This window comes from Lonchura striata, chromosome 11 (assembly GCF_046129695.1).
Source record: "Lonchura striata isolate bLonStr1 chromosome 11, bLonStr1.mat, whole genome shotgun sequence".
In the NCBI taxonomy this organism is placed as follows: domain Eukaryota; kingdom Metazoa; phylum Chordata; class Aves; order Passeriformes; family Estrildidae; genus Lonchura; species Lonchura striata.
In genome coordinates this window covers 19,889,717-20,023,287 of record NC_134613.1, presented here as the reverse complement: position 1 = coordinate 20,023,287, position 133,571 = coordinate 19,889,717, and the positions used below count along the sequence as shown (strand labels likewise).

Genomic DNA, 133,571 nt, shown 5'->3' with positions numbered 1-133,571 from the left:
GTGATTTACTGCACCAGTGACAGAGTCCTTTGGTTTTCCTGCAGTTCTAATGGTGCTGGGGGAAACATGGGGATACACGGCTTTTCTTTTTGTGGCACTGGCCTCAACATTGGTCTCAAAAGGAGCTTGGTGCCTCATTTTTCCATTTGTCACATTAGAATGGATATATAGCAGGAGCAACTGCCTTATATTTCCCGTTCTTCATGTTAAACATAATCTCCCAGCCTGAGTGCTGAATCACATCTCCCAACTATTTCTGCTCCAACTGTGTCTTCACTTGTGTTGCTTTTATTTACCGTGTCAGCCCACACCTTTCTTAACAGTGTTGCTTTTCTTCCCCTTCAAACAAATATATCCTATTCTCTATGGCAATTTTTGAGCTGTGTGCTCAAGTCAGGGGTTAGACAAACCTTATCAGTATGCTTGTGTACTTGTGTATGTAATTCAGGTATTTTCTCCTACTGAACAGGACAGTTGCGTTGGGAAGCTGGTAAAAGCTAGAGTGGAACAGCAGCACAATGCATCAAAGGGGGAACCGAAATTCTTTTTTTCCATAATTTTAGCTGAATGCGTCACAAAGTGGCAATTATATGGCACATTTTTCTTCTAAAAAATTGGCCTCGTTGTGCCTCTAGACAACAAAACAGCATGAAGAAACCATACAGGCACAGCTTGGTTCCAAATAACCATGTTTACCTAATATACACAAATATGCCAGGCCTAACTATATAAATATTGCTGTTCTGACTTATTTCTGGAAGTTTCTAAAACACATAATGTGGTGAATAGAAAAGAACATTCGCTATTTATTTTCATTGTAAGAAAAGACACTAAGTCTCAAGTATAAATATATTTGCAATGTGATAGGGAAAGATGACAGGAGTATCCATGGAGCATTTTATACCCACTCATATGGTGAAAAACACACAATGGAAAAATTGGTTTGAGGTGTTCGAATTTATATAAGAGGCATTCTGATTTATCTAGAAAATGTTTTCTATGGTATTTAATTTTAATTGATTCATGCCATGGTTTTTCTTTCTTTTATAAAATATTCAAGAGATTCTCAGGGTGACATGAAACACTTTTAAGAGAACTACCAGTTATCTCCTCTTTTCTTATCTCTTGGGCAGCTTTTTCCAGCATTCAGAAGTAGTGCTTGAGTTTTAAAGCTCCCTTCCACGACTGCTGTCAGATGAGGTGTATTGACAGAGAGGCTTTGCTCTGGGGACCTATTGTAGTATTTGAATGCATCAGAAATTGTAAATGATGCAAAATTACTCAAAAATATATTCCTAACAGAACTCAGAAAATTCCCAGCCCGTAAGCGTGACTAGTTTTAACAAACGACAGATTCCAAATGTAACAAAAGATAATTTCTGTCTGATTCCAGGGGAGTGGATGACAGATGACTCTTAGCCCGTGGCACGTGCACCTGGCACTGCTGTCACAGCGTGCTCGTGCCAAGGGCACAGGGCTGAGATGCCAAACCTGGCTGATAATGGGATTAAAGACTGTAAGAGGCACCCGCTACCTGTTAGGTTTTGATTTGAAGTGTCCTGCTGGTGTTTTCCAGGAGGATTTGTACAGAACAGAGCCGTGGCAGGCATTCCTCACTCACTGAGAATATTCCTCCTTTTCAGTTTCTGGGAAAAACAGGGATTTAGGGAGTCTAACTCACCTCTCAGCTGGTGCAGAGGTCAGGGCTGAGATCTAGCAGGTATAACTCCCACGTGATGCTGAGGCTGCCAAAAACTATTATTGTGACTGGTGTCCAGCTCTGGCAATCTTTGGGATGGCACCTGGGTGAATTACCAGGAGCTCCATCTCCACGTCACCTCTCCCAGTGCTCTCAAGGACGTGGTCTGTGATGGTGGTTGCCCCAGGGCACGAAATGGTGGAATTGTGCTCCATGTCCCAGTATAAACTGGTTAAACTGGGGAACGTCACTGTCATTAGAAGCAGTACACAGCAAAAAAATTGCAATAAAAGAATGCTGGAGGGAGAGAAAAAGTATTTAGGAAAAATGCACAATGAGACCCCTGTTCATAGTATAATTTGGCTTTTTTTTCCCAGAATATTTGTCACCCTAGTTCAAGTCCTACAACTTATTGCTGCAAAAGTACAAAACAAAAAGGTCTCCTCCCCTTTTTGGCATTGGTTTTCTTTTTAGAGCATCTGAAACAACATGGTTTGTGGTTTGGCTTTTTTGTTCTGTTTTTATTTGGTGGGTTTGGTGTTGTTTATTCGAAAGGACAGAGGGTCTACTTTGTTACTTTCTTATTCACCTCTGCTTTTCTCCTCCATAAACTTCAATATTCTCTCAGTTTGGAAAGAAATAGATTCTGACTAAACTATATCTTCCTCTTTCCTCTAGCCACTTTCTAAGAGCCAGAAAATACTTAAAAATTCTGAAGGAGCAAAAAGAAATTTGGGAGAAAAAAGAGTTTAAGATAAGGAAAAATAAATCACTAACATGCTTTTGCACATTTTTTCCCATGCAAATATTTTTATTTTTATTCCCATCCAGAATATTTTTAAAAATCACACCTTGAGAATAGAATTTAAAAATTTCTACTTCAAGTGATGGTTTTGTAGTCATATTCTTCTGTTCTGTAGAAAATTAAGTATTTTTTGAATGCCAGCCTATTCACTCATAAGTACATAGCCTCTATTAAAAATAGTCCTCAAAAGATACTTTAAGGAAAAAAAGTCTAAAAAATCCAAATCCAAATTATAATCAGTCTTAAATTATATACCAGTTTGCTGAAGAGATTAATCTATTTTTTTAACGTACAGAACCACAAAAACAATAGAAGATTTTTGAAAGAGAGCCATTCCATGAAGGGACATGGAAACACCTCATTGGGTAACCATTTAGGAGAAACAATGAATGTACTGAGAGATATTTCAGGGGACTAAATTCAAAAATCTCATTTCTTAAAAAAAAAATATCTACTGCAGGTCCCTCTCTGCTGACATCTTTTTAGTGTCAATCTTCTGCTGTTGAGTCTCAAATTTTATGCTCCATTGAAACCAGTTCCATCATGGATGTAGTCCAATTATAGCAAAATTTAAGGAGAAGAATTAATTAATTATTTTAGGTTTATTGTTGGATATCTTAGAGGTCTTTTCCAGCCTTAATGATTCTATGATTTTGTTTTTGCTTATTTTCGAATAATAAGAATAAACTCCAACTGGGATAATGGATGGCTCTGGATCTGTCCCACTTCTTAGACCTATTCTTTTATTTCTTTCCTATAAATCATAAATCCTTGATGACGTGGGTCCAATTTACTCAAAGCCACTACATCAACATTATATTTCCACCGATTCGATTTAACTTCTATTACTTTTTCTCAGACCTCTGCTCTTTATTCAAATTAAAACCAACCAAACAAACCGAAACCATCTTTTCATTCCTTTCCCTTGTCCGGATGCCTTGCAAAGCAGAGAGAAACGACGGCTTTGATCTGGGGAGAGCGTGGATTTTCTTTCTTCTTTTAAGCAGGCAGAGGATATTCGTGCAAGGGAAGGATCAGGGTCAGGCCAGGCACAGCTTGTGAGTGAAGTTGTCTATCTCCAGGCCACACAACTCTGCTGCAAGTTTCCCTAGTGCCTTGGCAGCTCTCCATGGCCCAACCTGGAGACACTGAGCTCAGCAGAGGAAGCCAATTAGGTTATAACCTGCAGTTGGTTCAAGCCCAGGTCCTGGCCGTCAGCTCTGGCTGCCTTATCCATTAAGCTGCCCTAAATCAGCGTGAGGTTTAAATTGGAACAGTTTGTTTTGGTGAAGAAAAAAAAAAAATAATCATAATTTCCATAGAAACCAGAAAAGGATAAAATACTGTGAGAAAAAATACAATTACAAAAGCTATTTTCTTTTAATTTATCATCTTTGCTGTTCTCCTCGCTGCAGATTCTCTGAGAATGTGTTTCTAATTGCATCATTTCATTAGCAAATCTCCTGTTTTATTTAAAAGTCCATATGTAAATGAGAACAGTATTCAGGGGAAAAGAAAAAACATTCTGGTGCATTTGCATTAGTGGAAAGGGCCAAACCATGAATGAAGGCTACCACATTCAGAGTTCCCTCAATATTCCCCTTTTTTCTTAATACATTTGGCAGGGGAGGTGGGGTGGGGGGAAATAAACAAAAAATTAAGACAGGCACGGAACTTCAACTTCCACAAACTGGCACAATTCCATCCAACTTGGTGGAGCTTCTCTGATTTATATCAATCGAAGATCTGGGCTAAAGGTTTATGGGAATAATGGGAACGGGAGGATTTCAGCGACAGAGGAGAGAAGATGCTGCAGGGAGCTGCACATGCAGAGCATGGCCATGACTGCTTGCACACTAATTAAACTAGTTTTATATTTTGGTACTGGAAAGATGGTTAAAACCATCTGTTTCTTTTTAGAAATCAGTTTCTTTTCTACTAGCTAAGGAGAAAATGTGGACAAAATTAGATCTAGGTGATAAATAGTTGCTTGGGGTTTCTTTCTTCTGCATCTGAAGGTCAAGATGTAAATAGGATTTGCGTCAGTACTTAAGGACAGATGTAAAGGTTTATTGCAGTGCAACAAACAACATGATCTTAGGTAAATCTCCAATGTTTTGTTTCAACCAAAGCAGTGATTTAATTTATTTAGTGTTCTATTTCAGCTTCCCCCTTTTTGCATGTTTTAACCCTTGCAATGTGGAAGTGTTTAATATAGCTTGAAACAAACATTGAAAGAGATATTCCCAATTTTTTTACTGTAACTAATTGTGGAATATGACCCAGTCTGAGGCCTCTTACACATCAGGCAATCAACAGGCTGACGCCTCAGTGGAGTGTTCCAGCAAATTACCTGGCACAGCCATCGCAGTGTAGCTGTGCTGGAGCACATCCCTGGAGCTGAATTAGAGGCTGTAAATTGCCTCCACAAATCCCTTCCCTCATAGTCACTTATTGTCCCACATAAGTAGCTATCATTTTAATTGACAGAGTCTTGTGTGAGGGATGCAAAATCATGAAAAATATGAAGTGCATCATACAGAGACAAAACACAGCTCCATTGAAATTATACCTTGTCAAGAGAGAAAATATTCTGGTTGGCTGAGCATGAATCAAAGAATTTGGAGGACTAGAATGCTGGAATTACCTGGTCTCAAAAAGTAGGGATAGAAAAGGGCCTGGCTCGCTCATTTAGACTTATCTTCCTCTAGACTTATTTTTCTTTTCTGTTGGTCACAAAGAAAGGGTGAAACTTTGAAAAGGAAAAACATGGAAGAACTAAAATATAAATAATGACAATGTGTATTTGTGGAGTAGATAGTCCAGGAGTCAGATAAAGGCACACAAGAAGTTCCCCTGGGAAAACAGCTTGAACCCAGCCAGAGTAGGGAGCCATGAGCATCCCAGGCTGCCCAAGGGCTGGTGGGTCTGTGGCCGTGTCCCTCCCCAGGTCGGGGTGTCAGTGGTTCACAGGCCCTACAAACAAAGATGAATTTCACTCTCTGAACACATCTGTCATCTTAGGGCTCTGACACTTTGCATGATGGTGCTTAGCAGTCGTGGTACTGTGCACACGAGGGATGTTGGTGCTGCCTTTTCTCCTCTAAAACTGGTGCTTAATTAAAAAACAAGTACGTGTGCATACCTGCAATCACAGTTCTGTCATCTTATGCTGCAAACCTACAAATGGAATATCTCATATCTTTCTTGTCTTTATTTTCTGCTCCAATCTTTGTATTGCCCTTTGAAACTTCTGCATTAATAAAATAAAGATCAGGGCTATTTTCTCCCTTATTAAAAAATATTAAAGCTAAACATACATGACCAAAAGGCTGAAAATTGGACAAATCAAAACACGCTATCCCTCCCGAGTTCTGTTTCATTTTATATCTTTATATCCTTTGCTGACAAGGGAGACATATCTTAAACCACAGTGGAAGTCAACAAAGCTATTTCTTTCCTAAAGATTATGGGTAGAGGATTCTATGTCTTGGTTTTTTTACTGAAAGGAGAGATTTTTTTAAAGATTATATCCTTTATTGATTGATTTATTTATTTAATCCATTCACTGATAGCACAGAAGCTTCTGCTTTAGCACTTTACTGTTGCTGCTTGACTGAACTATAGAGCTTACTTTTTTTATGCAACCCTGAAATCAGCTTCAACATTGAAGCAAAGGCCATGACACAAGAGATTTTCAAGCTGATGAAGTAAAAGATATTGGGTTTGTGTGTATCGGTGCAATAGGTGTTGAAAATATAAAAAAAAAAAAGAGGACCGTTGATCAAAATAATAGATAGAAGTATTTTTTTTAATCTGCCCAAGTCCATACTTGTTTGTATCTCCAATTCTCTCTACACACACACAAAGACATGCAGAAGTGTGTCTCTAACTCCCAAAGTATCTGGCATTCTATATATAGTTCAGCTTTTAGCTTGTTTTCACTGACAGTTCAGTCAGAATATCATTCTCCCTTCCCTTGTGAAAAACTATACATGTTAAGCTTTTTTTTTTTTTTAAACAGAGCCCTCATGTTGTTTCCTTTCTTTTGCATGATACATATTTTGCTATGCTCTTGAAGCAGAAAAGCACAAGTTATCAAATTGATTTTTGTTGCCAAAAATGAAGCATGTTTAAAGTACAGCCAACTTGATGAGGGTTTGCTTGAAGGGTTTGCTTTGGGTTTTGCTTTCTCCTGCTGGCCCAACAGCCCTCACGATGTCGTTGGCCGATGGAAAAGCCAATCTCAGGGTGAGCACCAAGGAGTGCAAACCTGAAGGACCTTGACATCTATGATTTAATCATTAGGACCGAGGTGCTCTGCTGAGGAACGGCCTCAGGAGGAGGTCAGATTTCAAGGATAACACTTGCACCAACAGAATGGTGTAAAGGAGATTTATTTTCTCGCTACAGATATTTGTTCAATATGTTGTGAGTGCCACCAGTGTATTTTCTGCCCTTGCTTTCAAAGCACCTTTAAGGAGAACATGTTTCACTGTAAATAGTGCATGGATGAGTAGACCGAGGCAAAGCAAAAGCTAATGATCTGACAGTTCAAAATTAATAACTAAATCAGCAAAACAAGTTGCAGAGGAACACAAGCAACTGGCTGCAGTGGCTTGTTTATTATTCTAAATACATTAACATACCTCAGGCCTGACTCCCGTTCCTGAAGGCAAGGCTTTTTTGATGCAAAGCCTCCTAATATATCCAATTTTGCTCTGAATGCTCTGGGAAATGAGTTAACTTTAAATGAAAGCCTGTTTGTGCTTTAAAATGTCATATATATAGCCTGATTAATGGAAAGAGGTTAGAAAGAAATATATTTTAATATGGAGAACATAGTTACCAGTGCACTATCAGAGCACAACTGACATGGGACGCAGTCTAAACAAAAGTCAGCAGCTACTAATGAGGCTTGTTAGTGATGCTAATCTATGTAAATGTTATTAATTGAGAACATCTATCTTTTATCTCCAACATTTGGTAATCAGGCAATTAAAAAACAATGACATTCCCGGCGGTTGTTCTCCCAGTTAAAAAAAGTGATCAAAGAGTCCTGAATAAGGAAAGGGAAAGTCCCTTATCAAGAGCTGGGCCTTGCCTTGGGCTACCAGGGCTCATTAAAGGCAGAAAAGCTCTGTTGATCACCAATTAACCTGATTTGTAGGAACTCTGATAAAGACCTCAAACAACATGAGTTTTCTTAACTATAATAAATGACACAGTTTATTGACAAAAATAAAAACGTTTGGTTTGAAAAAGAACATAAAGGAGCCATTCAAATTGGATAGCCCTACCACACACCAGGCCTGGAAGACGTGGGATGGGTTTTACTTCACCACATTGGTGGCATATTATCAATGCTAGATACAGTCAAACCTATTAACAGCCATATACACAACAACCAAATATATACATATTTGGTAGCTGTCACATAAATTTCTGTCATCTCTAGTCATAACAGACAGCAGATTGCATTAATTATGTATGTACTATGCTCATGAATGGAAATTCAGCGCTCTAGGGTGAACTCTGCATCTCGAAACAAGAAAGTAAAAATAAAAAAAAGATATTTTCTTGAGGCTTAATTGGTGGACATTTTGTGATTATACTTTTTTTTTAAATCTTAGCAGTTGCTTTAAATTTTCCCTAGTATAAATTTCCATATGGCTTTTTAACCCATTCTTTCCTTTCTGGAGAATTTAATTCTTCCTCTCAGGTATTGTTCATAGTGTCATGATGAGTAAGTATAACACCACAGTGTGACTGTCAACTATAACTGTAATTATTGCCAGCGATTCATTAATTCACATGGTGATGGCCTGTCCCTGTTTGTGTCTCTGGAGAAAGGGAATAATAACTAAATGTAAAACTTGGGCCTTGAGTTGAGTGGAAAAGTAGCACAAATGTGATGCCAAACTCTCTATATTTAAAGGTTAATCAGTTTTGGTTTAGCACCACAGCTATTCCACCAAACCTCTGTGTTGTGAAATTATCTGTTACAAACAAATTGTCTGCATAGTGGGGATCTTGCCAGCATTATCATGTCTTATCAAATTATAACCTGGGCTTACATTGCTTTTTATGCAACATTTTTTTAAGTGTGCTTTGGGTCTTCAATGATAAAATGCATTTGAGACTGTGAGATTAAAGCTGCCTTATTAGGTCTATCGAGTAGCTGATGTCCATGATCTTTATGGGCTGGATGTGACTTTGATAAGAATCAGATTGGGTCATAAAGTGAAAAAATACCACTGTCACTTTTTCTGACATATCCATTTGACACATGCAGAACTGTATCTCAGGTTTATACATCAAAAATTCAGCTCGCTTTTCTTCCTGATGATGGACACCTTCATCATTTCCACAGAGATATTTTCCACTATAAAATATCTTTTCCTCCTCACATCTGCCTTCTTCATTCTCTGTTTGTGTCTATTCAGTGCAGAACAGAAGCAGTAAAGAAAATCATATGGGGAGGTCCAACGCCTTTAAATGAGCAATTTTTAAGAAACCTCAGCTCTCATACACAAATTGATGATATGTCGCGTTCAGCAGAGAATGTTTTTGGTGTCAGAGGACATGTCTGAGAAGAAACAAAAAAAGAGACATAGCAGTCAGGGTAGCATGAAGTGTCAACAACCCCTTTGAAGCCCAGACCCCTTTTCATTAAGATGATAAAATGAAAGATCAGCTGCTTAACAGTGGAGCATGTGAATATTTTGATCTGATATGACGTCTGTGGTTTTGCTTTTTTAACTAATGCATTAGTGCCTCTCTCCCTCAGAAAAGGTATCAGTTAGTGATATCATGGGTGAGCTTTTATCTTACCACATAGATCTGAGCGTGTTTTACAGCAAAGATAATTATCTCCAACCAGCGATTTTGGTTGGGCTTTGATTTAGCTGTTCAAGCAGATGCCACCATAGAGATTCTATTATGCACAAACAATTGTATTTCATTGGTAAGTGCCCCACATGCCTACCTCATTATTAGAACCCAATTAATTTTTCTTTGTAATAAAATGGAAAGACTTAGAGCTAACAGGAAGGCTACTCTAAAGAAATTTGGACCAACCGCAAAGAGTACCTGGAAGGAGCAGAAAGAAAGAAGAGCGGTAATTACGTGACACATGCACACACACAAAAAAAGAAAGAACATGAATTGGAGTTTCAGAAACAGGCCCAGGGAGACAGATCGCAATCTGGCTAGATTGTGAAAGTACTACTAAGATGTTTTAATTATATGATTGATGTAAGCTTCAAAAGGAAACTCGGCGTTCACAATGGCTGCGAGGTTAGGAGTGTTATCTAATGTATAAAGGAAAACCACCACTGGAGGCAAACAGTTCGCGTGAAACTTGAGACCTTTCTCTTTCAGAACCAATCAATAAGGTCTTATTTTTAATCTATATTATGTTTAAGAAAATGTGATGACATCCTCGATTGAAGATCACACAAATAATTATGCTAATAATGACTGACTTTGTAGGATCTGCAAGGAGTGGATCTTCGAGAAGTGTCGTTTGAATTCCTGTGACACTGCATGCAAGGGGACCTGGTTCAATTACCTGACAGAAGTACACAGACTTCTTGTTTGAGACAAACTGGGGAAAGCACTGCTTGGGGACACTGATTATCACCCTCTAACACAGTTCTGATTACTTTAATCCAGTGACTTAGCTTACCAGCAAATTATCTTTTTTCAAGATAGTGGGGTTTGCTGACACTGGGAATCTCATCTTGCAGGGAATTCTGGAATTTTAAACATTATTTTTCTTCAAATCAGAACAAAATCCTTTCAAATTGTACTATTTTAGGAACCTTTTCCTTTTTTTTTGTTTTCAGTCTTCTGACTTTTATCATTACAATTGTTATTATAAATGGAAAATAAATAAACAAGATTTCGAATCTACCAAAAGGAAATATTTTTATAATTCAGGGTTAAAAATTCAATGAAGAAATCAAAACAAATTTTTTTTTTTTTTTAATCAGCAAATCATTGTATTTATAAAGGAGATGTCTTCATTTGGAATTTGTAACTGGAAGGTGGTTTCTGAGCTCACTAAAACTCTGCAGAAGGTGATCAAATGCTCTGCATGTCTCTGGCTATCAGGACCAGGCAATAAACTGCTTTTCTGCCTTTCTTTTGGTGCTGAGCTGTTTGTTCCAGGGGATATGAGAAAATGTTACCTTTCCATACAAAATGCCTCTGTACACCCAACTGAGTTTATTCAAAGGAACTGATAAGTATTTCTAGGTGAGTACCCACAGGTGAGATGAATGGACATGAAATAAGTCTTTATCCACAAAAGACAGAAGAATGAAATTAAAGCTATACATTCTCTGAGGCAGAGCATCTGTTTTTAATGCAAGCATCCACATAAACATCTTCTTCTGAGATGGGTCTGGGTAGTCCAGACTAGCCACTCCTGTCAGGGCTTGTTGTTGAAGGGTAACTCATTTGCTTGGAGATACCCAAATAAAATCATAACACAGTTGGCCCAATTCTATTTAAAAGTCCTTTTATGAGTCTTGATTGACCAGGCATGATGGTAATAGAGTGAGAGTTAATGCTACAAGCATTACACAGAAGAGGCAAAAATAAAAGCTCTACTGTGCAGACAGGAGGGGTGAAGGGTCCATTGAAAAGCAGAGAGATTAGCAACTCATCACATTATATGTGGGTTATCAGGAGACAGAGGTAATGAAAGTGAGACCTATATCCTTGATCAATAAGAGTTTGACTGCATTTTGAGTTCATTTTCCCCTGCTGAGAGCGAGACAGCAAGCTTACTATTGATCACAGTGTTAATCCATAACTAGTCTGGGCCCTAGCCTAGTGGAACAAGGAGGAAAAATAAGATAATAAGCAGGAACTCTTGATCTTTTATTATGGTGTGCTAGATAAAGAGAGTGCAAGGTTCAAGGTGAAATACTTTATGGTTAACCCCTTCTTTGCTGCTTAACTCCAAGTGCATGAATGAAAGTAAATTAGCCAGGTCTCATGTTTTGATACGTATTGACCTTGAATCCTGTTGACAAACCCTTTGCTATGAAACCCACACGTGTGTACAGGTTACCACTCCACACCTCTTCAAAGCCCAGGGGATGGAGCACTCACGTGGCATCTGAGTGATATTGGGGTCATATCCTCAGCTGGTGAAAGCCTTTGTCATATCCCTGAAATAATCAGGAGTGAGTTGCTGTAGCTGAGACGAGGAGATGCATCCCTAAACATCACCTTAGCGGGGTTGCTTAGAAATTGAACTTGCTGGTCTTCACACAGGCAATAGTTTCCATTACTTGTATATTTATTCCAGCCTTTGTTAGAAGCACATCTAGATATTCCCTGGTCATTGCTTTTGCCTGTGAGTTGTCTTTTTCTTTCCTCTGATGTTTTTAAGTGACAACATGTGCAATGAAGACCACTTACTTTTTCCCATGGCAACACCTGACTGATGTCAGAGACTGCCACATTTTGAGGTGAGCAGCTGATGGGAAGTATGGCAATTACTTTTTAATAAATCCCCTGAAAAGGAAGAAAATTAACATTGTTATTGCAAATAGTTTTTAAACTATTAATATTCCATACACCACAGATTTGGTAAAATTTTAAAATATCAGCCTTCAAGAATATCCCTTCAAGATTAAAATGAGCTCTGCTTCTTGATTAAAGTTTCTCTAAGGCATTCAAAAGACAAGTTTTGAGTTCCTTCCACTTGGAAGTGAGGAGCACACCAGGAGCTCAGTCATGTTGGAAACATCTCCTGTGATTCCTGTACAGGTGCAATAGAAATATTTGTATTTCTTTAAGCATTCAGCCTTTCTGCCTCGTGTGTGATCCCATCACAGCTCACCAGAAAACAGCTCAGTGCTGGCACTTCCAGCCTGAGTTAACTGACTCATATTCCAGCAAAACAGTGCCATTCCCTGCGCTGTTGGAAATGTCTTTGGGATACGACTGAGAAAAGCCTTGCAAATGCAATTTATGAGGAATTGTTTTTCATTCTCTTTAAAAATAGAATAAAAGAAACAGAACTCCCCTCTATACCTTTAGTTTTGGGGGCCAATAGTCACAAATTTGGTCTGCCTAGGTAAAAATTACTTACCTTCTGCAGATTGCATCAATGAATGCCATCCCTGGTGAATGGGGAACACAAAGATACTGGCACACACATGGCACTGAGGCAGGACTCTTACTGATCTCAGTGTGGGCTTCACTTTAGTGTTATAATTTGATCCTAGAGCTTGGCCAAATCATAATTATGCTCTGCCTGCTAATAACATGTTGCTGCTTTGGCTGGTAATGTGCTTTCCAGCTCTCCCAGGCTACACCTAACTCATTCAGATAGCCCATACAACTAATTTACAACCTCTCTGGAGCTACCTCAGTTAGCTCCTCTTAGTAGTTGTTAAATTATCCCTATGTATCATTTACATGTTGCATGATTTGGTTGGGATAATTAATGCCTGCAAAGCACTCTGAGGTTTTGGGATGAAATGTACAGTAGAATTACAGTGAATTGTTCTGGAGATGTGATGATAAATAAATACTGCAGCAAAAAAAACCCTGACAACAGCTTTCATATGCTATTAAAAGCACAAACCTGTAGCTAGAACGCTCTTTTCCAGCTGTGAGTGCCCTGTAGTCTCAGATACTCAAACAAAGAGAAGATTAATCTTCAAGTGGTAGATAGTCACTTATTCTTTAGTGTTCAGCATGTTTTACACAAGGGTGTGTAATTCAACTATTCACTGTAACATAAATCAATTTATGGACAAAACAAGAGGAGGAAAAACATCCCATTGTTCTTTAGCTTAATAACATACACCAAAAAAATAATAAAAGGGAAAATGATTTATAGGACTACAAAGAAATTGCAAGGGTGTTTTTAAAAAATATCAAATGGTTAAAATATTGCTGTAGGCAGCACCCACAGGTTAGGCTGAGTGATCCTGCATGGAAGAGAAGCGGAGGCTCCTGCAGATCAAAAGCAAGCATCTCTTTGCAGTTTTAGGGGCTGTGTTTACTGGACTTTTCTCCTTTAGTTTATAGTATTTCAGTAGTTCAATGAATGTTATTAGTTTTACATTCTGAAAACACAGCTTTGACTGCAGAGGCTCAAGTAGTTGATGCCTTTAATTCAAGGTGTTGGTTTTCCCCGACAAGGAGGTTCCCCCAAACTCTCTCATCTCATTTTTGTCGTGCACTTGAAAGCACTCATTAAGTTTGCAATGAAAGGAGGTTGTTAGAGCAGAGGAAATTGTAAAGTGGACCCTTGCACAGGAGCTGCTTTTATAAGGCCATGATCTGGACTGGACACTGATGCCTCGAGTTCCTTACACTGCTATTTATAGATGCACGTGAACAAGGCATAGATCTGTGTGCTTTGAACCACATCCCCTAAACCTTTATGTGTTCTATTTTCTGCCTACAGCCTCCATTTATGCACATGCCAATATTTACTGCAATCCCTGCACAAATAAATGTTATTGTCTTCATCTAACCAGGGCAGCAACCTTAAAAATATCACTGATGACAGATGTGTGTACAGAGTTTCAAACATACAGATAAAGATGCCTGTGTTCATCTTGTGCAGCGTGTGCCAAGCCAATAATGAAATGCAATGTAGCATTTATAGTCAGATCAGAGCTTTGTGGTTTTACTCTCTCCAAAGTACCACAGTTCTCAGGCTGACATTTCTGCCCAAGCTGCCCCTGGGGAGGACTGCAGAGCCCTGCTAAATATTTGCAAATGAGTCTACTCCTTGTGAAAGTCTAAGATGGAAAGTTTTACCTTCAGAAAATGTTCATTAAGGAAGGAAGACCATGGTCTGGAGCTGGAAGTCTGCTTTGCTCTTTTTTAGGGAGATTTCTCCATGTTTCTAGAAGTGAGAATTTAGAGTCAGCCTCCGGACACAAGAGGTTGTGATTCTGCATGTTGAATTATGCATTTTGTTATGAGGGGAAGGATGTATAGCAAAGGAAGACATAGAAAACCATCATAAAAATAATTAAAGTAAGATGGATTTTAATCAATTTATGGTCTAGTTTTCACATATACAAAGTGTCCAGAGTGAAGACCTAAAGAGAGCCCCTCAAGTCTGCATCTGGAGCATTCTTACATTCTGTGCCCAGTTGTCAAATAAGTTAGGGTAGGTCATTAATTGTGTCACAAAACACTTTTTAAAATCAGGATTTACCCCTATGACACTTTTTTGACCAATTTGTCAAGTTACAGCTGAATTTCCTTAGGCAAAGTGAGACCCTCTGTTCTACTGTGTTTGAGACGCTCCAAAAGGACCAAGAGGGATGTGGCAGAGGCTGCCAGGTAGGATGGAAAAATGCAGCCTTAGATGCCAGCAAAATCACAGAGGATTCAAAGAGCAGCAGACTACAGCAATAGAAAAAAAAAAAGGTCAAAAATGTAAATGTTTTTTATAGTTTGGAGCTCTTGGGTGACCTGTGCAAAATGCGTTACTCATAATTATGTCCCCAGTCCATTTTGCAAAAGTCAATGCCTGGACATGCTGGGATAGCTGGCATAAAAATTTATTCTTCTGTACACACAAATAAAGTGGCAGTGGGATATTTTACTGTAACAGAGACAGTAATCACTCTGAGGAATACTGGCATGAGACGTTTCAAAGTGGGTTTCAGCTCCAGATTGTCGAAACTAACAATAATTTCTTTAATTATTTTATATTAATTATAGGTCATCTACTAATATCTTTAATTAATTAATGTTCTAATGTGATTATGTAATTTATAGTTACTGTTGAAAAAGGTTAATTTGTCAAGAAAGACACAAGGTAAACAGAAATGTTATTAAAACCCTGTATAAACATTCAATATAAAACTTGAACTAAAAGTAGCAGTATAAAGAAATAAATCCTTAAACATCTACATATATACAGCCATCTATCCAGTGGAATTTCACAGAATGGTTGGATTTCTTACAGGGTTTTTTCTCTCCTTAGAAATGAAAAATCAACTCCTTTTTTTTTCCCAATGGGAATTTTATTCTCAAAAAAATAATTTTCTTGTATCTTTGAAAAAATCGTTCCTTTTTCTAACATATTAGTCTAAGGAGTTTTTTTTAAATATATTTAAGTTATTATTGTGATTTCATTTACATGGAAAACTTAGGACAAATGTAAATGAAAAAATAAGGATTTCTATAATCAGATCAGTCACATTTTTGTAAACAAAGTTTAATTTTAAAGTTTTTGAAATTTAAGCATCTTTTTTTCTCTCCATCATATAGATATTTTCAATGGGTTTTCAATTTACCTTATCATCAGCCTTAAAAATTATATTTACCATTTTCTTGGCTGAATTTCCCAATGCCACGGATCTTAGGAAAGCAGAATTACCTTGGGTCAGATTCAGAGGTCATTCACAGAGCTCCTTTCCATATTCTAGGTGGGCTTTTAGCCCTGAAAGCCTTCAGATCCCCTTTTTTTCCCAGGGTATCTTAGAGCCACTGCCAGGTTTCTTACATCTCTACTTGCTGCTGGATCTCACAGACTATTTTATGCCTGAGGAACTTAGGTCAGCAGAGTATTTTTTGTCTGAACTCACTGGAATTGCTCTTATTTTGTTTCAAACATGGCAGCTGCTGAAGTTCTTGGGAGTTTTTTGAGGGATGTTACCTCTTCCTAGAGGTTTGTGCAAAGCCAAGGGTGGGTTTGGGTTGGGATGGTGAAGGAAAAGAGGCAAACAAGAACCAGGCCATGGAGAGCCACGGTGTAAAACAGGTGTAGTGGGATCAGAAGCCATCCCTAGTGTTCATTACTGGCATATGCTAGAACACCATCAAATTATTTCAGCAACCTGACGTGAGAATGGGGTGTGGGGTGGAAATTTGCAGATGGTAACAAGGGCAAAAAATGCCAAGTGAATTCGAAATCTGCACAGCGTAACATTTTAGCATCAAAGTGAGCATTTAGTACCAAATACCATTAATTAACATTTCCATGGGCTTTTTATTAAATGCTTGCTCAGCAAGTCAAGTGTCTTTCAAGCTCTGAACAGCTGTGAATGTATAAAAATATATTGACACAGATATATTCATGCATGCAAATAAATGTATTTCTTTCATTTGTTGTGAATGATTGTTATTATATTATAGGGTTTTAACAAGTTAAAAACCAATTTGCATTATCAATCTGAGCAGCTGAAAGGGGGTACATGAATACCTGTCTACCTGTCTGTAATCGCTCTGTAGCATCTGGTCCCAGCTAATTCCCTGTTTCCTACTCGTTAGTAACTCACTCCAAGGTAGGGAGAATGGGTCCTTACCCAGATTTCACTTCCTGCATCTCTTTTAAGGCTACTCAGGTACTCATTTAACAGCAACTTTCAACTTAGAAAAGTTGGTCAGTGCCATAAAAAAGACATAAAATAAGTTTAAAGTAATACATTGCAGTGAACAGTCCTACAGTACGTACAGTACTTACAGCTTAATCATCAGACCCAGTCAGCAGTCACCTGATAGCTTTTGTTTTTACTCTATGATAGCAACTAAATTAATTTGTTTCCTAATAAAATATTTCAGGATGTTGAGAAAACACAGATAAGTAGAGAGAATCCTTATTAGGATCATCAGTATTAACATAAAATCCTTTTGTGCTCATTAAGGAAAATACAGTCAATTTAATTAATGCACATTAATCCCCAGTTGACATTAAAATCAGCTAAAAAACAACAGTGATATAGATTATTAAAATGAAAGTGTACAAGGTGGCCTCTATAGGAAGAAAATAATTCCTAAAGACCCAAGGCATCTTTTTTTTATTATTTTTCCATGTGGAATATGTAATCTGGTTGCCTGTCCATTACTCTAAAGAAAGTTTGCAGCCAGCAGTGGTTTTCCTGTGGGATTGAGGGACAGAGAAAGTGCTGGAGACAAACATCTGTCCCACGCTGGGGTGATGTGGAAGAGCCCTCTGTCATCCTTACACTGGTCCACGCTGGGTTTGGCAGACCCTGAGCTGGGTTATTTTCAGGACTATTGCTAAGCCTGAGAAACTGCTGCTCACCTTCTTTAGCCCATGTGTGCTTTTGGTCCTTTGCTGCCCTGGCGCTGCTCCAGCAGCGTGTTAAGGCACGGCATGATCCCCCAGTGGGTGTGAGCTCATCCCTGCTCAGCAAAGCCCAAACATTTGCTTTGAGGAGTGAGCTGCCTCAGCCAGGTCTGAGATCCTTCACCTGGCATCAATTAAGCAGGTGCCTGAGAGCAGTGCCACAAAAAATACCTGAGTGACTCAGGTGTGTGTCAGACTGATCTGACAAAGCTTTGTAGGTGTTCAGCACCCAAATCTCCTGAGCCTTACCTGTGTGTTCAGGCATATCCTGTGCTTGGCTGTGGGTGCCCATGCACTGCCCTGGCTGGGAACAATGCAGGGATTTGAGCCCCACCTGATTAGGAGCCGTTTGCTGGCACGGTGGCAGTGCCAGGGACCTCTAAACCCAGCACTGCCCTGAGCTCCACGGGAAAGCTGTGCCAAGACCTGGCTGCTCTGGGTGAATTTTGAGCTGTCCTCAGGGATTTGTCCCAACGTGGAGTGGGAATCCAGGGACCATTCAACATCCAGCCCCATTCCTGTGTGAGCTAGCATGATAACTGGGGAGTTTGAGGGCTGGGTTTTGCAGCAGTGATGCTTTAGGTGCCTGAAAGCACAGGGGATTCCAGCCTCACCAGGCTGCTCTCTTTTCCTCTCTGACCACTGAGACATGGAGCCATGTTCATGTTTGCACTGCCTCTGGCCCCGTTTTTTGCAGAATGCAGCCATTTCAGGAGGAACTGATGAAAATGTGACCCACTTCTCTTCGTTTCCCAGCAGAGATGGAGAAGGAGCTTATGTCCTCGCAGACAGAGGAGGACCTTGAGAGTAGATCACCATCTCTCTGGGGTGGGTCTAGCCCCTGGAGGACTGATGGAAGGGCAGGGAAATCCCACCTTGCAGGAGGGAAAGGACAGCAGGTCAGTCCTCTTTCTTCACTCAGCTCATTTTCTCTTTTAGAGACCCGCTGGGCAAGAACAGCAAGATCGTTTGTGGGCTCAGGGAAAAAAGCAGAAAACACCAAACTGTTCAGCCCTGCCAAGGGATTGAGAGCCCTAGACCTGCCCAAAGACAAATTCCAGGCACTTGCCAGGCTTCAAGGAAAAAAGCTGCAGTGCCTACAAATTCTGGTTTTATTTTGACCAGCAGCTGCACGGGCATTTTGAGAAGCCCCAGTTTGGACATAGGTGTGTGAGTGCCTCTGTACATTACCAAAAGTTGCTTTTCAAAATTGGTTTTAGGTGGCTCTGCAAATATTATCTTTCTAGTTTTTTTGTTGAATGGGGACTGAAATGATTTTCTGATAGGAGGTGGGTGTTGAGGAGAGATTGACCTTCAATATGTAGCTTAGATTTCCACTGAAGATGGCAGAAAAGTTTCCTGAAAGAAGAAATGTAATAATTTTTGGGTTAGAATTCTTGCATGTGTAGCAAAAACCAATTCATTTTCATAGAATGTAGGGTAAATAATATGTAGCTGTCCTCCTAGACACCAATATTGCTAAAATACCATTCAAGTCACAGCAGGTCTTATTTAAGGGGGTGAGTTTTGCACAGATTGTTTGGTTACATTGCACTTTGTATTTCTTCATCAGTACCTGGTGGGTTTATTTCATACAGCTTTTAAATCCAGAGAGACAACATTTTTTTTTCATTTTCCTCCAGGATTTTTGTCTCTATTAGAACCTCATGCCCTCCCTTTCCCATTGATTACACTCAGAGACTCTTATCTTCAGCTTATAACTTATTTTATTAACTGCTTTAGAAAGTGAAGATAAAACATGAAGGAGGAGAAAGGGAATTGTGTGGTTATCCCATGAACAGGGAGGTTTTATTTTTGGAGCATACCTAGGTGCTAACAAAATAGACGAATTATTTTTCTTTTTAATGGCATGACACGTTCCAAGCTATGATAAGGTTTTGGGCTAATTAAATAAGAAGTGAGGTCTGTTAATGTACAGTTTTTATGATGGATGTTAGCATGTCGAATCTTTCCTTCTTTTTGCTTCATATTTTAAAGTTTCCTTTTATGTGTGTGAAAAATGAGTAAAAGTGTCAAGTCTTATCACACCTGACCTTGCTTTTTGGCTAGCCTCTTTCCCTTATCTATCGAACACATTACTCTCCCCATCATAACGTGGTAGTGCAAACATCGCAGCTGCCCAGCAAACATGACCAAAGCTACCTTTAAACTACCTCTAGACTCTTTAAACTCAACTAAAAGGCTGATTAGGTTCCACCTCTTTGGTCATTATCTCATTCCGATAGCCACGCAATGAAAAAGCAATCTAGTAAAAAGCTCTCTCCTAGGAAAGCTAGTTAAAGTGTGTGCTTGCTTAGGACGGTGTACTTAAAGAAAACAATTTATTCGTTCGTCAAAACCAACTGTGTAAACTAGTTTAGCTGTTTGCCGAGGCTTGGAATGAACAAACGTTGTTGTTTTCCTCCCCCAGCTCCTCGGGGAGGGGCACCGGGGGCTCGGGGCGGCTCCGGCCCCGGCGCTGCCGCAGCGCGGGGCGGGCAGGGCGCGGCTGCCGCGGCTCCTGCCCCGCATCCTGCCCCGCATCCTGCCCGAGACAGCGCCGTCCTCTGCAAGGCGACAGCCCTGCCCTGCCCCGCAGCCCACGGAGGGTGCAGCAGCCTTTGCCAGGGCAGGGAGAACCGGCACCCCTGCGGGAAAAGCGATGGGAGCCCCCGGCCGCGCTCCTTCTCCCTCTGGCTGATGCTCGCCCCGGGACTGCCTCGGAGGTGCATGACCCTCCCCGCGCTGTTTGATCCGTTCTGCCTCCCCACCTTCCCAGGAATTATCTTCTCTTTTTTTCCCCTAAACAAATTTAGAAGGAAGAGATTAGCCAGGGGAGGGAGAGGCTGGCTGCGAGCCCGCGGCCGGCGGTGGAAGGGAGCCACAAACCTTTCTCGGGCGGTGTTTGCTCGGGTTCCTTTAGCAAGCGCGGCACAATGGCAACTATTCAGGAATCAGTCAATATGACCTGGCACTAACAAGCCCTAAAAACATATATGCTTCATTCTCACACAGACTAGGAATCATGTTTTTAAGTTGGATTTAGTTTACTTTGTCAACAGAACAGGTAACGCGGGAAGTCTCCGCTGCGGAGTAAAAGCGCTCCTCTAAAAGAGACATTTGGACCGTAAAACCGCCTTTCCTGAAGAGGTCCCAGCACAAACGGTCCTAAGTGACAGGATTTTCACAGAGCAAAATTAAGTTAGGCAGGAGAAGCGCCCTGGGAAATCCGTCCGCCTCCCCCGGGGGGGAATCCCGAGGGGTGAGCGGGACGAGCTCGCTGACATCCGTAACAGGGAAGGCGGGCAGGGAGAAAGGCCGCGGCCACAAAAGGGTTACGAGCCCGGAGAGTGGAGCTATTTGTCACCGGCACCCACTAGAGAAAAAAAAAAAAAAAAAATTACTGATTAACGTGATCTGTCAATACGCCTCTGCCCCGCGGGACTGGAGCCGATCCATTACCTGGCACCTCCTTTGCCATCTCCCGCACCTTGCCGAGCCCCTGCATCCCTGGCCTGGCCCTGAGTCATGGGCAAACAGCTCCGGGTGCCAGGCTGCGCCCGGGCCGGGCGAGCTCCCGGCCCGCACCCAGCGCCGGGTCAGCCGGGTCCGGGCCCTCCTGGCAGCCCCCAGAGAGTCAGGGAGGGAGATCCCCTCTTCTCCAAAGGGCACAGACCTGCCAGAGGGGGAAAAAACCCCCCACGAGCAGGGAGAGATGGCTGGGGGGTGAAGACCTTCCCCGCAGCGCATCCTTGAAGCGGCTGGAGGAAGGGGTTAAAAATAGAAATAATTATTCTTTCTTTTAAAAAATTTAAATAATAATAATAATAAAACAACAGTTGGAAAACGTTGCTTTCCGCAGCAAAATGTGGCTGCACGCAGGATAAACATGAAAAAAATTTAAAAATAAATAAACTTTAATTAAACCTGCCCTAGATGCCCCGCGGTGGGGCTGAGAGGGGCGGCAGCCCGGCCCCGCATCCCGCACCTCGGCCGGGGATGCGCCGCTCCGGCCCCGGGCAGGGAGCAGCAGCACCGCTGCGGGCAGCAGCGCCGGGATCCAGGGATCCAGACCTCCCCGCGCAAATTAATTAATCACTGAGCTTGTTAAACAATTTGCAGGGCGGGCATGATGTGGACTGGGGGGGGGGGGGGGGGTTGAGGGGTTTGATTTTTTTATTTTTTTTTTTTTTTTTTTTTTTTTTGGGAGGTGGGGGTGATGAGTGTTTTGTTTTTATCTCCTCTCTGGGGCCAAATAGCAGCTGGCAGCCAAAAGACTTTCTGAACTGTTTCATTTAGGGAAAGTGAGGAGAAAACTGACGTCTGACTCTCTCCGCATTTTAAATATGTTTGAATATAATTGACCGACTGCCGCTCTGGAGCGTTTGACGTGCGTGGTGGTGCTGCACCCGGGTGCTCCGAAAGTCCCAGGAAATGCTCATTTGCAGGAAGAACTTGTTAAAAACGAAGGGCTTGGATTAAATGCAGAGGCTAATGGCGTTTGCGTGTGCCACCGTTGGCATCACGATTCTCCTCCACCTCTCCCCGTACATCAGATTTTTAGTTCAGAAAAGCCTGGTAGCGGTGCGGTACTGGCTCGCAGAAACCCCTCACTGCATTTCACGAAAACCTCCTCTGTGCTGTAGGACCTGCTGTGTTAAATTATGATCCAAAGGCTGTGGGGTGGGAACAATCAATCAGAATACCTGGGGTAGTGTGTAATGTGTGTGCTCTTGCCAGCGGGAGCAAGCGGCCCCTGAACACAGTCCCCCAGCAGGTTAAATAAATATGATACTATAGACAAACCGAGAGGATCACATGGCCGCATCAATCAGCTGTTGATAAAATACAATCTTCCTTTAATACACGCTGGGAAAGTTATTTAACACTTACAAAACCTGAATTCAGTGCTGTTTCTTTTAGTAAAAGGGGAGAAAAATATTCTTTGAAAGTGCAACTCTTCTTAAAAGGCACGGAGAGGTGACAGTTGCATTTTCCTGGGGGATATAATAGAAAGCTTTTAATGAAGCCACAGACACTGTACAAAGTACGTGAGCCGCGATGCTGGAAAAATACAGAAGCTGTTAAATGAATAAGTCAATGTAGAAGTGGCCAGAGTCGGTTCCTGGCTGCGCATTAGGGTTTATTTCCTTTTCATTCATGATTTCACAAGCCGGGTGGCTAAAAGGCTCCCGAGAACTGTTTCTTCTTGGCGTGCAATTAGGGACGAGCCGTTCCAAGGAGGAAAAGACCGGGGGTTCTTCCCTCCCAGCTCGGTCTCTCCCGCAGCTTTCGGACAGCTGGAGCGGCTGGAAAAGCGGCAGACACGCGGGTGCTTGGATTTTTAAAAGAGACATTGTCATATCAATACTAAAATATCAGAATTTCCTAAAAGAAATCAGTAGAGCCGGGTATTTGTTGGCATAAAAGATTTTGGTAGGGGCCGATCACAGGATTTTTGGTTGGATTTTTCTTTTTAATGAAGGAAGGAATGGGGTTCTCGGGGTGCAATGTGTTCCCCCCCCCCCTCAGGTGAGTTTTGCCTACCGAGATAAAAAGAGCCCGAGTATGCTTTGGATTCTCTCCCATTTAACTTCCCGCTTTCCACTCACTGAAGTGTCCCTTTAGAATTCCCTCCCCGGTGCTTTTTGGCCCTTCCCCAGCTGTACCCCGCTCCCCGGCGGGCCCCTGCAGAGTTTGGGGGGCTCCCAGCCCCTCTCCGCCCACCTGCAGCTCCTCAGGGCACGGGGAAAGTCAGCCCCGAGCGCCGGGGAGACACGGCATAAATCACCGGGCAGCCCGAACCTCCGCGGGGAAAAGCGGGAGGAAATTCTGACAAGGTTTCCCCGAACAAATGGAGATTAATGCCCGCTGTAAAAAAGAAAGCGGTTGGAAGTGATGTTTATACAAGAAAAAATTCCTGGAAATAGGGGAAAGAGTGGAAAAACCCCCAAAAGCCCGGGAGGCTGCCGGTCCGGGGCTGATGTCAGCCAAAAAATGACGGGGCTGAGAAGGCAAGAAGGCGTTTGGTTCCCGGTGCTCTCTCTCCTCCGCTCCTGGAGAGCCCCGCGGCCGCCGTGTCGCGGGTGGGCATCGCGGGATGCCCCGAACCTCGCGGGGGCCGCCGGGGCACCTCGGGGCGGGGGAAATCACCGGGAAATGCCAGCCCGGGACGGGACAGGACACCCAGGGTGGGGGCAAAGGCTGTGCCCGGAGCCGGGCTGGGGTGGCAGGGTGCCCGCAGCCGGCCCCGGAGGAGCTGCGGGCGGCTCCGCGCCTCGGACGCGTTTGGGAAAGTTGCGCTGAAGAGTAAAAAGCTCTTTTACCTGCGCCAGCCACCCTTAAGCACCCTCCAGGGGCTTGTTGGGCAAATGTAATGGCAAGGCCAGGGGGTCTTGTTTGGCTAGACGTGGGGACATTTGTCATGGCTGACCTGTGAACTTCAGCTTCTGAGCCCAGGACTGTAAGGAGAGGCTCGGGCTAATGTAATAAAGCGAGAGAGACAAGAGGAAAGGCCTATCTTGCCCCAGGGCCACCACATGTTCACTCCGTTTTACTGTCAGTGCTACACGAAAGCTGTGGCTTCATTTCATATTCTATTAATATTTACAGCGGCGATTGAATTTCCCATTACAAAGTTCACCATGCACGCACTGCTAATATGAAATATTAATAGTATTGTGCACATTATGAAAATTCTTATTTTATTTTATATATATATATATATACCGGGCAATTTGCACGGGTAACTCCATTTACTGTGCCCACCTGGTGCAGAGGGGACCTGCAGCCCCAGCCCCGCGGGGGATGCGCGGGGCACCGCGGGGCTGCCCTGGGCGCGGCCGCGGAGCCCGGGTGGCACCGCGGGAAGCAGCGTGGCCCTCTCAGCGCCACCTCCACCCACGGGGCTGAGGCATTCACTCGTGAAGGGTCACGTTTTCCATCTGGTCTGGGGCATCCTGAGGAGAGGAGATGCCCAAAGCAGCTTTTCCCCGGCGAGGGATGGGGCCGAGAAGAATCAGGTGAATCCGATGGTGACAGAGGGGTTTTAAGTTTTTTGGTTGCTTTTCCCAGCTCGACTTTCCGAGACGGTTTGAAGTCCGAGCAAACCCTGAGTGTCTCAAAGATGAGTAATCAGGCATCACTTTACTTTGCAGACCGCAGCTGAGTCACTTTTCAGTTGCTGCTCAGGGCGGACAGAGAAATCCTATCTCCTGTGAAAGGAAAATTGGCCGCCGGAGTCCCAAAAGTGCCCCGAGGATCAACTGAAATGAAAGTAAACCGATAATTTCCAGCTCGCGTGGAAAACAGAGGGATATCGAATTTAAGCACCGCAAGTTCAGCCCGTCAGGACGAGCCTGTCCTGGAGCACTTTATCTCGCTGCCATTCGAGGGAGATGCCCAGGTCATTCTGTTCTTTTTTATTACTTTTATTTATCATTCTGAGCACAAGCAGCCCTTCCTTTCCCTGCATAGCAAACCTACACGTTCATAAAAAAATATCAATTTGCCATTTGTGTGTGAGGAAAGTGCCGGGAGAGAAAAGTCTGGGGGCTTTGGGGAGCCCCGTGTGCAGCATCCACAGGTGTTTAATATACTAGGAAGAAAGTTGGCATAACTGGGTATTTCGATTTTTTTTTTTTTTTCCCGAGATAACTCTTCAATCACTCTGATGCTTGTCTGGAATTCGATTCGATTAAAAAAAATAAAAATAAAAACACCACCAAACTAGCCTTGTTTTCCGTCAGGTGGGGATCTGTATTGATTTACCCGGGTGTTTACTCTGCTGATTGCAGTGAGAGAAAACAGCTCTAGAGTCACTTACTTCACCTTGAATCCTTGGTGAAGGTTGTGTTTGAACTGGGAGTGTTCCCACCTCCCTGCTCCCCCAGATTTAATGTTTCCCCATAGCTCTGAGCCCTGGCTGAGGGGTGCCTAGGGGTTTTCTGTGGCTGGTTTTGACGGTGGGATGGAGCCAGCTCCAGGAGGAGCTCCCCGGGCAGCTGTAGGTGCTGCAGATGTAGGTATGGAGAGCTGTTAGCCAGCAGATCCTGGTGGCTCCTCTGTTTTCCCAAAGCTTCTCCCACGCACAAGGAGGAGATGCTATTTATGACTCCTAATAGATCTGGATTAAGGTAATTTAGGAATCCTTAGGTTCGTCTCTCAGCTCGGGAAGATGACAGGCTCTGGGAGGTATGGATGGGTGACATTTCCACCATGAGATCCGTCCTTCCCCCTCCCTGCTGCCCCCCTTCGCGTCCCCCCCTTCCAGCCCGAAATGTGTCATGCTTTGTCACATCCTCTGCGTGTGTGTTTTTAGAGAACATTTGAATAAAAGGCTCGATGCCAGGTATTGGTGACACAGTGGGTGGAATTTGCAGCCTTTCCACAAAGAGTTGGAAGCCTCCATTTGCATAAGGTCAGGGTACAGCTTCTCACAGAACTTTAGCAGCATCTCTGTCTCTTAGCAACACTCTTGCACTCTTGGTCCCTGCATTAAATTGACTGGTCCTTTCCTTTTCTTCCTTTCATAGGGAGGCTTACAATAAAATGTCACCCTTCCAACCTGTGCCTGTCACCCAGTAGGTCATCTGTTTCTCTTACACCTCCTCCCCCCCACCACCACTTCATCTCCAATTAGAGGATGAGATTATTCATTTGGTGGATTCCCAAAACTGCTTCATTTTTTATTTTGTTAATTAATATTAATAACATTTCTCCCTTTGTATTAATAAAAAGGAGCCCTCATAAACAGTGAGGAGATAAGGAGCAAATTGCAGGCACCTGCAAAACAATGGGATTGGAGTGGGGTAATAAGGCGAGTGGAGATAGAGAGAGCAAGGTTTAGGTCATCCTCTCCACCCATTTAGTTGATGCAGGGTTGAACTCAGCATGGAAGCCTTCAATGTGCTCAGAATATTAGAGTCACCCCTCTTGGCTCCGGCATGGGAATTGGTGACAGAATACAGATGCTGATAGGTGGTGTTAATGGAGGGTCAGGCTTGGACAATAGTATCCATCACTTGCCTCATGGCTCTGCTGTCAGATGGAGTCATTTCTGACTGCTCTATCACCAAGATTTGGGAGAGATTCAATTATTACCTTAGGCTTGGCAGCGCTAGATACAAATCGACGCCCAAAGGACTTGAAAAATCACCCTCGTCTTCTTCTCTCCCAAAGAGGTTTTTCCCCTTCCTAAATAAAATATTTTTTTAAGGGGGGGAGGACGGTGGGGGGGAGAGAAAAAAATTAAAAAGGAAAATCAATGTCCGTGCCATTCGATCTGTCCCTCTGCTACGAATTCCTTAGCGGGGGGGAAATCATCCAACAATTTGCTCGGCCTGAGAGTTACCCGCCAGTTCCATCGCACTGACAAACTTTTGTAGGGAGGGTTATGGCAGAACCTCTAAACTTTGGAGTCTGTACCCAGAGGTGGTACAGACTACTGCACCCAGAGGTGGTACAGACTTTTCCCCCCCGAGATTCCGGGCTCTGCATCCTTGGCAGGGAATTAAATCCCGTCCCTGGGCGCCGGGGGATGAGCAGGACACGCTGCAGAGCCCCTCTTCACCCAGGGCGGGCGGGGAGATTATTTATCAAGAGCTCTCGTTAACTTTAAGAACGGGGCTAAAGGACAAACTTTAAGCACGAGAAAAGCTTTCCATTTTCCCCCTTTCTACTTTTTAAATGTATTTAAGTGGTGATAGCCGTTTTAAATTCAGTTCGGATTTTATTCCCTGGCTCCCTGTGGCGACCTGATCCACTTCTGAGGAGGAATGGCTTGTTTTCTCTTACACGTTATCCACCTCTTGAGTGGCGCAAATGCTAAGGTGAAACCTGGTGCTTTTCAGCGGTATTTCTTCAAAACTCTTATTCAAATGCCCCCCTCCCTCCTCGCTTCTCCTCCCGAAGCTTTCAGACACTGTAATTCCTGCAAGATAAATTCTCAGGTAATGGGTTCTGAGAAAAAAGCAACAGAGGTTAGGAGTCAACTGCCTCCTCTTTAATAATTCACATGTCATATTTCTTCCACTTTGTCAAGTTGGCTAAAGAAGATGGGCAGGGCTGAGACGGACAGACACTTGAGTTTATTATCCGAGGGCTGGGGGGACCCGGGGAAAGGCGATGCCCCCTGTGCCTCTGGCAATTCCTGCTGCCCGGCTCCCTGTCCCAGAGACCGAGCACAGAACTCTCGTTTCCAGCAGCCGCACTCCTCCTGCCTTTGCTCTTCTCTTCCTCTCCGATTTGCTTCGGTTATTCTACTATTTTTTTTTTAAAGTGTAAAACGGGTAATTTAAAAATAAACCTCAGCAAGAGCCCGTACTTTATTTTATTGAATTTTTATTTTTGCCGCTGTGCTGTGATTTGTCTCTCCGAGTGCTAATGCACTCTTGGATGGGATATTTCTCTTCTCTGCTGAGGTTTGTAAAACTTTTGGGACTCGCTGGCTCAAATTCAAACAGTTTTGGATAACCAAAGGAAGGCTGAGATTTAGCAGTGAGGTGAGGAAGCTGGGTTTGGGCTCTCTTTCCCCACAGCAGCGGTGCTACAAAACACCAAATGTAGACAAAAACCTCTCACTGAAGGGAAAGAAACAAATAGCTCACTTTAGGAAATTGGTCACCAGTCCTTAAGTTATAAAGGTATCCAAAAAGAGTTCAAAATGTATATGCTATAATCAGAGGAATCCCCACTAATTTGTCTTTTCAGACGGCTTTTAGAAAAACTTCCAAGATTTTCTAAATTTGCACTTTCCTGCCTCATCCTTGACACATCCTTCCACCACATTCCCCAGCCCTTTCTTGGAGTGTGAGTGCCGATAATGTCATGTACCTGTGAAGGTGTCAGCTGCATTTTGAAATCAAACAGAAGGAGAAGAAAAGCAGTTCCCTGAGCCACACTGCCTGCTCTGGAGAGCACACATACAGGTGAAAACACGAGTGACAGCAGAGCAGAAAATGTCTTTATTCTTCTGGGAGCTGCCTCTTTCCCCCTCTTACTATATTATTATTTTCCTCATGCTATCGTTTAAAGTAAAAACAGAGTTTTTTCAACAGTCTTCCATTGAATCAGCAACACATTTTAAGTGATCTTTTGCGGTGTGGTGTCTTATGTGTGGCCATGAGTCTTATCCAGAAACAGTAAATCTGTCTTATCTGTCAGATTTTGGTAACTTTATACATGAAAGGGAAGAGCAAGCAACTTTGGAGGATTTAGAAAAAGGACTTATCAGTGTAAGCAAGGATAACAGCAAACCCTGAGGCCCAAGGGAAGTTTGCCCTTGTGATACTGGCCAGGGTTTGTTACATTTTTGGTTAGAGGCTCATGACTTTCACCCTTTCTGCAAGCATCATTTCCAGAAACAGGCGGCTCTGCTTTGCCGCGAAGATTGCTCTGGGATTTCGTTGGGGTTTGTTTTTCCTTCCGAGAAAACCCTTTGTGTTACTGGGGCTTCAACACTTCAAAAATAAATATAAACCCGAAAGGAGACCCACGAGCCAAAGAGGAGCAGCGAGCTGCCAGTCCCGCGGCCGGCTAGAGGGGCTGGGGGAGCATCCTTTGGGAAGGGATGCCGAAGAGCTTCGTGCTGTCATTCCTGCCCCCAGCCCTCCCGACAGAACCCTGTGTGCCCGTGTCTTGCGCAGGGGTGGCAGGCTGGCACAGAGGTCACCCTTGGGCTCTTAAAGCACGCGAGTGTCCCCAAACTGTCTGCGACTGTCGCATTTCTCCCCGCGCAGCTCTCACCTGCCATAAGGCACAACATTACCCCGGCTGAAACTTAAATTCACAGTCTGACACTTCAAAACTTTTAAAAAATTATTATTATTATTTCTTTTCCAGACACTCGCACTTTTTTTTTCTTTTTCTTTTTTTTTTTTTTCTTTTTTTTTTTTTTTTACTTTTTTTTCTCCCCAGCTCCCGGGATGGGAGTTGATTTTCCCGGTGCCAAACCGCTCCCAGAGACACCCGGCAGGGCTCGAAGGGAGAGACAGAGCCATCCTCCATTGGCAACCAGCGATGAAACGCACTTGAAAAGCTGCCAGGGAGAATTAGGATGGTAGCCCTATCCTGCAAAATCAGATGGTTTGCAGTGTCCCTGAGCAGCTGTTAAGCTTGTTGAGGTTTGGTTTTTTTTATTATTAGTATTAGTAGTATTATTTCCCGGCATATTTTTTTAACACCTGCGAAGTTTGTCTATGAGGATGCCACTAAAGACAGAAGCACTGAGTGCTTGACAGACTCCATAAAGTCCCTGGCATCCTTCTGGGTACGTGACGGGTCCGAGGAGTGGGATGCGGAGCGCCGCTCCCTGCCCGCTCCTCCTGGCACCACGGCGCGGTAGCACCCCCCTGCAGCCCGGCAGAGATGCCCTCCTGGCCCAAAACAGGAGAGGGACGGAGGGCTTGGGTGGGGAAGCCACCTGCAGCCCGGCAGGGATGCCCTCCTGGCCCAAAACAGGAGAAGGACGGAGGGTTTGGGTGGGGAAGCCACCTGCAGCCCATCCCTCCCTCTTCAGTCACACACAGAGGGTCCTGCACGGCGCAAAGGGGGCAGAAGCTCTCCAGACACGCAGAAAGCACGGGGAAAAAGGAGGTTTGGTGGTCTCTGCTCCTTGTTGCCCGATGAGGAGCTGCCGCTGGCAGCGGAGCTCTGCCGGGCAGCCCCCGCCCCGCTCCGGGGAGCTCTGCCCGGCGGAGGATGCGCTGAGACCCCGCGGCAGCACCAGCATCCCCCGGCAGCAGGGACTGTGCTCCCACCCTGGCGTCAGTGTCCCTGCTCCCTCTCACATCAGTGTCCCTGCTCCCTCTCACATCAGTGTCCCTGCTCCCTCTCACATCAGTGTCCCTGCTCACTCTCACATCAGTGTCCCTGCTCACTCTCACATCAGTGTCCCTGCTCACTCTCACATCAGTGTCCCTGCTCACACTCACATCAGTGTCCCTGCTCACTCTCACATCACTGTCCCTGCTCACTCTCACATCAGTGTCCCTGCTCACACTCACATCAGTGTCCCTGCTCACACTCACATCAGTGTCCCTGCTCACTCTCACATCAGTGTCCCTGCTCACACATCACTGTCCCTGCTCACTCTCACATCAGTGTCCCTGCTCACACTGACATCAGTGTCCCTGCTCACACCTCCAGTCTGAGCCCATCTTCCTCCTTCCTGCCAAACATCTGCAGTGTCCCCCTCCCACCCCCTGATTCCACTTGCTGTTTCTTCTTATTCAGCTCTCCGAGTCTCTCTGCAACTTGGCATAACCTGTAATAAAACGCCCTTTTCGTCGGGAGTTAAAGTCCAGAGGGCATCAGATCCATTTCCAGCTGACAGCCAGGAGAAGGCAGGCAGGACAGGCGGGAGGATGGCTTTTGTGCTTTGACTATTTCACAGCGAACACCCCGGGGCACCCCGGGCCCCCCCAGCCCCCCGGGGGGAGCATTGCAGCCTGGCCAGGTCACCCAGCACCACACCGGGACCAGACCCGGGGGTCCTGGGCAGCCCTGCCCTGGGGGAGCCTGCAGGTCCCTGCCAGGGAGGGCACTAAACACCAGAGCATCCTCATGCTCCAGCCCACATATGAGTTATTCTTATTCTCATTGTCATTCTCATTCTTTTTAATTCTTACTCTTATTTTAATCTTTATTTTTATTGCTAATATCTCCAGAGGACACGGGAAGAAGCATGACTACTATATATACTATTATATATATTCTATATATATTCTATATATATTATATATAGAAGGCAACATCAGACACATGCAATGAATATTTGTTCCTTTTATGCCTGTGCATTGAGAATAATGCACGACCATAAATATGATCATATATAAGTGCTAAATATTTATGTTTGCATACATATGCACATTAATAAACATGCACTGTATATATATGTTTGCACAGGGAGGAGGTGTATATACATAGAGACATAAATACACGTTTTCCTTGTGTTATACTACACAAAAAAAAAAAAAAAAAATCATCCTGCCCAGTCTGCCCCCTGCTCTGCTCACAGAGTTGTGTGTAGGACCAGAAAAGCCAGTCAGAATATAAGGGTGTGAGAGGCCAATAAGCCCTTAAGTGGTTACACGTGATTTATTTTCCTTTCAAGCCCAAGCAAACAAATCACAAAGAGGAGGTTGGTTAAAAAATACTCCCAGCAAGGTGCTCTGTAACCCCAGCGTCGCCCAGCGTGTCCTGGCAAGGGGTCAGGCTGTGAGGCTGCTGCTGGGGCTGTGCCTCTGATCAAGTATTTATGGCCACTGCATCTTTGCATAACATTTACTTTGCTTTCTTTAATGGCTTTCTCCACTCCTTTCCCTGCTCCTCGCTGCAAACAGCCTCAGTCAGCCCCAGCGATGATATCAAGAAAGGTTTTTCTTTTTTTTTTATGGTCCAGCCAAAGCGAGGTCATTCTAATAATACCCAAGGTCACTGGTGGGAGCCACCGAGTCTCCCAGTCATTTTTCATTTGCTTGCAACAGTTAATGACAGTCACAGGGATGGAGCTGGGAGCTGATGGCCATGTGATGTCACCAGCACATGCTAGGGGATTATAAGGGCAGGTACAGGGCAGGGTTGTGGATTAAAAATGATGGGGGAAAAAAAAATCACTATTAACTGCTTCACTCCAGCAGCTTGGTGGAAAAAAAAATGAAAACACTACAGACAAAGGAGGGGATTTCTTCCTCCCACCCCCCTCCAAATCAGTCCCCTAAAATGCCAGCTCAACTGCTCCATTTTTTCCTGATTTAGTGACTCAGCTGGAAAAGATCTGTGGAGTGTGTGAGGGGAGGCGCTGCTTGCTGTACCAGCTGCTGGGCAAGAGGTTGCAAAAGCAACCTTGCAATTTCCTGGGGGCGTTCCTCTCCCTCCCACCCAAATCAGAGGCTTCATCCCTCTCCTCATGCTGCCAAGGGCAAAGCCTGTGGTGGCACCAGCAGGAGTCAGACCTACACAAGTTTTTGGACCTCTAGAGATGTTGTTTTTTGGTTGTTTTAACTCTTTTTTTTTTTTATTCTAGCTGTCCACTTGGGAAAGAAAAGAACAAAAAGGAAGAAGATCCCTGGGTTTGATCCCCCCCGGTCTGGCTGCAGTGCTCTGTGGCTGGAGGAGCCCTGGGGAGGTGGGTATGGATTTAACCATGGGCACCAACTATGATGTTCATGCTGCAAAGTGCCCCTCACACAGCCCTGGGCATCCTCCGAGCTGCCCTCGCCCCCAGGGAGTCACCCCAGGGGTCCCAGTCCTCATGTGTGGCCCAAGGTTTAAACCCATGGGCTGAAATATTACACCCTGGAAAGTCAGGAGAGTGCACCAGCCTGCAGGGACCAGGGGAAGAAGCTCCACAAATCAGCTAGATGCTAAATTTCTTAATAATTTAATAAATATTATATTTAAATCAATTGAATATTTAATAAATAATCATAATAAATTATAAATATATAATTTAATAAATAAATAAATAATCATATTCTGCTCCAAAAGGTGCAGAAGTAATTTTTTAACCTGTAGGTTAAGTAATAGTTTGGACAAACTGCTCTTTCTCACTGAGAAATGAACTAAAAGAAAGATAAATTGAATATTAATCTTCACTCAGCCTCTCATCATTGAACTATTTTGTCTTAGTTATCTCATCTTATTGTATTTGTTTATGAAACATGACCTTCTCATAGCCTTTGTTTCTGCATTTTTATTCTTTTCTGACATATTAACTGTACAGTGACCATCAGTTTAATGTTTCATTATGGTCAACACATATATTTTTAAAATAATTCCATGGAGAAAGTTAGACATCAGTTGAAATCTTCATCCAGTGATTTTTATTAATTCAGTGTACAAGAGAAAAACATGGCAAACCACAAGAAACCAATTAGGACAGAAAATAAGTGACTGCTTTGTACAAACACCTAATTTCTAAAACCGTTTCACAGCCTCCAACCACTTATGAAGCTTTCACTACTAAGGTCAGTGGACTTTGGATCGACTCCTGTTTAAAGCAGAATGGATCAATGGATGAAAGGATGAGTTCAAACTGATGTTTTTGTCCAAAATACCCTGAGATGCATAAACACCACACTTTGTGTTTTCTGTGTTTGCTATCTCCTCTTAATGCTCATCCCTGCAAATAACTTTTCCTTCAAATCCTGTGTCTCATTTGGATGAGAAGGTAGAAACAGGTGCAGCTGGAGGCTGAATCTTCGAGCCAAATTCTGCTGCTCTGGCCGTGGCTGCAGTGAGCCCCTCTGAAGGATGCTGAGCTGATCCCAGCTCTGGGATGTTTTGTTAAGGATCTTCAGGTGTTGCCTGGTGGTTCCTGTCAGAATCAAAGGCTGCTGCATTTATTTCTTTTCCCTGGGAGGACACAAAGCTCCTCAGATGAGAAGAACGTGGCTCATTCTGCCTCTCTGCCTGTTTTCCACAGAAATGCCTCATGCCCCGTTTACAGCAGAGCCTGACTTGATTTATGGTGGTTAATAGGATTAGAGCATCAGCCTTTCTGGAGGAGATTGAAATGCAGGGGAAGAGTGCTACCGAGTTGCTGGTGTCTTTTTTCTCCTCCTGTGATGGGCAGAAGGACACACCTCCAAGCAGAGGGGATTTGTCTGGTGGGAGCAGGCAGATTATCTGTATCTAGTGAAACAAGGTGTGCATGGCAACCTTTGCCAAGGCTCAGAGCCAGAACCTACCCGCTATAAAATAATTGTGTCACTACCTAACCAAGACACTCTTCATGTTTCATTTATCTTTTGACTGTAATTGAATGGTTGAAAGGAAAAAAAAAAAAAAAAAAAAAGTAGACAAATTCCAGCTGCATTGAGATCTGTTTCTTTCTCTGCTACCATGGCCCATCATTAGATAGTTTCACTCTCTGTACAGAAGGTCAGAGAGTATAAATATAAATTGCATTTTGCATTACTTCTAGATGAGTGAAGCTGTCAAAGCAATAATATAAGCTTTCAGTCCCACATTCTACCACTTCTTTCCCATTTTTTGGCCAGGAGGTCATGTGCAAATTGAACGTGACAGCCCAGACGACATGTCCAACAGACTTATATTGTTAGACATTTGTGCCATGGCACTCACCACAAATTAAACCTACGTCGGACTTGGAGCTCTTCAAGAGCTGCTAACAGTAGCTCAGGCTTCTTGCAAAAAAGTTTATGTCCACGTCAAGCCTATGCAAGAATAACAGCAACTCTTTTGGAGGATCTTGTCGGCAAATGGAAAACACAAGGGGGAAAAAAATCTGACAGGTAAACCTGAAAGAGCTGAGCACAGTAATGCAGACTTTAAGTTGTTTGCAAGGTGGGGAAATCTATGCTGTATATGTGTACTCTTCACTTCTGTCAAAACTCTCTCCTCCAATCTATTATTAATAGGTAATTTTTGGTATTTAGTGGATATTTTTGCTGTCAGCATTCAAAAGAGGGAGAGCAAACTCCTAATTTTCCACCCCTTTTTATACAAGCAAAGTTAATTTTGTGTCTATTGATAAAACAGTGTATAGAGCAGTTAAGACACTGTTGATGATTTGGAAATAACTGTATATTTATAGCATTGAAATCTGCATGGGCAGCTTCCACTAGCACCTATTTGAATGATGTAGTCTGAATTAATTTGTGAAAATAGATGCTACTGAATATTGTCTTTTCTATTAACTCAGAGCAGTTTTCTACAGAACACAAGGATGAAATTGAGGTTGTTGTCTTCAGCTGGAGTCAAACCAGGTGTCAAAGTACCTTTAGAAAGTTCTTTGTGCTGTGTACAATGCTGGAGAAAAGATAATGCTGAATGACAGTGAAACAAGATCGCTCTGGGGACAGAAAACCAGATTTCCAGCCCTTCACCTTTAGGTGTCTCAAAATGCAGCACAGGATCTGAACAACTGAAAATTCTTAGCATCTGGCAGTGGCTGCTGGCCCATGCTAAATAGAGAGCTGGTGGTCTTGGTCCAAATCTTGGCAGAAAGGAGTTCACGTTATAAATGCCATTATCTGGCAAATCTTTGCAGGAGTCTGAGCAGAGGGGCCAAGAGCTCACTTGGCACAAAACCTCCTCCTTTCCTCATGGCAGAAATGTTCTTCCTACATAAGGGCTGCATATGGATCAAGAAAAGTCCCTGCCATTCTTGCTTTACCAGCTTCCCATGAATGAGCAAAGAACTTCATTTGCAAGGACTACCAGGGCTTTCTCTCCATTTTTTTTTTTTAGAATGACTAAAGTTAGAGTGAAGAGTTTGAGCCCCATCTGGTACGAATCGGTAGGGGCTTTGCAGGCTTCAGTAGAGCTCCACTGATTTACACCAGATGATGCTATTAGAGGACTGAACTATCCAACAATAATTATAAAAAATGTCTTTGATTATGCATGTGCAACAACTATTTATGTTTACATTGCAGAGATTTGCATGTAGCACAGTGGGGAGTATTTTATCTCTTGAAAACATTGCACCAGCATAAATAATCCACTGACATTCAAATGAGCAAAGAAATACCCATGTTTTACCACAAGATGGACCATAAAGGATGCTCTTCATGTGTCTTTTTCAAGCAGATTTGTCAATAATCCTCAACAGCGAAGTTTATTCTAAAGAAAGAAAGGTGGAAAATAAAGAAAAAGGTAAAAGTTATTCCAGGTGGTTACATTACAGATTGCTCTGAACTGTGGGTCTCGGTGCAACCAGGTGATCCTGCACTTGGGAAAGAGGATGGGGAAACCAGGGGAAAGAAGGACATCAAAAATGCCCCACAACAGTCAGTTCCATACCTCCTTTGACAGCATTCAAAGCAGATTTTCAAGGAATGTGAAGCGGTTCAAATCCAGAGTGAATTGGACACAAACCTATCAAAGGCAGAGATGGAGATAATCATGTGAAAATTGGGAGATTCTGCTGAAGTACCAGCCTGGAACAACAAACAGAAATTACCATTGGGGTAATTACACTGACATTTAAGCTTTCAAAACAGAAAATGCTTAAAATATGCAGTGATATGTTGTATCTTTGACTCACAAGAGGAAAGGGAGATGAAAGCACAGGTAATACTCCTTTGATGTTTGAACTGCATATTCAGGTCTCCTGCCTTGACTTCTGGGGTTTTTTTATTTGCTAATTGTGCTTTGGTAGCGCTTCGAAGGCATTAAATTTCTCAAATTAAGGCATGTTGCCCTACTCCAGATATAGCTTTCCTCTTGAGAGCAAGGGAGAGAAGCATTGCTGGCATTTTAAGTTCAAATGCCCAGCAGAGAATTGGAAGATCCACAGACATCATTTTCATGACCCTTTTTCACCTTTGCATGTTTCTGATGAGGAAAACCAGGGGATTCTCCCTTTTTGCCCAGCAGAAGAAGATTTTGTCCCACATGGGAGCCTGCAGAGCACTGAACTCACCTGGGTGGTTTGGCAAAGACTCCATTCTTTGTCCTTAAAACACATTGCCTCAGTTTCCCCATCAAAGGAGTGAGGATGTGATAATGATGAGCTTCCTCTTGGGAGCACTGTGAACAGTAATTTGTGATTTTATTAGCTCTTCCAAGATGAAATATGTCACATAAACGGTCAAAGTTATTAAAGTGGGCTTAATTGGCAAGGGCTTGAGAAGAATTTCTATCATAAAAAGGTGTCTTTGAACATGTGAAGGAGTTGGTGGACTTGATCCTGGCACAAGGCTTCCCTTTTGTGTGACAGAGCAGCACAAGCCCAGGATGGCAGGAGAACCATCCCACCCATCCCACTGGGTCCTTAAATGAGGACCTAAGAGGAGAAGACAAGGTATATGCTCAGGAGCAGTGTGAGACAGAAATCCCAATTAATTTCTGAAGTAAACAGGGTGAAAATTATCTTCCCAAGAATCCTGGCTGCTCAAAACAATGTGAGAACATTAAAACCAGACCCAGATTCTGGCAGAGGAAATGTGACAAGGGGAACACAGGCTTAGTTGGGAGCTTTGGAGCACCAGTCAGATGGGATAAATCTACTTTTGTATCTTTGTGGATTTACTTTTCTCTAGAAGCAGAGCTCTATTTTGATGGCTGGTTTGAGGGAAAACTAAGATACTGTCATTAAAACCCAAATTGTAATCCTAGCAAATTAGCCAAACCTCCAGGCACTCTGCTCACCAGAATTTCCTTACCAGAGGAATCTGTCACTTTGTCACTACAAAATGAGGCCAAATTTTCAAAGATGTCTCTGCAATGAGACTCACAGGTCTGGTACTGAGCCATCAGGAGATTTGCATTCACAGTTTGGGTTTCCAACATGACAATAAGAAGTTTAACTCCAAACACAACTGTGTTGCACGAGTGCATTAAAAAAAAAAAAAAACAAAGTGAGAAAAAGCCTCTTTTCATTTTCTGGGACAAGCATGAGTAAACTAAAGTGACAACTGTGCTTTTGCTTTGCATTCAGGCTTCCTTTGATTTTTCGTGAGAGCTTGGACACCCAGAAGCTGAGTTCATAGGAGCTAATCAGGAAAATAAAAGATGTTTTTAAAACTTCTCCTGTGTTGAAATCAATGGATGTTGAGCACTGAAGTCACCTAATGGTTATGAATACCATTCTCCTGAATTTTTTTTCTGTTGATGACAGAACTGCCTCCAGATCCTTCGAGGGGATATAGATGTTCAAGATATTAGGGGTTACAGTGATGAATGGTAATGGCTTTAAACTGAAATAGGTTAGATTTAGATTAGATACTAGAAAGAAATTCTTCCCTGTGAGGGTGGTGAGGCCCTGGCACAGAGAAGCTGAGGCTGCTCCATCCCTGGGAGTGTCCAAGGCCAGGTTGGATGGGGCTTGGTGAAAAGTGTCCCTGCCCGTGCCAGGGGATTGCAAAGAGATCTTTATGGTCCCTCCCAACCCAAACACTCTAGGATTCTGTGGCTCCATGGTTCTGTGAGGATGAATCTCTTCTGAGAGCCTGAGTCCAGTCCTCTCTGCCAGCAGGGCCAGCCAGGGTAGGGTGGGTCACTGCTCACTCCCTGCTCGAGTGGAGGGGCTGAGGCTCTGCAGGGTACCAGGACCATGTGCACGTCTGAACAGAGCTGGGCAGCTTTGACATGGTCACAGACATCTCTGCACCAGCTCCTGCAGGCTGCCAGATACATCAAGTGTGCTTCTAAATCTGGTGTTTATTTTTCACTCAATTTTGCCCTCCATCATGATTTAACCAGCTGGGCACTCAGTGCTTCTCTTTCCAATTTTATCACTAACAGGTTTTGCTGTGGCTCAGTTTCTTCTGCACTTTATGCATTTTTAAATTGGTAGCTGCTTTAATGATATTTGCAGCTAATATGTGCTTCCCCTGAGCCACATCCCCTGCACTTACAGCATTTTATCAGATATCTGTGCCAGGGCTGCAGTGTCACAGGGTTTCATCTTTCCACCCTGCTAAAAGGGGAATTTGGGGTGGGCCATGCAGGGGATGCTGTCCCAGAGTACAGTGGCACAGCTGGGACAGTCCACTGTGGTCTGAGATCAGTTTTTCAAACTGGGCTCTGCTTCCTAATAGTGCATTAGGTGTGCACACTTATCTGTGTGTTTAAAGATATCTCATTATTTGTTTATGTATGAATTCATTGCATAAATTTTCATGTTACGTGATAAAATAAATTTAAAGCATTTACAAATTTATCAATCTAGCATCTTTTTTATTCTCTTCTTTCTCCTCTTCTTTACTGAATGACTAATAAATCAATGTTTAGGGAGCCTGTTTATGATGCAGAGAAAACTTGTGTTCAAACCTATTTATTTTTCTGCTTCACTCTGTGGATATCTTCACCGTGGGTCAATTTGTTTTTCTTCTGGGAGGATTTCTGCCTCAAAGGTTTTGGCCACAATGTCATACCTAGATTGGAGAAATCTTACAGTTTAACAGAAATAGTTGACATTTTTTAAAGCATCTTTACTTCCCAGCAGAAGAAATACATGCACATATGGGATTTAAGCTAAAAGTCTCAGAGTCTCCTCTGCCAGAAGAGTTTGTTAGGGCTGAGGGTTGGACGAGTCAACCACAACTTCTTCCCTTTCCCAGGAACAACATCTGTGAGGAGGCAATGCCTGGGGTGACAGGAGAAACAGCCAGGGAGAACTGACTCTTTAACCAATTCACAGTCACCACTTACTTCCCATGTCATGTCCTCTAATACAAAATTTTATACTGTTCATATTACAAGTCTTGATTTTTGGCATGATTTTTGAATTGTTTTTTTGTTTGTTTGTTGGGTTTGGTTTGGTCTGGTTTTTTTTTGTAGAATGAAGAGCTGCAATCCTTGGTATTATTTTCTGCAGCTCTAAGTAAAAAAACACACATTACTTTCTTAGCCCAAAGCATTCACTTTGCAGATGTCTCTTACCAGATTTGCTGTAATAAAGCAGTGTTGTTCTTGGGAAGGTTGAGGGTTAGTGAAACATTTCATGAATAAAATAATCCCTGATGTACAGGTGAGCACGATCAGGAATAGCCAATACTTCCAGCCACTCTTATTCATACCCATCACAGAAGCAACTCAAAGCACCAGTCCAAATTTCAATGTATGGGCGGAGGAGGTGCTGAGGAGATGGGGCTGAGCTGAGCACTGCGCGTGTCTGCTCCTGTGCAGACACTGTGTCAGCCAAGCCCTCACTGCCCTGCCCCGTCACCCCTCTCGAGCTGCTGCTCTGCTGATGCCCGACCCAGCAGAGCCAGCCAGAGCCAAACCTGGCCATCCTGAACGTTCCCACCGTGGCTCCCATGCCCCAGGGAGCTGAGGTGTCCCTGCCCCTGGCTGGGTGACAGGGCAGTGGCCAGGCCAGGCTCCCCTGGCTCTGCAGGGCTGCCCCGAGCAGGGCACGCCAGGTGCTGCAAAGGCACCGTGGTGGATCCGCTGCCATCTGCCCTTCTGGCCATGAGCACGGAGGCTCTTGGATGTGCCAGGGAGTCCTGGCTGCCAGAGCAATCCCTCGGTGCTGCTGACAGCTTGTAGGAGGGACAGGACTGTGTCCAGATGGCCCCAGATTTTGAGGAGCTACACTGAGAGATGGAAGCTGAACTCACCCCTCCCGTGGCAGTGGTGGGGGCTGAGAACGTTTTCTTCTCCCGTATTCCCCATTTCCTGCTCCTGTCATCTGCCATCCCTGACAGCACCAGCACTGACAGTGCCACCCCGTCACCAGGCAGGCTGGCAGCCATCCCCACCTCCCCCAACCTGCACCGCCTGCCACCTTCCCCACCTCCTTCTGAGGGCCAGCCTGGTCTGCTGTGTGCCCCTTTCTGTGTCTCCTTCCCCACCACAGCCTCCCGTCTGTCTGCCCATCCCAAAAACCAAGTGACAAATCCCCGTTCCCACCATCCTCCAGATACCCTTTCCACTGCTTTTTTCCCAGCCTTCAGCAAGGCCATACTTCTTACCCTCACTTCCCAGATCCAATCTTCTTCCTTCTTTCACATATTCCATTCTTTCTTACCATATCTCAGTTTCTTTTTCATCAGTGATGCCAGCTTGGATCTTCTGTTTAGCCACAATTTGTACTACTGCCTCTTTTCCTCCATTCCCCAAATCCTCTTTTCATGGCATTCCTGCATCAGAGTGGGTAGTCCCTCTTTCCCATCACTTCAGAAATGGTACTGAGGTGACAGCTTTTAAAAACATTGCCAAGACCATAACGGATAGGTCAAATGTAGCAGAACATCTGTCTCTTAAGTTGTCCTTTAATTTAAAATGGACACTGGGAGTTTTTCTTCCTTTGAAATTTACCCTGTTAACACTTTGGGATTAAAGGAGCACTTGCACTGATGTACATGGATTCCGCTTAACAAGGCACTTGTTTCCATGCAAAACAACCCCACAAAAGCAAGCAAAGTTTACTCAGATTTGGTTTTATTTGGGATAGATTTACTGGTGGGACCAAGGAGATTGCATCCCTCTTCCCTCACTAGCAAACAAGCCATGGATTCCCAAGAGGAGGAATGCACCCCCATCTCGATAATGGTGACATTCAGGCCCATTTGTGAAGAAAACCTGCTCTTTGCTGCAAAAACAGCCCTCTCTCTCAAAGAGTAATTTACTCAAAGAGTAATCTCTTTGCTCTGGAAAGTATTCTTTGTTTCTTCATGACTTTTCTTTTGTCTGCCTGTAACTTACCACCTCCTTCCTCTTCTCACCAGTCATCTTGTCACAAGTGACCACTGACAATCAGCCCAGGCAGCAACTTGAATTGGATGGCAACGTTCTGAGTAGGCCTGGTGGGTTTTTTCCTAATTTATACTCCTATTAATTTGCCTGGCAGAACCATGCAGCAGCTGATCATCAGTATGCCTTGATGCTCAAATTACTTGAGCAGTGTTGGTTGGACCACAGAACTTTACCTGGTTTATGATTGGGAAGTTCATGAGAGCCCCTGTGATTGATACCCTGTGTGCATCACCACTCTTGACGAAAAACACAGCAGCTGAACTGGGTGGGGAAGGAGAAATGCCCCTAAGGCAATGCTGAGGCCACATCCCCTCTTTGAGTACTGGTTTTGCAGCAAAAATCTACTCTGAAAAAGACAGAAAGGGGTCAGAGAAATTTTCTAAATGCTGTAGAGGAAAGAGCAACTCTCCTTTTGCCAGGTTTGATTTCCAGAGAGGCACATACCTCCATTTTCCTGTGTACATATGTATGCACAAACACACACCTGTGCCCACGAGGAGAAATGTTCAGATCTCAAAGATTTCAAAGACACAGTAATTTCTTACCAGGCTTTAAAGGTCCAAAGCAGCACAAAAATCTCAGAATCAATCAAATGACTGCTGAAGAAAACTTAAAAATGCAAGAGATAGACACCAAAGGAAATGTTAACACTTTAATATTTAAACCAACTCTTATTGTATGCAGTGCTCAATGCCCTCTGACGCTTCCTGTGGCAAAGGAAAAATTTTTAAAAGTTGAAACTGAGACTGCCAGGCAGAGTAAAAATAAAATGCTGCTTGTGGCACATTGCTTGGTGTGTGTGTGAACATCACACCAGGCCAGTGACCCTGAGAGAGGCTTGTTCTGCTCATTCACATTCCTCCAAGCAGCTGTTCCCAGCCCCTGGCCAGGGAAGACCTTGTGGTCCATGAGGCAACCTCCAAGTGACCGGGAGAGGCAGCAGCAACTGGCAGCTCTGCAGTCAGCAGGAAGCGTGGCAGAGGCTGGAAAAGTGAAATGGCTTGAAAAATCCTGCTGTATGGGAAGAAAACAATTTAACTCTTTAGTTCTAGTTCCATTGCTAGGCCAGGATAAAGCTATGGGACAAGCTGTTGAAATTACACCCACAGAGGGAGAATCCTTCCAAAGGTGCAAGAGCACCCAGAGTGCAGCCTCAAGTTTTATAGATGAGGCATTCAGCTGGCAAATCTACCTTTTATCACATTCACTTCTAATGCAACCACTTTGCCACAGTTAATAATTGTTTCCTAGGCTTTGTGGGGCCCTCACATGAAGAGCAGTTTGTGGGTCAGGAGTGGCTGCTTCAACCCCTCCTCGCTGGGAGCCCTGGGAGGATGAAGCCATTTGTGTGTGCTTGGATGTCCATGCGTGGAGCAAAGAGAAACCTGCTCTGCAAAGGTACCTCCAAAGGAGGATTCCTTCTGCCCCACCCTCCTGGTCAGAAATAGGCTTAGAAAATGAAAGCAGAACTGCTTTTATTGCTGCAGGTTGACTTGACAGCCCCTGATGAAATCATACCCAGCATGGACCAAAGTGACACCCAAGTGAGGTCTGCATTTTAACAGAATAGAGGAGGAAGGGATTCATCTCTCCCTTTGCTTCAATTTCCACTTCTTTCTTTTTGGATGCATCTATTAAAAGTGAAAGGTGTTTGATGTGTGTAAGCAGCTGCTTGTCTGGCATAAACCATCCCAGGATTTTTGAGAACACTTATGATAATCTCCAGGACCTGGCCATCACGTATTTTGTGAAGCATTCAAGGCAATACCTTATACAAATCTTCTTTCTAATTTAATCCAGACCAGTTGAGACTGGGTTACATTCAGAGCAGTGGAAATCTGGTTGAATAGCCACCATCAAAGTCGAGCAACAAGGGGAGCAAATTACCAAATCAGCAAACTTGGGGCAGGTGTCCCCTGGAGAAAGGCTGTGAGCTTCCCTTTAAAGGCTTATTTTGTGCAGGGGAAGACTTCACCTCCCAGAGTAGCAGTTCTGTCACAGATTAATAGTCTCTTTCCATAGCAACACCTGACCCTTTCCTCCCCTTGCCTTGATTATACATACATATATACATATATATACATACAGACATATTCCCTGTCTAGGGAAAGAATGGACAGCTGACAATTTTCTGTGGCATCAGCACAATTTAATGAAAGGGAAGCTTAAAAAAAAAAAAAAAGAAAAAGAGAGAGAGAAAGCTGGAATGCTACATCTAAAAAAAGAAATATGCAGAGTCACAGGATCTGCAACCATGTCAACAGCACAACAAGGTGTTATCAGGGGCTTCAGACAGGAGCCTGAAGTTTCCTGAAGAGCCTCTACTACATCAAGGATTGAACAAACGTGGGTGACAGCACTTTGGAAAGTGGCCACCGCTGGGGCAGCTGCAAGGATGTCCAGGAAAAGGCAGATGCCTGCCTGGCCCCTCTCAGGCAATGCTGTAAAACTCGGTCTGCAAGTGCCTGGCTAAAATCCCAGCTGAGCTTGCATCATCTCTGGCCACAGCCTTTCAGATGAAAAGCACACACTCGGGGTTAGGAGCAGAGACATCTTTCCTGGCTTCCTTCAGCCCGTGGTGTGCAGGATGGCTGGGACAGAGCTTGGCCTCTTGCCACCTCTTACAAGGAGGAAAGCACAAATAAAAGCAAAAGCCCTGCACCTAGAATAACACAGTACATGGGAATGAAGTGAGTGGGAGCTGGAGAGGAAATTCTTTCCAGAGAAGGCTTCATTAATAATACTGTATTTACAGGAAAAGTAATTTTGCATAAAGAACTGAAGGGTTTTGTTTGCAAAAACTGAATCTGTGCACGAAATCAATGCATGTCCAAAGAGGAAAGGGTCCTCAGGAGGTGCTGTGACACCATTCAGAGTCCACACAAAGCTGCTAATAAAAATCTCAAGGAGGTTTTATCAGTCCCTTGATAAAGCAGCTGGCACAGGAGAGTGTCCACCAGCACTGAGCTTTGGACCAGTGCAGGATGGGCGACACTGAGATGTTCTCAGGGGGACAAGGAACGTGTCCCTCATGCCTCTTCACCCTGTTTGGAGGTGGTGAATCCTACAGGAAAATGCTGGGGTAAAAGCAGATCCCCTGACCACGTTAACAGAGAAACCAAATGCTTTTAGATCTCATGGAGCTAGTGAATAAAAAATAAAAGCTTGCACAGGAAGACAAGACCATGTTTAAGGAATCCAGTATGGAATGGATCCACATCCCAGGGAGAAGGGAACTTGCAGGTAAATTGGAGGCTGGCAGTAACCCAAAACTGCTAAAGAGCACAATGCAAAGCATCGAGTGCCTGCTACTGATACTCCAGTGATCTGATGTGAAGAAAAGATATTGCCCTGGGGAAAGAAAATCATTCCTAGAGGCCAATAGATTAGGTAGTGTTTGTTCCAGCTGTGAGGAGCAGGAGGCAGCCTATCAACATACCAAAATATCTTTGCATCTCTCATTAGAGCTGATTATTTTTTTCCCTTTCTTTTCCCTCTGATGAAACAGATGTCCAATTCATCACATCTGAAACATTTTGTTTCATCCCCAAAGATCTGGGCTCCTCACCCTGGGGCAGTTCCCTGCTGAGGCTGTCCCTGTGAGCTCGGGGGCCTTGGGGCTGTGGCTCAGGAGGGATTCCTGGGTTCAAGGCCCCGCAGCAAAGCCAACAGGCGTGTTCCAGGGGAGGCTGAAACAAAGGGGGTTGAAATTCCCAATTTGTTAACCTTATGGACCCTCCGAGGCTGCTCACAGCCATGGGAGTTAAAAAGGATGGGGAGAGGTGAGGGGAAAAAAAAAAAAGACAGTGCATTCCTTGCTTGATGCTATTATCCCAGGGCCATCGTGGCTGGGGACCACTGGGACAGAACAAAGAGTGGCTGCAGACATCAGTGTGCTCTGATGGAGGGTCCCACCTGCTGAATGAAGCACAGATTTTTGACTTTTTAATCCCAAATTCAGTCAGAAGGTTATTAGACCCATGACCACTGGACCTAAACCAACAGCAGGCCCCGACTGATAATTTCTACAGATTATATTGATGAAATACAGGATTTCTTTGAAGCCAATGCACGTTTCTGCTCTTGCCATACACAAACCATCCTGGAAAATCACATGTGATGCATTCCCTGTGCATTCCTCTGGCATTCATGTGCATCTCCAATGAAATAAAGTCCACTAAAGTCAAAGCCAAGCTACGTTCAGCTGCATTGGAGAAATAAAAACACACTCACCTAATGTGCAAAAAGCGCTTCCAAATTAACTAAAGCTAAAGAAGCTCACAGATAAAACTTCTATAAATAAGATTGAAAGACTTAAAACCTAGAAAGAAATTGTTAGCAGCAAAATCTGGTGGAGTAAGACTCTCACCTTACTCTGTGTAAGCTCTCAACCTTGCAGCTCAATTAAGGGTTATCTTCTACAAAGATATCCAGACCTGATGTTCAAGCCTAAAGTAAAAAATAAACTTACAGGGTCCTTCAAAATAACAGTTTGAATTATATTGTTCACCTTTAAAATCCTGATAATTATGACACTTTTAAGACTGGGAACTGAGGAGAACAAATTATAGCCCCGATGTTGAGCTGCAATTCCAATTCAGCATCTCCTCACTGCAAGTCTCCTCACAGACACACCTACTCAGGCTCTGCTGGCCTGGTATTTCTGTATTTTTTCTTTGTAGAAAGGTGGGAATCAGTAAACATAGGTGTAAGTTAGTATAATCACCTTAAAAGGCTGAGTTGTTTTTTAATTTCTCTAAGGTTTTCTCTTTTTTTATATCATGTATTGTGCTGAGAACAGGAAAGGTTTACCCACCTGGGTGTCTGTAAACTTTCCCGGGGACTGTGTCAAGCTGATTTTTACATACTCCCTCCTGGAGAAGACCCCTCTACAGGGAACACTAAATTCAGATTTACAGTAGGGAATATAAGAACTAAATTAGAGTTCTCACGAGTGTAAAATAAGGATAATCACAAGAATCGTCTCCAGCTCACTCAAGCCAACAAAGTTTCAGTCAGAAGGCAACTTTAATTTGGTTTATCAGTTCCCATCACACCCATTAGGTAGAGTCATCAGCGTGGGGAGGGAGGGAGGGAGGGACCGCTGCCCTCCGCGCCCCTCCGCGCCCCCCGAGCCCTCCCTGGCCGCGGGCTCAGAGGGAACCGAGCATCCCCGGGGCTGGGAGGGTGCGGATGCTCCGCGGATGCTCCGCGGATGCGGGACCCCCGGCAGGGCGGGTGAGGCACGGCCTGAGAGTGCAATTAGCATTATCTTGATGAATTTCTAGGCAGCGAGTCCTTGCTGTGCCTTTCAGAAGTCGCAGGGCACTCTGTCCCCATCTGTTCCTTTATGATTATTACTTTACCTTTTTTTTTTTTTTTTAATAGTAATCGTTGACATGATATAGATGACTGGGGGAAAGGGGGGTGATGTGGCTTCTACAGCGTCAATCAGAACTCTTTCTCCAACCTTCCCCACACGACCACTTTCTATCTCCCAGCTGTACTGGCAAGATGTTCTTAGTCAAATACATGATTCTATTAATGAGCACTTATATTTGCTAAGGAATGCAAATTCTTTCTCTCCGTGTATTATTAGCTGTATCAGAATGTTTGTCCTTTCAGTCCTCTTTGAAGTTGAAGGAGGAAAGGCTGCTGTGTGGCACTGAGAAAGGAAAAAATATGAGAGAGAGGAAAAAACACTTCTGACTCCTCCGGGTTTTTATTTGTTCTCTTGCCAAAACTGCCGAAGGTAGCAAAAGTTACAGAAATTATTTAAAATCTGTGGTCCTTTCCCTCCAAATTAGATAGATTTTTTCCCAACTGATCATTCCCTTTTCATAATAATGGGATCTAATGAACAGCCTGGTCTGAATTTGCTTTATAAAATAATCTCTCAGATGCTGCAGAGAATCTATTACGCGTGGGACAGAAATAAATCCAATTGCCACCGAACACGAGAAGGGCTTTTTTTCGCCGCTTTGGGCTAAAAACGAGCACCCTCTCCTCATCCTCTGCCAGTTTGCGGCGGATGGAGCGATCCGGAAGGGCAGCGCCGAGAGCGGGGCCCGCTCCGGCCGGGAATTCCCGCGGGATGCGCGGAGCCCGCTCCACTCGGGAATTCCCGCGGGATGCGCGGGGCCCGCTCCACTCGGGAATCCCCGCGGGATGCGCGGGGCCCGCTCCACTCGGGAATTCCCGCGGGATGCGCGGGGCCCGCTCCACTCGGGAATTCCCGCGGGATGCGCGGGGCCCGCTCCACTCGGGAATTCCCGCGGGATGCGCGGAGTCCGCTCCATTCGGGAATTCCCGCGGGATGCGCGGAGTCCGCTCCACTCGGGAATTCCCGCGGGATGCGCGGAGCCCAGCGCGGGGCCCGCTCCACTCGGGAATTCCCGCGGGATGCGCAGTTTGCGCGGCCGAAGCGCCCCTGGCTGCGGCTGGCAGCGGAGCGCGGCCGCGGGGGATCCGCACCGCTGCGCGGGGCCGAGGTCCTCACCCACCCGAGGGCCTCAGCCACGAGTGGGGGCTCTCCGTGGTGAAGTTTGTGTTGCAGATAAGCCGGGGGAGGGCGGGAGGGATGAAAGGGTGCCCCTGCGTCGGCTCAACTTTTGTCATGTATCACTTTTCCTCTTGAAAGGTGTTATAACAGCAATTCAATTACAATAAATAGTGTACATCATCCTCACAGCTGGAAAATTCTGTAACTAACTGTGACCAAACGTTGTAAAGGAATATAGCTTAACCAGTATTACTTTTTTTTTTTTTTTTTTTTTTTTTTTTTTTTTTTTTTGCTGACCACAGGTTAATTAATTTCAAGGAGCTTAGTATATCTAAACAGAAACACACTGTGATGCTGGCAAGAAATCATAAAATATAAAACGTGGAATTAGGAAGATCATGTGAAATCTCCGCAGCGGTGTTTGGTGCCTGGGAATAATCCCGGCGGTGCCCCTCAGCCGGCCCCCTCCGTTCCTGCTCCCCCGAACCCACCGGAGGCACCGAGCCCTCTGCAAACACCTCGGGGCACAGGCTGGCATCCCTCAGGGACATCCACCCGCGGCTGGGGCTGGGGGTGCCACCCGCTGGCACCTTCGGCGAGCCCCGCGGCCGTGCGGAACGCGCGGGGCATTATATACATCGCAGGCCGGACCTATAGACTTCGCTCAAACACTCGCTGCCAGCCCGGGATTAACCCCGTGCAGGAGGCGTCTCACGGCAGGGCTGCAAGGTGCTCACAGAAAAAGGGGTGCGAGAGAAGCCCCAAATCCCCCGTGTAAATAAATAAAAAAAAAAAAACAAAAACACGGGGACTTTCCCCCAAGCGCAGCTCGCAGCATCAGCTGCCGTCTCCAGCTGCAATTGGGAAGATTTCGGGAGGATTTCATTGATTTGGGGGTGTAGAAAAGGTGTTTGCAGCCCCACACGCGGCAGTGGGGGGGGTTTCCACCGAGGCTGAGGCCGAGCGGGGGGACACGCGTGGGGAACAAGGGAGAGACGCCGGGAAGCCGCACCAGCGCCCGGAGCCGGCCGCGATCCGATCCCGCTGCTCGCCCTGCGCGGTCCCGCGTGGCCGTGGGGAGGCTGGGTGCGAGAGGCGGGGCGGGGAGGAAGATGGGATGGGGCAGCCAGATTTGGGGACTTCGAACGAACACACCTCCCACTCCCCCTCCCAAAATTACAGAGAGCGGGATGAAATCCCATATATGAGGCAGGTGGATTTCCCTGCAAAAGGGAGACAGAATCGGGCCCGCTCGCCAGCTCCTGCCCCGATTTAGGGACGCTTTCAGCAAGCGGGCTGGAGCCACCAGGAGAATTCCCATTTATTTCCACGTTTCTTAGCGAGCTGTTGGCCACGCTTCAAAACAAAAAGAAAAGCATGGGGTGGAAAAATCTAAAAAAGAGAAAAAAATAACCCCCAAAAACCCACTCTCGGTTTGTGATAACTTCAGTGGAGAGGAATAAAAAGTCCATCCACGGATCGTCCTGTTTTTCTTTAAAAAGGGAGAAAACACAAATCGCCACCTCCAAATCGCAACCGGCAGCCCGGAACAAAGGTCCGAACCCCCGCGTTTTGCAGTTGTCAGGACAATCTTGTCCATCTCTAGGGTGAAAGGAATACAAATTCCCCCCTCCTCTCCCTCAGCCCGCAGGAGGAGGCATCACCGCTTCAATCCTGCGCCCACCGCCCTCCCCGCAAGCCGCCTCGTTAATAGTTCAATTTTTCCACTCTTCCCGAGTAAAAGTTTGAGAGTTAAACTCCTGCCCCACGTCCTTGGCCAGAATGGCAACGATTTCCTCCTGCCAAGTTCGTTTTGGGCTTTTTCTCCCCTCCCTCCCCTCTGCCCAGGTACGAACTCCCCGCAGCGGGACGGGACCTTTGCAGAGATTAAAAAATACCCACGCGATGCGAGCACAAACGTGCTGATTTACAGGGCACTTCGATGGCAAAGTTAAGACTTCCATAATTTTTTCAGCTTTTTTTTTTTTTTCTCCGCGAATACAGTTTATTCAGCTGAAAGCGGGAAATTCGGCAGAGCTGGAATTTACGTTGTACATGTGGAAAAATTCTCGGATTTTTTTTCCCCCCAAGCAGGGAAATGGTTCTTAAAAATTGGTTTATTTCTATTTCTCCCCGCTCTCTGTAGAATGCTTTTAATCTTGCGTCTTTCTAAATCTGTTTCTCCGATTTTCTGTCTTTATTTCCTTATTTCTAAAGTTGCACCCGAAAGTCTGGATTGCAAACACGTCACCATCCAGGTACAGAGGGGCACAAAAACCCGAATCCTCCTAATTCTGCTTTTTCTTTTCTAGGGAGAAAAAACAAAAGCTCCCCAAAAAGACATTTCTAACAATCCTTTGACGCAGCCCATTTCTACATATTCGAATTATTTTATTTTAAATTCTTTAGCCTTGTTTATTATCTCCAGAAAATTTGTTCCACTACCGCTTAGGTTTATTTTTGTGACATAACCCTGAAATATTCCCAGCAGAGGAAAATACACCCCAAGCGCATCCCTCAAAAGTTTTTTGGAATTTTTTTCACACCCTCAAGTTCGTTGTTAATTCTTCATCTTAAAGTTCTCATCCTTCATTTAGAAAAAGTGAGGTCCACGAAAAATGAGGGGGTTATTTGTTAATTAACTGGATGCTTCAGATGTCAATGTTAGGAAAAGGAAAAAAAAAAAAAGAAAAAAAAAAAAGATGTTTTGTTCATTATTGAGATGTCACTTGCCAGAGTTACCACTGTCACATTTGGGGAGGAGCGGGGGAACGGGAAACTTTGGCGGTTTCAAATACAGACTTTCTTGTCATAACTTTAACAATGTAAATACCATCATTTGGGGCATTTTGCAGAGGTTATTTTCTGCTTCCCAGCGTGACACGGGCAGTTATGTTTTATTTCTGAAGAGATTGTGAAATTTCGGTTACTCAGTGGAGTTCGAATCCTTTTTCACCCTTTCCAAAGACAAAAAAATATTCATCTTTCTTGTAAATATTTTTTTCCTCATAAAGGAGAAAAAATATGCATCTATATATGTAAATGGTCAATTACCAAAAGCACATTTTTGCTGCTTCCCTGTGCTCTCTTTACCTGAAGAAACACACACGGCACCACAGAAATTGATTTTAAAATATCAATCCCACAAAAATCCATGCAGGACGTGCAGTATCGGGAATTTTTTACTAATTCTTAGGACTTGATTTTCAGAGCACCCAGGAGTAAAACGCAGAGAGGGAAACTTTGGGGCTGCTCGAGGTCCCAAGCTCTCGCCTCGGAGCTAATTAGGAAAGAGCATCCCGGCAGGGTCCGGTTTCCAAACCCAGCTCGTTTCCTTTGCAAAGTTACCCGCATCATTTCTTTTAGAAACCACAATAATTAGACCTGAGCTAACTACTCTTCCTCCTGGTCAACAAATCAATAGCAATTAATTTGAAATAGCTGAGATGATAAAACACTTCCTATTGCACCTGACCTTGCCGAAAGAGCTATAAATAGAATATACTGAATATATGTTTTAACTCAATTCCCGTTGCTTTAATCCTTCTTTTGCTGTTCTTCGGCTCTTAGGACACTTCTAAATTTTCTATTCCCTCCCGTTTTTATGGCTTTTTTTTTTCAGACTTTAAACATATTTTATTAGAACGATTTAATGTTTTAATAAAACAATTAGGGTACGAGATGTTTGTAGCAAAAATCATGTTACATCAAGTTCGAGTAAAAAATATCTCTCGTGGAAGAATATAGGATGAATGATACAGTATTAGACACGAATATACATGTAGCCAGTATTTTATCACTTGTGCACACTGTTTCAGAGGACCTGGATTGATCTAAAATTGAAATTGTAGAGAAGAAGAAGGTGATGGGGTGGGAGCACTGTAAAGGGAAGAGATCAGAAACGTTTAGGTGTGGAATATTAATTATGAAACACACAACTCTCTTCACTTTTCTTTGCTTGGTAAGAAAGCCTCGTCTTCCCCCGCTCCCCCTCTTGCTCTTTCTCCCTCTCTTTTATTGGAAAGAGGATCCTAAATTCCTTTTGACTGATAGGAAGTTACAAGACAAGATGCTATTTTCCCTTTCTTTTCTGACAACTCTGTCATCCCCGGGATCATAGTCATGTCAGAGTGTCTGTCTGGGAGAAGAAGAAGAAGAAGGGAAAAAAAAAATCAGTGGAGCCTGTGGCCATCTTTGCATCAAAATTTTCCAGACCTCTATTTTTGATTGTGATCCCGCTGATCTGAGTTTGAAATGCGAACACAGCAAAGCCCCTAAGCCTTCAATCGTGTGAAATTTTCAAAAGATCTCTAGAAGCAATCTCAGGCTGTCTGACCCCTGACAGGCGGAGATCTCTTTATACCTCTCTCTGCCAGCACTTCATTTGTTGGAATATCTTTCAGATTTGCACCTCCAGATGACAACCTGAGTGTTTATTATGTGTATGAATCTGAAATCTTCACTGCAGTACAAAGGAGACGTCTTAAACATCATGTTTAATTTCAGATCATAATTACCTGCTCCTTTTTGCTTCTAATTATCTATTCCTCCTTCCTCTCTGTGGCGTGTTGATATTTTGTTGATTCTCCCTTTTAATCAGCCTTTCTTGCTTACTTTTTTTTTTCCTTTTTTCGTATTAGTTTAGTCCACGGGGGAATTAAACATGTCACAGTGGACACACATCATGCCTACGTGGAGAGATAAAATTCCAGCCATGAGTGTGCGCTCCCTATGGCTCTCTGTATATATGGATGTGCTCTGGAGAAATAATAACTATTCCTGCCATTATAATCCAGGTTGTTAGTATGCTTCATCTCCCATTAATCTTTATACATCAGTTTAAATTGGCAGCAGTGTTTATGTTTTGTCCCGTGACGTAGCAGCAATGTCATTTGATAGCAACCAAAGCAGCCGAAGCCCTTTAGCGTCCCTCCTTTCAGGAAAGCAGAAAAGGGGGGCCGGAGGAGGAATGGGAAAAATACAAATAATATAACAAAGCACCCCCAAACATCTCTAACTTTCCCCTTTTTCTTTATGCCTCATCCTACCCTGCTGTCCACCTGTTTAAAGAACCCTCTGTTGTCCAGGCTCTTTGGAGAGGGAGGTGGAGCTGGTGATGCCGATCCTGGTTATTTTTATTACATTTTCTATTGTTGGCGTTAATGCCTCAGGTGGAACATTGAATAGCATGGGAGGTGTCACCCCAAGTGCCCAGCTCATTTTCACACGCTTGCTAAGGTAGAACCCCGCCTTACTCCGCAGCCAAAAAAGGTGGGAAAGAAATGATTCTTGTGGGATGGCACAAGCCCGCAGAGGTGGGAGGCTGGAGCGGGATCCCCGGCGTCCACCTCCTCCCCGGCGACCTCCCATCTCTTCCAAGGTGCTTAGGAGTTGAAGATAATTTTTTTTTTCCCCTATGGGGATTTCACATCATTTGTCCCTACCCCGATGCTGTAGAGCTGTGGTGTTGCTCAGCTGAACTTGTGGAAATATCTCCTCCTTGGTTTAGTTTGCCCCGAAAACGCTTTGCCTATGCGTTCAGCTGTTTCTGTGTTTATCCATTTTTCCCATAAAACTTGTATTAAAACAAAATGTTACTTTTCTTTCTCTCAGGAGCTGTGTATAGAGACCCTCCCTTTTTGAAATAGACCGCAGGGACTGTCATTAGATCAGATGGCAAGCCTTTATAGAAAGTGTTTTGCATAATTACATACCAAAGCCAGAATAGTCACCCTCACATTTTATGGGTCACAAACCATCAACAATTGGCACATTATTGTCCAAGAAACCCAGTCCATTCACTGATAGAGAAAACTAGACTGCCTAATCTAGAACTGAAGAAGATTGAAATTTCTTCTAACAAGAACCCAGAGAAGATTATTTTCAAACTGACAACGTGTTTACATATAGTTATAAAGTTCAGAGGACCGGTGGGGAGAGAGAAAGGGTATAAACCACTAAACATGATTAAGAATCGCACAGTGGCCTAATATAGATGGTTCATCAAAAAGGAACAGACTGAAAGCTCCCCCCCCACCCCGCCCGCCCCCCCCTTCCCCCCCCCCGCCAGCCCCTCTCCTTTTCAGATCTGTTCCCTTTTCTACCGTTGTGATTCAGTAATTAAGATATTCTTATTTGGACAGACAGCTCCTCTGGTAACTGAATAATATTAGTTCCCTTTGATGTCAAACTTTTGACAGTTATCACACTAGCATTGGGCAATTTAGCACAAATGCCCTCTTTTTTTTTTTTTTTTTTTTTAAGGGGGGAAAAAGAGTCTTTGAAGAAAAGTAATAAGTGTGATCGCTATCAGCAAATGATGTAAATCTCAGTGGACAGGCATCCCTGGGTATAAATTACATTTTGTTGTATATAATGAAGCGAGTTTTGTTTTTACCTCATTCCCTTATCAATGTCCAAAATTAAGGCAATAATCCCACTTCCTTCACACCAATTCACCACAGTCCCTCTCCCCCTTGATTATTTTCTTTTCTTTCACAGGAAAATTGGACGGTTTTCCAAGCCCTCCCTCCCTTCCTCCCTCCCTACACCCCCTCCCCTGCCCCGCTTCCCACCCACCCTGCGCAGCGCGGAGCCACCGGCGCTGCGGGGCGGGGGAGCGGCGGCAGCTGCGGGCGGAGCGCGGCTGCGGCCCCGGGCCCGGCTCCGCGCTTCACCTGAGCCCCTGGAGCCTCGCCCTGAAGCCCCTCCTTTTGCCAAAAAAAAAAAAAAATCAGCCCAAACCCCACAGCTTTGTGGCGCCTGGCAGCAGCAGGGAGGAATAATAATAATAATAATAATAATAATAATAATAATAATAATAATAGGTGTGTCCCCGAGCGTGAAGCCCGGCAAACCGGCTCCTGCGAGGAGTGGTGAAGTGGTGGGTGGGGGGGGTGGATTGCAAACATTGCAAGATCCAGTTCGGGACTTTGGGAGAAGGGGGTCTCCTCCTGGGGGATGTTCGCCTTTCTCCAGCATCTCCTGTCCCCAAGCCGGAGCTTTTCACTGCAGCTTTAGGGATGAGCCCCTCCTCACTTGCCCCCGCGCCGGGCAAGAAATCTGCCCTGTAGCGGGCGGAGAAAGGTGCGGAGACTGATTTATTCCGCTTTTTCCATCGTAACTTTGCTGGAGGGGGGCGGGGATGGGGGGGAGGAAGCCAGCTCTCGCCAGGTTTGCCTTATCGCGAGATCTGGGCAATTAAAATAATATGAAATGGAATTTTTAAAAAACATCATCAACCCACCCTTCAGTTCTTAGCGGAGGTGTACGGAGGGAGGTAGGGGGCACGAAGAGGATGCAGCTCCCTGGCTGCGGTGCCCTCGCTAATCCCGCGGTGCCCGGGACAGCTGGGTGGCAGTGGCGTGTCCCCGTGTGCCGCCGAGCCCCATCCCCATCCTCCCCATCCATCCCTCTGCAGCCGCAGCGGCCGCACAACCCCAGCGAGCGGCCCCGGTCCCTCCCCAGCGCTCGGCCCGGGCCGGGGCTGCGCCCGCGGGCTCCTCCCGGCCGGCCCTCCCTTCCCTCCCCGCCTCATTAGCAGCCGTGGGGAGCGCCCTGATTAATTGAAATGCTTTTTGTAACACTGGAAGGGTGAGAGCCGTGGCTGCGGCCGCAGACGGGTTATATTCTTCTCGGGCTCAGGTTTCGGTGGCCCGGGAAGGGGGGAAGCGCGGCGGGATCGCTGAGGATGCGCTTGTGCTTCCCGGCAGATAACGGCGCCCCCGGCATCGTCCCTCGCCCCCAGGGAAGCGGCCAGGCTTTTCTGGACGCTTCTCTCCAAAAGGGTATCCTCGTGTTGTGTAACATTTTCCGAGGATTTTCATTACACGTTCAGCCAAAGGTAACACAATCAGAGAGGGGAAAGTTTCTTTCCGTGGCCTTTTTCCCGATGCCGGCACCCCGGGGCTGCTCGGGCCGGGGATTCGCTCGCCCGAGGCGAGGCCAGCTCCGGGCCGGTGGCCCGAGGGCTGCGAGAGGAACTGGGCCCAGCTCGCCCCACAAACTCCTACCGTAAAAATAAATCTTCTCCTGCCGCTGCCTCCGCATCCTTCGCGCGAATAAACCTCGGGGAAACCTCCCTGGAGCTCCTGGAAATCCACGCGGGGTGTCGGGCGAGGGAATCGCGTCTCCCCAGCGCGGCGGGGTGGGGGACACTGGGTTGGGCTGTGGGACAGGCAGGGGACACTGAGGCACCCACGGACCCCCCTGCCAAGCGCGGAACCGCTCCCGCCGGACCCAGCCCTCCCCGCGGCCACCAGCTGCTCTTCCAAACTGGGGGCACGGGGAGTCACTGGGGCAAGCTGCATCTGCAACAGGTAGAGAAGTCATTTACCTTCCTCCCGAGCTCTTCTCTAAAGAGAGAGGCTATTTTTTTTTCCCCGAGGGAAAGGGGTCCCTGCGGAGGATCTGTTGTTTTTCTTAGGGAAATAAAAAAAAAAAAAAAAAAAGTAAAAAGGAAGAAAAATGTATCTGCGTCTCCATGTTTTTCAAGGATAAAGACTTGAGAAGTGCAATGTAAGAGACAGCTTCAGCTTCGGAGAGAGTGTAGTCAGACAAGGAACTTCAAATAAAGTCCTTGAGCGGTGAAAGAGAAAGTGCGGAAACTTTCCCAAAGGTCACCTTTAAAGCAGCAGAGAAACTTCTCTCTCAACTTCTCTGCTCTGACATTTCCCGGGGGGGCGAGGGCGCCAAGACTTGCCTAAAATCGATAACGCTTTACAGAAATAAGCCCGGGTAACATCTCAGACACCCCTCACCCCCAGTTCCCAGCCCGTGGCCGCGCTCGTGGCCGCTGGTGCCGAGGTGGGGCCGCGAGCACCGCGCGCAGCCGCCCGCGGAGCGCCGCGCTGGGGCGCGCACCTCTGCCCCTCGCCACCTCGGGGGGAAAAAAAACAACCCAGGACTAGAAAAAAACAAGGATAGTCAGCAGTACTGGGAAAGGAAGAGCAGCGCTTTGATTTACATTGTCTTCGGGAAAGAAAAAAGATGGGGGAAAAAAGGCAATGAAAAAATCCATCCCGGCCCTGAATCCCAAGCAGAGTTCTCGTCGTTTGTTTTTCTATTTACAACTTATTTTAAAACCGTTTTGCAAACTAGAAGAAGTTGATAAACCCCCGGGAGGTATTTGTATTTCCCCAGAGCCTCCTCACCCCGTCCTGGGGCTGCAGCCCGGAGCGGGATTTGGGAAGGGCGCAAGGAGAGCCTGCGGGAGCGAACCCTCCGCACATCAAACCAGTCATTGATTTATCGCTAATAATTCATTAGAAAGCAGCGTCAATTCCTTCCTTTGCAATACTTTTCGGGTTTCACGCGAGGCCAGGAAGGAACGGGAGGAACAGGCGATATCTCCCTCACGCTTGCATTTGTTTAGCCCACGAAAATTATCTTTTTACCCCCGAAAAGAATCGACCTTTTCCTCTCCTGAATTTCTTTTTTTCATTTATTTCCCTTTTTATATTTTTTCCACGCTATGCCTACAAGCATGCAGGTAGTAAACGAATCAGGTAAAGGGGAGGAAACGGCCCATATTTATTTTGAAAACCTTCCTGGTGGAGGTTGTGGGTTCGGTACAAGGATCAGTTTGGCCTTAAATGCAAGTAACGCGGCGAGACTTCTGCTCCAAAGGCCTCTAAAAATGACAAGGAAAAAAAAGAAAAAAAAAAAAAAAAGAAAATAGCCGATGCATCCCTTTCCCAGCTGGATGTTGGGGATCGTTTAAATACCCCTTTTTCCCTTCGAGGGTCCATAATAAAAGCGGTGACAATGACACTGGTTTCCGCACAAGGAGGAATGTTTCGCTGCTTTAACATTGTTATTTTTGGCGGCGGGTGAGGCTCGGGGAAGGCGGCAGCACCCAACGCCGCTGCGCTCCCGCAGCTCCTACTGCGACACTGTATTAACTCCTAGTTAAGCCAGCAAATAATATTGTTCATTCATCTTTTTCAAAGTTGATTTATAGCAATCGACAGGTTAAAGCGTCATCTGACTTCATTACTTTTAAAAGCTGTCTATTTCAGAACTGTCACTTTTCATCACTTAAACCGAATAAACGGTTGAAGAAATGAATTGAGAGAGACTTGGAGATCGTGTTTATAATTCTTTGTCTCGACGTTAACATTCCTAATGACCTGACCTGCATGGGGAACCTGCGTGCTTAACGCCGAGATTAAAAACAATAATAAAATCAACATCAACCCACCAGCCTCCGAAAGTTACGGGGAAGGCGAGGAAGTGGGGACTGAGGAAGAGCAGGACAGAGATGCTGCACTCACACGGAGGAAGCATCATGTATGATCACACATGTGCCCACGCACAGAGATGTGGGAGTCAGCACTGGGTTCGCCGTAAATAATTCTCTCGTGTCCATTTCTTCCTCACACTCCTAGCGCGGCTGTTTAATATATGGGGGGGGGGTGGGGGTGGCTTAGGGGGAAATAATAATAGTAATCATCATCATATTTAAAAAAAAAACATTAAAGGAAAGGTATCTCGGATCCTTTTAGCTCACTGAGTAATTTTCACACACTATTAAGACATTTCTTTAAAAGCGACAAGCGATCATCTCTGAGAAGGTTGCAGGTATCGTAGGGAAAGGATAGACTCATAAAGGAAAAAAAAATTCACGTTTTTTAGAGCCTTAAAAGAGTAAACAAAAAGAGAAATCTAAATCAGAGAAATGCACTCCTCAATGACAGCACGCGTCAAAGCTCTCAGGAGTTTCCCTGGCCACATAAAAACTGGCGGCTCCGTGTTTGCTGCCCATGCTGGGAATTCACCTTTGTGGGAGTTCTTCTCCCTGCGCCTCCAGGTTCCCGCAGCGTGTTTGGCTCTAGAAAACTATTGCCAATAACCTGCGATTATTAATAAATCCGCGCCAGAGACGCTCCCAGGGGGCAGAGCTGGGGGAGAGGGGGAATTATTCTAAACAAAGCACACAGGTTGCTCCGCACCTTTGCTCTCTCTTAACGCCGGGCGCGTTAGCGCTAAAGTACGACTGACCACCCTAAAAACGGAGCAGAGGCGCCGGCACAGCCGGACCCCGCTCCGCGGCCGCGCAGGGATGCACGCGGGGGCGTGCGGAGAGCGCGGGTGCGGAAGGTGCGTGCTGCAGAGCACTGCAAGGGGACTCTCGGTGGGGTCAGCCCGCGGCGAGCCGCCACAGGGCGGGCTGGATTTTAATAAAAAAATAGATATTATCGGTTAAGAGGGTGCAATATTTTGGCTGGGTGACCCCGCTGCGCGCCCGCGGAGCGCCCGCGTCCCCCCGCGCCGCCTCCCGCCGCGCTCCCGAGCGCCACCTCGCTGCGCTGGGCGCTACTGCAGGCGCGCAGAGCCCGCGCACCTGCGGGGCCGCGCAGCGGGGCCGGCACCGGGACAAGCCCGGGACAGCACCGGGACAAGCATCGGTACAGCACCGGGACAGCACCGGGACAAGCCCGGGACAGCACCGGGACAAGCACCGGGACAGCACCGGGACTAGCCCGGGACAGCACCGGGACAAGCCCGGGACAGCACCGGGACAGCACCGGGACAAGCCCGGGACAGCACCGGGACAAGCCCGGGACAGCACCGGGACAGCACCGGGACAGCACCGGGACAAGCCCGGGACAGCACCGGGACAAGCCCGGGACAAGCCCGGGACAGCACCGGGACAGCACCGGGACAAGCCCGGGACAGCACCGGGACAGCACCGGGACTAGCCCGGGACAGCACCGGGACAAGCCCGGGACAGCACCGGGACAGCACCGGGACAAGCATTGGTACAGCACCGGGACAAGCCCGGGACAAGCCCGGGACAGCACCAGGACAGCACCGGGACAAGCCCGGGACAAGCCCGGGACAAGCACCGGGACAAGCCCGGGACAAGCCCGGGACAAGCCCGGGACAGCACCGGGACAGCACCGGGACAGCACCGGGACTAGCCCGGGACAGCACCGGGACAGCTCCGGGACAAGCACCGGGGCAGCACCGGGACAGCACTGGCGGCACCGCCCCCGCGGAACTCCCGCGGCCAAGCCGCAAAAAGAACAGAAAGAGTTTTCTCGCTTTCTCGGCAACATTTTTCTTTTTTTTTTCTTTTTTTTCTTTTTTCTTTTTTCTCTCTGCGCGGTGGTGCCTGACCTCGCAAGGAGATTGAGCTCGGAGCGCAAACTACTGTGATAGGATTGGACATTCTGTTAAAAACAGCAAAATCTTTCTGCCCGCTATGGCCCGAGTACTCAGGCAGCAATTTTTGCACCAAAAAAAAAAAAAAAAAATTATTAACTACTATTAACTACTATTAACTACTTTGTTTGAATCAAAATGATACTTAGAAGGCAGAGTAATTTCCTTATGGACCACGTACAACTTCTATTTCTCAAGATAATTTAACATTTTTTAATCTGTTTGTTTTCCCCAGGAAAAAAAAATAAATTAAATGGTAAAACGCCCAAACGCCAGAATTAGCTGATATAGTTTGAAATTCCCACGTCGCTTAAGGGAATAATCATGATAATAATGGAATAGGAAGCAGTGAATAATGCAATGTAAAGAAGATGATGAAAACGTAAAGTCTCGAAATAGTTTCAGCACTTGGAGGACCCATTTGGGAAATTATGAAAAAGAAAAAGGAAATAAAAAATAAGAAAGAGGAAGGCCCCTGCAGGCTCACAATAGGGACAATGTCACATGCGCATTTCAAAGCACCCCGCGGATCTCTCCGCGGGCCGGCTCGCGGGCAGGTGGTGCGCGGGGAGGAGGATTTTGGGGGGATCCTTTTTGAGAAGGGAGCGGCGGCACAGGCAGGAAGGAAAGGAGAGTCCCCTTCTCCCAAGCTTTTGGTGGCTTTGGGTGACAGCGGAGGGCGGACATGCCCCGGCTCCTCTTCGCCCTCCCGTGTGCACAGAACTCCTGCCCAGCAGCACACACGGCAGTTGTTTAGCATGAAACGTGCTATTAAGCACTGATCAAGAGCATCCACATGTTATTCCGATAATGTAAAGAGCTATTAAGAGCCATTTGACTTTACCAGAAAGTAGCGAATATTAGTTAATGAGTAATGGAGAAAATAGAGAGATGCGGGGCGGCGGGCCCCCGGCCGGCCCCAGCACAATTGGATTCTTTCAAAGAAAGCAGGAAAGAAGAGGGAAAATCGCTCTATTTTTTAATTCCGGCGAGAATTTCAAGCGGGAACAATATAACCCAACAGCTGCGACAGGTGGAAGAGAGATAATTGAGCAAAGGCTGCTTTTGACAATTAATATCGCGGGGAGATAATGTCCCCGGTCGGGGTTTGTTAAGAGCCCAGGGATGCAAAGAGACAGTGCGGGGGATGCAGCAACACTCAGAAAATATGAAAAACACTCAGAATTACGGAAAAGGAGAAAAAAGACACCAACAAAACAGGAGGGTGAAAAGATAGGGAAGAAATCCCCCCTGTCCAGTGCGGACAGTGGATCCCCCAGACTGAGAAATTGCCCGTCCTAACACTACCTTTTTTTAGTTTGGTTGGGATTTTTTTGGTGGTTTTATTTGTTTGGGTTTGGTTGGTTTTTTGTTGGTTTGGGGTTTTTTTTGTTTTGTTTTGTTTTTTGGTTTTTTTTTTTTTTTTTTGGTTGGTTGGGGTTTTTTGGGTGTTTTGTTTTTGGGGTTTTTTGGGTGTTTTTTTTAGGAAAGAGTGTTTCAGGTAGACAACTTAATGCCCGGAGTCTTTTTTTTTTTTTTTTTAATGCTTTTATTGCTATTGCACTTCCTACCACAAGATGCAGAGCAAGTCAGCGGAGTTTGTATTACAACTATGTCATAATGTTTCACTGATGCAAAACATGTAGCCAGAGGGGGTTGCTAATGATTCCTGGATTAGAGAGAGGGAGAGCGAGAAGTGAGAAAGAGAAAACCTGGTTTCTTTTTTTTTTTTTTTTTTCCTTCTTCTTAAACTACGTAAAACCTGCCCATTAATAACCAGCCCTTGTGACATTTCAGTATCTCGCACAGACACGCGGACCTGCCATAAGCCTTTTAAACACCGCAAACGTTTTGCATATTCCACCTATTAATTATGTTTGCAGCCTATTAATTTCAGGAGGTTCTTTTCAAGAGAAGACAACTTCCAACTTTGTATCCGCGTGGGGGGCGGGATGCTCCAAGGGCTGGGGATTTCCGCTCGGGGTGAGCACCGCTTCAAAGTTACCCCACCACTGCCCCCCAAAATCTCTCCCCTCTGGCCGGGATATGTAAAATCTCTGTCCCGGCTGCTCCGGGTGCGGAGCGGCTCCTCTCGGGGCGGGCAGGTGCCTGGGGAGATGAGGAGAGGGGTGGGAAGGAGAAGATGTGGAGATTAAGGAGCACCCTGCCGAGATGCCACCCGGCGCTGCGGGGCTTTCCTCGCCCTCCTCCCGTGCTGGGCTCTAGGCCCGGTCGCAAAGGCTCTCCGGGGCAGGGTGGGAGCTTTGGGGGGAGGGATGGGACTCGAGAAGGGCGCAGAGCCCCCCTGCACGGTGAGCAGGGAGAGGTGGGGTTCGGGGCTCGGGATGCCCGTTCCCGGCCTCGTGGTCCTCGTTCCCCGCAGCCTCTCCAGCAAGGCTGCAGCTGGAAAAAATTTTCCCCATTTGATAAGATAGTTTTCTTTTGAATTTCTTCCCTTCTTTCTTTTTTTTTTTTTTTTTTTAATTTTTAAAAAAAATTTTTCTCCTGAGAATGAACCTCTGCAACACGTGCAGGGAGCGACGGGCGCCCCGAGGAGCCGGGCAGCGCCCACACAGCTCGGGAACCTGGCGGGGGGACAGCTGCCACCTCCCCTGTCCCGGCCACCTCCATCCTTCCCGCAGGCTTCGGGGCGATGCTGGCCGCCGTCCTACTCCTCCTCCCCCCAGGGGCAGCCGCTCGCTCTGTCCCTCTCCTCGGAGTGACTCTTTGCCCTGTCCCATCCCTGTCCCCCGCTGGGGAGGGACCCGCGCGGCCAGGTGGGACCAAAGAGCCCGAGAGCTGCAGCACCCACGGGAAAAGGCAGAGGCGAGGAAAGGGCTCGGGTCATGGTTCCAGCTCCTGAGATGTGCCGGGCAGGCATGAGCTCTGCCCCTAAACCCCGCCTAAGCAGGACCCGCGGGCAGCTGCCAGCCCTGGAGCCCGACCCCGAGCCCGCGGTGCCAGCAGCCCCGGGCACCCCGCCGGGACGGGCAGGGCAGGAGCTGTCCGGCCCTTTCATCTCCGCATTTCGCTCCGAAGAGATGAAAAATAAAAAAGTTTCAAATGTGACCTACTTCCATCTCCCCCTCCCCCCTTCCCTTCAGATATTCACGTCATCTATTAAGGGAGGGTGGGGGGGAGAGAAGGGAGAAGCTAAATTTACGAGGTCTGGTGGGTTCTGGAGTCTGGGTGCTGGGAAACAGGTGTTGGCAGTTCGCTAGAGTGTCAGTCAACTTTTGGAGATGAAGTCATTAGGGAGGTAGTCTCCTCGGAACAATCTGGTGGTTTCAGTCGGAGTTAATTTATACCGAAAAAAAAAAAAAAAAAGAGAGAGAGAGAGAGAGATGAGGGAAGAAAAAAAAAAAAAAAAAAAAAAAAGGAAAGAAAGGAAAAAATAAAAGAGCCTGTAGAAATACCGAAGGGGACAAACATAACGAGAACAGATTCACACTCCCACAGATTATGCCACTTGGAAGTCACATCCTGAGAAAAATAGCCGGCTCTCCACAGCGGCGGCGCGGGGCGGGCGGGGGCTGCGGCGGGGCTGGGAGGGCACAGCCGGGGGGAGAAGAGGTCCTGTCCCCTCCCCTGGCGCCCCGCACCTCCACCGCCTCCCTCCGGCTCCCAAGGCGACAACCGTCCGGGAGGGGACCGGCCCGGGTCACCTTCTGCCTGTGTCCCCCCCGGGGCTGGAAATTGCCGCTGACCCTGAACTGTTGGCGGCTGTCTGCGGAAAGGCCGGCGATCCGCGGGCCGAGACAAAAGGTTTCGTGTGCACAAACATGAAAAAATCTCCTTCAGGCCTGAGCACGGCGCTGCTCGGAGCCGGGGCTGGCGGCCGCTCCGTGCCGGTGAGCCGGGGGGCGGCGGGGGGCGGCGGGGAAGGAGGGGGGCTCCGGCAAAGGCGTGGTGCGAGCCCTGCCTGCGAGGCATCGTGGCATATCATGTGCTTCAAAAGATTGGGGGGGGGGGGGGGAGGAAAGGAATGATGCTCAGATCCCATCGCCCACCCCCCTTTGCATTTGGGTGACAAATCACCTCCGTTGTATCAACCACTTGTTTCTTTTAGTATCGCGGGGAAAGATTTCATTAATGCTCCTCCAGCTCCCCTTTCCCCCCCCCCCCCCTCCCCTCCCTCCAAATCTATTTTCTTGCTCAGAGTGTGTCTTCTAATCATAATTAAAATCGTCTCATATACATCGGCGTCTCTTGTGTGCATATTGAATTGCAGGTGACTGGGCGGAATGTTATTTCACTCGTGTCTCTCATTTTTACATTTACACTCGCACGAAAACCACCACCACCACCACAACAACAACAAGGGAGGGGGAGGTGGGGGCAAAAGGAAAGAAGCAAAAAGCCCACCACGTCCCCGGCCGCGGACAAGGTGCACTGTGAGCAGCGATAGAAAGGCGATAGTCACGATCGATGCTTTCCCAGGCAGCCGCCAGGTTCAACCCCACGGCCAGCCCGCTACTTCACTTAATATAATTCAGATTAAAACTGAAGTGCTGGCGGAGGGAGCGGCTGTCGCTGGGTCGCAAGGACAGCAGCGGGATCTGCTGCCCCGGCTCAGGGGTCACTTCTATTCAGCGATTTCCACCTTATTTCCTATATCCTGCTCTTTAGGCGCGGGCTGCGCATCTGCGCGGCGGTGCGCGTAGGTGCCGCTCTGGCACTGGGCAGAAAGCTCACCCAGATGACCTTTTTCCTTTTTTTTTTTTTTTTTTTTTTTTTTCCCCTTAAAAGCAGAGAAAGATGATCTCTGGGCCGTTATTTACAGCCACGTAATTAAGTCAATATGATGGTCTCGAAGCAGAATCCCAGTCCCACTCGCGGTGGAGCGAGAGGGGCTGAAGCCAAGTTTATTGTCTATCACTTCAAGGGATGGGGGTTAATTGAAGCGCTAGTGGTATTATTTCTCTGCGTCCGAGGCCACAAGCAAAGCACAACCCGAAGTGCCGGGTGTTTATTCCAGGCGGTATGACAGTCTGGATGCACGGCGAGGAGAGTGTGGGAGAGTTCAGGCGAGGGCTGAGCCAGCCCCGAAAGCAGGGCTGAGCCCTGTGTCTTCTTTTTCTTCCAAGCTTATCAGGGTTTATCATTCGTTTCTTTTGCTTTACTGATTTTTTTTCCCCCTTTTTTTCCTTTTTTTTTTTTTTTTTTTTCTTAACCAAACAGATACGCTTTTCTCATTTAATTTCCCGACACCGTATTCAGCCTCTGCACTTTAAAGTCCTCTGAGCGATAGGTCCACGTTTATACCTCCTCTGGAGCAAGTGCAAAATACACTTCAGCTCAAGGGCTGGAGAAAATCCTTCTCCACAAGCAGAAGCTCTGCTGAGCAGCCTGGTGCTGCTGATTATATAGTGCAACTTGAAATGATCTCAGCCGGTGGAATATTAATCAAATCAATCAGGGTTGACAAATGAGAAATATTTGAGGGAAGGTGGTAATTTACAACTTTGTTATTAGTTAAGAATCTCCCGCCTTGTAAGAGTAATTAATAACTCCTGGATGGGAACAATTTGGAGACGGCAAGAAGACAGCGTCTTGAAACAAAACAGGATAAAGAGAGGGGTTGAGAAGTGAACTGCGCCTCCGTGGAAGAGAAATTGCAAATGATTTTTTAAAAGATGTCTACGGGGGCACTATATATATAATATGTACATAATGTATACACAAGTATAAATATGGAATAATCAGGCGAGCGAGCGAGGGAGACTGGACAGGAGACAAATACTGAAAAAAATAAATCAAAACATTGATTCTCGTGGTCACGTCTCCCATCCAACGATTAGATGAAACGCTGGGTTTCAAAGTACTTCAAAGAAATGATCCCCAAAATGCAAAAGTGCAAGGCAGAAACCAAAGGAGTGAGTCCGGAGTGAGTTGAGAAATGTATTTTTCCCTCTCTCTCCCGTTCACCCACACTCCCCCTCTCCCATGCCTGATAAATGTGAAGACCCCTTTTTTCCCCAACTCCCGCTCAGATGGGAAAACTCAATTGTCTGCAATGTTTATAGTGTTAACCCTACTTATCTACAGAACCCTCCCCTCCCCACCCCTCCTTTTTCACTTTCCATAGACACACATTGATTATTAGACTGTATGGACCCCCCTCCTTTTCCACAACCCCACCCTCAACAACTGACCAAAATAATGACTTGTTGGAAAACTATAAATCATTTTCGTGTTTCAATCCCTGAAGACTCTATTTAAGTAAATAGGCTTACTGTGAAACAATGCATAGATCCAAGTCCTTCTCCGGATTGCTTCCAAATGCTGCCATCTCCAAAACTTTTATTTACAAGAGAAGAAGAGGAAGAAGAAGGAGGGGAAGGTAAAAAAAAAAAAAAAAAAGAAAAAAAAGGAAAAAAAAAACCAACCCAAACTTTGGCAAACTTTATCTCTTCTTTATTATAAGCTTCAGCCTCGCCTTGGTAAGCCCCAGCCTGTTCTACAAAAGGTGGCTAGAGATTGAGATTTATTGGTTTCCAAATGAAAAGATTCATTCGATATAAGAGGTTAACTCAAAGTTCCTTAAACCGTGACTAGCATTGGCAAGGAGCTTTGCCTAGTCAGCACAAAGGCAGTTCAAAGAAACCTTTAAAAATACACACAGATATACATACACACAAACACACTCTCACACTTTAGCCTCAACTGCAATTTTCTTTTCATTTTTGTTTCTTTCTGCCATTACAAAGCCCTGAGCCCCTTTGTAGGTAGCTGGAGGTTTTTTCTTTTTTTTTTACTTTTTTTTTTTTTTTTTTCTCCAAGCTGAACTTTGCCATTTTGGTGTTGACCAACCCCCTTTTCTTTTGCACCAGTGAATGAAAAGACTCGGTGGAAAAAAAAAAAAAAAAGAAAAAAGGAAAAAAAAAGAAAAAAAAAAGATTAAGAAGTAAACGGGGTGAACAACAACAACAAAAAAATCTTTCTAATTTATAGCGAGCAGAACAACGTTTAAAAAATAATACAACCCCAAATCCGTACAAAGCGGGGGGGGGGGGGGGGGGGGGGTCAGGCAAGGTGACACGGGAGAGAAAAGCCGCCGGGGTGCTCGGAGCGGGTTTTGGGGGGCTGGCAGCACACATGTCCCGTGTCCGTCTGTCCGGCTGTGTGTCCGCCCTGAGCCGCACACAGCGGCTGCGGCTGGAGGCTCCGTCCTGCGTGTGCAGCCTGAGCTATGGAAATGGTAATGAGGGAAAATTAACCCGGCCGTTTGTTACATTGCACAGAGATCAATGCCTGACCCGGGGCTGAAGGATAGCTTACTGCTGCAGGAAAGATATGAGATAATCGCTCTGAAACACGCTGCTGCCGGGGACAAACAGGCTGATATTACCCATTTGAATATCAGTGATAAATAATAATAACAATAAATAATAACAATAGATAACAACAATTAATAATAATAAAATATAATATAATAAAATTATAAAATGATAAAATGATAAAATGATAAAATGAAATTAAATGAAATTAAATATTATAATAATAATAATAATAATAATAATAATAATAATAATAATAATAATAATAATAATAATAATATCGACAAGAGGAAGGTCTCGCCAGAGCGTGCGAGGAGCTGGAGAGCGGAAGGTGCGCGGAGCTGTCCCGGGGGAGGCTGCGGAGCTCCCGGCCCGCCCGGCCCCGGCCCCGGCGCTCCCCGGGGCTGCCACGTCCCCGCACCGGGATCCCAACGGGAACCCCGGGGCTGCGGGAGGCTTGCGGGGATATTAGAGCGAGGAGAAGCTGACCTTTTTGGGATTTAATGGGTTTTTTTTTCAGTGACACCTCGAAATAAAACATGAGAAGATGAAGGGGTTGGACAAATTCAGCTGGAGGACAGAGACTGAGCTGCTGTCTAAAAAGCAGCCAGCGGAGGCTAATGAGACCTTTGGGGTAGGAAAAGTGTACTTTTTTTTTTTTTTTTTTTTTTTCTTTTAGTAAGACATCAGTAAACCCACAAAATTGAAAATAGTAGCAGTGCAAAATGAATCATCCTCCTATAAAGGGACTAGGAAACACAAAACAGCAGCGGGGAGGGGGTGTCTATCAGGCGTGGAACATAATAAAAATATATATTTTTAAAGGCAGCTGAGGAAGGTGGCATGGTTCTGAAAACATGCTTCTTGCCATGTTTCAGAAGACAATATGGACAGTGTGATGTGCTCTGACCTGCCTCCTATTGTACAAGTTCGCCATTGGCTTCAGCGAGGGAAAGCTCGAGTTTTATCTGAATAAAGTCCAGCAAACTTTGCTGGATAGCAGCCCTTCCTCTCACTGCTCCTTTGAGCTTCACGCAGTGGCAGTACAAAAATTAGTTTGGGTGTCAATGTCTCTTTTAAGGCTTTATCCTCAAGATATTTTGCATATGCTTTTGTCAGAGTTTATTATTAATAATATTATTGTTGTTGTTTTTGTTGTTATTATTTACTTTAGTGAGGTTTATTTTTTTTTTTAGCTTCTTTTTGAGGCTAAGTGAAACTGTCTGCCGAGAGGATGAAATTTGAGGTCACTGTACAGCTAATTTCCAGGGGTCGTTCACTAATAACGACGCAGGAGATAAGGCAGAAACTTGTTGGCTGACATTAGATTCTGCAGGAAGGAAAACCTGCGAGTGGAATCCATTACATCTGCAGCGCGGGACGACTTTCTTGTCCAGAAAAATAAACGTTTCAAAGAATAGGGAGGGACAATGCTGTCCAAGGAAGAAACGGGAGGCGCTGGGGTGATTTGGGATGCCCGGAGCCCTGCAGAGGATGGGAACAGCCCCGCTCCCACCGCCAACCCCAGGCAGCAGAAAAATGGTCTGAAAAAGGCTCTGGGGCAAGGCAAAAAAATATTGGAGAAGGATGGAAAATCGCACTTAAGATGACTAAACAGTTTGTGATCAAGGGGAGAGAGCGGCTGGTGAAGCCGCTTTCAAAATTAGGATTATCTTTAAACCTGGGAATTAAGAGTGGCTGAATGTGGCTTCGCCTGCGGGGCGGGAGTTTGTGGGGAGCGAAGGATAAAGTTTTAACCCTCGTACCTGGCCAATAGAAATAATCACGGGAATGGTTAAAAAGCCGCTGGGAAGTACCAAACGGAAAAACAAACAAACAAACAAGCAAAACCAAATTGTGAAACTTCCCCGAAAGCTCGAAAGGGCACGAAAAAGGGGATTGGGCAGGGGAGGGGAGGTGGAAAAAAGGGAGAGAAAAATGATTCTGTGATGCCTGGATATTCCGACAGGAATGAATGAAAAATGAGAAAGCGGAGAAGAGATTCTGCGCAGCTATATGGCAGGGACTTAAAAATTACATCTGGAGCGGAGCTGTCTGGCAAGTCGTTCTTGCTCTTTGATATCATATATATATATATATATATATATATATACGTATTAGCAACAAGTATTCAACGATCTAAACTAATTGATTCTGAAGTTTCCTGGAATTTGTCCAAACAGCAATATACTTTTAATTGTACATTGCTTAAAACTCCATTTCTCGAACAGTGTGAAACAAGTCATAAAAGTCATAAGGCGTATCACTGTTTTTTCCCCGCACATACTCGTCCAACACCCTCAATTCTCTTCTGATGAATTTGAAGAGGTGCAAAAATAATTTCGAGGACATGTAACTACACCATTACAGACACCTGGAAATTGGTAATCCATTTAAACTTATTGAGAAGGCACTTCTGATTTTAAGTTTTAGTGGGAAAAGAAAAAAAAAAATTAAGACACCTTCTCAACGATTTCTACTTACCCACGAGCAAGAAAGGTTTTGAAATCTAATTTTAAACCCGAGCACTAATGTTCCACTTGGGCTAATGAGGTAGAACTGGGTTACTGTGCAAAGTATTGGGGTGGAGATAAAAAGGCCTGTAAAGTTTATATACATTTCTGTTTTGCTCATCCCGCCCTTGGAAACGCAGCCAGCAGCATCCCCAGCTAATCAGCCAGAACCAACCTCAGCAAGCGAACTTTTGTTTTTCAATTAACGACACTATATTTTCAGCATTAGAGGCCATGGCTATAAATATCTGACTATTTCTCTTAAAAAAAAAAAAAAAATTACGACAGAAGACTGACTGCCCCCTCCCCCCCCTTTCCCTGCACACCCACACTTTTCGTGTCTAAAATTAGCAGGGAAACTATGCGATGGAGCTAAAGGCAGCGAGGCTTCATTAGCTGCTGCAAAGGCTTGGCTTGGAGCTGGGGCCGGAGCTGCAGCCATCAAAGGAAGCCAAACTGCATCTTTGCAGATCATTTTGGCGCTTCAGAGAGCGATTCAGGCTGGAAATCGGTAAAATCCACGCAAACCTTTCTCCTCTCGCTACTAGGCACCCTTTGACACAGTTGTATTGAAGTTGGGGCTGGAAGGTCCTTGGAGGTCTCCGAGTGTGACAGTACTTAGAATAGCGGGTAGATGGCACAATTTTCTAACATTTAGAGAGAAGAACCCACGCTGGGAGCAATAAGTCCATTTAAAAGCCCTTTATTTAAAAGGAACAAAGATAACTGACAAACAAAGTACAGAGACATCTCAATGAAATTTCTAGAGAAGAATAAAAAACTCTCTGCAAAGGAAAACACGAATTCTCTGGTTTATTTATTGTTGTTTTAAGTACAATACCGAAATGAAATTAAATTAAAATGTAGATGTATCTAACAAGCTCCGAGAACTGAGGATATTTAAATCAGGGATCCAGGATAGTAAGATACGAGCAGTTATTTGAAAGGAAAGAAATTCAGAAAATAGGGGTAATGTTTCAGAGTGAACACAGCCCTCGCATGCCCGTTGTTTAAAGGGCTCCATCACATCAGCACATGCAATTTTTTTTTCCAAGGCGAATCGGAGAAAGATGTGGTCAAGGGTGTGTGTGCGTGGGGGGGAGGGGGGGGAATAAAACCAGGGAAGAAGGGGGAGGGGGGAGAAATCTGAGGTTAGGAGCTACTTTCTAGGAAAGGGAAATAATCTTAAGGGTGCTATGTGGCTGCATTTCAGTAATTTTTTTTTTTTTTTTTTTGACAGTGCTTGAATCCAACAATGAATGGTGCTTCTTTCTGAGTTCATTCCTTTTACACGCATGCAGGGTATTGGGTAGGGTTCAAAGCAAAGGCTAAGAAAAAGGAGAGAGAAATTTCAGCAGAGGTAGGCAGCATCTCTGAGAGGTGGTGTGGCTCCTGAGCCGCTCGCAAGCATTTATGAAGCGACACGCAGATAATTCAAGGACAATTCCCCCCCCCCCCACCTTTATTATTCATCTTGGACTTCGAAACTCGACGGGTTTTGATACCGAATACACGTATGTTCGATATTTTGGGGCTGAAGGCAAAAAAAACCCCGTGAAAGTAGGGGGGAGAAGGGAGAGGGTGATGCCGAGAAATTAGGCATTGATCCGGGTTTGATCGAGTCTGGGAGCTTCCACCAGCAATAAGCAGGCAAACACTCCCAAAACAGAGACCAACACACGCTCCCAGCTCCACTGATTATGTTAAAAAGGAGGAAAATAAAAGGAGGACGGGTGAGAAAAGAGAAAAAAAAATAAAAAGCGAAGGGGGAAAGAGGCAATAAGCTGTATGTTCCCTCGAATCTGTGGTGCTGTAAAGAAATCAGTTTCCGTATAAATGATTGTATTTGGGTGGGTGCTTTTCCGACTTATTTGTTGAGTAAATCTCTCTCACCGCGCTGAAGGCGAATCCCTGTTGATAAATCCATCATTACCGTTTGGATACAGGGAGACAGCAGCGCCACTAAATTTATCTTACATTTGTAGCGCTTTAATAGACATTTATTAAATGCTTTCAGAGAGAGACATGGGGCGCCTGATTACATCCTAGTTATAGACAGAACATAAAGACACACGTTAACAGCAATTTACAAGAAGGAGGGGGGAAAAAAAAAGAATAAAGGAAAGAAAACAAAAGAAAAGGCAAAGTTTGGGAGTGAAGCTGCTGGGAACCAGGCAGCGTGCGCCTCTCCGTATGGCCGCTAAATACCAGCTTTTTTCTCCTGCATTTCTGGGAATATTAATCGTGGCCTAGAGATGAGTGTGCATGTCTCCATATAGAGTAAGAGCCATGCACTCGCACACGCAGATGCGCGCGAATGGATCAAACAAGGCGACGCAGATTTCTGTTCCATTCCCCAACACACAAGAATACAGGAGAGCATTTACAATAGATTCATCGCCCTCTTCCACACTCGCCCTCCACCCCCTTACCCCTCTTACACCCCCCCCGCCACCCCCCCGCCAGCTTTTAACTCTAATTTCAATCTTCTTCAACTGGAGAATCTCCAGGGACCTGGGCAAACTTGTGTAAAATAGTTAAACCAAGCGTGTTTCAAAGAGGATTGCTGAGTTCCTCTTCCTGCCTTAATAAACCGAAAGGCCCAGTTCAAAGAAAACACGCTGGAATCAAAATTCAAAATATCTCACGACTCGCACGGATGGAGCAGGCTCCGAGCGATGGATACGGCTTCGTGCGTTGGTGGTCATGTAGTGACAAACATTTCACCCTCTTTTTTTTTTGTGTATGGAAACCCTTCCTTTGGGCTTTTTCTCCATTTCTTAAATATATATATATATTTAAAACCTTTTTATTTGCTTTCAAACCCCTTTCTTTTAGCGTCTCTCAGGTACATGTCTAAAGCCACCTCTCGCTTTTATAAAGTGAACCCGCTCCTGCAGAGATCCGATCAAATTCGGGTTCACGCCGCTCACTGCCCTCCTCTCCCCAGCGCGCCCGCACCGCGGAGCCTCTGCCTCTGGACCAATGATTTATACACATATAGATAGATTTATTTTGTTTCCGGGCGTCTCGCAAGGCTCGCCTCCGCGTTACCTTCCCACCACCCGAGTCACTCCAAGGGCAGCATCGCCCGGATAACACATGGAGCTCGGAGCTTCTCCTCCTCTAACACCGCGTGGGTCGCCTTTCACCGGGGACAGGGACACACACACATACACACACACACACACACACACAGAGACATCCGCACAAGCACTGAGCTGATCCCTGCACCTCCAGGAAAATAAATAAATAAATAAATAGCCACCACGCGAAACCTTCCCTCCACCTCTGCCCTTCTGCGAGAACACTTCTTCTATCTAAAAGTTTCCGAAAGAAAATAAATACAAGTGACACAGTGGTGGGGGAAAGCTCATTAGTTCGTTGTCCAAGTCTAATAAAAGAACAGAAGTGCAAATTATAGAGTTCAGCTTCAACACACGCTCTGTCAACTAAAATCAACCGAGTGCAGCCTTGATTCAAATAGCTGCGAAGTTGGTCCGCAATTCAAAACCACCTTCCCCCTCTTCCCTTCCCCTTCCCACCTCCACCCTCCGCCCTGCCGCAGGGACATTTGGTTGGAAAAATATTGTTCCAAGGAAGGTAATGATAAAGCTTAACATTAGGAAGAGGAGTGCGCAAACTCATTTCCCCATCGGTAATCCCAATAAAAGGAACGTGGTGCTTCGCTGGGAAGGGCTGGGACGGGGGCTGCGTGTGTGTGAGGATGAGGGGGGAGGAGGAGGGACAGGACTCCTGAAATAACATCTTCTTTCCAGCAAGGTAGAAGAAGAAACGGCCCCTTTGTTTTGATAATTAGCTAAGCCCAAACTAGGAAAGCAGATGTGTTTGCTTAGCTAATCATAAGACAAGTTTCTTTCAAAGAACTTCATTGAGCGATGGCAATTCTGAAGGAAGGAGAAGGATTTTATTTTCCTCTCTCCCTTGCCTCCCACCCCCTCTATTTTTATTATTTTTTTCCCCTATACTTCTAATATGATAGAAACGCTTCCGATTACCTAGATGGGAAGAAAGCAAACCCTCTTCATCATAGCACCGGGCTCGCCCCCGGAGCAGCGCAGCCACCTCGGGCTCTCCCTGCTGCACGTTACCAGCCAGATCTGTTGACATTTTACGTGGGGGGGGGGGATGGGTAGAGAGAGGGGAGGAAAAAAAGAGAAGTGGGAAAAATAAAGTTTTAATGACATGTATGACATATTAAATTAGGCAGTTTTACAATTGGGTTTGAATGCGATGCTAACTGATTACAACTGTGTTATCAAAAGGGTGATAAGATTTATAACTTCGCCAGCACAAGCCTCTCCTCTTAATGACAATAGATGTTCAATAGCAGAAATCTGGTTTCTATTTCCCAAGAAGAGACGCTGTGTGTCTCCGTTGCCCCTTTATTACCGCAGGATTCAAGATCCTCTCTAAAACAGCTCGGCACTTGGAAATCCACAGGCCAGGAATACCTTTATGGTCCCTATTAACTACTGTGTTATTTACACTTTCGCTGGTGCTTCTCACTCAATACCCCTATCACATACGGGGGGATAAGACAGCCTCTCTCCTTGCCTTTCGCTGCCTGTTTTGGGTTTATATTTTGCATTTCTTTGCTTTACAAAAGGTGGGGGGTGGGGGGGGGGGAAGGGGAGAAGGGGGAAAGGAAAAAAAAAAACAACCCCACAGCTCTGTCCCTTACACCCTTCTCCTCCCCAGCTCCCTAAACCAACACATTAAGCAAACTTTAAAAACTGGGTTCCTATTACAAAGCAGCGCCCAGGACTAACTGCTTTAAAATTACTGCATAATTAGATTTAGTTGAATTTCACCATTAATTAGGCAGCCGCACTGCGGGGAGCCTTTGAAATCTGAGAAAATGGGAAAAATCATCTGAAGCACGTTTTTTAAACCCAACTTCAATAAATCCTGACAAGGCCTGCATTTCTCCGTGTATCTCTTTCCATTCTACAAAGCAAAGCGAAGCGAGCGCGATCCCCAGGACCCACTAAAGTTTTAATTAAAAAAAAAAAAAAAAAAAAAAAAAAAGAGGCGAAAGAAATAAAAATAAAACCCATCTCCATTCCCACATCCCGCTCCTTATCAACGGCGGTTGCGGAGCGCCTCGAAACATCCCATTTTCTCCTTGCCTTCTCCTCGCTATCACCGGTTCTTTCTCCCCTTTATCTTTTATGGAATTTTTTCTTTTTCTCCCATTTTTTTTGGCCCATCCCGAGGATGCCGCGCTGCCCGCGGGCGCGGACCCCGCGATCCCGGCCGGGGTCGGTGTGACCCCGCCGCAGCGCGCCGCGCTCGCACGGGGGAGATGCTTCCACAGGTCACTGACACGCGGATGGGAGCCGGGCTCGGGGAAGCGCGGCCCGGCCCGGCCCGGCCCGCGGGCGCTGCGCGGGGCGCGGAGCGGAGCCGCGGAACCCCCCGGCTGCGCGGGGCCGCCATGTTGGCCGAGCTCACGGACCCGCCGCCGCGCACTTTCCCACGCGTCGCCCCCGCGGCCGCGCAACCCCCCGCTCCTCCTCCAAACCTCCAAAAAAAAAAAAAAAAAAAAAAAAAACACCTCCAAAATAATAAATAAAATGAAACCTCCCACCGGGCCTGCCCGGCCGCCGGCGGCGCGGCTCCGCGGCAGAGCCCCGCGCACGCGGAGCTCCGCGCGGTCGCAGGCGCGGACACGCGCGGACGCGCGGACACGCGCGGGCTGGCACCGCCCGCCCGCCGCCTCCCCCGGCCCCGCTTTTGTCTGAACTTGGGGAGCCGCCTCCTCCCGCGCCCCCTCCGCGCCCCGCGGGGCCGGGGGAGGTTTGGGAGAGCGGCGGCGGGAGGGCAGAGCGGAGGAGGAGGAGGAGGAAGGGGAAGGGGGGTGAAGAAGAACCTTTCCCGAGCTCCGGGTTGCGCCGCGGGCGGCTCCGCAGCTCTCGCTGTCGTTCCGGGTCGCCTTTGGCTCTTTCCCCGCCAGTCCCGGTGGCAGGGGTGGGGGGGAAGGAATAGAGCGAGCTGAGAGCAGATTAAAGCAGAAAATATAATAAAAGGGAGGGTTGGGAAGTGGGGGAACCGCAAGGAAAAGAAAATAAATTAGACACTTAGAGGGAAAGAGTCGCCATGTTTAACAGCTTTTTTTTTTTTTTTTCCTTTTCTTAAAAAAAAAAAAAAAAAAAAAAGGATCTCCTCAATTCAACATAGAACAAGCTTCTCCATCCCAACCCTCCTCTTTTGTCCAATTCAATCTTTGGATAGATCTTTTGTTCTAACTCAGCATGAAAAGAAAAACTTTCTTTAAACGCTATAAACTTAAAACTAACTGAAGTCCCTAAACAAATCCTCCTCTGAGCATTCCAAACATATATACACGGGGCTTGTGTGTGCGTGTGTGTGTGTGTGTGTGTGTGTGTGTGTGTGTGTGTGTTTTTATTTAACCCTGGTGCATTTTCTGTTTAATATTATTCTCTGTGAACCAAAGCTCGCTGCAAGAAACTTATAAATACAGAGATAGCTTACAGGCTTTAAAACATAAAAAGCAGAGAATGTTTTGGATTTGAAAATCATAAATTATAATTTAATGCCAATAACAATTTACAACAAATGGTTGTTTACAATAAACTAACACAAAACAAACAAGTCAAGATCCTGTGTTCTTAGTAAGCATAAAAACTTCACACACACACACTCACATGGATAGCACTTGCAATAGAAAAAGCTAAATCTAGAGGTCAGCAATTCCCCTGCAATAATAGTATATTTATATATTTATATATATTTATATATTTATAGAAAAGGAGCCATGATTCAGATGTAAAACTCTGCTCAAATTCACAGTCATACGCCCCTCAGCCCCCAGTACAGATGTGTCTAACTGGAACACACTAAAGATCAGGGTTTAATCGACTTTACAGAATGATCTCTCTCCCTCCCTCTCTCTCTTTTTGTGAAACCACAACATGGTGTAGTTACGTGTGGTAAAAAGGGAGAGGGGGAAGCCTCAGACAAGAACAAAATTGCAAGCTTTCACATACAAAGCATCTGCTATAGACCAAGGGGAGGGCGGGCGGGGGGAGAGAGAAAGAAAAGAGAAAAAAAAAATAAATGACAACGCACACACACGAAATAAAATATCAACCCCTTGCAAAAACCACATCATCTTGCCTTCCTGCAGGTTTGGGTTGGGTTATTTTGTGGTTTTTTTGGGTTTTTTTTGCCTCAGTTCCCCAGTGGTGTGTCCGGTCCTGTGGCACCCGCCCAGGCAGGTCCGGGCCGGTGCCAGGCTGCTGGAGGGCCCTGTGCCACCACAGGGGACACCCATGGGCGCCCACGCGTGTCTGGGTGCCAGCAAACACACAGACATGGAGCCCATATGTAAGAGAGAGACATGACCTGTGGGCATGCTTTCACAGTCTAAGGTAAAAAAAAAAAAAAAAAAAAAAAAAGAAGAAAAAAAAAGAAAAAAAAATAAATCCACTTGAGAGTATATATACATTAAAAACCGACTCCTCAGTGCTAGAAGCTAAAGCCACTCCATTTGAAGACCTCTCAATGACAACGATAGATGGCAACTACGGAGTGTTATAAAAAATCACACATACTTAAAGAAAACTCATTGCAAACAACTGACCTATATTTACAATACTGCTATTACCTTGCTCGAATGATCTTGTGCGCGTATGTCAGACATTTACAAAAGATTTTTCGCCCCATTCTGATCATAAAATAGATACTGATCTCCAGATTTCTAATACTTTTTCACAACAATACCTTTCCTACGCAGGCACTTAAGTGTGACAAAAATAAGGGCCTTTTTTTTTTTTTTTTTCCCAGAAAATCCATTTTTAATTAACAGGAGGATTAGATGAATGGGGGTTGATGGTTTACCATTTCAGCATAGTACTTCCTAAAACCAGAGATAAACCACGAACTTAAGTCCTCCACCCCCATCCCGGAATTAAACAGGTAAATACACTACAATACATCTGCTAGAAACTTACTGTGACAAGTAAACAAATCAATCGCCTATGGACTTAAATGACTGCAAACTATAGAGAAGTAATGTGGTTTCTGAAAGACATTTATGACAGCCAAACAAGTTTCAGATATCAAATAATATTTTAATTTCTGAATACTTTCAATTTTCCTTGGAATATAACACACAAAGACTCGACCAAACAGTTCAGTTATTATAACTTTTACAGTATACAGAAATGTTGCACTTAAAAAAAAAAACCTTCAGTTTTTTTAAACACAAAACTGTAAACTCTAAGATACTGAATCAATCACGTTATCTATAAGTGCCAACAGTGTTATTTTGTCATGCTGATTTCAATGGTATTTTTTAAAAAGGGAAAATATCAACAATTATTATAATACAAAGGGCTTGCAAATATACAAACAGATAGAGGAGTTTAATAACAATTCATGATGAACTATGTGGAACCCAATTCAAATTACAAAAGTTCACTTTGCTTGTTTGCTTGTTTGTTTTTTTTTTAATCAAAACCGTAGTGTGTCTTGGACACAAAATCCTTCTACCTATAATAAATCCCCACAGTTCATTTTCTGTCGGAAATATCAAAAAAACCTAGATTTGGGGGGAGTTATATGACACGTGTGGTTCATTCGGGTCTATATAATTATAGCTCTCTCAGCTTCAAGCTAGATTTTGGGTCACCACCTTAAGTGCGCTTCCATCATTGTGTTGTTGAGGGTTTTTTTTTTTCTCTTTTCCTTTTCTTCCTATGATACTTTCGTGGACTCAGTTTTAATTCTTTCAGAACATATATTTTAAGGATACACAGTTTATTTTTTTTTTTAAAGAAGCCAAGGTTATATCAAAAATTATTATAGAACCACAGAATAAACTGGTTTGAAACCAGAAAAATACAAAAAAGAACAGCTATAGGTACATAGACACATAGGACAATTAATAATTTGGAAAAAAAAGACTCACTTTCTTCCGTTCTGCTAATTTTCTCCAAATTTCCTTTAAATGCACTTTAAGCGAGATTTTTTAAAAAGTTTACCCCAAAAAAAAAGAAAAAAAAGAAGAAAAAAGAAAAAAAGAAAAAGCCCACCATCGTTTCTTTTCTTCTTCTTTCTTTTTTTCTTTCCCTCTTTTTTATTTTTTACAAAAAAAAATGATAAGTAGCAAGTTTTTTTTCTGAACAACACGGGAGTTTTTAATGCATTCTGTAAAAGTTCATTTGACAGTCTCTTTTTTAATTCACAGTCCATTAATTTTTTCCTGTCTTCTCTTAGCAAACTTGTAACATCCTTTTACATCCTTTCTTAGCAGAAGGAAATTTAAGAAACAACCAGAACCCAAATGTCATTTGCTTTCCTTTCACTCTCATCTCCCTTCTCAATTTTGAAATTTTCTTTTTTTTAAATTTTTGTCTTGACGTATTTTGTTTTCTCTCTCTTTTTTATTTTTTTCTCTCTCTCTTGAATGTTTTATTGAATGGACATGTAAGGCCAGTTAAAACTGCTGCCAGACAGTAACATATCCCTGATTAGGGTTTCTATGGGGGTTTTACCTACCAAACGGACGAAAAACAATTGCTCTATGACAGAAGAGGAGACAGTGCGAAGGGAGGGGAGACGTAGTAATAGCTTCCCGAATCGTGTTGGCTGGTTGGGATACTGGCTCCTAACATACTCTTCCAAAGCACACTGTGACTTCTCCTGTAAACTTTCAACATGGGCTACATCAGAGAGACCACAGGCATCTAGAAGAAAGTGTATTAAAAAAAAAAAAAAAAAAAAAAAAGAAAGAAAATGAAAAAAAAAAAAAAAGAAAGCAATAATCAGATTAAAAAGGTTTTGGTGGTTTGTGGTTTTTTTTTTATTCTTTTAATTTGATGATTTTTTTTAATGTCTAGGTTTAAGAGTCGATCGTGCGCCATCACCTTGCACCCCAGAGTTGACGTGGGTTTTACCAAAAGGGACAATCTCTCTGTGCATGTGTGTGTCTGTGTTTCTGTATTTCTCTCTCTCCTAGAGGGTCTCCTTTAGGACTGAGCACAGCTCCCAGAGTGGAGATTCCTAATGGCACGACAGACCTGAGGAGTGGCAGGGAGGTGCTGGCCAAGCCTAATTTCACATCTCTGTATTTTTTGGGGGAAAGGCTGGGGGGGTGGGGAAGGCTTGAGTCAAAAAGGGGGAAAGGGAGCCACTATTTCTCCACACCCCCCTTCTCGGAAAGTAACTGGGGGGAGCCTAACCCTGCGGAGAGAAGGACTACGAGTCATAGTGATAGAAATGATAATAATAATAAAAAACTGGCCCAGCCAAAGATAATGGCGCCCCGGATCCAGCAACAGATTCTCCCCCAAAGAAGACAACGCGTTTTTCTTCAGTCTTTGAAACTGATTTAAGTGGCCCTTTAAAACTGATCTTGTCAGTTTAGCCTATTCAGAGGCAGCCATGCAAACTGTGATCTCTCTGTTCATTTGAGCTGTTTCTTTTCCCCCCTCTTTTCTTTTCTCTTTCTTTCTTCCCCCCCCTCCACTCCCCCCTCTTTTTTTTTTTTTTTTTTTCCCCTCTTCTTCTTCTTTTTAAACCTAAAGGCCCTTACAAGAAGAAAACTCCCTGATAGGGTCTGGACATTTTTTTCTTTTTTTTTTCTTTTTTTTTTTTTCCCTGATACGCTAAAATACAATAAGTTCCCTTTAAATCAGAGACGTCTGTGCTGAAAGAGCACAGGTTGTGACCTGACCTCCCTGTGGCTTTCCTAGGCACAGGGCTAACACATGCATATTCTGCGAGTCATTAGAACCCAGATTTTTCCCCCCTCCCTCTTAAAAGAGGCTGCAGCAAACATTATATGCATCTATGTGCGTCTGCTTTACATCAGGGAGGGTTATTGGGGTGCTGCAGAAGCTGCAAGCATCACCCTATATTTTTTTGCATGAGGCTGTCTTGCCCAGAATCAGATAACAAGAAACGTTTATCTAGTTGGGAGGCAATTTACACGCCAGGCCTCCCATTTTGAAAATAGTCATAAATTAAACAGTTACGACAGGATCGGACGATTGTTTTCTCAGAAGGCTAAAAAAAAAAAAAGAAAAAGAAAAAAAAAGGAAAAGAAAAAAAAAAAGAAAAAAAAAGTGATTTGGGAGAAAAAGCAGGATTGGAAATAAACTCCTTGGTGTGGGTGTGAGCTGGGCAGGGGCTGGGGAGGGATGTGAGCGTGTGTGGGATCCTCGCTGAGCGGCTGAGCGAGGGAGAGGAAAATGCATCCTAGAAAAACGATAGAAAAATAAAATAAGCACCCCATGGACACCCCTTCCCACTCGGGATCCCTGTCTCCCTGTGGCTAGATGCGCCCTGCTCATTGATCACCTCAGGATTTAGCACCAGTAACTGGGGGGGGGGACGGGGGGGGATAAAAAAAAAAAAAAGGAGAAGTTTTTTATGTGTAAAGCAATAATATATAAAAGGAAGTTTAGGTCACGACCCAGAACCTGGACAAAGTCCAGAAAATGACTTCGTTCCCCAGACCCCCTTTAACACAACAAGGAATGGATTGTGAGCCCTTCTTTTCCCACATAAACTACATTTTTTTCCTGTTTCCTGATATCAGGCTTTAAAAAACTCTGATGAGTAATTATTTTGCAGGTCCTGCTTCCATTCATATGGTTATCGCGTGGCCACTTTCCCAAGTGTCCGAAGGAGTTACAGGCAAAATATATGTATTTTTAAATTTAATCCCCAAACTTCGAGGGCTCCAGCACACTGGGTTGCCGGTGCAGCCTCAAAGTTAGTGATCTGAGATAACGTATTGCACAAATTAGCGAGCAGATTATTTTTTTTTTCCCCTCAGAAGAAAAAAAAAAATTTAGCCTCCAGAGTTAATATCAGGATTATTACTCACCCAGGTTAAACTCTAGTGCAAGCTAATTAGATTTCACAACGCACTCAATTATTGCTTTATAACTCATGCACTATTTCTAGGCAGCAAAAGTTGACACATATTTCCCCCCCCCTCCTCCCCTCTTTGATTATCTAAGAAACACCTCGAGGTCTTTTCCTCGGGAGAGTCATGGTTGTGCCACCCCGGAATTACACCGCGGAGCGGCAGCTTCAGCCTCCTCTTACTTTTCCATACTATCCCTGTCTACTTATGGTAATGATCTTTTCGCACCCGCTACTCGCTTTGGACTATGCAGTTCCTGCTGGGTACAAATGCAAACTTTTCCCCTTAGCTTAAATGACACAGAACTGCTCACTGCCACATTCTGTTTAAATCAGAGACAGCTCTTTGCAAAGTTGATTTATTTTATTTTATGAGATGGCAGGGAACATATTTTAAACTCAGATTTGCGCATTTAACTTTTTTTTTTTTTAATTCAATTTTTAATCCTGCAGGGCTTTTTTCCCTTCCTGGCTGCCCATAAAATGATCCTCTTTTTTAAGTGGTTTCACTGATAGGACGACTTGTATTTAACAACATCAAACAGATTTTGCTGCTGTTCGGATGCGTGTCATTAAATGCAACAACCCAGAGCTATACTGTTAAATAAAATATTATTTTCAATGGGAAGAGCGCAGTCTCTCGTGGCGAATGGGTGCCTCTTCCCGGGCCCCTTCTTTCCCAGTCCCCAGCATTATTCAGCAAGGGTTGGGGTGTATTTTGGCTGTCTGGTTTTTTCTTTAAAAAAAAAAAAAAAAAGGTGTGTGTGTATTTTATTTTGATTTTATTTTTTTTCTGATTTGCACTCCCTAGAAGATGGGATGCTCGGATCCGAGGCCCTGAAGGGGAGAGCACAGGGCACCGCTTCCTAAAAGGAAAAGAGACCGCGCTGGTTCTCGGGGAGCAGGGAGCAGGGGATGGGGTGCAGGCAATAACACTTTGCAAGAGCAAACACTTCTCAAGGGGGGCCCGGGGAAGAAGAGAAAAACAAAACAAAACAAAAACAAAAACAAAACAAAAAAAGGAGCAAAGAAATGCCGCCTACCTGAGGTGAAGAGGACTATGGCCTTTAAACAGCTATATTCTGCAGAGTCGACATGCAATGCTTTCAGTTTTTCTACTTGCTCTTGGAAGATTCGTATGTGGTCCATAAAGGCGACCACTCGGTCAGCAGACATTGGCGAAGCGTGGAGGCCAGCAGCTGCCAGGAGCGGAGCTACGTGGAGGGGCATGGAGCACTGGGCAGCGTTGAGGACAAACAACTCGCTCCAGGTCAGCCTCAGCAGGGCCACCTGGTCTGTGATCTGGAGGTCTGGGAAGAAGGGGATATTCCTGGCCCACTCCACCGCGCTGAAGAGCATCCTAGCTGCCAGTTCACAAATGTTCTCGATGCCCATGATGTTGTTGGGTTGCATGCACTGACTGCCAAAGCGGGAGGTGGGGTAGGGCTCTGCTCTCAGAAGAAGGGAGATATATCCGGATAGGTAGGAATGGCAGTTGAGAGGGTCCCCATTTGTCAAGGCGAACTGACCATGAGTTGGCTGTGTGGGTGGCATTCTGCCCCTCTGGACCGCTGCAGTAAATAAAGAAGAAACTACAGCTATTAATATCTGAATTGCGACCATCGGTTCAAATACAGCCTGCTTTGTGTGCTCCTGCGTGCCTGTGTGACCCCGCGGCCGGCCAGCTTCGGGGGGAACATGCATTTTCCCAGGCAGGGTTCAGCCCCGGCCCCGCTCTAAGGCTCCGCAGTTCTCGGGTCAAGTCAAGCAACAACAAAAGCTGAGGGACGCTGTGGGCTCGGCCAGGGCTGCTGTGGGAGCCCAGCTCTTCACTTCCCAAAACACACCACAGTCCGGTTATCCCCCCTCCCCTCCACCGCCACCCCCTCCTTCAAGAGATGCAGGATACGTCTTTGTGTGTTTTTTCTCCGTTACACCTAAACCAGCTCATTGATTTGAGGCTGGGGGAGCGGGATGGGGAGGGAGGAGGGGAGAAGGAAGAAACACTTCAGTTCGAAATCCCCGGCTCTGGTCCCACACGCGTTTCTCGCCCACTGAATACATCGTTGCTGCTGGTATAATACATCCCCCCCTCTCGTAAAAAATACCAAAGGAGGCAAAATCACCCCACAACATCCCCGGCAGGTCCCCTGGTGAGGCTGAGAGCATTATCCAAAGGCACCTTCCCCCGCTGCCCATGGAAAGTGGGCCTTTCATTTTGTTAATAAATTTACACGGTGACAGCGAGAGAAAAAGGAGAGAGAAAAAGGGCTCAAAGGCAAAGAGACGACAAGAAGGGAGAACGCCTAAAAATGTGCTTGATTTATATTTGTTACTGCCTGTATTCCAAGGTTAGTTACTCTTGCAGAAACACAAAGAGAGGAGCCCGGCGAGTCCCAAGCCCCCTCACCCTTAACCTACATAGCAGCGTCCAGACACAGAGCACGCACTGGAAAACTGCAGGCTCACATTTCCCGTCTAATTTTATATCACAAAGACTCCACTTGCAGAGATCCGAGCACCCCACACTTACTTCTGGACTGCTCCTTACACCCCCCACCCCATCCCTTCTACCCCCTCCTGCCTCTCCCGGAGGAACAAGAAAATAAGAGGAAGAAGAGAAAAGTGAGGTAATAACAGCCAGGAAAGGCAGGCACACGGCAGTGTGTATATACACACACATACACACGCGTGGAGATGTGTGTGTGTATGTATTTATATTTTTAAAGGAGGAAAAATCCGGCTGGGAATCCACAGTGGAGTGCTGTAGAGCCTCGGTAGGGTGAGTCCCATTGTAATAGTAATTTGAACCGCCTGTGTAAAATTGCAATCTAAGGCAGGGTGCTGGAGGATATATATATGTGTGCATGTGTGTGTGTATGTGTGTGTGCATCTCGGGAGGCTCCGTGTGTGTGTGTGTGTACACACACGCACAGACACACACACACACACAGGGCTGCTCGGGGGACGGGGGCTAAGGCTGAGCATGCAGGAGGAAACACGAAGGAAAAGTAACCACACGTCAGAATCATCATCTCGCTCCTAAGCAGCGTGAAACTAAAAATCCACTTTCAATAAACCTCCATCAGCAAAATCAAAACAAACACAAATCAATTACGAGTGCAGGAGAAAGCATGCGAGAGCCCCTGCCTCCCTGCCCACCCTCCCCAACACCGCTTTCTTTCATTACGAGAAAGTTTCTGGCTGGTTTATTCGAGGGGGGTGGGTAAGGGAGAGGAAAGGTTCTGGTTGGGTTTGGGGTTTGGAGAGGAAGGTTAAAAATACTAAGAGTAATTATATATATTATTAAAAAATAATAAAAAAAGGAAAACCAAACAAACCCCAAAACGCAGCGAGTGAAAAAAAAATTGCAAAACAAATGAAATCCCAATACCTTCCCGTCTCATGCCAACTTTGAGGCATTTTTTGAGGCGGCAGTACTGACACTGATTGCGGTGGTGCTGGTCAATGGGACAGTTCCTGTTGGCACGACAAGTGTAGCTGAGATTCCTCCTTACACTCCGCTTGAAGAAACTCTTGCAACCCTCGCAGGTAAACTGGCCATAATGTTTGCCACTAGACTTGTCCCCACAAACCACACATTCAATGTGCTGCTGCTGCTGCTGCTTGTCTCCTTGGTTCTGCTGGCTCGGCGGGTTGGTCTGGGCTGGCGTACTGGGAGGGCCCCCGGGCCCCGGGGTCTGTGGGGTGTGCGGGGCCCCGGCCGGGGGTCCCTGCACCGGCGGGGCTTGCGAAGGCTGCGTTCCCTGAGCTCCGGGCACATCGTCCTGGGGGTCTCGCCACGCACCGACTACCATTGCCATATCTATTGGACACCGTTGCCAAACTTCCTGTTCCCCCTTTATTTTCAAAGTTTGTTTGCTTTGCTTTTCAGATCAGCTTTGCAGCAGTCTTTTTATTTTTTGTCCTCCCCTCTCTCTCTCTCTCTCTTTCCCTCTCTCTCTTTTGTTGTTTTGCCTTTTTTTTTTTTTTTTTTTTTTTTTTTTTCAGGAGGGTCGGGGTGGGGGGGATCTCCCGGTACCGGCGAAGGTGCAGAAGCACGGGGCGATGGAGGTGTGTGTGCGGGGGGGCGAGGTGCGAGTCGATTGTCTGGGCTCCAGGAGAGCAAAGTAAAGGGGTGGTGGGGGTGGGGGAGAGAGGGGGAGAGAGAGAGAGAGAGAGAGGAGAAAAAAAAAAAATCTCTTCAAAGATCTCCCTCTCTCTCTCTTAGAGCTGATCTGCAGCAGAGTAGTTGAAGGAGGAGAGGCGGGTGTCTGGGGGCCAGGTCCAGGGAAGCTCGCAGTCAGCCATTCAGGAAAGCCATCAAAATAAGAATGAATAAAAGGTTAAAGATTACACACACAGCGGAAAAAAACACGCACAGCGGAGGAGACTCTTCTCGGCGCGGAGAGCGGTCGGTCTCGCCGTAGTTTTTGGAAGTCCAGCTTGCAGCAGCAACATCAACTGCGATCGCTTTGTTTTTGTGGGCTTTTTTTTTTTCCTCCTCCTCCTCTTTCCTCCTCTCTCTCTGCTCTGTCTCTCCTCCCTCCTTCGCTCGCTTTAATTCTTCCTCTCCGCCGCTCCGCCCGGCCGCTGCGCTCTTGCTCTCTCTCGCTCCCTCTTTTGGGCTCGGGGGTGTGGGGGGGCTGTTGGCTTTTTTTTTTTCCTCCTCCTCCTCGCTCTCTTTTTTTTTTTTTTTTTGTTTTATAAAAAAATTCTTATTATCGTTACGATTACGATTATTATGAATTATTATTATGATTGTTTATTTGTTCCTGTTCCTCCTCCTCCTCCTCCTCCTCTCCGGCGCCGCCGCTCTGCTCCGCTCTGCCCCGTTCCGCCGGTTCGCCGCTCCCGCCGCGCCGCGTCCCCGCCGCCGCTCCCGCTCCCGCCGCCGCTCGGGTGCCGCTGCCGCCGCTCCCGCCGCCGCCGCTCCCGCCGCCGCTGCCGCCGCCGCCGCCGCGCTGCCTTATGCTGCTTCTGCCGCCTCGCAAGTGGGCTCTCGCCTCCGCGCCGCCGGTGCTCACGGCGCGGGCAGGGGGAGGGGGGCCGCGGGGCGGGGGGGAGGGAAGGAGTCAACTCGCCAGCGCAGCAGCGCCCAGCCAGCCAGGATGATAAAAGAGGGGAGCGGGAGGAGGAGGAGGAGGAGGAGAGGAGGAGGAGGAGGAGGAGGAGGAGGGAGAGGGAGAGAGAGAGAGAGAGAGGGAGAGGGAAGGATCATAACCCAGCGCGCAGCATCGCTCCTCAGCCGGGGAGGGAGGGAGGGAGGGAGGAGGGGAAAAAAAAAAAAAAAATCACCACGGGGAGAGCGCGCCAGCGCTCCCCCCCCCCCGCCCCAAAATAAAAAGAAGCAGGGGCTCCCCCCCGCTCCCCTCCCCTGGCGGCGGCGGGGAGGGGCGGCGCGGGGCGGGGCGGGCGGGCGGTGCGGGCGGCGTGTGGGCCGAGGAGCGGCGAGCGCGCTCCCCGCCGGCCGCTCGCCCCGCTGGCGGGAGAGTGAACTTTGACACGGCTGCTGCAACTCAGCGCGCGTCGCCATGGCGACCGCGCGCCTTATAAGGCAACCGGGCCGGCGCCTGACTGGCCGGGCGCGCGCGCCCCGCCCCCCGGCCCTCATTGGGCCGCGCCGCCCTTGCGCGCCCGCCATGGCCGCCGCCGCCGCCCGCGCGGTCCTAGCGCCGCCCGCCGCCCTCCCGCCCGCCGGGGCCAGGGGTGAGGGCGAGCCCGGCGCGCGGAGCGCGGCGCCGCCGCCGCCGCCTCACCTGGGGCTGCCCGCCGGGGCGCGGCCTCGGGGGGTCGGAGGGGGGGCGGCGGGTGCAAAGCGGAAAAGCAGGCGCTAAAGCGAGGTAAAACTCCACGGAATAAAAGTAAAGCCGAGCCCCGGCTCCGCTGCCGCCGCCGCCGCCGCCGCGGGGAAGGGGCGGCCGCGGGTCGCCCGAAAGCGGTCGGGGAGCGCACCGCGGGAGGGTCTCACGGCGGAGCCCCCCCGGCCGCGCTCCGGGCACCTGCGCTGGCCGCGGCCGCCCCGTGCCCCGCCGCCCGCCCGAGCCGTGCCCCGGCCGCCCGCGGAGCCGCGCCGAGCCGGGCCGGGCTGCGCCGAGCCGGGCCGGGCTGCGCCGAGCCGGGCCGGGCTGCGCCGAGCCGGGCCGGGCTGCGCCGAGCCGGGCCGGGCTGCGCCGAGCCGCGCCGAGCCGAGCGCGCCCGCGCCCCGCGCTCCGGGAGCGGCCGCTCGCACAGCCCGGCCCCGCCGCTCCGCCCGAGCGCTCCCGGCTCCCGCTCGCAGCGAGGCGAGGGGACCGCGCTCCGCTGCGGGCACCTCCGAGCCCGGCACGGCGCTCCGCAGAGCGTGACAGCCGCGCCTTCCGCACGGCGTGGCTCGCCTCGACCCCTTTAACTTTATTTGCGGGTTCGGGGGTTTGATGACCACACGTACCCCGACACTGTAACACGACCTCCGTTCTGTACCACGGGCAGGTAACAGAGCTAAGCACGGGAGCGTGTTTATTTCCCGCTGAATGGAGCTACCGGCCAGCGGAGCGGGGACTCGAGTCCGTCTCCCGGCGAAAATGGCCAAAAGACACTCGTACAAGCGAAGGGACGGAGAGATAAAATAGGAAACGTTAACATAAGCAGATAAATGCCCGGCCGGACCTTTCCTCCTCTGCGAACACACGCGACTGTGAGCGCTCACATCCCAGCCGGTCACCAGGCACGGCCGCGGGGACGCAGACCTGGGCACAACTCTGTGAGGGATTAATTGCCCCTCACCTCCTCACACACACTTTTTCATGCTGCCACATGCCCACACACTTCTGCCGCAGAAAAAATACGTGTGGCTAAAGCCGCAGGTGCGGAGATGGTTGGAAAGTTGTAAAAAGCACCTCGACTTGAGAGTGTCCTGCCTGGAAACCTGGTGTGCTCAGACCCCAGGGGCGAAGAGGTTTTTGCGACTCAATTTCAAAGACAAGGCTGCAGCGTTCCCATTGATCCTCACGGAGCAAAAAATAACCTTTACCCGGAACAGTGACCAGGAGGGACTGGGAAGACAGAAAATGGGGAAGGAATCTTTCCTGGTTAAAATATGGGGAACTGCCTTATGATTTCCAAACAACCCAGAGCTGAGGAGGTGACCTTTCGGGGAGGGTAGCAGAAGGTGGGGGTTCAAAACGCAGAATAGCCACAGATTGTTGCTGATGTTGGATTTCCTGAGGAAAAAAATAAAAGCCAAAACCCAAACCACAACCCAACACCAACCTTTCCTGTCTCGAATCTGACAAAGTAAACAGGATTAATTCACCATATGAAAAAACATAAACGCCGTCCTAACAAATGCAGAAATCAGAAGAGAAAGCGGTTTTAACAGGACGCACAATATTAATAGTTTGAACGTATGATCGTAAAAATGAAAAACCATTGATATACGCTTAAAAGCCGCCGTATACGCTGATTGCTCAAGCATTAATGAAGAATGCCCCAGATTAACTATTTGCTCTTCGAGGGATGCAGCGATATAACTATCTATTAGCACCATTAGATGCTTTGCTATTTATTTGAAAACACCCCTGCGAGTGGGTTGAGACAGAGGAGATGAATGTAAAAATGAACTGCAGCTAATTTCGCTAAATAATCCTCGAAACCTGAGCGCTTCGCAAGGAAGGGGGAGATTCTCCACTGTCCTTCTCCGAGGCTAATGACAATAGAAATGCTCTGGTTTAAAAGTGAGACCGTGTTGGTTTTCCAAATAAACAAACGCATCCCTCCTGCCATTTTACTGCAGATGTAAATTTATTTTAATGAGAGGGAGTGGAAGGATTTATTTTGCTAAAATTGAGTTGGGGATAGAGCCGGTGTAAATCTTTAGGTTTCAAAAAGAGAGGAGGAAGGAGGGGGAAGCTGCTTTCCTGGCAGAAAGCTGCCTAACAGTCCTCTAATTCTTTCTAGATTAAATCGCAATATGAATACAGCATCGAACAAATACCGAGTTTCGCTCTGAACTCAGTGGAAAGCAGTTACGTCTAACAGAATTCAATGAATTCCTCTTCTCCCTCAATGTAGTATGTGTGTGTTTTTCTCTTCCACCACACTGAAGTTCCATGAATAGGGAAAGTGGCTCCTATTGTGTGCCTCTGAACTTCCAAGTCAATGCAATTTTTAACCACTGGCTTGTGGTACTTTGAAAATCACCAGGGGCTGTCAGAGTTGGGTCCTCTGAAAAATTTACAGTGCTAAATCAGAGCATATGCTGTGAGAGAGGGAAAAAAAAATTGCTTAAGATTGGAGCAAGTACAGTATCTGGCTGCCCCCTAGTGTAAGTCTCTTATCTGCCTAAAATTCAACTTTAAAAGAAAAGGATCTCTTAAAGGGAAACGACTTTTGGCTCACGTATGCATACGAGAATGAAACTTCTGTACATTTTAATCTGATTAATTCCTAAGGATTTAAAATTAATTGGCTTGGGCACTCCTAGACCGGACTATAAGATTTCTGCATCAGGGTTTCTGCGAGAGCTGTGCCGAATAGGTATTTTTAAGGGATAGTGGTAAGGGATTGGGGGGGGGGGGGGGAGATCCTGTTTTGTGATTTTTTTTTTTTAACGAGGATCCGAGCCTCGCTTGCTGTTGTCAGAGCAAAACACTTCTGCTGCCTAAAGTCAGATCCACGTCTTTTGCAATAATACTTAAAAAAAAAAAAAAGGATAAATTATTGCCTTAAAGCCTCAGCCGAACTGCCAACCACACCTTCGGATGGTGAGTATATTCCAGCTTCTTTCCATTGTACTTGCTTAGCCAGGGAAGGGACCGGAGGGGGAGAGGGGATCTCGGTTCTCTACCTTCACCACCGACATTTTTTTTCTTTTTTTATTTTAAATTTTTTTTTTCCCTTCTCCCCACCAAAATAAACGCTGCCAGCTGCACACAGAGACGCGATCGCGGGGCAGTTTAATACCTATCACTTAAGTTAAGAGCCTGGTCCTGCCCTCCCACCCTCCGGAGCAGGTCGGTCCGCGCCCCGCCCGAGCAGCCCCGGCACCGGGCAGCTCCGGCCGCCGCTCCCGGGGAATGACTCCGAGCAGCTTTGCCTCGGACCTGCAAACCGGGTCCGCTCCTTGGGTTTGTTCGCTTGTTTGTTTGTTTGCTGCTTTGCTTTATTTAGCTAAAGGACGTGCTAACTGATGGTGCTGCAATTACACATACTTGGGTCTGCCCCCCTCCCCTCTTCCCCTCCTTAGAGCAACCCACGTAACCTTAGAAACGATCGTTTAAGACGCACGTTAGCTAACATTTGCTTTTTTGGATTTTTTGTTTTCCTTAAAAGAGAAACATAAGAATCACAACACATTGCCCGAAAAAAGTGTCAAAGAAGAAGAAAAAAAACTATAAGTAAACATACCAAAACCATATTTGCCTTGTTCAAGGTCCCAAATCGCTTGCATCTTCCTTTTTCTACCTCTCCTTTAGTTTGGCAGGTGAAACAAACAAATAAAAAAAAAAAATCAGACCGCTGTTTGCCCCCCAGAAAGATGTGCGTTGGGTAATTAAAGAGAAGTCTCCTTCTTGGTGTTTATCTAAGCGATTGTGCAAACTGATTAAAAAAAAAAAAAAAAAGAGAGAGAGAGGAAAAAAAAAAGTAAAGTTACAGCCTTCAGGGGGGGAAAAAAAGGAAGCAAGGTGAAGGGAATAGATTTCCCACAACCTAAAGGGAAGTGCTTTCGATGTATTATTAGCGATCAGCCTTGGGAGAGAGAGGAAAAAAAAAAACACCCTGAACACACTCTAACTTTACACAGACAAGATTTCAGGGGGGGCTTTGTACACAGCTGCTTAGGAATGTGCGCCTTGCCTTTAAGAAAAAATCCCCAAGCCCAAGGTAGGAGATGTCTTTGAGTGATCCTTGTCTCATTTCATTCCTTAGAAGGAAGAGCGTCTCGCTACACCTTGTTTGGAGCTGGAAAGGCGAGACTTAAAAAAAAAGAAAAAAAGAAAAAGGGGAAAAATATTCACAACCCACCCTTCCAATTGGGGAGAAAAAAAAAAAAAAAAAAAAAAGAGAGGGAAATCTCCTAAGTTAATGACTGTTGGGGGTAGGATGGATGCGACGGATTTCAGCCCCCCCCTCCCCCCCTTTCCCACCTCCCCCCTCCCCGGCAGGAAAAAAAAAAAAACGAAAAGGAAAAAAAAAGCCAACCGCAAACAACTACAGGCTGGACTATCAACACATGCACCGAAGGGGAAAAAATATATAGTGTCCTGTGTAGGGTCGGCAGGGAACGCAAGCACACGCTAAAGCAAGTTGGGAAAGAATCCGAGCTAATCAGCAATCTCTTTCTCTCTCTCTCCTCTCCCTCTCCCCCTCTCTCTCTCTCTCTCTCTCACTGCCCCTGAGATCCCAGCTCGAAAGAGGTACTCCACATTTTTTCATTACCAAAAATCCGTTGCAATAATCATTTGTTGCTAATTGAAACCCTTGGAGACATTTTTCCCCACCCCCTTCACAAACATGGCAACTTTTAGTCATGGGAAGCACGTTTAGTTTTTATTTTATTAAAAAAAAAAAAATACGGTTAAGGAAAAGGCTGAATCTTTCACCCACGAGAAATATCAGCGAGGCAGCCCCCTTCCCCGGGATGGGAGGGGGGAGTGGGGGGGACGGGACCCCGGTACAGTGAGGGCTTGGGAAAATTCGGAATACATTATACCGCCTTTGGCAGGAGAATACTCTCCAACTAATGGATTCCTGCTCCTTTTTGTGTGTGTGTGTGTATCAGTGTGGGGGGTTTCTGGAAAGAGGGGTGGTGGTCGTGGTGGTGGGGAGCCGAGCTTTTATTTTAAGAAACTGTTAGGGTAGGGAGTGTGTCATACTTGACAAATGGAACAAACGCTCTTCCATTTCTTGCTTGTCCTTGCCTTAAAACAGGAATTAAGTTAACCACAGTGCTGCATGTTAATTGCATGTTTACTGGGCTAATGAAAATTACAAAAGGGTTTTGCCACCTCGATCGGTGATGAAAAAGTATGAAGGCGATTGTCATTGCAGCCTTCGGGGAGGGCCCGGGGGTGGGGGGGAAGGACCGGCCACGAACAATATTGATCAGAAGAAGGATAAATCTTTTAACTGCTTGTTAATACCATAAATATGGTCTACACAAGTTTCCACTCTTGTTAAGTCTAATCAGTACATGGAAGATGGAGACATAGCCCACTTGAATGAATTTTTATTATTGCCAGAGGGGTGCTTGCATCTGTGGGCTCCCTCCCCTCCTCAATTTGAGCAGCCCCCTGCCCCCCTTCCAAAATCCCCCCTTGCAGAGGAGGATCGTGAAGGTGTGCAGAAAACACAGGAGACAAATCCAAGCTTTCTGTCCTTTCTTCATTTTCCCAAATGCTCCTTTTTTTTTTTTTTTTTTTTTTTTTTTTTTTTTTTTTTTAAATAAAGATGAACGGGTCATGGCGGGGAAAGCCTAAAGGAGGGACACCCCTGCCCGACCCCCACCTCTCCCCCTCTTTTATTCTTGAGATCTCTGGATGAAAAGCTGACCCAGTAATTCAGTTTGATGATAACCATTTTCATGCTTGAAAACAATCTGCCAAATTAAACCTAAAAGGAAAGAGCAGTGGGAAAGGTAGTGAGAGCAGGGCATTTTGAAATCCCCCCCACCTCCCCGAAAGGGATTATTTGGCCAAAGGAGGAGGGAAAGGCAATTAAATAGACTAAAGATGATTTAAATCCCAACCAAAAATAATTCCAGGGAGAAGTTTGCCCCCTCCGGTGTTGCCCAGCCCTGGATTTGAAAACTTTGGCCCAACTTGTGGCAATAGCTACAACTTTGCTCCGCAGGGGTCAGAGGTGAGGGCTATTTTAACCCTAAAAGCCTGCGAGTGACCAAGGTTGCGGCTGGGCTCGCAGCACTAATAGCCATAATTACCTCCTCCCCTTCCAGGGACATTCCTCGCAGCAGCAGTGTTAGACGCCGAATTGAAGAAAATCCTGGAGTTGAACATATCTTCGGGGGTAAATAACAGCAATATGAAGGAATTTCAGAGCTCTCCCTTTCGCTTGGGGGGATTGAAGCTTTTTTCCTTTTTTTTTTTCTCCCCCCCTCTTTTTTTCCTTTTTTCCTCCTCTCCCCCCCACTCTCTCTCCCCCCCTCCCTCCTTGCCAGCATTCCCAAGGCGCTGGGTCTTTGTCTTAGAAGGAATGGAGTGTCTGAATGGTGTGAAAGGGACAGAGAGGGTTGCTTCAAATCGATTTTACTTGTCCTCTCTGTCTTTTCGGATCAACGCCCTTCAATGGACACATAGGTGCTCTTTCAACCAAAAACTTGTGCAACATTTTCTGCCTGTATTGGTGCTAAATACAATAAATGCTGGGCAGATTTTTTTTTTCTTTCTTTCCAAAGCAGAAAGCACCCTAATTAAATTGTTTTATATGGACAGTCAAGACAGACCAATTAAGTATGCATTAGTATAAAGATATATTCGAGAGATAAGCGCTCTATAGGAGCCCTGTCTAGGCAAGGTGTGGAAAGTGTCCTCTCGAAGAGAGGCTGTGAGCAGGGTTTCATATGGATTTTTCCCCTCCATTGCCTCCTATACTCGAGTAACGGGCTGAATAAGTTAGAGAAAAGCCATTAGTGAAAGTGGTTTCTAAACAAAGTTAACAGGTGGATGTAGCTGGTTTTACATTTGAATAACAGTCGCACATCTGTAAGACACAGCCCCGGATTTATGCAGCGCCTGTGCAGGCAATGTCCATTTGCAGAGATAAACGCCTTCGACCTAGAGCTGAGGTGCAAATGCACACGCACGGGAATAAAATAAATATCTGGGCACCTCTGTGGGCTGCAGGACATGCTGTGTGTGAGCACACAGGGACGATGCAGATATCACTGTGTGGCCATTGTGTGGGGCACCCAGCCTGCATCACACAGCAGGCACTGCTGTCCCGGGCATCTCAGCGGGCACAGCCCCGTCCTGGGGTAATTGCAAGGGGTGGCATTGGCTTTCCCACGAGTGAAATAGCAGATCAGGATATAAAACACACACATACACACGCGAACTTCTCTTGATGCCCATTTTATCACTCTGGGAAAGCTCTCGTTACGGTTAACCACAGGAAACGGGCTTGAAGCTCTCCTCCATTTCCATTATTATTACTATTATTTTTCTTCACTGCAGCTTTTCCATGTCGTTCAAAAACACCACCCCAAACAAAAAAGACCCAGACAAACAAACAAACAAAAAAAACCCACTGAACCCCCAGCAGCCCTGGCTCAGCCTGGTGCTGGGGCAGGCAGAGCCGCGGGATGCGGTGAGGAGGAGGCGGGAGGCAGGCTGGAAGTTGCTGGGTGCCCTCCATCCATCCCTGGCACATCGCTGGCACCGCTGAGGCTGGGCTGTGGCAGCGAGCCCTGCGGCCGAAGGTGCTGCAGGGTGCGGGCGGGGAATCGTCCTCTCGCCGTGACACCGCAGAGAGCGGCCGGGCTGCTGCTGGAGGGCTCGGGCAGAAGGGGATCGAGGGATTCAGGGATGCAGAGCCAGCATTCGGGGGCTGCCCGCTTTAATCCCCATTTTCCAGCAGCGCCCTGCGTGTGTCAGCCCATCCCAGGGATGTGGGAGACGGGGATGAACAAGCCATTCCTTGCTTAGGTGCTTTAATGGCACGGTAAACAGGTTAGAAACAGAGGTTTTTAAAGACTCAGGTTTTCTTTATTGGTCACCTTCGAGGATAAATCATAACAGACGGTACTGGGGGCAAAGAATTCATCTAAAGGAGATCTCAGCAAGTCACTACCCGGACAATAGTCCACCTCCTGTTGGGCTGCGTATTGATCAGCAGAGGAGCTGAGGATGTCGCCACACTAAATATTTACTGATCACACACAAATAGCCGCGACTTGAACGATTTTCTCCTGTGAGGAGAGCAGAGAGAGAAGGGTAAATCATTTTATTAGTGTGTATAAAGCAAAGAGCACACTCTGGCTTGGAGTGTTTTAAAATGTGTCTTCAGCTGGATGAAAAGAGTTAGGGAAATCGATATGGAGTGATTAGACGAACCAGTCGTGTCAAAGAGAGAGGCTGTGAATTTCATGGATTTGGTTATACCGGGAGGGGGAAAATATACCGAGAGATTAAAGGGAGGAACCCATTGTAGCAGAGCCAATGAAAAAATAATATCTAATCAGAGCCGGCAAAGGTAGGGACGGGATAAGACCCACATTTCTAAAGAATCACATCAGCTGGAGAGGGATCAGGGACACAGATGAAAGAGGCAAACGGGGGGAGAGCTGGAGAGTAGAAGCCTAGAAATGCTACAGAGCAAATCCAGGAGAGGCAGAGAAAAGTCGCCTCTGTGGAGCAAAGCTGAGATACCACGAAAATGGGGACAAAAGGCTCAGGAGCGAGGGAGAGGGCTGGAGTGATCGGGCGCCTGCCTTGGAGGTGAAGTTGAGGGTCCCCAGCCCGTGTACCCAGCAGGCAGAGAGGCTCTGGCAGCACATCCAGCTCTCATCCGAGGGTTTAAATCCTTCTCCTACAATCCTACAACTTTGTCCTCCCCTCTCCTTCCCGCCCCCCTCCCTCCCCACAAGCAAATGTGGTGAGTAAAATGGATTTTAGCGTTTAACCACCTCATTTTATCCACGTAATGACAAGGCTCGTAATATGTAATCTACAGATTACTGCCATTCGAGGGTGACCACAAGTGGCATAAAAAAAAAAAAATTAGAAAAATAAAATTTTCAGCATTTCTGCAAATGACAAAATGGCTAAAACCAGCCCTTGCTTTAAGTATTGAAGTTGGGGAGTTGCTGCTGCAGGATTTTGTCGGTCGTAGGGAGCAATTTAACCGTGGCTCAGGTACAGCCCTGGGGTGTCTCGGCGGATTAAAGAAAACTTTGCTGGAGACAAGCAAATATCTGAGTGCCAAAGGGCAGAGAGCTGGGAGTAGGGCAGGGCTCTGCCATGCGACGTTGAAATATGTTCTGTGGGGATGCTCGAGATTATGATTTTTCTTTTTTTGCCTCGAATCCGTGATGTTTGGCCCGTGTGCACATGCTACCTTCTCTCCGCGTATTTTTCTTTAGCAGAAAATAGGATGCGACTGCAGAGAACTGAGTCAAAGCAGCGAGAGAAAGTTTGAACCGCACTTTAAATGATGCTGATTGCTGGGAGAGAGGAAAGGCATCTCAAGCTAGAAACCGAGGAGTAAAACTGATGTGAAAACAGCTTTTCACTTCTCCTCCAAGTGCTAATTTTGCTACTGTAAACAAACACTGAAGTTAGAAACAGCTGCAAATAGCCTGCCGGGCACCCAGGGCTCAGGGACTGGAGGGGGTTGACTTTTGTTCGTCTCTCGGGCTGAATTCTCCCCCAGCTTTGCTTTTTTTTTTTTTTTTTAGCCCGAAATCAGGGGTTGATGCTGATTTCAGTTGTGGAGAAGGGACAAAAAGTATAGGCAGGCTCAGAGCGTTTGATGTGAGCCTGTGGAGTGCAGGCAGCTCGGCTGGGTCTCGAATGCAACAGGAAACCTCGGGACAGACTCAGCCTAATTAACAGTTTTCCAGAGCTGAAGCGATTTTTAGGAATCCCAGTGGATTAGCCCAATATGTTCAGGTGTGAGGCTACGAGGGCCTATAACTCCTTTCACTATAATCTTATAACCTCCTTACCTAATTCCTTAGATTGCAGATAGGAAGAGTCTGACCCTGGAGGTCGTAAAGAGCTGGGTTTCATTAACCCTTCCCTCCCCGGCGCCGCTCCAAGGTTAACTGCGCCGGGCTGTGTGCTCGGGGGAGCGAGGGAGGGCGGCCAGGAGAAAGGGATTTGCAAAAGGGGTCCATCCGCCGGGAGGGCAAAGCTTCAAATGATTCCTGCTCCATTCTTTCCCTCCCTTCAGCCAAAAAAAAAAAAAAAAATATATGGAAATAGGGAACTTTTCTCTTTCTCATGCAGCCGGAGGTGCATAAATGTACGGATGTTTGTGAGGTAATTCATCCCCTTCGCACTATTTCATTATTGTTTATTCATTTAATTTTTTTTCCCCCCAAACGTTCTAGAACCATCAGCAAAAAGCAAAGCAATCTCCATATTTAGGACCAGCACCAATCACTTGAGTTTCTTGTCCATAATAGAGCTGTAATCTTTAAATTAAAAAAAAAAATAATCTAGAAATCTTCTCAGACTGTATTTGCCTGGGAACACACCTGGTTTATATTTTAATAGGTAGTTACATTGTATTGATTCAGGATACATCATTGATGTTGAAAGTTAATAACTCTCAAATTATATCTATCTGCCTACATACATAATTGCATACACAGTGTAACACTGGAGGAATTTGCATTTTGCAGCACATTCTTTGTTCTTAAATCTTTTAACACACTGCGTTGTTCCTTTGAAGAAAATGTTATTGAACCACATGTTTAAGGAAAAGATGCTTCTAAACTATATGTTTAAGCAATGAAATTGTTGAATGAAATACAGATTTCTTTGTATCTCACACAAACCTTGCCACACGCCAATCTTAACCTACACATCGAACTGCCTTTTTTTTTTTCTTTTTTTTTTTTCCCCTCCCAGTTAGAAGGCAGAAATATGTGAACTGCTGAGAGAGGTGGGTACTTTTTGGTAAGTATGTTTAGATATGATCTTCAGATACATTTATTGTACTTTCAAATTCTTGGGATACTAATTGAGCTAGCAAACAATATCCCAGCTGAATGTCTCAGCTTCTTCCCTATTTAACAGGCTTTAATGCAGAAGTATATTGTAGCCATCCTATACTAAACAATGTAGCTGAGGAGTCAGCAAAAAATGAAAAATACATGTTAAAACCAAATTATAATTGCTGCCTTATATCTGACTCTTCTTCCTTTCTGCAGTCCTAATGAACTCTTTAAAGTTTTATTTATTTATTTATTTTATTTCTGAGTGACAGATCAAAAATAATTAGCAGAATCAGAAGCAGCCAGGAAGCTTGAAATAATGTGTCTAAATATTTCATATTGCTACTTATAATACCAGCCCTTCAGTTGTAAAAAGGAACCATTCCTTATTTATTCTGTGTTGCTTTATAAATACAGAAGGATAGATTATTTTTATTTTTTCCTAGGGCCTGCCTCAATGATGCCATAAATAGAGATTGAGCTATCAGGAGGGGGAAAAAAATAAAAGAGAAAGAATAAAATAAAAGCAAAACCCTGGACAGGAATAGAGACAGACAGATAAATGTGTAACTGTATCTGAACAATGTTACGTAGCGCATTAGGAGTTGGTAAAAAAATTAAATCTATCGCATATTTATAACCTCATAATTAAAATACATTCTTATCTCTCTCCTCTGAAAGGTTGCAGCTTTCTTGGAAGTATTTTGAGTGCATATTTTAAACTCCATGTCTCAAACTGAATTAAGATGAGCTGTTTTGCCCAAGAATAAAACCTTTGTTTACAATTTAATATTTAACTTTCAGCTGCCTTGCCCATCGCCATATCATTTTCTTGAGATTTCACCTCCTTACATTTGCAAGCTTTATTTAAAATGATGTTAGCTCATATCAAATCCTAATTTCTTATCATAAGAAATGAATCAATATAATCCAAAACATTCCCCCTGGTCTGATCAAGGTAAATTGGATGAGAATCTTTCACATTCAAAGGGTTAAAGCTAAACCGAAAACTTTAAAGCAAAGAGATAGCAGCAAACAGTGAAAAATGCTACATCTGCTCTCTCTTGACAAGCTTGCATTATATCACATGTAAGGAAGCCCAAATTTTTGAATCTAAGACCAGTTTTAGTTTTTAATAGGAAATAATTACATGGAACTTTATTTCCAGGGAGAATGTCCCTTCCAGCTACAGTGTTTTGCTTTGATCTAAGTATTAACTGGTAATAAAATAACCATATTTTGGATCCTAAGCATATTGATGCTTAGAGGAATGTTATGCTTTCAATCAAATTTTAACTTTAGATTATCCAAAGGTATTCATCCTTCTTTTGTCAGAAACCAATTTGCTCTCTTACTCCTACAGCTACTCACATGTGGTTTGGTATACTTTGTTATTTTATAGTGGAATTTGCACTATGGAGGTGGAAAACTTTTAGATGGAATGAGATCATGTTCCAGCCTGGCAATTTGGGCTGTTTCTCATACAGGTTCCCAGCCCAGCCCTTCTTTACACTTGTTGTGCACCACCACCATCGCTCACCTCCGAGGGCGACCACCGCGGCAGGATTTTGTTTTAAATATTCAGATTTTTTTTATTTATTAATTTAGTTTTTTTTTTTTTTTTTTTTTTTTTAACCTGGAGAATCAATCATTTGGACCCATCCTGAACAATTAACCTCCCCTTTATATTACAGCCCCAAGTGCAGTACTTCATAAAGACATGAAAAGGACATCCCAGTCAGCAGGACCCGAGCCCAGGCTTGTCACAGAGTATAAAAGGAGAGAGAAGGGGAGTTTTTATCTCTTTGCCCCGCCAGTTCTTAATAGTTCTAAGTTTCAGTGTGACAATAAAACAGTTTTGATAACATAGCTCATGGCTTTCTCTGCCACATAAAGTTTTCTTAATAATAAAAAAGAAGAAACTTTATCCCTGCTAAATTAAAATAGGGCAGATGTTGGATATGGTTCATATTAGCCAGCCTTTCACCCCTTTGCCCCTGGCACTAAAGTTCTGACTTTTTCTTTCTACTATGTCTGTTTCTAACTGAAAGGTATTATTCCTTCCCTGGCTCTCTTCTTCTATTTATTTTTTCAGTGTCTAAAATTAAACCTATTCATTTAGTAATATACATTCTATTTCACATTGCTAAACCTGGCCAGAGAGAGGAAACATTTTCCAAAAAAGTGATGCACCACTGACCTTAAAAGAAAACATGAAGCAGGGGAAGCTGTTCTTAAAAGGTTTATTTCTAGAGAATTTTGTAGCTCTGTTGACATTATAGGGATAATGGCTGTATTGCAATGGGCTTTCAAGGCCCAAGAGGTTTATGTTTTCTTCTGACCGTGAGTCTAATAAAATTTTAAAGGTGCACAAAGTCTCATCACTTTAGATATTTAAAACTAGTTTGAAAAATCTCTTGGGAAACATATATTATGGTGGATAGCCCCACTGAGAAAGCAGGGGATAGACAAAAAAATACCCTGAGTCCAAACCCAAATAAACCCCCCCAGGTTTTTTCATGCTAGCTCTATGAAAATCCTGGCTATTAAACTCCCAAGGATAGTACAGCTATTTTCTGCAGGGCTCTGCAGATAGAATTTATTGTCCATTTGGAATGATCAAGTTTAGGCTAATAAAAGGCCCTCTGTAAGCAGAAATGCCCAAGTTGATATTTGGCAGAGTTTTCAGTGGTGGAGTTTATACAGGATGGGGGCTCTGCACTATTTGAAATAACTCCTCTCCCAGCAGCTGAAGATGATCTGACACACAAGTAAATGTTAGCAGGCAGTGACTGAAGGTTAATCAGCGCTGCTTTCTGAGCTGGGTGCTTGAAAGCAGGAAAAAGTGAAAGCTGCTTTCCCTAGCCCTTCCCTATGCTAAGGTGCTGCTAACTTTTATGATTTTTTTCCCCCCCTTCCTCTTTTACTATCTGTCTTTGTGCCTGAGGGCCAGTGAAAGAACACTGCAGATTCTAGATTGCTTTCAGAGTTTCCCTTTGCTGATGATGGATTACCATGTCAATTTAAACGGCATAGGATTAATTTGTTTCAATGATTTCTCTTTAGGCTGAATGCCAGTCTTTTTTTCCTACGCCTCTCCTTGCTCTTCACAAAAAATAATAACAATAATAATAATAAATCCTTTAACCCCCCCAAACACTTTTGAGATCCCATGTTAAAAAGACAATAATAGAAATAGACAAGTTAGGTGTAATGTTGCAACACAGTTGTAGGTTTGAGTGTTTTTATCTCGTTCTAAGGGGCTGCAGCATACAGTCAGTCACATTAAAATGAAATTGGATCCAACGTTTATTCAATAAATACTTGTCTTGTAGGTAATCCAGAACAGAGTGCTTTTGACACATAAGGACTTAATTTGTCTTGGATAACAAGTTATTAATATGGCACATTTAAACTTGCCACCTACAATAAGGTCATTTAGATCTATAATACGACTCATGAGAGAACTTCATAAAGCCAGAAACAAAGTTTGAAACCGCCTCTGAGGCGCGGAGCAGACGCACGGCTCACGGTTTGCTCTTTTCAGAAGAAAGTTCAGAGCAAGTAGGAGCCACCCAAACCCAAATGGTGTGCATCTGCTCCTCTTTGAAAGGCAAACGTAAATGGAGTAAGGAGGGGAGAGGGAAAAAAAAAAAAAAAAAAGGAACCCAAACACACATTTTTGAATGAGTAAGCTTTAAAGCTGTGCTGCGTCTGCTCGCAAACTCATCGCAGCTTTGAAAGTGAAAAAACAACATTTGGTTCAGAGTGGAAATTCGCCTGCATTTGCACCCTACCTCTTCCATGTGCTTCGCAATTTACTCGCTTTTAATAATAAGTGAGGAAGTTGGAACATAATCCACCCATAAATGTTATTGCTGTAATTTGACTGCTCTGTGTTTGTTCATGCATTAGTTGTAGATGTAAAGCGAAGTGGGGATGGATGCTGGGGATCCCCGTGCAGCACGAACAAACAGAGCTCTTTGGGATTTCAGCACCCAAATATCCTGCAATTGTTTTCAGCTTTGGTTTCAGACCTGTCCTAACCCAGTGGTGCCTGCAAGAGGTGCATCAGGAGGGGAATATTGTGGGAATGCTGCTTGGGACGTGTTTGGCGACTGGCAATTCGGTCTCCACGCTGTGTCCCTGAGCTTTGTTATTCTGCTTTTCTGTACTAAGCTCTTGGTTGCTCTTGCCCTGGCAGATTCTGTCTCTTTAAGTAACTAAATCTTATTTTTAAGCTATTCCTGGGAAAAGGATGTTACACATGAGTAGAAAAATGCAGGCAAGAAAGGCTAATTGAATGAAAAGAGAGAATTAGGTTAAAAATAGAGTACAATCTAGTATCACATTTTCACTAGTGTAACCTGAAATGAAGGTGTCTCCAAGTCCCCAGTGATGCCAGAGTGTTTAGATGTTGGGCACAGATGGAGACACCTATTGAAATGTGTCTGAAGAAGATTAATAGGACTTGTCAGTGTTGGGAAAGCACTGCTTTGCTGTAAATTTCTACTAGCACAAGATGAATTACCGATGAATGCTCAGTTATCAACCCCATCACTATCATTGGACACTAAATCAAATTGAGCAGTTATCTGCAATCAGAAAATTTCTTTTAAAAGTAGGCATACACCTTTAGGCTTAAACTCTTAATAAGACAATATCCTCGATGGTATGTGTGTGTTCACAAAGGGATATGATTAAAAGTTTCCATACAAAAAGCTTCTGTTCGGAAATGAACTCCAAGTTCAGTGTGAAATCAGGGTTGTCAAACAATAGAAGATACTCAGAAAATGCTGGTTATATAATACATAGTTCAGATGGGGTTCTGATCCAAAATGGATTTTCATGTGTGTCATTAGATTTTGGATCCATCCCCATTTATGAGAGGTTTTTTCAGTCCCTGCTCTCCCCTTATTTATGGCCATGATAAACACACCCCTTCTCTCTACCTTAAAGACTGAGCATCCAAATCATACATTAATGCAAAATAGCCATCATGACTCAGGATATATGTATAATAATAATACCACCCCCCAACATATTTAGGAAATAACAACTTAATATAATGAACTACGTGATGAAAGAGTCAATGAATAATATTTGAACTGAGAATATTTCTTTCTCTTCTTTATGAAAGGAGAAACTGTCAAAAGCAAAACTACCATGAGCATTTACCAGCCCACTCTTAAAGAATATTACCTGCATTTACCATCTGATGCTGCTGATGACAATGATATTAAATAAGTACTACATATTTTTAGTATCTAGGATTTCTTTCCCTCTCACCCAGACACTGCATATTATATCCAAGGAGATTTATCATGATGTGTTTTCCAAAGTAAATTTTCCCCTGTTATTGAGACAAAGGCAGTTATTTGTGTTTGGGGAGGGAGACAGGTACAGAGCCTTTATCTGATCTGCGTCCCCAGGCAGCACCACCTTCTCCATCGATGGCAGATCTCCACTCTGGAGGATTTGACCCTATCTGGGTTTCTTCTTAGCCAAGGAATGTTTCCTACCCCTCATCTCCTCATGTCTCACCTGTGATGCTTTTTGAGAAGGGAACAACACGCTGTTTACCATGCAGCACAGTTTCAAAGCCTTTGTGCGTTTCTCATCTCTGGCCAAAGCTTATTATTTACCACCCTAAAAATTCACCAGGGTAAGGGACAGCAGAAGTTATTTTCTTTATTTTTACACCCCAATTTTCACACAGCAAATGCCCTGCATTAGGACCAGATCCCCCTCAGATGGAAGTTATTAACTTTCAGCAGAACAGGCTGATTTCAGCCAGCCACAGCCTGTGCCCTTCGAACACAGTTGCTTTGCAGCATCCCTGTGTTTATTTTTTTTCTTTGGAGGGCATGATTCTTTAAACATATTTGTTTTACACAGAGCAGCAGTTGAATCCTAACTTTTTTTTTCCCCACAAACACGTAAAAAGAATATTAATAGGGAATATTAACAGAGGTGAGTGCAGCATGAAGCTAGTTAGGTTGTAGTAGCTGAGAAATATGAACTAGTGAACATAATCCATAAACTCCATTTGGTTACTATAATACTCCAATCTGTATTTATTACAACCCCACTCTGATGCTTATACAACTGCAATTGCTAGATTTATACACTCTAATGATTTCACAATAGGAAAAACCTGTGTCTTTATCTTTCTTTTCCTGTCCAAAATAACCCCTTCCACATATACTTCAGGCTTCTCCGGACCTTGTCTGGGTTTAATCACAGGCTTTGGGACAAAATGTGCATTATTAAGAAGTATAAATATTTTCAGAAGCAATCAAAGGGCTGAAAGATTGATTCGGCATGTAGATTGGATTTAATTCGAAGCAGCTTTGTTCTAATGAGGACTACTGGGATACAAAGACGGCAGCCGCTTATGGCCACCAGTTGGGAACTTCGACTCGCTGCAGCAACCTGTCAAGAATTCCAAGGAACTGCCAGGTATTGAGCAGAGAAGTGGTGGGGAGGATGGTGGTCTATTGTTTGCAGCCTTCTTCCGAGGCTGGCTTAAGATTTCATAAGTCCCTCTTTTACCAAAATGACAATTCAGGTTCTTGCTGCCCACAGGAACAAATCCTGCAGTCCCTCACTCAGGGAAAACCCCTATTGACTTTGTGGGTGGCTTTGCCTTGAGGGAAAGGTGACAAAGCTTGGCTGAGCCTCAACTCCAGCCAGTTCAGGAGCTGTGCAGCAATTTGTCCTGCTCCCAGACCTGGATGCTTTCGTAGTGATTTGTTCTATTCTGTTTTGCTCTCTGCACTTCTAGGCATGATGGGACCTTTTTTGCACAGGGAGGCGTTTATCCCTAAGGGAGTGACAGCTCTGTGTGGGCTTGGAACCTCCTGTCCTTGTTGGGTGACCCAGCAGAACTGCTGGACCTGTCCTGTCTCCCGCCTCCAACGTCCAACAAAACATTCTTGGGATGATGCTGAACCAAAGGGGACCCTTGGCTGTTTTCCCCTGAGACTTCAAAAGCCCCAGCAGTGAGGTGTGAGTGTGGGCCGTGGGGGGGTGTCACGTCACAGGTACTTGGTTTCCCAAACACCGAGCGTACAGTCAGAATCACAGGATATACAGCATCAAACACGGACCAGTTTCTCTCTCCCCTTAGCCCCCCCTTGCCTACTTTTGTCCATAAAAGCAATAGAAAGAGAAAAAGCTTGAATTTTCTGAACTGTTTCACCCATCCACAGCTGGAATTCCAAAGCGAAATGAAAATGCCTTTAAAATCAACCCTACATGGGAGCCTGAGAGAACAAGTTTTCCTTTGTTGTAGGGTATAGTATTATTTGCTGTAGGTTTTTGATATACATTCTAAATTAGGCCTGCAAAGGAATGCTTCATCTTTAATTCATCACTCTCAGCTGAAAGAGATTAGCAATGTCTAGCACGCACCCTTCGTATGGTGCTGACCTCATCAAGTATGGCCTGAAATTAATTAGCCTCATTCATTCCAAATGGAAAAGGATAATGGAGCTGCATTTTAGAGATGACCATCACAAATTGTATGCAGCATATTTAAAATCTTTCCCCCCTTGCTCCACTCCCCATTAAAAAAAAAACTATGTAGATTAAAATTCTTTCCAGAACTTGCAATATGTCGGAGTTATCGAGGCATTAGGAGCAGAAACCATTCCGTTTTTATTTGTGGAACTGGGAGCCACATTTTGTATGTGTGGCTGTAAAAGCAGCAAGCCTGTCTTAATGGCAGAACACCTGGAATTAATTTGATATTTCCAGGTGCTCTGGCAAACTGGGACATCAAGCACTTGATGTTTAAACATTCTTCCACTGGCTTGCTTAAATCAATATGAAAGTGGTGTCCCTTTGTCATTCATACATGCAAAGTGCTAGCACAAACTCCAGCTTGGCTTCAGAGTCCTACATCACTCATAATCTAATTAGAAATCAGAGCAGAGCTGAAGCAGCATTCTTTGTGGATTCTTGGGCAGCAAATAGGGATACTTGTCTTTTGTTTCCCTCCTCGATTGCATCGTTCACAAGCTTTCACACCACATCTCTAAAGGTGGTTAGGTGCCTCAAGATGTTGACAGGCATGAAGGACAAGATTATTTAGGTGCCTAACCCGGCTGATTTCAAATGGAATTAAGCAACTGGATGTTACTGGGCTGGGAGGGGGGATGGTGGTGGTGTGGGGATGGGGGGGAAAACAAAAAGCAGCCAGTGCATATTAAAAGCTTTAATTTGTTGTCCTAAACTCTAGCAATGTGGGTGATGTTTTTCCAGGGTAAAATTGCCTGCAGGGTACGTTTGCTGAAGCCTGTTAATTCCTCCTGAGGTCAGCGGGTACCGGGCGCTGGGCAGCACAGCCTCTCCTGGCCGGGCACGGCGGTCGCGTGTGCTCCGGCTGCTTCCCGAGGGACAGGGACAGTCATGAAGAACGTGGGATTTCCCACAGGAATTTGGAAGATGCCCATGTCTAAGACAATAGTGAGGATTGGGCCAAAATCCAGATCCAGCCTTGATTCCTTCATCCAAGTAACCCCGTGCTGACCCATGGCTGCTGATGGATCGCAGCGACGTGGACCTTCCTCCCTCCTCGCTGCCCTGCATCAGATCACCAGGAGGAACTGAGAGCACTGTGAGTAAGAGATACATTTTTTTTCCTCACACCAAGCAATTCATTGCAAAACTTCAGATTTTGAAATGACAAGGTCAGAATGGCTCATATCTGCAGTGCTGGGGCTTGGGGAACATTCCTGCAGTTCTTATACCCAGGGCTGGAAATACAGGGAAAACATTTTGTGATATGTACTGTAATCACCTCATAACCAGAAAAATGGAGAATTAATTATTTCTCTTTTAACACAAACAAACATTTATCTTCCAAAGACTCCATTCATTAAGAACTGCCATTGAATCCAAGATTGAACCTATTGTTATGAATCCTAAATGAATTCAAGTTTGTCTACCATGAACAAAGCTGCTTGCCATCTGATAATCCAAATTTGCTCAGGAAAAAAGAATGAGCAAATGTTAGAAGCAGCAGGTGAAATCATGCCACAGTTATTAAGCCTTCTTTCAGGGGAAGCACAGGGTAGATTAAATTGTTATGTTAGGCCATGTTGTGAGCGCACGTCAATTTTGTCTGAGATCTTATCCTAGCTCAGAACTGTTTCCTCCTAAATTAAACAATGTTGATGACATGAGAAGCATATTGACCCAAAGATTCAAACCTTTGGATTCAGCAGACTTCTGATCTTTTGTCCACAGAGTATCAAGTTGTAAAACTGTGGAATATTAAATAATCATAATTATCTTCAACTTGCCCAAGTTCACTTGTCATATTGGGACACTGGCACAGATTTTTCTTGCTGTTTTTTTTTTCAGAACCAGGCATTGATTTTGACTGCCAGCTGGTATAATTTGCCATTGACCTTATAGATTGTGGGCCTATACTAATATTAAGTCTCATGCACCAACTGTGGGCTGTAATTCTATCTCTGGTGCTCTTCACCTCATTTTTGCAAACGCCATTGTCCAGTAAAGCAGCAAACAAAAATCTTACAATCAAAACAACTGAATTATGCTAGTACTTTGATTAGCTTTTATCAGGCACAGGCAGTTCTTGAGATTCAGAAATACAGTGTAATCCACCTGGGATATGAAATCAAATTTAAAAATGAGCTGAACAGACATTTCTAGGAATACGTAAATTTCTAAATAAACCAGCTTTTTAATTCCACCTTTTCTATATTAGAACAAATCAATATTGTCTGCACCTGGAGTTGAGTTTCAACTGTCATAATTAAATATTATCCTGCTTCTTGCAGCACAGCTACACAAGGACTTTTACTCCTGACACAAGAGTTTCCTTAAGTAGGGACAACTCACTTATTACAGCAATGATTTAAGATCCACATGGTTCCATCATGTTTTAGAAAACAAATCTCTACCAAAACACACAGCACGATTCATCTCTGGAGTCAGAGCGCTGAAGAGATGGAGTAATAGAAGAAATAATATATTTTAAATGCTTTTTAAATACAAACATAATGATACATTAAATAATGTGATCTACCCAGCCGGACATGCAAACCTCATGTTCATTCATCACTTCATTCTCTTCAGCTGTAATGTTGGTTTTTGGTAGTCACTAACACTGCATAAGTTTGAATGGGACGGGAAACAAGGACAGTGCAGGGCTCTGTGTTAGCTTAGACAAGTAGGATGTCATTGCCAGCCTAAATTTGTTGATGAAACCAGGCATTAAGCAAGCAAACCTTCAGCCAGTGAAGCACGAGTTTGCTGATTTTAAGTAATGACATCCAGGAAGTGACACAGTGGATTTACACCAGCATGTACCTATGGACTAATAATGGCCACTTAGCCCTGGCAAAATAACGAGTCAAAATGGAGATTCACCTCTCCCCTGAAAATAAATATTTTGGTTTTCCTTATTCTAGTCTCATTTCTAATGTTCAAGAATCTGGGTTTGATCTTCTTTGAGGATGGGGAAGGACTTTTGTCTCTGAAGAATGGAGCTCATGGAGTCACTTGATCAATCCCCATTTGCACCCAGCAAAGACCATGGAGATGTTCAGTGGTACAAAAGGTATCAGCTCCCAATCTGGGGGCTGAGTGTGAGGCTGGGCCTTTCTGAGGGCTGGGGTTTGTGTCCATTTGTAGCAGATATTGGTGATCTATTATTGTTTCACCTAAATCCCTGGACATTGCAGGTCCACATGCACATGGTGACTTCACATGCTGAAAACAGAAGTGTGACCAGGAGCTTTGTCCCAGTTAAACTATTTAGCTCCCCTTCTGCAATGTTTTCTTTCCATACATCCTAATTCTCCCATCCCTTTCCCCTAATAACAACATAAATGAGTACTCTACAGGTGTAATTACAGTAATAGCTCTTTTACTGCAAATCCTGGAAGCCTGTAACGTGTAATTCATTTTTTCTGATAGTCTCCTATTCCAACACTAGACATGTTATTTTAAAATGTCTAGGACCTGAAAGCTAAATTTATAGTGATAGATAATAGTAATGGAAACGAAGCATCCTCTTTAGTTCAGACTTTAGAGCTGTGCTGTATCTCTTGGCCAATTGTTGCCTTGCTCACCTAGAAATATCATACCCACCACTACCACAGTGATTCAAATATCAGAGTTAAACAGAACGAAGCAAAATACATCTCAATTTGTTTATTATAAAGCATGAATCTATAAAAACTCAAGACATCCTAATATGCAATGTGGATTTTTTCGTTATTCCATGGCAAATTCTGGGGAATTCTGGGGAAGCAAATTATTGCTTCTCCACAGTGAATCAGCCACATTTCTGATAACGTGAGCTACCTTTCTTTTCTAGAGATGAACCATCACAAAACCATGACTGGAAAGTGTGGGGACCAAGCACTCAGGGAGTTGGCTGATGCAGCTGCTTCCCTGGCCCTGTGCTGTGGTCAGCCCTTCCTCATGGCATGAACCACCAGAGGTGGGGACTGCTTCTGTCTTGGCTACTCCTCATCAGTGCTTTGAGCTGCACAAAGCCCTGAGAACCAAGGCAGCACGAGTGCACCACCAGGGATTTGCTCCTCTCATAGTCTACACCTGAAGCACTGCACAAAGTTCCACTCTTTGCTTCTGCAGGTAGGAGCTCAATCTAATTTATGGATTTGGTTTTAGTTTAGAAGCAAGGCAATAATCCTAAAATAACTCAGAGGGTCACCCTCTTCTAGAAACAACATGGTTTCATCATTTTCTCTCCATTTTCTGGAGGAAGCAGCCAGCTTGAGGAGGGAATGCTGGCGCATACCCCACTTGATAGCTGAGAAGAGCAAACTGACAAATTTTTTAATATGCTGCATCTTATCAACAACCCAGTGAATAAAGGGCAAATGAGATTTTCCACTGGTTATTCACAGATCTACATGGTTGAATGCTGATAATCTGCCATTTAGTCCAGAGACCGGACAGAAATAAATCACCAGATAAAATACAATATTCCTAGTGAAATCCTTTATGAAATGTGTTCTTGCCCCAAACCCCTCCTGGAATAGGCACAGTAATGCTCCCTGAGACCTGGCAGCCCTTCGAAGTGAGCATATGGTCTGCTCAGCTCTCGCAGCTCTGGTGCACGGTGAGTAAACACGCTGAACTGTCAGAGCAAACAGGGGGCTCTTTAATAGCACGGAATTCTGTGCCTGCTTCAAACTCCATCACTACTCCAGAAATGGATTTCCCTTCTCTGCTGGAGCGTGCACTGTTTGCAGGAGGAGCAGGAAAAAAAGTGAGAGAGTCTCCTCGGATGGTGTCTGTAACATCTCCCACAAAGCTGGAAATGCTGTGGAAGGGTCTCGGTGTGTCGAAAGTTTCATTTTCTGGTGATGCTACATCACCTTCTCCATTATTTTAAGATGTCCTATGATGCATTGTAACTTGCTCAGTAATTGGAATAGAAAGAGAGGCCTGAAGGTAAAAATCCCGATGTTAATCAAGGCTGGCAAAGGGCAGAACATTAGCTGCAGTAATTGTTTTTCTGAGGGAGTCAACAAAGCCAGGCTCGTCTGCGCTAGCAAACAGATCCGGTCCTGCCTCTGTGCTCCTCACACTGGCAGAACATTGCCCTGAAATCACTGGAGCAGGGATCGGGCCAGGAATGAGCAGCTAAGTTGCAAAGCAAATTAATTCCTGCCAAAAAAGTTCAGCTATGCTCAGAAGTATGTAAAGTGTCTGATTTGAGAAGTGTCAAGTAGCATTTGTGACCAATTATCCAAGATGAAGGGGGCAGAGCTATGTTTACATGTACTAATCTTCAGCCAAAGTTTGAAAACTCTAATTCATGGACACGCATCAAATTTCTTTTCCAGGCTTGGCATTTGCCTGTACGCACGCATGCACATTGCTCGGGGATGACAGGAAAACATGATTATGACTTGCAAATAATACAAATAAGAAAAAAAAAGAAAAAGCAAGAAGAGCTGCCATGCAGCAGCAGCCTGGTAATTAAACCTATGCTGTGATATGCAAAAAGAATCATGGACTACTGTATGAGTAAAATAGCTTTATCAGCTGTGCTGAAATATGACGTGTGCTGTGTCTGTATTGTTATTTTTCCACAACCTGTGAAGCCCTAGGAAATGATCTACACAAAAGAACAAGAAGTAAAACTGCCTCTGCCATCTTCTGTTTAATTAACATAGGTATACCAATTTAATGCAATTAAGCAAGATAGGAGGGGACAATGACAGAGTTAGCATTGCTGTGGCATAAGAAGGGCTGCAAAATGAGAGTGATGACCGTAAGGAAGAGCAAGCTGGCTGCAGTTTTGGGAGGTTTATGCAGATGTATTGAAATTTAGGGGCAGCTGATTTTTCATGTGGCCAAGTGTTTATCTGCCCCTGCCCTTTCCTTTACCCTCTCAGACCTTGCAGGGTAATCCCCAGAGTGGCAACAACTTTTAAAGCGATTCCTCTTTCTTCTAACAGATTCCTGATGCTAAAGGTCTGACCTTAAAATGAGCAGTGCATAGGGCAAGAGTGGGTACTGCAGTGAGCTTCTGGCCTCCAACCCTGCCAAATACAGCTATTTTGGTAACCAGAACAGTATATTCGTGATGGGTGAGGGAACAGAGCCTTTCAGTGCAGGCTTCTCAGCATATTAACTCTGTCAGTGCTGGATTCTGGGTCCCTGTGAAGGTTGCCTGTGCCTGTTTAAGACCATAAATGCCGATTTGCAGAAGTCTGTAGCATTCTGTGACTTCATGGTTGTGCCTTAGTGCCTGGTGCACCCAAAACCTGGACTGAATCCTGTGGATTTCCACGTGGATCTGGGAAGGACTGTAATCACATGCAGCTGGGAGTAGCTCAGACTTGGATTTCTTGTTGGCAGGAGAGGCACAGCCTGGTTTGCCACAATGCAACTGTCCTCATTAATGTTCTTCAGGGCCTGATGTACTGGGACCGCCATGGTTGGGTCAGAAGATGGCTGAGTTTTCCAGGCTCATTCTCTTGTCTTCAGAATGTTAAATTGGGTGATAATGAGTAGTAACTGTGTTCTTTTTTTATGGTGAAGTTGACACTTGCCTTCTAGTAAACAGACACAGAGATGACCCTCCTCATTTCACACAGGTCACCAAACAGCCCTGGAATGGTAGGGGTTATTGGCCATTTACCAAACTCTGTTTGACTTGGGTTCATGGGTGAGAGATGAAAGGCTCTATATTGCATTACCAATCCCTGGGGCCAGCCAGTCTCCCCAAAGAAGCATTTCATTTAGCAAGGCAACTGCTGGCCCATGGGAATCGGAGACTTGGGAAAAAGAGGATGCAGTTTCAATTGCGAATGTTTCCTCAGGGCAGATGTCTTAAAGCCACACAGAAACTCACTGCTTCAGTGTCACAATAGTTGCTCCAGGACACTTAATGACCAGCAGATTTTGCCCTTTAATTAATCTCCCCTTTTCCCCAAGAAAACATCCGTTAGGTTCCTTGTGGTGTTTCTGCCTCTGTCCTGATCTTTTGTCCATCTCCCTGGGGCAAGACCATTGCAGCAGTTGTGAACTGTTACCTTTTCCAAGAGCTTCAAAATTGAAACAGATGAAGCAAGGAGCCCTGGTTACATGCTTAGAGGTGTTGGGCTCTTGGGAGGAGAGATGAGTACTTTTGAAGTGTCAAATATTTTCCTTACCCTAAAGCAAAGATGCTGACTGATCTTTTTGGTTATAGTAGAGTGGTCATTGCTATTGGGGTAGTCCAAGTGCTGACTTTTTACAGATTATGGATGCAGTGATTGATGGCTGCAGGAAGAAGAATATTTGATTCAGAACAAGAATTCAACCCAGACTTGTCCTGATTTTCCTATGATCTGAAATTCCAGTGTTGTTCCAAATTCATTATCACTGATTAAAATCCTCTTTCAGTTTCCTCCCTTTCTGTTTGTGATGTGAGTCATGAGACATCCAGAAGTTGCATTTGTTGTTTGATAGTTTTACATCATGGTTGTAATAGTGCATCTGCCAAGTCAGCAGGTTCTTTTCTGTATTTGTTTATTTGTTTACCACTCCATTTCCAGCAAGTTCTTGTTACCCAGTTCCTGCTGACAACAGAGGAAGAGGCACAAGTCAGCTCAGAAAATGAACGACTAGAAGGTAAGTGAAAAGAATAGTAAACACAGGCCATTCATGTAACAGGACCCAATTCATTTTTGTGCCAGGGAGATTTTTTAAATGGGACTTCTCCCAGTGGAGAGCTCACAATGCTCAAGGCCTGTTTCACTATAAAAACAATACATAATTATTCCGGGCTTATTATTATTTTTTATCTCTCTTTTTCCAGTTGCAGGGATGAGATCAGGACCCAGTTTATTGCTGTGCAGACTGTGCAGCACACGGGGCTGCAGGACCCTGTGGAGGCAGGTAAATACACCCAGGTGAAGGTTCAGGTGGCAGCTCTGAGCTGGGAGAATCCATCAGCAGCAAAAATGGGGACTCAGCCTCCTGAGGGCCTCAGTCCTCAGATCCTGCTGCTTGTTGCTTTCAGCATGTTTTCTTTTCACACTTATTTTGAATCACCGAAATGGTGAATTGAAAAAATGTCATGTCATTTGAAGCACTCTTTACTGTATTTATAGAAAACAGATTATCTGTTCTCTGAGGATAATGGAAACCGAGTAGGATGAACTCATCTGGAGAAAATGTAGGTTGGGTGTGACAGAGAAACTTGTGTTTTATACCGCAGTGACATCTTAATTTCTGGTTTTGGTATGGCAGACTCAGTGATACTGAACCATCCTGGTTCCTGCTTTCAGGCTGGGGACACAAGTTGGACTTGGAAGAAGAAACTTCCATGCAGAGATGTGACTGCAGTGTGAACACTGTGCCAGGGTAAGAGAAGTTTTGTTTAATTTGGGGAGTATACAATATGTAAAGTCCTTACAAAGTCTGTTGTTCATCCCAGCCTAATTAAACTGCATTTGACCACTACTTATTCAATCCAGTAAAGTGTACCTGAGTACCACAGCAACACCTGCTCTATTTAGATATTAAGATTATTTTGTCAGTTCAGCCCTTTAGGATTTAGCATTTAATTAATAAAGGATTCTGTAACACATGCCTAGTTGAGCTCTCTCTCAAATTCCTGATGATTTGGGTGATTTTCTGTAGCCAATTTATATTTTAATTAGTTGTAACACTTCTTTACTTTCTATTTTGAACAGCAGAGACTTAAAAAATAAAAAGCTAAAAAATTACTCTAAAAGTCTGAATGGATAATCATTATAATCTTCTGTTCAGTACTTGCATGTCCTGCATGTCCTGGGTTATCTTAGGTGACATTTTCATGTTGACTGCTCTGCGTTAGTTCTGCTCAGATAGAAGGCAGTGACAGTGGATCATGTATTATAGGTTTCTTTACAGATGAAACCTACAGTGTTCTAAAATCCAGTAACAACACCAGCAACTTCCACACCCTCTGTGCTCCTACCATTGCTTTGAACCAATTTATTTATTCATTTGGGCTTTAAGTAGTCATATGAATTCCTTCTTGCTGCAACAGCAGGGGTACAGGAAGGGGTGTTTGAAACCACGCAGTCCTTTCCACCCTGGATTTCAGGAGGAGTTATTCTTGTCTCAGAGATGACGCATTCAAATATCCCTCTATGGATTCCAGGTGAGTTAGTCACATTTAGATGCTTCCAAGTAATACATAGAAAGGTGCTGAGAAAATGATGACTCTCTGCCTAGTCACAAAAAGAAAAAAGCTCTGAAAAGTATATCTGAGCAAATTATATGTAGTAGCCCTCAAAATATTCTAAAAACACCTGGGGCCAAAGGGCTTTTACTTTAAAAACAGTAGGGATGCATAGTATTTACTTCACTGACTGACCCATCAGCTGCTTTCTGTCCCCAGAAACAGTTCAGGAAATAACTGGAAGTATCTGAAGACATAAAAAGGATAATTAAGTTTCATTGTGGAAATAAGAGGGTAATCTGTCCAGACAAATCTAGGACCTAGTACTGCAAGCTGTAGTATCTGAATATAAAAAATGAGTAATTTTGAAAAAAGATGTCTATCAGGACTGTAAATTCTGAGAGTAAAAAAGTAGCTTTGCTTAATAGACCATCTCTCTCTCCATCTCCCTCTAACTCATTTTCTTATTCTCTTTCTTCCTTCTGTGTTATTGCAAAAAAAAAAAAAATGTGTGCAAAATCTGATATTGAGAATGCTTTAGCTTCATTTCCATCGTCTATTCTTCAAATGTTTTGTTCCACTGGGAAGATTTCCCCTGGGAGATAACCCCAGCCATGACTGCACGAGGCTTGTGGGGTGGCTGATTTGCAAAGGAACAGCTGTATTTTGAGGTGGCTCAGAGGCAGCCAAGTCCCCACTCTTCTGAGGCTCTTAAAAATATTTGTGAGCTGGCGTGAGAAATCACCTGGGACCCAGAGCAGACCACAAGTGCTTAGGACAGTGTTTTCTCTGCACCTTTTCTTGCTGAGCAGAACTGCAGCACTATAAACAAATGTGAGTTTTGCCTCATTCTTAGGTCCTGTGAGTTATGAAAGCCCACTCCAGATGTAATGAATGTATAGATCATTTTGACCAGATCATAATCTATTAGTAAATAATGCTCTCTGAATGTATAGGTGAAATAAAGAACTTGCTACTATTGCTGTATTGGTATCAAGGTTTACTGTAGAGGCCAACACGATTCTGAGGCTTTGTGCTACTGACATTTAAATACAATGCAGAATTAACTACAGGGCTTTGTTAGTAAATTCCCTTCTGGATTAGGATATTCAGGTTTTGCACTACTGGAAACAGAACCCAAACTATACAAGACTTACCTGTGCCATGGCTTCAGCTCACTGACACCCTCACTCATATTTATAGAATTTTTCCACTAGGTTCCTAATTGTGGTGGTGATATTAATTAGCAAATCACACAATACTTTTCAGAATGAGGAGAGACTGATAGAGCAAACCCTTCTATCACCTATGAATTTTCTTTGCTATCCCTGGAGGAAGCCCAAGGGTACCAGACTAAGACCTAAGGCAAATTGTCAGCACAGTCTATAGGCCATGGGAAGGTTAGGTTTAAAGAAGATGTCACTTTAGGGACATCTGTGTGACACATGCTGCAGTGCCCAGACATTGGAGACTATGTTTTTGCTCTAAATCTAGAGAGGAAGTCAATAGGAAAAAAAAAAGGGAAAGAAGCACGGGGGAATAAAAGTACTTTTGAAAGAGAAGAAATCTACATTTCAATGAAAATCCTTTCAAGGCATTTCAAATAAGAGTCTGAGAGAAATAATTACAAAGTTTGGAGAGAAAGAACGTTAGCTTTGATATCTTTTTCTTCTATGAAGCAATTAAAATAAGCAATTTTTCAAATACTAAGCAGAAAATTACTAATGGCTGAACCCAAAAGCTTTCATTTCCTTCTTGGGGCCTTTATTCTTCTAAAAAAAGACAAAAAAAAAGTGAAGGTGGTTTTCCAGATAGATTAATGCATAAAGCAGTCGCTAGTTGGATGTCATAAAAACTACAGCAGCATAGAATAGCTGAGATTAAGAGCTAGATTTAAATCATGCAACAGTCCAGTTAATATCAATGTCTAATTAAGAAATGCATAAGAAGTCTGTAATGTTGATTTGATGGAGAAAAACTCTAATAGGGTTTCTTTTGGAATTTTCCATTTCAATTGCTGTGTAGACTTTTAATGGATGTCCTATCCAGTCTTTGGTATTAGCAGGAATCATCCTCAAATTAAAACCAAGGCCTAAAATGGAGCACAGGTAGACAAATTAGCTGGTCTGGGAAGCAGCCTGGGTAGAATGACTGTGTGAGCTGAAGCCAAAATTTGAGTACAAATAAAAGAGAGCAAACGTCTCAAATCTGGCGTGGAAACCCTCTCTGCTTCTCGTTTGAAGCAATCTAAAACCCTGTAATTTGAAACAATGTGATGTTAACCCATTTCCCCACCTCCCTAAGCCTGCAGAAATCCCTGACAATTCATACTTAGACACCTAGACCACTAAGCATTATTAATTAGTCTTTTTTATTTAAAACTTTCCATAGTTATGCATATTAGTAGTGTGTAGAGGTGGGTTCTTCTCTGCTTGTGATGGGATTTAGAGCACACAGGTCCCTGTCACCATCAACGAGCACCATTAATCTCCCACTCCTCTCTGGGTAGCTAAATCTCCCAATCCCCTGGAGCAAAACTAAGCCTGTGGTGCCTTCTTTGTCCCATGGATCATCCAAGACGTTTGGTCTCTAGATATGAAAGGGGAACTGGTTTTGAGCACATGACTAATGCCCTGAAGTTGCTAAAAGAGGAGCAGTGTAACTCTTGGTATGCACAAATTCACTTAGCAAAGAGGGGGAAAGCACAGTGCTGGGTTCAAGCAGCAGTGTATTTGTTATCACCACTCTGTTGTTGATCCAGCAGATCCAGAGGGAATGATCTCAAGGAAGATGGCACATTCGGAATAACCCCTCTGACCAATGCATGCTGGGGAGTAATTTTAAAGTTCATTAGAACACATTAAAATATAATATATTTGCCATGGCAAAGCAAGGCACATGATTCCATCTGTCTACATGTCTCTTTCCAGTACTAAATACATACAGAGACCTTTCAGAATTATATCATTAAGTCTTGTCACGTCCACAGAGAGTGGAAAAGACTGGAGGTGAAAATCAGAGTAACAGTGAAATTTTGGCACTTTTATTTTTGGGTCGTTGCCCGAAATGTCACGGTCCAAATTCATGCCTGACATTGCCCCATTGACCCATGAAGCACAAATATATCTTATTAAAGTGTGATACCATGGCCCTGGGGGATGCTCCAAGGATTTTTCTCCTTGAAAGTGATGGGAACAAGAATGCTTTCAGTGAGGTATCTGCCTTCTCAGTGGTGCAGAAGGTCTGATGTGAGGACACTCAGGCCATCAGAGAAGTCTGGGTATTTTTACCCTGCTCTTCATGGTAAGACTGGGAGGTGCCATGGGTTGGGATGATACTAGAGGATTGTTCAGGTGGAGTTCTAACAGGATGCTTTGTCTGCAACCTTTATCCAATACTTATCCAATACTTAGGGAAAAAACAAGAGTATGAAGCAGGCTGTCCTTTGCAAACACACAACAGAAAAAAACCCAAAACTTAACTTGTCCAATGCATTTGAGAGCCACAAATTCTGTTACAGCTTTGCTAAATGAGAGGAATATTTCTGTCCTCCTCTATAAAACCATCCTTTTAGACATTACTGCAGCCATGACCTCACCACAGTTCCTGGATTCCTTCTGAAAAGATTAAAATGAAATAATACACAAATGATCTCATCACAGCGTAAAGGACATCTTACACAGGGGGGGAAAACTAATCAGGAGGACTTCAGTGCTGCATTTGTAGTAGCAGTAGAAAAAGAACTGTAACACCACTGTGGAAAAACAGATGCCAGAGAGGCATTTTGGATTTGTCCTACCTGCTCCAGCCTGTCACACCTGTCATCCTCTTAGCTGTGTCCACATCTATCACCTTTCCTTTTTTCCTACCTTTATCTACAATTTGTCTATTCTGTGCCCTTCCCACCTGCTTTATTATTACCTTACTATTCCTGGTAACTTTGAATTGTGTACGCTCCTATTCTCAACTACACCCAAAATGCATTTTGCAGAGTACATACATACAATCACCTCACACAAAAGTATTCACACATACTTCATCTGTAGTTTATATTATTCTGGATTAAGAGCACTTTTTCTATGTTTTCATACAGCTCTCAGCCCAAGGGGTCATGGATGATGACAGCTCTCAGCTACTTTGGAGCTGTTGTATCTTCTAAGAGAAATCAGGAAGATGCATTATTTTCTTTGGTAGGACAATCTATAAATTAATATTTATGTGAGACTCTCACCACATTTTTAATGTATCACATTTTGATGCTGGAAAATAGAATATATTGAAACTAGGTGATCTTTAAGGTCTTTTTCAACCCAAGCTTTCCTATGATTCTATGATCTTCAGAACAAGATGAATATAGTGTTAAAAATGCAATCTCCTCTCTCGTGCCCATAGGTCCTCCTCAGTTCTGCCTTGAGGTGACACCATTAAGCAAGAGGTGACAAACCGGTTTCCTTTCCCAAGGAAATGTCACGTAACTGCCCAGGGGCCAGCGTTGGCGGGGGTTTCACCCTGACTTTTCAAGGAGAGATGTGCTGCTCCTTCCCACCCTGGCAGGAGGAGCTGAAGCTGCTCATTCAGAGCTGTGACATTTCTCAGGCAGGAAGAAAGGCAGAAGGCATCAAGCTGTAGGGAGGGATCAGGGCAGCCACCTTTAGACATTGGCAAAGAAACCTCCAGAATTCATCCAGAGGAGACAAGCTCCCAGGGCTAGACCATGGATGGTGGTGCCTTCCTATCCACCCAACAAGATTTGCTACACCTAAATGGGGGAGCAAACACATCCAAGCCCAAATGCTCTGCAGTTGACAGATCAGTGAAGAGAGCCCTGAGCAGTGATGAGTGCTGTAGGATGTGTGCTGCAGCATTAGGGAAGTCCAAAAAGCCCAAGGAGCAGTGCAGAGCATCTGTCAGTAAGAAAACAGCTTGTGAAAAGCTGTTGTAATTCTTGTCCCCAGCAGCCTAACTGGAGGCACAGACTCTCCCAAGGCAGAGAGGACTTGGAGAACTCAGGATTTTCAGTGAGATCTCTCCCAAAACCCTGCAGATATACCAGGTCAGCTCAGTCCAAGCCAAAGTTGCCAGGAAAGGTCCTCACCTCTGCTCCAAGTTCAGTGCTCTATTGATTGGAAGAGGTATTTATTGTAGGTCAGGATCTCAAGGCAAGACAGCTGAAGCTGCAAGGACTAAATTGTCTGTTCCTGACCCACAGATAAAACAAATGGCCAGTTTTAGCCTAATCATCACTTCTGCCTAAGGAAAGAGAAACTCTTTGAGGTAAGTTCCCTTGGATATAATTCTTTCTTTCTAGGTTACCGAAGGGCTGCAGCTAATACATATCCTGAGTCATAATGTGGATTTGCACCTTTCCTGTGAAATATAGCTGGTTTATGTCCAAAGGATCCCTTCTCTCCCTAATGCTCACTCATATTGTTACAACTTCTACATTAGTTGCAGGTGTGAAATGCCAACTGATCCACATTTCTTCTGCTGTCAGCAGGGGAGTAATGTGTGTCAAAGGCCTGCTTCTCAGAGGGGAGGTCACCCAGATCTCCATTTGCACATCTGCTTTGCTAAACACAAAACTCTGGAGGTTTGAAAACTCCAATGTGCAACGAAATGGGATGTGATCACTGGGGGCTGTACAGAAGGAACTGCTTGAGCAGGACACAGGATTTTCCCTCTGTAAAAAATTTCTTCCTGCATTACAACAGGTGATCTTTCACTTGTAAGTTCTATGTTAATAAGGAAAAAACTACACTTCTCTGCATTCCACGAGCAGACAGGATACCAAGAGGTTAAAATAGAGCCTCACACATTAAGCAGAAAGATGCTAATATTCAGCATGTCCCTGTGTGGAGTGTGCAGACATGAAGATCAGGAAAGTGCCTGATCAGAGCTCCTGGAGGGACTGTGCTGCTGGAGCCTGCCTCACACAGAGGCATCCTGCTTTGGTTCTGAGGCTTCCAGAGGAGCTTTCAAACATTTCTATTTCCTGCTGTTAGTGGATTTTTTTCATACCTTGGAAGAAGTCTTCCGATGGTAATGTATTTGCAGTAGATTCTGAGATAATAATTCTTGCTCTGGGGACCTTTAATACACAGTATTTTATACCTTCTACATTTTATATGAGATCAAAAACTCCTCCTATATATACACATACATGCCTAATTCTTTCTTGAGTCCTGCTAGAATCTAGAATATCCCTAAGGATGCCCACAAGTCATCTATACAGAATATTTTTTGGTCTTAATATGTTTGGCCTTTTAATGTCATGTGTTTATGACATCATGATTCTGGTTACTCTGCACTTACAGGACATTTTAAACACATGCATCCAAGCATAATTTACCACTATGCATTGTATTTTTTCCTCTCTCAGTTGACTATTTCCAGATTTTTTTGGGGGGCTAGTGAAACCAATACTGACCTTTGTATCCAAAATGAGAAAACAGGGACTTGGTCATCAGCTGTATGCTGATGTTCCATGGATATAACATCATGTTACATGGAATTTAGACCTTGTATCCTCACAGTAACTTAGTTAGAATTAAAGAAAATTGATTTTTAAAGGCCAAAGGGTACTGGGAAGGGCCATGAGCTGAACACATAGGTCAGAGCACATTTTGTGATAAATTTCAAACCTGAAATTCCAGCCCTGAGCCTCTGCTGCTCATAATGGACATTTCCTTAAGGGAGCTGTTGAAAATAGTTTTCGTGAGAATCACTTTTAATACTGAAGAAGGAGAACACTTGCATTTTAAGGAAAAGTTTGATTCTGGAAAAGACTCTCTCTGGAAAAGTTGGTGAGTTAGAGGAGCTGTGCTATAGAAGACAGAGTGGCTGTTTGGCTCTTCATGGAAGTGTTTGTTGAATTCCCCTGAAATTTACACCAGAAATTCAGAAATTTCATCTTTGATCAGATGAATCAATCTGATTCATCTGAGTAATAGGAATGACATTGGTTTCCCTGGGCTGTATGTTACAGACATGAAAAGAAGTGGAGAAAGGGATACTGATTTTCTTGGAATGAATTACAGAAAATTCGGGCTTGGAAAACATTTGACTACAATATGCTGAAAGCTTAAAGAAAAACTTTATAAAGAAAAAAAAATTAAATAAACATTTTCCAAGAGCATGCCTGTTAATTTTATCTTCATTTTTGCCATGTATAATTATGAGAAACACAGACAACTCATAAGATTTTTTAGTTTCTGTTGAGAATTGCCTTTTCCAAGATAATTCTGTACACTATTACTTTAGCCCACTGGGTATCATGTAGGGAAGGTGCAAGATTATGTACATGAATATTTCTGTCTACCACTTATGCGTGCTGAGACAATATCAACTTATACTTTCTCCTGTCATTGGTCCTTATTCCGTAGAGGATATTCTTAATTACCAGCAAGACAATTTGGTAATATCATGTAAAGTGTAACAGCATAATTTCTGTGATGATTTACACCTGCTAAGGATCTGAATACAGAATTTTAAAACATGTTTTGAGTTTAGAAGAGTGTTTTTTCTACAAGACATTATTTATATTTTTAATAGAAATAATCTCATTTAAAAAAAAATATTGGCACTGTTCTTCTGAATGAAATTGAGCTTTTGAACATGAAGACACCATTTTTACACATTTTCACTGCCCTGAAAAATTTAGAGCACACTTCTGTACTGGATTAAATCAACTTGAGTCTAAATGTCTAAACACTATTTTTGACAACTGTGCATGAGGGACGTGCCTGTACAGGGATTCTAAAGAATAAAAAACCTAAAAATATCTCAGTTGCAAAGAAAATTCCCTGTATTCCTTCTTACACTTCGTAATAGTGGTTATATATATATATTTTAACCCTCACAGGTTTATCTCTAATTCTATTGGAAATGATTGAAATGATTCTATTGACTTTAGCAAACTCTGTTTCCTGCTGGATTAAAGACAGTATTTGTGCATCAGATTTCCTGGTGATGTCCCACTAATGAAACAGGTAATTTTATAAACATGTCAGGGAGGGTAAGTGCCCAATAAAAAAATGTCAGATAGAGATGCACAAATTACTGTCTATTTGTAATGGAAATAAAACCAGAAATTCTTACTGTGAGTCATGAATTTCTTTATAATCACTTCCACATTTGGGGCAACTTTTCCCTAGGTTGTCCACAGAAGCCCTGCAATTCTTGGGGCTTCTGATGGCAGTTATGATCACAACAACGCATCTCATTTCTGATAGAAATTACTTACTTTGGAAATTATTGTTTTTTTCTTGAATTGCTTTTCTGAGTCTTTATCTACAACTATTTTGTTATCCTCCTCCTCATTTTCTATTTCTAATATAAAACCAGGAATCCTTATCAATTTAGAAGAGCAATAAAACTAAAGAAAATTCAGGCAGAACTGTAAAGCACAGTCTATTTTAAAGTTCCAACTCAGATAATAATAAGACTCTGGCTTGTGCTGCACCTCACTCATGGACTCAGTTTTCCACAGTGCATTCAGTGTTGTAATAATGCAAATCAAATACAATTTTAATAACTCCTTCCATTAATGTTTTAAGACTGCAACACTTATGAGCATGATTCTAATTGCATGATTTTGCTACAGGCAAGTTTTATAGATCTGTCTGATCTTTGGATATTTGCACTGTTTGGATTATTTTAAATAATTAATTTTTGGAAGAATTTCAGTCTCAGTAACAACAGTTGGGTTTGATAGTGGTTGTCTTGTCAGTAATTGTATGTATCTGCTTCCATGCCAGGATAAACTAGATAAATTTAGATCTCTTTGGAAGGAGGGGGCTGAGGTTTATATCATGGCAAATATTATGGAGAATGTTCTTAGGAGGGGAATATTTATAGACTATGTTAATACAAGGAGCAAAAGAGGTTTAAAGTGAATAAAATTTTGTCATGCAGCACAATTAGTTAATTAAATTGCAGGACTTTCTGCCAAAAGGATACAAAAAATATAATCAACTTAAAATACCATTAAACATTCTTGTTTTATGCAACTTCTATTGCCAGTCTCTAATGCACTGAGTGATAGGAACAGGGAAAATACCTCATGAGAAGAATTAATTTGACTTCTGACATTTTTCTGTGTATCTGCTGGGAGTTTCTGCCATTGGGGCCATAGAATCATGGAATCATTAAGGTTGGAAGAGAACTCTGAGATCATCACTTCAACCATTAACCCAGCACTGCCAGGTCCATCACTCAACTGTGTTCCTAAGCACCATATCCACACATTTTTGAGCACCTCCAGGTATACTGACTGCACTTCTTCTCTAGACAGCTTGTTCCAGTGCTTGACCACCCTCTCAGTGATGAAATTTTCCCTAATATCCAGCATAAACCTCCCCTGGTGCAACCTGAGTCTTTTTCCTTTTGACCTGTTGCTTGGTACCTGGGGGAAGGGGCCGGCCCATACCTGGCACAGCTCCTGTCAGGGAGTTGTAGGGAGTGATAAAATCCTCCCTGAGCCTTCTGTTCTCCAGGCTGGACACCCCAGGTTCCCTCAGCTGCTTCTCAGATGGTGAAGGGCTTGCAGGACCTCTGGTGTAACCCAACTTTGCTATCTTTAGGCCAGGCAAGCAGTTTGAAAGCTTGCTCCTCTGTCCAGAAACCTGTGTGAAACCTCAGGCTTTCCTGGCATTGTGCAGAATGGGATGAGGGAAACAACAGGACATGGGAAGAAGGTAAGTGGGGCAGCAAGAGTCACAAGGAAAGCGTTTGCTGAGTGGCTGGTGAGGGCCCTTACCTTGATACTGTCCCCAGGGTTTCTCTCTAGTGGCAGGCACTTGGCTCTCCTCCTGGTACGTGCTGTTCTTCCCCTCGAGCATCACTTCAGATCTGCAGCAGAAGGCTCCCTCCTTCAAGATGAACAGAAACACCAACACAGTCTTGCCCACTCTTGATTCCACATTTCTTCTGCAGAGAATTTGTTCCAAATTTTGCTTGTGACAAATGTCTACACAAGGCTTGGACAAACAAACATTAAAAGTAGCAGTGGGAATTTTCTTTTGGGGGTTAAAGGATAGGTATGAAACAAATGTTGCTAACTGTACCCTGAGAAGTGTTTTTTTTTGCCTGCAAAAAATGTGTTCTTCAGTGAATATGGCTTTGCCCACTCCAACAGTGAAGCTTTTCCTGTCTGTTTGGTAAATTCTGTGTCTGGCATGACAGAAAAGAACATCTCATCTGAAATACCCTGAGTGCATTTTCCTTGCAGGAAAAAGTTCTAACAGTCTTGCTACAGAGTTTACATACTGACAGAGAAACAGTGCACAGGTTGTACAAAACCCATGATAAACTTTTACTTCTACAAAAGTAATAATCAATTTAATTAATCCTGTTTGAGAGGAATGGAAGGGGGCATAGGCATATAGAGCTTTGAGAAATGTAAGTTTTCCAGGAATGGATACGCAGAAGTATGGATAATTACAACAGTATTTGAGAATTTCACTGCTGGATCAACTCAGCATGAAGTTCTCAATTATTCTTTCCCAAAAGCCCAAGGACACCCTGATACACTGAATTAATGATAAAAGTGGATTGTGGCTAGGGTTTTCAATGAGAACTTTGTCCTGGAAAATACCAAACAAAGAAAACGGTTTGGATTGAATAATGCAGTTTTCATGAGGCTTCTCTGCTGAAAAAAAAAAAAAAAAGATATTAAAGACTTCTAAAAGAATTGCAAGTGTCCCAATACATATTATTCTAAGTGAACATTTATTTGCTTTGAAATATATTTTGATTTTAATTTTTAATTTAAAAGTGAAAGTAAAAAAATGAAATATTTTGAAACTACTGAAGCAAATGGCTCAGTTAGATTTTTCACTTTTTAGCAGCTTATTGGTTAGCCACAGAATTAGCTGAAAAAAATGAAATCCTGAAAACTCCCAAAGGACAGAAAAAAGCACTTCCCTGTCAGCTATAAAATGAGTGAAAATTATAATGACATTTTCATTTAGCACAGAGATTTACTAAAACACCCACATCTTCACAGAAGTTGCAAAGACTTGAACTCGGACACACTTTTGGTTTCTCCCCAGGTGTGATATTTAATGATAATGTTTTTACTAGACTGGTCACTGACACTCTCAGATAAAGAGCTGGAGGCATTCCAGCCTCTACAGGGGTAATAATCTCTGTTTCATATGCTAGCACAAGAAGGAGGGTGGGAAGCACGAGCGGGAAATTTCACCCTTTTATTTCAAACTAATGAATTTAAACAGGAAATGGTAATTAAATAATTTAGAAGTGAGCTATCCAAGGAAAAAGAGCCCCGGATGCCGTGAAGGGTTAAGCTTTGTAGGGCACAGAGGGAAGGCCTGTGTAGCTTCCCTGTGCTAATGGTGTGGGGAAAGAACTTCTGAGATGCCTGCTCAATTTGTCAGGATTTTATCTTCTGAACTATTACCTCCAGCTTTCCCCAGAACACCCTTCCCAGCCCTTTTATCTGCGAGCTATCTCCAAGTTAACTGTCTGCCTATTGCCTTGGCTGAACCGCACTAATAGTCAGCTAATTACACATGAACGCTCTAATTTGCTTTGTCTTTCTCAAAAAACTCACGCGTGTGCGGGCACGCACCGAGGCACCTCTGCCCGTGCCACGGAGTCAGCGCCAGCTGAGCTGGGATAAGATTGGGATAAGATTTGCTGCATTTGTTTTCTGCCCCCTCTGATGATTCCCCCCATCAGGCCACCACCACCGCTTGTCATTCCTGATTTGCAACATCACCTGTTGCTCCAACACCAGGCTCCTGTAGAGCAGAAACTGGAGCAAAGAAGAGAAATACGTGTTTGTCATTGAACTGAGCTGAGAAGAAGGAAGAGGAGAATGATAAGATCATAGCCTGCAGCACTTTGTTTATGAGAACATCCTTCCAGTGATATATGTCTGCACCAGGTGAAAGTATTGTGTCACCTCTAACATATTTTAAATGCCAGGGCTGTCATGCAAGAAGACAATGATGAACAAGTTTAAACAGAATATGGTTTTGTAGCCATGTACAGAGTTACCCTTTGAAGGTTTGCACTGGTAGTGCTTCTTTGCAAAATGTTTCCAAGCTCTGTTACGTTCCCCTACAGAACCCTTCTCACACAGGATTTAAACTAAATGGAGACATTTCTATTGCAGGCGAACTGATGGGGTTATACATAAAGCAGTGCATTTCCTCAGGCAGGATTTTCAGGCCATTTCATGTGTCCTCCCTACCATACTACCCAAGTTGGTCATGACTTGGATAGGAGCCCTGCTCCACTCAGCAAGTAGGCAGAGAAAGGTCTGTCTCCACCGTGCTCTGAGGAGCAGGGACTGGCCCAGGTCACTGCATGGCAGAGGTTTACTCAGACCATCCCTATCATGCTCCTGTGGACTGAATTCCCGTTAGCTGCTGCAGCTCCCAGACCACATCACCTGCTTTAATCCCACACTAAAGAATTCTGCTTGCGTGCTCCAAGCTGCCTGGCCTGGTGGGACAGGGTAAGAAGGGTTATTTGGAGGATTCTCTTCAAAAGTGCGCTCCTGGGCCAATGTGAAAGGCTAATGCAGAAACACCTTTCCTCAGCAGGCAGATATGCCCAGAGCTATCATCACATGGCAGTTTTCTTCCCAGATATTTATCTGGAGCTCAACTGCACGAACACCAACTGTTCTAACACCGTTGCACAACACCACTGCTTGGCTCAGACTGACAGCTCAAACTGAGCCTTGGGAAAGCCAACATCCACCACATGATATTGAGAATGGGCATGACCACATCCACCTTGGATTCAGGTGAAGGAGCTTTAGCCATGTGTGTCACATGGAAGTGAAGGCAACCGTGACACCGCGGAGTCACACGCTGCTGAGGAAGAGTAAGGTCAGAGCCCCTCCATGACCCATCCATGACAGCATTAATAACTTTACAAGAGGGAGGAAAGGGAGCTTCTGATTGCCTGAAAAAACCTTCAAGGAGGTAGGATTTCTTAAGTACTTATTAAGGTCCTGTGTGGGCTTGTGTAACGTGTTCAGCATCTGCCCCTCAGTTTTCCTTTCTGCAAAATGGATGTACCTTGTTTTCCACAAGGTTATTAGGAGGATTTTCCAATTAAGGTTCATCATAAATGAAAATGTCTTGCAAACAGTATTTAATCACCTGTCTAAAAATGGTCTCCAAGTTCTTTGGGCAGAATGTGAGTTTTTATAGGGGCTAGTCACAATGTCCAGGAGGCTACAGGATCACTCGCTGCATCTTTAAGACAGAGTTTACTTCTGAATCAGTAAATGTACTAGACAAAGCAGCCATTATTTATGCATTCCTGCATACATGGCAAGGTGAAAATAATAGAATAAACATCATATACTTCATTATGATATCGGTTTACACTTCCAGGGTACACAAAAAGAGGCCATTTCATCAAGCTAATTGCCTGAAAGTAAAAGAGAGAGAACTTTAGCTATTAGTCTATTATGGGGCTTTTTTCTTAATCACAAATAGGGGCCGTGTGTCCCCAGGGGGATGTGTATTCTAATTTACAATTGAACTACAGATCAGAGCAATCAATCTTGTGCAGCACTTTTACAGTGTAATTGCTGCAACATAACAAATAAAAAAAAAAAAAAGCAGCCTAAGTCGAGTTTCAGCTTGACGTGGAGATATTTACCAGGCATTGGTTCGGGGTGGGAGGGAGGCAGAGAGGAGAGAGGCACCAAACCCATGAATATGCAATGAGGGCTCATTAGTGCCCCAGTGTTGCCATGACGAATGGCATTATCCCCAGACTGGTGCAGCCTAAACATGAATTTTATAACGACCCATTTATCATGACTTGTCATGGGTTTCTTTACTGTACTTTCTACCGACTCTCACACCTTCCACCATTAGCACCTCAGAATCCCTTCCTTTTGTTCTTTTATCTTAGTCCATCTTAATTTTTGGTAGAGATTCTCAGGGGGTAAGGAGAGGAGGGCTGCAAACTGGTGGTGTTCAAGAGTTCAGAGCTTCCCAAGCTGAAGACCCACCGCCAGAACATGTTGGTGGTCTTCAGTCCACTTGCTAGTGGATAAGTGTCCTCGTTGTCACGAGTATCTGCAGTCTTGTCAGTTGACTCAGCAGAAAGGTCTCGGGTTGACCGAGCATTCAGACAACTATCTTCCCACCCTGGCAGCTGTGATGGATGAATCTGCTTTGTTGACCTAGGCCTGTCTCCTCCTCAGCCCACTCCATCTATGTGCACAGTGTAACAATCCACCTCTCATCTTCACGTTGAAAACGGTGCAAAATCAGATGAATAAACAAAACCTGCTTTCTCCCCAGTTTCACTTAAATGCAAAAAAACAAAACGTACTAGGCCTGAAACCCAACTGATAGGGGAAACATTTACTTTCCAGGAGCAAGCAGTATTAGTCAACTCTAGAGGAAAACCAAATTGCTGTGTAGTAATTAGTGTCTGGCTTTAGCTCATTTTTGGTCGCTGCACGTTGTCTCTGTTTTACTGCTGTCCCTTTGGCCTACCCGATCCCACATTTAATATACCACTGCTTATAAAGAAATCCCTGTGGCTCAGAAGGCTGAATTGCCACTGCTGGGCTAGGCCTGCTTTCTAGTATATAGAGGCTTTCATTTCCCAAGTTATGAATCTGACATCTCATGGCCAAATCCATGCCAGTTTATTTCTGAGAAGTCTGTCCTCATTATTTACCCCAAATAGTTTCACTGTCAGTCTGCTTCTTCTTTTTTTTTTTTTCCCACTGTGAAGTGGCTGGAGTATCTGAAAGTATCAAGCCCCTCTTTGTTGGATTTTACACTTTTGCTATTACAAGAATTTGTCTTTAGGGACAGAAAAATCAAGCAACTTATTTCCAGCTATTACTTGGATAGGACTTCATGTTCTTAAACAAGTTCGGAGCTCCCATGATCTCTGGAAACAACTCTCCCGAGGTCTTACATCAGGGTAGTCCTACAGTTCTTTCATTACTCTACTGGATGTTTGAAAATATTAAAAGGCATCTAACATCCCAGGCCAGCAATTTATAGACTCAAAGTCTGGCACTGTAGCCCTCAAAACCTCTATTTCTTCCACAAAATCTGCACTTTGCTATTATTGTTGCCAAGACAGGCACGTGTTTCACCAGGAGTAGTTTGTCAAAGCAACAGTCCATTATCCAAAGATTCATGACAGGTTCCCACTCTGGTACACAATGGAAGAGAGGCTGGATGGCAGAATGGGAGGAGAAAGGAAAGCTTGCTCTCAGAAAGGTGCATTTGGGAAATGACACACCTTGATTAATCAGGGCATAGCTGATTAGGCCAGCAAATGCTTGACTATTTTTTTTTTAAATTTTTAAACCCATCTGTGCTCCTTTGGAGACTAGAGGGATATAAAAATATATGTATGTGCAGTTTTTTAAAGCCCCAGACAGCATCTTCCACAAGTCTGTGACCTATGATGGAGAGTTCCAGCTCCCACTACAATACAAACAATGTTCTGTTAATTATCAGGAGACAAAAGAAGAATAGAAATGACCAGAAGCAAACCAGAAATTACATCTAATATTGCAGAAAATATCCACTGTCTTAACAAGGACTTAGGACACAGCAAATATTATCATTATTCCCAAGAATAAAAGTTTACCCTATGACCCAGGTGATCTGATCACATATTGAGTGGAGAGAATGGAGAGTTGCCACAAACAATGTGGTTTAATTCAATTATTTTAATTTATCTCCTATTAGGAGTACTTAAACTGACTGTACTCAGTCTATAAGATCATATTGATACATCTGATCCATTGTCTGCAGTTTATGTGATGGAATAAGCAGATTCCTGTTTGAGTTGGTTGCAGGAACTCACAGGTCCAATCTGTGTAGGTTATTTCCATAATTTTATACCAATACCTGCAGCTCCCTTTGAGAAACAGGCTGATTTTTCTTCCACTCACCTCATGGAGCAGAAAGGCATGGAAACAAGGAATATTAAGGGCCAGCCAATGCAGATGACACCAAGCTCTGTGTCACTTTAGGACCCAGGAATCACAGAATCACATCAGAGTTTTTTAGGTTGAGATCAACAACCATATGGAGGGCAGCTGCCCAGGAAAGGAAAACATTCACTATTCCTCAGTCAACCCGCAAATGGCAATCATTAAAATAAAATAATTGCAGTCTTTAAAATATTAAGTCCTTGGTTCTAAACTGACAGGATTCTAATTATAGGAAACACACAAATTTCAGGAAAAAAAGGCTACTTTCATTTTCATATGAATACAGCTTCCAATAAAGTATCAGATTTGAGATTGTTTCAGGGAGAAATTAAGAAATATAAACAATATTTTGAGGTGGAAGAAAAATCTATAAGGTAGGACTGTTTATCCTGAATTTATGGTAATTTTTGGGACTGCGTACTGTAGGATCAGAAATAGGCTATCAACAGACTCACATGAAAATTCTGCTTGAAACACATATATTTGAATGCAATAAAATTCTGTCCAAATAGTAAAAATCTGCAAAATTATATATACAGTAGTTTTCTGCATTTACAGATAGCATTTATAAACTTAGGATAAAAAAAATCCCTGAGAAAAACTTCACGTGTGATTACTATTTAATGCTTTTCAATGTCCTTTGAACTGACATGTATACACGAAAATCAAAAAAGCCCATATACCCAGGCACTATTTCTCTGTGTATAGTGATGCTCTTTTAAAAACATGATAAAATTCTAAACCTGAGCACAAAACTCCTTCTGACTGAATACTAAAGTGTTTGAACACTCAGGCAGTGCCAGGCACATATTCTTATTTGCTTGTAAGGGCTCCTGATTGTGCTAAATAAACCTGACCAGCCTTTTTTTTGCTTTTTTTGTAGAGAAACGAATCCCTCCCTTTTTAGTTCTGTTTCAAATATGACCTAATATAATCTTTCTCTGTTCAAAGCTTGGCTTTAGTCATCCTAATGAACTGATGATCTTTTCCTCTGGATATACTTCAGCTTTGTCTTTAAGGCTCCTCACCTTTCTCCAAGTGGAGCCAATGGCTTGCTGCTCCCCACTTTTAAACAAACAAACACAGTGTCCTTCTTCCCCCTTCCTCCCCACTTTCTTTAATGACATCTTCAGTCATTAATGAGTTAATAAAAATCTCAAAGTCATCTGGGAATAGATAAGGGGGAAGAAAGAAGAGTATTGTACACATAATGACAGGCTCCCTGCTGGCCCTAAGATGTCACGGGTCAGCCATGTCAAGAATGTGTGTGCCCAATCATCTGCTGATTTTTATCAGCAAGGCCTGAAGCAGAATCTGACACGGCCAGTTTGGGAGTTACAATGAATAAACAATGACTTCTTGGATTGTTGGCGGCTGTGTGATAGAGTGAGAGGGTTTATATATACTAAAACATGATGACATTAGCAATCAATATACCAATTACTGGACAAGTTATTGGATGAAGAATGCACATGTCCTGAGCTTTGTGCACTTTGAACATGCTACCAGCAAAGGAGACCACAGAAATAATGTTAATTAACCCATTCCAAGCTTGATATGCTAATACCTGATGATGCCTTGAAGTTTCTGAGAGCATGAGGTAGGAAAAAACATTCATCTGGTATAGCACATTAAACATTTGTAATATAAGACACAAGCCTGACAAATTTATTTTTCATCAGGGCTTGAGGAAGAAAGGAATAAATTTTTTCAAGTGAGCAACTCAGATTGTAACAGGCTTAAATTGTTCTCTATAAAATTTCACCTAAACACATTCAGCAGACTACACAAATTTCATCACTGAGAAGTTAGAACTTACCTCTTATAGGCTGGTTAAGGAAATATCCCAACAACTCTCACCTCTCTTAAGTAGAGAAAGGAAGATAAAACTCTAACATGCTTTTTTATTTCTGTGTGTCAGCAAATGCATTTCTGCATTTGATCAGTCTCTTACATTCTTTAGTGTGCTCAAAATATTCAGTGTTTATGAGTTTGTCTTCTCTTATTCTGGAAGTGATTGTGAAGATAAAATGACAGTGTTTTAATTGAAGACAGACTAGAATGGGATTATATAAATCACCTAATTCCAAGTACAATATAGAAGAA

At 44.4% G+C, this 133,571-nt stretch overlaps 1 protein-coding gene and 4 long non-coding RNA genes across 7 annotated transcripts; 1 reads left to right on the top strand and 4 right to left on the bottom strand.

The window, feature by feature from the left end:
- Positions 1–36,373: 36,373 nt before the first annotated feature.
- On the bottom strand, positions 36,374–66,781 carry LOC116183995 (uncharacterized). 2 transcript variants are annotated; one of them, XR_004148713.2, is made up of 4 exons: positions 66,679–66,781; positions 39,343–39,446; positions 36,992–37,098; positions 36,374–36,444 (listed from the first exon to the last, which is right to left on the bottom strand). It is a non-coding gene; the product is annotated as an uncharacterized LOC116183995 (long non-coding RNA). The 2 variants fall into 2 exon arrangements; XR_004148714.2 differs by lacking the exon at positions 66,679–66,781 and adding an exon at positions 41,946–42,151.
- A 6,816-nt stretch (positions 66,782–73,597) lies between these two features.
- Positions 73,598–75,917, bottom strand: LOC144246954 (uncharacterized). The gene is made up of 2 exons (XR_013340679.1): positions 75,817–75,917; positions 73,598–74,356 (listed from the first exon to the last, which is right to left on the bottom strand). It is a non-coding gene; the product is annotated as an uncharacterized LOC144246954 (long non-coding RNA).
- Positions 75,918–76,783: 866 nt separating this feature from the next.
- On the bottom strand, positions 76,784–92,176 carry NR2F2 (nuclear receptor subfamily 2 group F member 2). Of its 2 annotated transcripts, XM_077785927.1 has the most exons (4): positions 91,998–92,176; positions 91,548–91,609; positions 83,204–83,731; positions 76,784–79,972 (listed from the first exon to the last, which is right to left on the bottom strand). In XM_077785927.1, the coding sequence occupies exons 2-4, from the start codon at positions 91,588–91,590 to the stop codon at positions 79,698–79,700; spliced, it is 846 nt and encodes a 281-aa protein (XP_077642053.1). In that variant the 5' UTR covers positions 91,591–91,609; positions 91,998–92,176; the 3' UTR covers positions 76,784–79,697. The 2 variants fall into 2 exon arrangements, with proteins under 2 accessions (XP_077642053.1, XP_021408309.1); XM_021552634.3 differs by lacking the exons at positions 91,548–91,609; positions 91,998–92,176 and adding an exon at positions 85,555–87,058.
- A 1,364-nt stretch (positions 92,177–93,540) lies between these two features.
- LOC144246938 (uncharacterized) lies at positions 93,541–94,136 on the bottom strand. The gene is made up of 2 exons (XR_013340650.1): positions 94,081–94,136; positions 93,541–93,752 (listed from the first exon to the last, which is right to left on the bottom strand). It is a non-coding gene; the product is annotated as an uncharacterized LOC144246938 (long non-coding RNA).
- Positions 94,137–104,183: 10,047 nt separating this feature from the next.
- On the top strand, positions 104,184–115,259 carry LOC110482985 (uncharacterized). The gene is made up of 4 exons (XR_004148710.2): positions 104,184–105,282; positions 105,608–105,829; positions 107,089–114,225; positions 114,618–115,259. It is a non-coding gene; the product is annotated as an uncharacterized LOC110482985 (long non-coding RNA).
- Positions 115,260–133,571: the final 18,312 nt, after the last annotated feature.

What these genes read in the sequence shown, in the direction of transcription:
- NR2F2 (XM_021552634.3), bottom strand. Translation starts at nt 85,984, where the DNA reads ATGGCAATGGTAGTCGGTGCGTGGCGAGACCCCCAGGACGATGTGCCC. An exon ending in AGTTGGCATGAGACGGGAAG is followed by an intron (nt 83,732 to 85,554) that starts GTATTGGGATTT and finishes TATTTACTGCAG; the next exon opens with CGGTCCAGAGGGGCAGAATG. An exon ending in CATAGTCCTCTTCACCTCAG is followed by an intron (nt 79,973 to 83,203) that starts GTAGGCGGCATT and finishes ACTTTCTTCTAG; the next exon opens with ATGCCTGTGGTCTCTCTGAT.